At 41.5% G+C, this 144,179-nt stretch overlaps 1 protein-coding gene across 1 annotated transcript; it reads left to right on the top strand.

Annotated features, from left to right (window-relative positions):
• Positions 1–72,826: 72,826 nt before the first annotated feature.
• On the top strand, positions 72,827–125,254 carry LOC140198883 (exosomal polycystin-1-interacting protein-like). Its single transcript, XM_072260068.1, has 2 exons — positions 72,827–73,048; positions 115,234–125,254. Exon 2 carries the CDS (start codon positions 115,288–115,290, stop codon positions 115,951–115,953), a length of 666 nt encoding a protein of 221 aa, XP_072116169.1. The 5' UTR covers positions 72,827–73,048; positions 115,234–115,287; the 3' UTR covers positions 115,954–125,254.
• Positions 125,255–144,179: the final 18,925 nt, after the last annotated feature.

The raw sequence follows: 144,179 nt of genomic DNA, 5'->3' as shown, positions 1-144,179 counted from the left end.
ACGGGTATAGAAGCTCCATTCACCCAAGATTAAATGCCTGAAATGAACCACACCTTTGAACAATTGCATCCTGCAAGAGGAATAGCGTTCAATAGCTGGGGGGCCCCACTGATCAATGCTTAAGAAAGGTGCAGCCTACAAAGCGTTTCACACCCTCAAACCTTACACTACTGTTCAACTGCTCGGGCTCCTAGATCCAATATTCCCTTCAGTGAAACACGCACACACAGTAGCTGCAATCTGCTTGCGAAAAAAAAATTGAGATGACATTAACTGGCAGAAAGACTTCTACATTTGAGCAATATATCTTGCAGGAAGGCAGTTAGCACACTTTTTTTTAACCAAACTGACAATTTTAATGGGTCTCACAAATGAAGTTTATTTCAGTTGGTACTCAGTCAGACTTTAGATCCAAGTATTCCAGAAATGAATGTTCCATCCCTTAAATCTGAAGCAGCTTTTGCATAAAATTAACTGACTGCATGAAGGAAAGCACTGAGACATTACAGCATTCCTTGTTGCTCAAACTAACAGGAATAAACAGAATTAATTTTGTGAAGTCTGTTTTGAGGTAATGTCATTGCAGCTCTTTGAATAGTAAAGCAACTACAACATCATTTCTTACAGACTTCCCTCTTAGAACAGGAAAGATAATTAGTAAATATATAAAAAATAAATAAAACTAAGTGACAAGCAATTTGGTGTGGCATAAAAAACCCTGATCTTTTTTATTCTTGATAGGCTTGGGCATGGTAAAACAAATATGACAGCTGTTATAACCAATAAAATAGGAATCGAGTTCTCCCAACACTTAATTTCGAGTTTTGAATTGTGCACATAACAGGCTAAAGCAACAATGTGTTTAGAATGAGGAAGATAGATTTTATTTCTAAAAAGAATACCTTCATAAATAAGAAGTATTTAGCAAATGTCCTTTTTTGTTTGTTTAAAATTAATGAACTGGCATGGAAGCCCACCTTCATTTGCTTGGAGATATAACTTGCTTTTCTTCCTCCACAGTTTCAAGAGATTCACTGAGTATTTTCAATTGAAAATTGTTTCCCTTCCTTCAAACTGTCCCAGTCAAAAAATGACCAACTTATGTCCAAGCATATTAAATGTGTGCTAATGTGAAATAGCTCTTCGGAGGTAAGTGTGGATTAACTGAAACTTGGATTACAGCTTTAGTTGTTTCATGGTTGTTGGAAAGTACAGAAAAAATTTAGTTGCATACTACTTAGTGCACAAGAAACTTCTTCCTAAATTTGATAGATAAAATTCAATAACAAAATTGTTTAGTACCTTCATGAGAACTCATGTGTTATCAAACTATACCTATGTTTAACAGATATCTCATCTGACAAAATTAACTGTATTAGAATTACAACTTAAATATAGATGTTACTGTTAGGATCAAACTGGAAATTACAGCTCAAAATTAAAAAAAACTAAACATCCGGCCAATCCCAATTTCATCTACGATGAAGCAGATTAATCAGGCCCTTCAGAATTTGTTAAGAAAGGGAGGAAAATCTGTTGTCAGATTTGGGTGTTTATCAGCTACATTTTAGGCACTTGACCTGATGTTATGGACACCTAATCCGCTGATCTGCATGCCGGGGGGCCTTGTGAGGCTCAGACTCCGAATACACATGAAATTGGCTGCCGTACTTGTGCTAATACACAGAGGCCTCAGCACATTGTCTGTCCCAAATGCAATTCCACTCACAAAACTGATGCCGAATATGAAATGCGAGGCTGGCTTTTCTGAATCGTCCAACTAATGAAACAGTCTGTGGCCATTATACAGCTCTGCAGTGAGAGGCTTTACAGCCCTCACACCACAGAACTTGTAAAGGTTAAAGTTGTTGAAATAGAGGCCACAAAAGAATAAACAGTTTGATGTTGTCAGCTAAGACTGTACAGACCAATTGGCACACAGGCAGTTACAGCATGAGTCCTCTTGTGGCTCGAAATCCAGGTTACTTAAATCCACTGATTTGTAATTACAAATTATCCCGGACTATAGATGTTTGCAAGTGAATGCAAACCAAACAAAGAAAGGGAAGGGGGAGAGAGATGAGTTTGTTTGAATTCACTTAACCACGAGATACAACGGTAACAAGTTACCTATACTGATATGTTATCCGAAGAAATAATACAACAAATTTTTAACTTTGAATCACTCATTCCCAAGCCTCATTTTAGCATACCATGAACCTATTTATGAACAATTATGTGGAATACTTTATAATGGTTTTTCTGCCACAGTAAGAAGGACCAGGAAATATTTCAATCACAAACAAGAGAAAACGCAGATGTTGGAAATCCGAGCAACACACACAAAATGCTGGAGGAACTCAGCAGGCCAGGCAGCATCTAGGAAAAGAGTACTGTCGACGTTTAGGGCCGTACTCTTTTACTAGATGCTGCCTGGCCTGCTGAGTTCCTCCAGCATTTTGTGTGTGTTGCCAGGAAATATTTTGAACATTGAAATATATAGAAGTTCATGCCAAAAATTTCATTTATAATGTCATGGTATTCTCACAGACTTTAATTTATCTTCTATTTTTCCTGTGCAGTTTAATTCCAGATTTGTGCACTTCTGACATGGAGATGGTTTTAAGGATCCCAAATCACATTGGTTTTCCAACCAGAGCCCATGAAAATTTCAAAGTTTTGAAGTACATTTATTATCAAAGAATGTACAGCATTGAGATTTGTTTGCTTACAGGCAGCCACAAAGTAAGAAACCCGAAGGAACCTAATTGAAAAACGTGAAATGAAGACCAGCATCTGATGCACAAAGAAAGGGAAAAAACGCAAATCGTGCGAACAATAGAAACGAGCAACAACATTCTGAACCAAAATGAGTCCTCAGATCTGAACCCCAGAACAGCCTGAAGCAGGCCCAAAGCCTCGGTATCGGTACATCATATTTCCAGGTACGGTTCACAGCAGCTGGGGCGGTCTTCATAACCCCAGTGCCATGGAGAGAGGAGTGAACATTGTGGGCAAGTGAGTGAAATCAGCTCTCACCTCCGATCCTGACGCGCTGTCTTTCCAGTCTATCTGGGCTGACGTTTAAACTGTCCAAATAGCATATCCTACATCACACTAGAACTAGGTAAATTTCCAGATTATGCCAAATGAAGAGCAGCATTAATGTTCTATTTGGTAACGTTCCTTCACTCCTACTGCTGAGTAACTGGATCATCAAAGATTAAGAATCAAGTTGCACAAGAGCAATATTCAGCAAGTGCTTAAAAAAAATAAAATAAAATTGCTACGATGATTCGGGTAGTACTTGTTGACAGAGAAAATGAGTTTAAAATTCATGTTGAAGTATCGTCAAGCAGAAATATTACCGCCACATATGCTGCCCGAATGGCTGAGAAATTAGGTCAATATAATCTATGGATACTGCTAGTGTTATGTATTTGATATTTCAATAATATTTGAATAACCTTGTGTGTGTGTATGTATATAGGTTGATTAAGCATTCTTGTTTGTTTAAATAATTAATTACGGGTTATATGTAATAGGCATCTGTTAGTCTCGTGAGACCATGGATTTGCGCCTTGGAAGGTTTCCAGGGCGCAGACCTGGGCAAGGTTGTATGGAAGTCTGGCAGTTGCCCATGCTACAAGTCTCCCCTCTCCACACCACCGATGTTGTCCAAGGGAAGGGCATTAGGACCTATACAGCTTGGCACCGGTGTCGTGCAGAGCAATGTGTGGTTAAGTGCCTTGCTCAAAGACACAACACGCTGCCTCAGCCAAGGCTTGAACTAGTGACCTTCAGATCACTAGACGAATGCCTTCACCACTTAACCACATGCTAACACATGGGTTATATGTAAAAATATGTTAATTGCATATGTTATCACACTACCACGTGATATGTGCACACCTTGCTTAAAGTAAACCCAAAATTATACTCACATTTTGGACTCCTATGTCTTGCTTTGAATTAGTCTAATGTTTTGAAGTTACAAAACATAACTACCAAATCTAAAGAATACCATTGTCAGTGATGAACTCCAGTATTATCCCAGAGAACAACTGGGAAACCATTGAGAAAGGAAAAGATTTCTTGTAATGAACAATAGGCAGTATAGCATTGTTCAGTCTTATAGTCAGCGATAGATATTTGCCAGTGAATATGGTTTTATGATATTATACAATTCAATCATTCATAATATGTATGCAATTCCTATTCTAAATATGTTTATGAAAATAATAAACTGGTCTATGTCCACCACTTTTTGTAGGTTTTTCCATTCTTGGATATTAGTTTTGCTACACCAGGCCATGATACAGCCAGCCACGATACTCTCCACCGTGCACCTGTAGAAGTTTGTCTAAGTTTTAAATGACAGGCTAAATCTGTGCAAACTTCTAAGAAAGTAGGGGCGCTGTCACATCTTCTTTGTGATGGCACTTACATGCTGGTCCCAAGACAGATCCCCTACTTGAGGAATTTAAAGTTATTGACATTCATACTTTGTACACAATTCTTATTCTGAATATGTCTATGAGAATAACCAAAAATACTTGGGCGGTGCGCTAATTTCTCTGTTCATCGCTTTGCGTGAAATTTTAACAGTGATATATATTCTTGTGCACAAAATAATGAGAAGTAGCTTTATCCAAATGGCTCTAAGTTTACTTTAAAGCAGAATTCCAGTTTCCTGATCAGGCGTGACCGAGGGGTGGCATGCTGAATGCTCTCTGTGCGCCAGGAAGAACCAGTTGTTGAGTAAGCCATAGACAGTCATTTGGAGATAGATTTTATTACCTGCCCATAAAGATGTGCAATTGCCAAAGGAACCTAGTTTTTCTAGAAGCAGAGAGCCATGAGTAATTTACACATAATTTGAGCAAAAAATATGGCAAAATACAATATTATTGTTTGTCAGTTTAAGACAATGTAGAAATGGAGAATATAAGCCTTCATTCTATCTATTTTTTAATATTTGCTATTATTTATTTCAGTTTAATGTGTTTCTTATTTTTCTTCTACAACAGCTGTTTTTATCTGTTTAGCTTTTCAAAAAATATACATATTCAAGTTTAATGTTCCAAAAATTGCATTTCTAGAACAATTAAATAAATATACGTGGTTACTCACCTCCAAGAGGCTAATTCTTCCTGTTCGAACCCAGAAATCAATCACTCAGTTAGTCAACCTTTAAATTATCACGGAACTTAAGCTAATCCAATTTGTTACAGCATCCGGTAGACCATGTGGAATACTGGATGGCACTTTCACAAATACTTTATCCAGCTGATAAATGGGAGGGAGTTTTTAAAAAAGTACCAGTGACTGAACACCCAGGGATTACATTTTGTGTCCTTTTCTTAACCAGCTGATAAAAGTTCAACATGTTGCAAGCCATCGCTCAGAAACAGAGAAAGGGTTAGCTGCAAAAGGTCAAAGATTTATTACTTCCGACCTATAGTTCTTTCCATCACTGCACCTGAAGCTTTCAAGCATTGTTTTTGGACTTTAGGCATCAGTGGTAAATAGATTTAGGAGCAAATAACCCATGAAGGCAATTTCAAAAGATAACCACACATGTTAAGCAGCTACATTCATTTACATATAAATACATATAGATAGATAGAGACGTACTGTATATATATCAATATATATTTATGTATGAATAAATGTAGCTGCAGAGCATGTGTGGTTGTCTTGTATATATATAGGTATAAAGCATAAATATATTTATTCTTATGTAAACATTTTTGCGATAATATGTTTTACCTTGAGTTTATTTCAGAAACTCCAATTAACTGGCATTTTAATCAGATTAAAGTGGTGAAGACATAAAAGAGTTTTATGCAATATTCATGATATTTCCTTGACATCAATCTAATATTTATATTATTTCAGAATTACATAACTATGCATGATTATATGCTTGTATGTTTTTAATTCTAGGCGTATGTTTATCTATTGTGTATGTGTCTAAATGTTTATCTAGACAGTAAATTAATGCACATAAGTAAATGTGAATGTGTTTGCATAGATATGTAATAGAAACATAGAAACATAGAAAATAGGTGCAGGAGTAGGCCATTCGGCCCTTCGAGCCTGCACCACCATTTATTATGATCATGGCTGATCATCCAACTCAGAACCCCGCCCCAGCCTTCCCTCCATACCCCCTAACCCCCGTAGCCACAAGGGCCATATCTAACTCCCTCTTAAATATAGCCAATGAATTGGCCTCAACTGTTTCCTGTGGCAGAGAATTCCACAGATTCACCACTCTCTGTGTGAAGAAGTTTTTCCTAATCTCGGTCCTAAAAGGCTTCCCCTTTATACTCAAACTGTGACCCCTCGTTCTGGACTTCCCCAACATCGGGAACAATCTTCCTGCATCTAGCCTGTCCAATCCCTTTAGGATCTTATACGTTTCAATCAGATCCCCCCTCAATCTTCTAAATTCCAACGAGTACAAGCCCAGTTCATCCAGTCTTTCTTCATATGGAAGTCCTGCCATCCCAGGAATCAATCTGGTGAACCTTCTCTGTACTCCCCCTATGGCAAGGATGTCTTTCCTCAGATTAGGGGACCAAAACTGCACACAATACTCCAGGTGTGGTCTCACCAAGGCCTTGTACAACTGCAGTAGTACCTCCCTGCTCCTGTACTCAAATCCTTTCGCTATAAATGCCAGCATACCATTCGCCTTTTTCACCGCCTGCTGTACCTGCATGCCCACTTTCAATGACTGGTGTATAATGACACCCAGGTCTCGTTGCACCTCCCCTTTTCCTAATCGGCCACCATTCAGATAATAATCTGTTTTCCTATTTTTGCCACCAAAGTGGATAACTTCACATTTATCCACATTAAATTGCATCTGCCATGAATTTGCCCACTCACCCAACCTATCCAAGTCACCCTGCATCCTCTTAGCATCCTCCTCACAGCTAACACTGCCACCCAGCTTCGTGTCATCCACAAACTTGGAGATGCTGCATTTAATTCCCTCATCCAAGTCATTAATATATATTCAAAACAACTGGGGTCCCAGCACTGAGCCTTGCGGTACCCCACTATTCACGGCCTGCCATTCTGAAAAGGTCCCGTTTATTCCCACTCTTTGCTTCCTGTCTGCTAACCAACTCTCCACCCACACCAATACCTTACCCCCAATACCATGTGCTTTAAGTTTGCACACTAATCTCCTGTGTGGGACCTTGTCAAAAGCCTTCTGAAAATCCAAATATACCACATCCACTGGTTCTCCCCTATCCACTCTACTAGTTACATCCTCAAAAAATTCTATGAGATTCGTCAGACATGATTTTCCTTTCACAAATCCATGCTGACTTTGTCCAATGATTTCACCGCTTTCCAAATGTGCTGTTATCACATCCTTGATAACTGACTCCAGCAGTTTCCCCACCACCGACGTTAGGCTAACCGGTCTATAATTCCCCGGTTTCTCTCTCCCTCCTTTTTTAAAAAGTGGAGTTACATTAGCCACCCTCCAATCCTCAGGAACTAGTCCAGAATCTAACGAGTTTTGAAAAATTATCACTAATGCATCCACTATTTCTTGGGCTACTTCCTTAAGCACCCTGGGATGCAGACCATCTGGCCCTGGGGATTTATCTGCCTTCAATCCCTTCAATTTACCTAACACCACTTCCCTACTAACATGTATTTCGCTCAGTTCCCCCATCTCACTGGACCCTCTGTCCCCTACTATTTCTGGAAGATTATTTATGTCCTCCTTAGTGAAGACAGAACCAAAGTAATTATTCAATTGGTCTGCTATGTCCTTGCTCCCCATAATCAATTCACCTGTTTCTGTCTGCAGGGGACCTACATTTGCTTTTACCAGTCTTTTCCTATTTACATATCTATAAAAGCTTTTACAGTCCGTTTTTATGTTGCCTGCCAGTTTTCTCTCATAATCTTATTTCCCCTTCCTAATTAAGCCCTTTGTCCTCCTCTGCTGAACTCTGAATTTCTCCCAGTCCTCAGGTGAGCCACTTTCTCTGGCTAATTTGTATGCTTCTTCTTTGGAACTGATACTATCCCTAATTTCTCTTGTCAGCCACGGGTGCACTACCTTCCTTGATTTATTCTTTTGCCAAACTGGGATGAACATTTGTTGCAGTTCATCCATGCAACCTTTAAGTGCTTGCCATTGCATATCCACCGTCAATCCTTTAAGTGTCATTTGCCAGTCTATCTTAGCTAATTCACGTCTCATACCTTCAAAGTTACCCCTCTTTAAGTTCAGAACCTTTGTTTCTGAATTAACTATGTCAATCTCCATCTTAATGAAGAATTCCACCATATTATGGTCACTCTTACCCAAGGGGCCTCTCACGACAAGATTGCTAATTAACCCTTCCTCATTGCTCAAAACCCAGTCCAGAATAGCCTGCTTTCTAGTCGGTTCTTCGACATGTTGGTTCAAAAAACCATCCCGCATACATTCCAAGAAATCCTCTTCCTCAGCACCTTTACCAATTTGGTTCACCCAATCTACATGTAGATTGAAGTCACCCATTATAACTGCTGTTCCTTTATTGCATACATTTCTAATTTCCTGTTTAATACCATCTCCGACCTCACTACTACTGTTAGGTGGCCTGTACACAACTCTCACCAGCGTCTTCTCCCCCTTAGTGTTACGCAGCTCTACCCATATCGATTCCACATCTTCCCGGCTTATGTCCTTCCTTTCTATTGTGTTAATCTCTTCCTTGACTAGCAACGCCACCCCACCTCCCCTTCCTTCATGTCTATCCCTCCTGAATATTGAATATCCCTGAACGTTGAGCTCACATCCCTGGTCACCCTGGAGCCATGTCTCTGTGATCCCAACTATATCATAATCATTAATAGCAATCTGCACTTTCAATTCATCCACCTTATTACGAATGCTCCTTGCATTGACACACAAAGCTTTCAGGTGCTCTTTTACAACTCTATTAGCCCTTATACAATTATGCTGAAAAGTGGCCCTTTTTAATGCTTGCCCTGGATTTGTCGGCCTGCCACTTTTACTTTTCTCCATAATATAATATTATATATACATACAAATGTACAATACTGAGCAAAAGTCTTCGGCACATATATAGCTCGGGTGCCTATGAACTTTGCACTGTTCTATATTTATCAACATGGAGCGCAAAGTGCGTTTGCAAGTTTGATGAGAGCAAAGGATGTTGGGAATGACAAGCATGGAGCACTGTGAGAGAAGGTGGGACAGGTGGCAGAGAGGAGTGTTGGGACAGCGGACAGTGGGGAGGAGGAGGGACAGGTGGCAAAGAGGAGTGTCGGGACGGCGGACAGTGAGAGGAGGAGGGACAGGTGGCAGAGAGGAGTGTCGGGACGGCGGACAGTGGGGAGGAGGAGGGACAGGTGGCAGAGAGGAGTGTCGGGACGGCGGACAGTGAGAGAAGGTGGGACAGGTGGCAGAGAGGAGTGTCGGGAAGGCGGACAGTGGGGAGGAGGAGGGACAGGTGGCAGAGAGGAGTGTCGGGACGGCGGACAGTGGGGAGGAGGAGGGACAGGTGGCAGAGAGGAGTGTCGGGACGCCGGACAGTGGGGAGGAGGAGGGACAGGTGGCAGAGAGGAGTGTCGGGACGCCGGACAGTGGGGAGGAGGAGGGACAGGTGGCAGAGAGGAGTGTCGGGACGGCGGACAGTGAGAGAAGGTGGGACAGGTGGCAGAGAGGAGTGTCGGGACGGTGGACAGTGGGGAGAAGGAGGGACAGGTGGCAGAGAGGAGTGTTGGGACGGCGGACAGTGAGAGAAGGTGGGACAGGTGGCAGAGAGGAGTGTCGGGACGGCGGACAGTGAGAGAAGGTGGGACAGGTGGCAGAGAGGAGTGTCGGGACGGTGGACAGTGGGGAGGAGGAGGGACAGGTGGCAGAGAGGAGTGTCGGGACGGCGGACAGTGGGGAGGAGGAGGGGCAGGTGGCAGAGAGGAGTGTCGGGACGGCGGACAGTGAGAGAAGGTGGGACAGATGGCAGAGAGGAGTGTCGGGACGGCGGACAGTGGGGAGGAGGAAGGACAGGTGGCAGAGAGGAGTGTCAGGACGGCGGACAGTGGGGAGGAGGAGGGGCAGGTGGCAGAGAGGAGTGTCGGGACGGTGGACAGTGGGGAGGAGGAGGGACAGGTGGCAGAGAGGAGTGTCGGGAAGGCCGACAGTGGGGAGGAGGAGGGACAGGTGGCAGAGAGGAGTGTCGGGACGGCGGACAGTGAGAGAAGGTGGGACAGGTGGCAGAGAGGAGTGTCGGGACGGTGGACAGTGGGGAGGAGGAGGGACAGGTGGCAGAGAGGAGTGTCGGGACGGCGGACAATGGGGAGGAGGAGGGACAGGTGGCAGAGAGGAGTGTCGGGACGGCAGACAGTGGGGAGGAGGAGGGACAGGTGGCAGAGAGGAGTGTCGGGACGGCGGACAGTGGGGAGGAGGAGGGGCAGGTGGCAGAGAGGAGTGTCGGGACGGCAGACAGTGGGGAGGAGGAGGGACAGGTGGCAGAGAGGAGTGTCGGGAAGGCGGACAGTGGGGAGGAGGAGGGACAGGTGGCAGAGAGGAGTGTCGGGACGGTGGACAGTGGGGAGGAGGAGGGACAGGTGGCAGAGAAGAGTGTCGGGACGGCGGACAGTGGGGAGGAGGAGGGGCAGGTGGCAGAGAGGAGTGTCGGGATGGCGGACAGTGGGGAGGAGGAGGGGCAGGTGGCAGAGAGGAGTGCCGGGACGGCGGACAGTGGGGAGGAGGAGGGGCAGGTGGCAGAGAGGAGTGTCGGGACGGCAGACAGTGGGGAGGATGTGGCGTGAGTGCAAATGCAACCTGCCCTGTGACACCAGGTAAGGTTGTTTGATTCCAAACAGATAGTTTATTAATCATCACAGACTGTCTCTCTGGTGCTTTCTGCTCCGTCCCCTTTCCCTTCCCTTTTTCCTAACCATGATTCCCCTCTCCCTGCCCCCTTCATACTCTCACTCCACAATAAAGACCCATATCAGAATCAGGTTTATCATCACTTACATATGTCATGAAATTGTTTTTTTGCAGCAGCAGCAGCATTACAGTGCAACACCTACAGTTACTACAATACTGTGCAAAGGCCTTAGGCACTCCAGCTATACATACGTGTGCCAAAGACTTTTGCACAGCACTGTAAGTGTGTGTAACTATATTTATGTGTGTGTAATTGTCCATAAATCACAATGATATGCATTAAATAACCATCAATTAGTTTTCACTAATATTTAAATCCACAAAGTCACATGGTAGCACATTCTTAACCTCTTATTGATAAGATTAAGCCTGTTAATAAGTACCAATGGAGCGATATTCTGATATTTTAATCTGTGAATGTGCTGACTTTTACTCATGATATGAGCATACAAATGTAGGTAACCCTGATTATGACTGAAGAAAATCTTTGATATTACATGTTACTTATTCTGTAAATTCAGTGGGTGTAATATTTTCATTAACAATTAAATGTAACAGGCAATTTATTGAATCCTTTTTCACTTTTGGTCTTCAATTAGCTAAAATTCTAAGCCAGAGTAAAATCTGTAACATATTTTGTCAGTTCTGGTGCACAGATGTATCAGTACCATGGACAGCATTCACAAGGTGCTATGTTAATCAATAGAACTTAAAATATCAAATAAGCAAAAATATAACTGGTTTATAGACAAATACACACATAAATATATTTACACACACACTTAGATTTGTATGTATATATAATATTATTTATCTATGAAAGCACATTCACATCTGCTTATGAACACTTATAAACACATACACAATATTATTCAGATAAACACCTCAAATTAAAAAACATACAAGCATATAATCATGCATAACTGTATACTATGATTCTGAAAAATATACTGTGTATTAGATTGATGTCAAGGAAATATAATCTATTAACAAGTTTTTATCAGATTGAGTCAAAAAAAAGTAATAAAGAAAGCAATGAATTTTGATTTTTCCCTTAAATTACTGACTAATTTTTTAAAATGATCTACACCAGATCACTGAGGCAAAAGGTCCACTGCAGGAACCTACGTTTAACAACACTCACTTTTTCTTTCATATTGTTCCTCACATGCTGAAAGTTAAGACCAAGAGTTTTCAGAAAAAAGAGCTGATGTCGAGCAATAGTGAAAGTCAGAAAATGGAAGAAAAAGGAGAGTAAACGCTTAGTCAGGTGGGGAGGGGAAGGTTTAAGGTGACTTATAAAAATGGAGAAAGAGGTGTAATTGTAATTGAGATGGCTGCAGTGGGCGAAGTGTTGAATTTTATTGAAGGAGATGGTTGGATGCATTTAGTAGTAGACTAGCAATGGATGGAAGAACCTGGCAGAAAAGAGTCACTGAGGAAAGATTTAAAGACTAGAGCAAAGATGCAGATTTCTGAGACATGAGGAGGTACACACCTAGGGATCAACGGGGCAATGAGAGGTTTAGGCTTTGCCTGAATGACAACATGAGGCATGCCAATCTGAATAATACATGTTCAATGGAGGACCAAGACCAGTGTCACTTAGCAAAGCATCTGAAACACTAACGCTTAGGTTGGAGGAACAACACCTTATATTCCATCTGGGTAGCCTCCAACCTGATGGCATGAACATCGACTTCTCTAACTTCCGCTAATGCCCCACCTCCCCCTCGTACCCCATCCGTTATTTATTTTTATACACACATTCTTTCTCTCACTCTCCTTTTTCTCCCTCTGTCCCTCTGAATATACCCCTTGCCCATCCTCTGGGTCACCCCCCCCCCCTTGTCTTTCTTCCCGGACCTCCTGTCCCATGATCCTCTCGTATCCCTTTTGCCTATCACCTGTCCAGCTCTTGGCTCCATCCCTCCCCCTCCTGTCTTCTCCTATCATTTTGGATCTCCCCCTCCCCCTCCAACTTTCAAATCTCCTACTAACTCTTCCTTCAGTTAGTCCTGACGAAGGGTCTCGGCCTGAAACGTCGAGGGTACCTCTTCCTAGAGATGCTGCCTGGCCTGCTGCGTTCACCAGCAACTTTGATGTGTGTTACTTAAATAAAGACATTGTTTGAGAACTCAGCCACAGGTGGAAACATTTTGAAGGTACACATTGAGTAATGGGAAAGGATGTCAAAATACCTGGTTCAGTTCTGAGCATTAATCAAAACTTTAAAGAAAGTAGAATCAATGCATTTAGATTATCTGAAGAACAAAAGAGGAGACCTTGGATTTGACAATGTTACATGACAAAATGTGAACGCCTGGGTCTTAGTGGACTCTGGTTTGGAAAGTTTAGTGTCAGTGCTGGGATTTAATACCACAGGCAATGTGGTAAATTTCAAGATTATATGTGAAAGAGTAGAATTTCACTTGAACTTCAAGGTGATATAAAAGAAAGGTAAAATTAGACTTTGCCTGAGCTTCAGGGGTGATATAATAAAAGGCGTAGAACTTAAAGATGAAGAAGCGGGAATGAGTGATGAAAGCATGAGGAAAAAGGATAAAAAAGGGAGTGTTGTCATATATTTATTGAAAGAAGTATGTGGGACAGCAATGGAAACAATGCACTGAACGGAGCCACAAGAAATTTGGTAGGTTTAAAATCCATTAATGGTTATCCTGTCACCTTGTTTACTGATGTCTTCCTTTTTATGCATCACTTCATTGAATGCATTGATTTAAAGCAAACACCACTAGTTGTTTTTGGATAAAAATTATAAAGCACCAATGTTTTAAACTAGTTTTCCTGGCTATTGTTCTTTCTGTGGAGCAGACTCCATAAGCCAAAAGGCCTAATTCTGCTCCTATATCTTATAGTCTTTATGCAGTGGTTCCCGTTCATGGACCCCTTGCATAAAGGTATTGGTCCATGACATAAAAAGAGGTTGGGAACTCCCTGTTCTAATCTGATTAAATCAATAGTAGAGATCAAAGGAACAAAAATCATAGAATTTTATTTCAGAGTTGGGGAGGATGTAATTTGGTACATCATATTCACAAAAGTCAAAAAAGGAGTTACCTGGCCTAAACCCACCTTCAAGCATTTGACACATAATTCTGCAGATCAGAGCTTTTCATTAACACACTCAGGTACTTCCTAGACATAGGGCATTTGCTTGTAACTCCTTTTTTTACCTATGGTTGATTTTTCTTTCCCCTTTATCTCCCCACTAATCCATTTACTACCCAACCTTCCATTCATTTCTTCCTGCAGACAAAAGCTTTCCCCCTCACTGTTAATTTTATGTAATTTTTCTATTATGCTTCTATATTTAAGACAGTTGATTGATATATACAGTGTATTCTGGTTAATTGGCTGCTGTTTAATTGGGACAGGAGACTGTAAATGAACATTGGCAGTCCTATAATATAATAGCTGCTTGATATCTTTCCTGCATCTTCTTGTCACAGAAACAAAATGAAAGGATTGGCAAAATATGTTTCATTGATGCTGAGCATTGTCACTAACACTACCTTGTTTTTACAGAGAAGGTGCTGTCTAGTTATCCTTGTTTCAAGAGAAAGCAAAAACAGTTTATAACTGGCTTCAGTTGTGTGGCCGTTAGACACTACACGGTGTGAGAGCGAGCAGTTTTTAGATAGCATCAATTGTGTGTGTTTGTGTTCAAAGAGAAGAGATTTTTGTCACTGATAGTTGGTGAGAAATAAGCAGTAAGACAGTTCAGAACTGTTTTGCTTACCGCGGTTTCATGCATTCAGCTTGGAGATGCCAGATACAGCAGGAGTGAGAATGAAACTACAAAGGATTTGAAGATATCAACAGTCAACTTGAATCTTACAACAAAAATGAAGATATGGAGTATGCAATCATCAAAAGCATTTTCTGGATGTAGTCCTGTAACTGCACTAGGTGTCTGCACAAATTTTGTTTATTTACAGTCAATCAAAAGAACACGGCAGTGTAGGCTGGATGAATTCCTCTGTCAATAACTAATGCGCAGTTTTTTAGTACCATAGTAGAATTGGTAGTGGTTTAATTTGTTCTGTATACATAATTTGTTGCTCAGTTAAATGGTAGCTTTTTGTTTATATCTTTTCAACTATTTCCATGAAAGTTCAACTAATTGGGACAACAGCTTAACTGGGCCAAAACGTTCTGGTCCTGATGTGTCCCAATTAACTGGAATCCACTATATAACAAACCACGTGGGCTCATACCAAACACTTTAGAACCCCACTGATATCAAGCCTTCTTGCAACAGAAATGCTTCCTGCCCTTAAGCCATTTTGGATCCATTTTGCCACTCTACCTGGGATCTTTGAGTTTTACTTCTCTGCCATTTTAGATGAGTGACCTTGGATGTGTTAATAACGATGGAATTAAGTTTTGACAGGGCCAGAGCAAGTGGTCCGAGATTATTTGCCCAGCCAAACAAATCAACAGCTATTAAAAAAAGCTTATAAATTTTAATTCATTCATGATCGTTAACCCAGCTGCTCCATTCCGCGATTGAGCTCCATCGTTAGGCACCAGCAACAGGGGATTAAAAAGAAATTATGTTTAAAAATGCAACAAATACACGTTGAAAGGATGTTAATGCATTATGTATGTTGTATTTTATAGGATTGCATTTATATTAATTTTTTTTTGGTTTTTTATTGTATTCTTTATGTTTCCTGTGCTTTTTGAAGCAGTATTGGAACCGAAGTAACAATGATTTTGTTCTTTATGCTCGTGTACTGAAGAATGACAAGAAGCAATCTTGAATTTTGAATAACAAGATGTGAAAAATGGTTATTGCAGGTGTGAGAGTGAATTTTTTAATAGGGATATTGATAAAGCAGCAACTTTGTGTTTCTTTTGATCACAAGCAAATGATGCGAGTTCGGCTAAGATACCTTTGTAGCTCACTTCCATGTGACAGTCCTATAACACAACTGCTGCTTGGGATTTTTCCTGCTTCTCCTTGTCACCGAAAAACAAAATAAAAGGATTGGCAAAATTCATTTTATCAATGCAGAGCATAGTCCCTAACTCTACCTTGTTTTTACAGAGAAGGTGCTGTCTAGTTATTCCTGTCTCAAAAGAAAGCAAGCAAGTGTCAATCAGTCTTTGAAAATGAGAAGAGAGCCCTGCAGCAAGGAGGCAGCTCTTCCTACCATATGCCTTTCATTTGCTCTGGGACCGCGCTGGCATTCTGAAGTGCTGGTACTTGATTCCCTCCATTACCTGGTTTTAATTAACCTCCTGAAGTCTCTTTGTGCGGCTGATGATGTCAGTGGAGCGGCTGAATAGAATAAGGCCCCTGTCAGATTTTTGGGACAAGCTCCACATGAATGGGTCGCCTCAGCCTGGGGGTTGTTTCCTCTTTAATCCCATGTTTAGGAGCACGAGCTGTAGACAATAGGCAACTCCTCCAGCCTCTCTAATCTTGATTCCATTTGACACATCCAGCCCCTTTGTTGACCCTCATAAGAATAAGCTACCTCAATGTACTCAAGATAAGATTACCTTCAGAAGTGTCATTGAGATAAAACAGTCCAGAGAAGGTGCCTGGCAACTCCATGCCTGAGAAAACGGCATTACTAAGCAACCTTCTTTAAAATGTCATTGTGCATAAGCCCTCAGATAAAGTGCTGTTTTCCACAGGATACACGAGATGATGAAAGGCCTATTAAATCATTGGACATATTTTTCTAAAGCCAGTCAAGCTAAACTTTAAACCTTTTCTTGCCGTTTTATGGTTAACCAGTTTGTCATCAGCAATGCTGTTTGTGTTCCTGCTGAGTGATGTTTGAAATGAGAAGATTATTCAACAGAACTGTTAAGTTTCTTTCCACACTGTGAGGTATTGTGGAACAGAACTCACACTGGCTGTAAATTATAGACGTTCTACATGCATTGAAGCAAGATCACCAACAGGTTAACCAAACGTGTATGTGAGCACTTCTTGTTGTGAAAACACCTCACTGTCAGTCTTTTTATACTTTCACTTGTAAACAGCACCACGAAAAAGATTTCAGGGTACGAATGTGTCCTCATTTGAAAGCCCTAAATAATCAGACAAGTCAATAGACCAAATTTCAGAACAAAATTTCAAGACACCATATATAGTTTAACACATACAAACAAGGACAAACCTATCTATCATGTCATTATTACATAGCTGAAGATACAACTTTGCTGTGTACATTTTTTCCTATAGTCCAACACACACTACGCTTCAAAAGTACCTCCATGACTATAGGTCCCTCTGTAAATTCCTCAAGATATGAAACTTGCTATATTAATGCAGACCTTTCCATCTTCTTTTTTCAATGCATTTTACATAATTTATTGCAGGTAATATTCACAGAACTCACTGCAATTTGAAATAACTAACATTTAAAGAATTATTTTAAACTCATCATCATTACTATATGCCATGTTGTATGACATGGGCGATCATGGTCCAATGACCATGATTGTTCTTGGCAAATTTTTCTACGGAAGTGGTTTGCCATTGCCTTCTTCTGGGCAGTGTCTTTACAAGACAGGTAACCCCAACCATTATCAATACTCTTCAGAGATTGTCTGCCTGGCATCAGTGGTCGCATAACCAGAACTTGTGTTATGCACTAGTTGCACATACAACCTGCTCCCATGCCTTCATATGACGCTGATCGGGGTTGGGAGGGGTGGTTAAGTAGGTGCTACACCCTGCCCAAAGGTCACTTTCAGGCTAGCAGAGGGAAGGAACGTCTTACACTACCTTTGGTAGAGACATATCTCCACCCCACTGCAATTTTTTTTTAACTTGCAGTTTCATTTTCTTCTTCCATCCTCTGCTGGCCCAGTCATCTTGCCTCAAAATCACCAGCCGCTTGTACCTAGCTTGTCTAAATAAAAAGGGCTAATCTTGCTGGCCCAAAGCTGCCTGAACTCCACCAGCATGACCCAAGTGGCTACATAACCCCTAATGATACAGTAGGGAGGACCCCACTCCAAAATGTATATTGCAGCTTGGACAGACAGCAAAGTCCCATTGGAGACTCGCGACACTTAAATCCATTTAAATTGAAGTAAATAATTTTAAATATTAAATCTGGTTAAATAATATTAACTAAAACCATCAAAAGGCATGGTTAATAATTTAAATTAAAATATTAAATTGGTACAAACTAATTTAAAATAATTTATCATTCCTGTTTTATACAAAGTCCAACAACCTCCACTAAATCAATGGGATTTTGGATCCTGTATACAACCTTTGAGAATCATAGGCGAAAGGGCTCAATGATTACTTCTGTATTTGGCAACATATGTGCCAAAGTCTTGGATTTCCTGTTGTTGAAATGATTAAATGCCAGCAGTTCCATTTCCACAAGTAGTATTAATGAAGATCCATCTCAAAGTTCTAAAAAGAATAATTTTTCTCATTTCAGGATTTCCAGCAGAATTGTTTTGTTGATGTATCTTCACTGGTTGCCGTTAAAGGCTTTCTTTTATGTTTTATACAAACTATATTTATTTGTTAATTGGTAAATTCTGTCTTTTCCTTTGATGTCTAATCATAAACACTTTTCAACACCATGTCTCTCTGAGTCTTGTATGCAACTATAGTGCAGCCACAAGAAAGCTCTTATTGATCTCACTTACCCTATGGGTCACATTTTCCACTTTCAATACCACAGTTCTCGTGCAGTCACCAATGATGTTCTTCTTAGAACTTCTGGACTAAAATGTATTACTATAGCACCAGAGAAGGACTGTCCATCTTTACATTCAGAATACCACCTCAGTGGGAATTCTTGATTTGAAAATTAGTATTATTAGTAGTGGCTCATGAGATTATTAGATTAGATTAGGTTAGATTATGAAAACATGCAGTCCTCTTTTATTGTCGTTTAGTAATGCATGCATTAAGAAATGATACAATTTGTTCCTCCAGAATGATATCACAGAAACACAAGACAAACCAAGACTAAAAAAAACTGACAAAAACCACATAATTATAACATATAGTTACAACAGTGCAAGCAAAACCGTAATTTGATAGAGGAACAGACCATGGGCACGGTAAAAAAAAGTCTCAAAGTCTCTCGAAAGTCCCAACATCTCATGCAGGTGGTTGAATGAAGAAAAGTCTTCCTGCCATAAGCTTCCAGCACCGCAAACTTGCCGATGCAGCATCCAGGAAGCACCCGACCACAGTCTGACTCCGAGTCCGTCCGAAAACTCTGAGCCTCCGACCAGCCCTCCCACACCGAGCACCGAGCACCATCTCTGCCGAGCGCTTCGACCCCGGCCCCGGCAACAGGCAATAGGCAAAGCCGAGGATTTAGGGCCTTCCCCTCCCGAGATTCTCGATCGCACAGCAGCAGCGGCAGCAAAGCGGGCATTTCAGAAGTTTCTTCAGATGTTCCTTCATGCTTCTCACGTCCACCTCCATCAAATCAGGATTGTGTACGGCATCCTACTTCACAAATACGATATCAATTCGGAGCGGCCGCGCGCACTGCCATCTTCTCCTCCCCCTCATGGTGTGTTACCAAGTAAAAGATCTGCTTGGCAAAATGTTACAGGAGTTTCTTGATTCCAAGCGTTATTCCAAATGCTCTTTTTTTGAATTGTGCACAATTACACTTGCTTCTTATGAGTGTGTGAGAAGAATAAATATTGGCTTAATTCTGCTCATCATCCACCTCATGGCTTATTACTGCACTGATATCAAAGTTTACCAAGTTTTACAAAGTGTATAGAGAATAGCATTTATCAGCTATGGCTTAGTTGTGTGACATCACACTCTCCACACAAATGGGTAGTTTTGTCTGATGTAGGTTCAACTAATATTGATGTGACCTTCTAAAACCATTGTGTTTGGCCTATTTAGCTCCTTTTTGACATTTAGAGAATTAGTTTTGCCTTCCAATAGATCTCCTTAGAAACTTGAATGGTGCCCTCCCATGGCAATAAAGTTTTCCCCAAACATGTAATCTCATCTTTCCAACAATGCGTGAAAGAGCAAATTTGAAGTATTAGTGCTGAAAACATTCTTCCACTTTAGCTTATTTAGTCTCACCCAGTTCTTCCCTATTAATGTTGGCTTCTAATCATTATTTGCTGCAGTGGTAGGTAGCTGCATTCACTGCCCATTGATTTCCATATGCCTTACTGCGTGCAGAATTTCATCAGAGTAGACGTTCGGTGTAATGGAGTTTTCTGTGAACTAGTTAATCTTGCTGTTGCAGTGGTCGTGACTAAATGCTGAAAAGTATGCAGAAATATCAATTCATTTTTTCAGTGCATCAGTTGTTAATCAACATCATCACTGGAAAAACCTTTTTGTTGTTATTAATGCTTGTAGCACAAACATTGAGGTTCCTCATTCATCTGAATGATCTTCCAAATTAAAAAAAACACTTTTCAGTTTTATATCAAATCATCTCTGAAATAATTTCCCTTTCATTGGTTGTCTTAACCTTGCTTTCACCAGATTGTGGGAATGTGATGTTGCTTTTCACAACTAAAACAACTTGGGTGCTCTATATTGACAAGACTGAGGTAAGTGTCAGCCATCGCAATGTTAGCAACTTACTGAATTAGTCTCAGTTTCTAACTTTGGACTCCAACACGGAAACCAGCTTACTCTGTCATCTTCCCCCTTCCATTCCAGTCCTGAAGAAGAGTCTTGGCATGAAATGTCGACTGTTTATTCCTTTCCATTGATGCTGTCTGACCTGCTGAGTTCCTCCAGCATTTTGTCTGTGCTGTCCTGGATTTCCAGCATCCCTTGTGTTTTGGATTTTGCTATGCCTCTTTAACCACTGCTACATCCATGTATTGTAGGTGAAAGATTTCAGCATTGTGCGTGCCACCTCCATTGGCACTGCTAAGTTTGAGTGTCAAATTTGAATGCTCAATATTTTTGCTTGCATTTATTTCCTCATCAGTCCACCATAATCTGTTGAGCAAGAGGAACGATCTAAAAATGCGTTAAAATTGCAGATCATGTTTAAGTTCTTTCATGAAACATTGATCTTACTAAGAGCTTTGTCCCAAAATTATAACTTAACAGTTATTTCAAATTGTTTTGGAGCAAAGTAATTTTTGCTCTCTTTGCATTATTTATTTTTGTTTTATATATATATACACACACAGTACATACAGTATTTATGGCATATTTTATGTATTGCACTGTATTGCTGTGCAAAACAACAAATTTCATGATGTATATTAGTGATAATAAACCTGATTTTGCAGTTTCTGCACATCATTATACGAGATTCGTCAAGTCATGTATATCATCATACGAGACAACATTTCTTCGAACCAGGGTGTAAAGCACAGTAGTACACATAACACACAATAACTTATGAAAGTAAGGATAACATCTACAGATGAATCGTGCATAAAGCAAATATCGTAAGGTGCAGAGCAGATTAACCAGTGACACTTTGAATACGATGCAGCAAGCAAGCAATTCAGAAGCCTAATGGCTGTTCTTGTTTCTATGTATTGGAGTTTCTTGCTTGATTGTAGAAAGTCAAAGAGGATGCTGGATAGAGGGGTGGGATCCTTAATAATACTAAGGGCCCTGTGTACGCAGCGCTCCTGATGAACGTCCCCGATGGATGGCCCCAATGGATGGCAGGGAGACCCCTATGATCCTCTCAACCATTCTCACAGTCCTTTGTAGGGACTTCAAGTCCGATGCTCAGCTGCTCACATACCAGGTGAAAATGCAGCTTGTCAGGATGCTCTCAATAGTGCTCCTGTAAAATTCAGTTAAGCTAGGATGGTGGAGAAGAAGCCTTGCTTGCCTCCATTTCCCTCGGAATTGGAGGTGCTGCTGTGCCTTCTAGTTCAGCGAGGTGATGTTAATGGACCAGGTGAGGTCATCCGTGATGTGAACTCCCAGGAACCTGGGGCTCTTAACTCTCTCTGTGGAGGAGCCATGTGTTCACAGAGGGGGATAGTTCATCTGCACCTTCCTGAAGTCCACAATGACTTTGTTATTCTTCTCCATGTTCAGGCTTAGGTTGTTCTTCTCACACCAATCCACCTGCTGCTCCTCTTCCTCTCTATACTCCGTCTTGTCATCATTCTTGATAAGGCCAACCACTGACGTGTCATCTGCAAACTTGATGACACACTTAGAGCTCAATCCTGCGACACTGTCCTGTGTCAGCATCGGGAACAGCAGCAGGCTGAGCACACAGCGTTGGGGAGCGCCAGTGCTCAGCATAATGGGACTAGAGAGATTGCTGCTCACGTGAACTGATTGTGGGCTTTCTATGAAGAAGTCCAGTATCCAGTTGCAGAGGGAGGTGTTGAGACCCAGCGAGGACTGTTTCCCCACCAGTTTCTAGGGTATGATGGTGTTAAACACCGACAGCAACCTGGTCTATGAGACCCATTTTCCAGGTGGGACAGGACAAAGTGGAGAGCAGAGGCTATTACATCCATACGCTCCTAGCCCATTTTATCCAAAGATTTGCCTCTATACACTTACACATTACAACTCAACATAACGATCTTCTTCAACCTCTGGGATATTGTTCACTTTAATGTACCAGTTACCTCATTCAATGCTATAGCTGAATGATGCTCCATCTTGTTCATGTGTGCCAGCTCTCCCAACATAACCCATCAGCGCAGTCATGCTAACTCAAATCCAGGTCTCTGCTCCGCGCTTGAAAGACAGCAATGCCGACGGGTGACCAAGACATCTGTGGATGTTGGGCTGTCCCAGGAACAGGTGTTGTGTGAGCAGAAGGCATGAAGGCTGGTCTGTCAGTGAGCTCAGAGTATGAGCCTGGAGTTCAGGGTCCCATCAGTGGCTAATCTAAGGGTGGGTACCAAAGAGTGAAGTCCAAAGGTCAATCAGAAGTCAGGAAATCGAAGCCCGGGGGCTGAAGCCCGGAGATTGGAGATTGGAAGACAGTTCTGGAATTGGAGGACCATGTGTGTGTAAATCTGAATCTGATTCATTGGTCACACAGTTAAATATGACGCGTGAAATATGGTTATGTGGTAAGTCGCTGTCATCCCTTGCAAATGCAGCTTGTTGCAAAGTACCAGATTGCCTTGATGGTAAGACAAACAATTTGTAGGAAAACATTGCAAAAGAACTCAGTTTTGCGCCTTAAATTCACCTGAAATTTTTCATCAATCCCAGAGGAAGTCGACCATCGTCATTGGTAGTTTGTAATGTCTTTTCAAATGCATTGAAATGCAGCATATGCAATATTATTGCTCACTTGCAAAGCAGCAGACTAAACCAATACAAATTTTGAAATAGTAAGACGGTGTTATATTTTGGATTTTCTAGACTGCGATTGAAATTGCTGCACTGTGCATAGTAGGCAGCACGAATTGCATAAAATGTAGGTGCAGAGAGTACAGCATATTTCCTGCTTGATGACTGTATTGGTTCAATCTGCTGGTTTATTATTGCTTTAAGTACCAAGACGCTGTGGAAAACTTATTTTATTTTATTTAGAGATACAGCACAGAACAGGCCCTTTCAGCCCAACGAGCTGATTGCCTAGCAACCCACCTATGAACCCTAGCTAATCACAGGGAAATTTACAATGACCACTTAACCTACTAACTGGTATGTCTTTGGAATGTGGGATGAAACTGGAGCACCCAGAGGAAGCACATGCACACACGGGAGGTTGTACAAACTTTACAGTGTCGGAATTAATCTCTATATTCTAATGCCCTGAGCTGTATCACATCTTTAATTTTACTTTACCTTATTGTTGCCAAACAATTGATACTAGAGCGTACATTCATCACAGCGATATTTGATTCTGCGCTTCGCGCTCCCTGGAGTACAATTTGATAGTAAATAGTAAAAATTTAAATTATAAATCATAAATAGAAAATAGAAAAGGGAAAGTAAGGTAGTGCAAAACGACCGAGAGGCAGGTCCAGATATTTGGAGGGTACGGCCCAGATCTGGATCAGGATCCATTCAGCAGTCTTATCACGGTTAGAAAGAAGCTGTTCCCAAATCTGGCCGTACGAGTCTTCAAGCTCCTGAGCCTTCTCCCGGAGGGAAGAGGGACAAAAAGTGTGTTGGCTGGGTGGGTCAGGTCCTTGATTATCCTGGCAGCACTGATCCGACAGCGTGTGGTGTAAAGTGAGTCCAAGGACGGAAGATTGGTTTGTGTGATGTGCTGGGCTATGTTCATGATCTTCTGCAGCTTCTTCCGGTCTTGGACAGGACAACTTCCATACCAGGTTGTGATGCACCCTAGAAGAATGCTTTCTATACAGTTTCCCCCGCCATCCGAAGGTAGAGCGTTCCTATGAAACGGTTCGTAAGCCGAAATGTCGTAAAGTAAAGAAGCAATTACCATTAATTTATATGGGAAAATTTTGTGAGCATTCACAGACCCAAAAATAACCTACCAAATCATGCCAAACAACACATAAAACCTAAAATAACAGTAACACATAGTAAAAGCAGGAACGATATGATAAATGCACAGCCTATATAAAGTAGACAACAGGAATTCTGCAGATGCTGGAAATTCAAGCAACACACACAAAAGTTGCTGGTGAACGCAGCAGGCCAGGCAGCATCTCTAGGAAGAGGTGCAGTCGACGTTTCAGGCCGAGACCCTTTGTCAGGACTAACTGAAGGAAGAGTGAGTAAGGGATTTGAAAGTTGGAGGGGGAGGGGGAGATCCAAAATGATAGGAGAAGACGGGAGGGGGAGGGATGGAGCCAAGAGCTGGACAGGTGATTGGCAAAAGGGGATACGAGAGGATCATGGGACAGGAGGTCCGGGAAGAAAGACAAGGGGGGGGACCCAGAGGATGGGCAAGGGGTACAGTCAGAGGGACAGAGGGAGAAAAAGGAGAGTGAGAGAAAGAATGTGTGTATAAAAATAAGTAACAGATGGGGTACGAGGGGGAGGTGGGGCATTAGCGGAAGTTAGAGAAGTCGATGTTCATGCCATCAGGTTGGAGGCTACCCAGACAGAATATAAGGTGTTGTTCCTCCAACCTGAGTGTGGCTTCATCTTTACAGTAGAGGAGGCCGTGGATAGACATGTCAGAACGGGAATGGGATGTGGAATTAAAATGTGTGGCCACTGGGAGATCCTGCTTTCTCTGGCAGACAGAGCGTAGATGTTCAGCAAAGCAGTCCCCCAGTCTGCGTCGGGTCTCGCCAATATATAAAAGGCCACATCGGGAGCACCGGATGCAGTATATCACCCCAGTCGACTCACAGGTGAAGTGTTGCCTCCTGTCCGTGGCCTGGGGGTTGGGGTGGTGGGACACTGGGGTGTCATCTCGTCGCCTGTTTCCATTAGAGCAGGCAGCTCATCTTCTTCTATCTCTGCCCGCCTCGATGTCGAAGGTCGAGGTTCGTCGTCTGCTGTGGCTGATGTGGAAGGCTTGCTTGACTGCTGAGCCTCACACATTTTTCTATCACACAGTTCTTTAATAAGGACTCAAACTATCCTGCAAATATCCCCTAATCCAACGTACCCTTTCAAAATTAAAGTTGTACTTTATCATGACTCATTCGGTTTTGATTGTTGTCCTTTTTTCTTGCAATTGCATCAGCTCCTCATCTGTCAGTTCTTAGTGACGGGATGCAAAAACCTCTTCAACATCATGTTCGTCAGCTTCCACAAGCCAAACTCACGTTGTCCTTATTTCGTTCACCATGATCAGAACACTTAATTATGTCTAGTTTTACTGTAAGTGAACACCCTTACGAGCTCTTTCAGGCTTTTCCGATACCATAGAACTCATCTTGCAAACGGCTGCTCACAGGGGCACGTGTTAAAGCAAAGCACTTCCGAATCCGGGGGAGAGCGGCTGCTTGGGGCGCACTGCCTTTTATCGCGCGCTGAATTTTTTTTTCGTAACAGTGAAATCACCTTCTGAAAGCGAAAACAGGGTACTAATGTAGGTCTTTCGTAACAGTGAGGTCTCGTAAAGCGAACTTTCGAAAAGCGGGGGACACCTGTAGTGCATCTATAAAAATTAGTGAAGGTTTTAAGGGACAGGCCAAATTTCTTTAGCTTTCTCAGGAAGTAAAGGCGCTGGTGGGCCACTACATCTTGCTAACCACTACAGATCAAATCATTACATAGTGCATTGAGCTAGAATAAGTAAAACAATAACAATGCAGAATAAAGCGTAAAAGTTACTGAAAAAGTACAGTGCAGCTAAGCATTGAAGTGCATAATTATAACGAGGTAGATTGTGAGGCCAAGAGTCCATCTTATTGGCCAGGAGGTCTGTTCAAGTGAGGGATAGGAGCTGTATTTGAGCATGGCTGTATGTGCTTTCAAACTTTTGTATCTTCTGTTCAATGGGAGAGGCGAGAAGAGAGAACGTCCAGGTTGTGTGGGGTCTTTAATTATGCAGGCAGAATTACTGAGGCAGCAAGAAGTATAGACAGAGTCCATGGAGGCGAAGTTGGTTCCCATGATGTGCTGAGCTGTGTCCACAACTCTCTGCAATTTCCTGCAGTCTCAATGAAAGCAATTGCCATACCAAGCGATTGTGTATCCAGACAGAATGTCCTCTAAAATGCATTGATAAAAGTTGGTAAGAGCTGAGAGACATGTTGAATTTCTTCAGATACACTACATTTGGCATCAGGTTAAACTTGCAATGTAGCAAGTTAAGTTTGCAGTTCATCAATCTGAACTTTGATGCTGCTCGTTGCATGTTGGGTTATTTGTGTGTGTTCCACAGACACTTAAGATTGTCTGTTGGAAGCTGCTACATGGGCACATCTGCTCCTGTGTTAGTCAGATTCCTGTCGCTTCCAGGCTGGAAGGAATCTTTCCCAAATTCTGTGGAACACAGTACAAGATAAGTAGTTGTTTACTCCATGTCTTTTCATATTGAATGCAAGCTTCTGACAGACCTGATAACACGCCAAGCTTTTCATCATCAATAGGCAATCTGCTAGACGGAACTCAGCAAGTCGAGCAGCAGCCCGGGGAAGGAGAGGAAATTGTCAACGTTTCCAGTCAAAACCCTGTGTCGGACTTGGTCGATGTTTTAGCTGCAACCTTGTATCAGGACAAGAATTCCTCCAGCAATTGTTCTTGCTCCAGATTCCAGCATCCTCAGCGGCTTGTGTCTCCAAACTTTTCATTGTGCTTGGCAGAAAAGTAAGAGCAAGAGTACTGGCATTTCTGCATTCAAGTCTGCCTACTGTTCACTACAATCATACCAGTGCTCTATATCAATAGCATATTTCATATTCCTTGATGCCCTTTGTTTCTAGAAATCTAGTTACCTCCTGCATAATAGATTTAGTGACTTGGTCTTCACAGTTCTCTGTGGTTGCGAATTCCACCTTTCCGTACCTGCTTCAGTCTTTCTGCCCGTTGCAGGATATTCCGACGACATCAGGATTCCCCGCAGCATCTTACCCCACTCCCTGAACCTGACCGCTCAAATCTGGCTATCTTTTACTCTCTGTCATAATGAAAAGTCTCAGCCTAAAACATTTAAGCCTCTCCATAGATGCTGCCTGACCTGGTGAGTTCCTCCAGCACTTTGTCTGTGTTGTTGTGGATTTCCAGCATTGCTGAGTCTCTTATGTTTAGCTTTTCCTTTTGTGCTGTTTCCTCAGAAATTTTATGACAGACCATTTGAAGTTGAACACAAATATGATTTCAGACTACTTGTAGCCCATAGAAAATTAGAGAAACAAAGAATTAACTTTTATTGAATATAATACACAATAGTGCTGATGGTTTACAATAGTTCAACTAAGTTAAAAATGTTTCCTTGGAGATTTTCATTTGCACTCGGTGTCTGAGGCTTCTTACTTAAGTGTCCAACAATAATCAGCGTCCATTTCTCCATGACTGTAATGTTCTGCTGAAAACTTTCACCATATTTGTCACTGACAGGGCTAAGATTTACAGGGAAGGATTTAAATGGGAATGCAGAAAATTAATCTTTAGTGACAAGTTGCACTTCATGGTTTTGCTTGCTTGATGCACGTTGTCAACCAGATGCACGTAGTTTGGTGCACTGTAGTTGTCAAGAAAATTTTCAACAACCTCCTTGAATGCCTTCCATGTGATTTTCTCCAGTCCTACTAGAAGTTCTTCAATTTGCCAGTCATTGATGACCTGCTTGATTTGTGGGCCAACAAAAATGCTTCCCTTAATCTTGGCATCAGTTATTCTGACTTGAATTATGAGTTGAAATAACAAATTTAGGCAATTTCAAAAAAAATGGTGCGTGCTAGGGAATTTAAAGGTGCTTTTCATGATCAACAGCTGAAGGTCCATAAGATACACTCAAAAGTATTCAGGAAGCAAAATCTTTCTTATCCAATGTTATTTCTACCCTGTGACCCGGCCACATACAAATCCAGAAAACTCCAGAAATTGTTTATGGAGCAAAGGAATCTAGGGAGATTGTCAACCCCACAAGGTTCAGTTAGTAATAACTGTATTGCTATATGTTCAAGAAGGATTTGAACCACAAGATGCACACTTGTAAACCTAGCATCATAGAAAAAAACAACCCAACAGGAAACCATTTAATTCATTCAGTCCATGTCACGGACATGATTCAACAGAGTTGTAGAGTCTCCCAGGATTAACTTACTAAGCCTCACAGATGGATGAGTTCTTCAGTCAAGGTAAAATGTACAGTCTTACACCAGTATGCCTTAAGCAGAAAACTGGAGGAAAATATTTCAAACGATACCTAACAACAATTGTCATGCTTGGTGCCACTCAACACTGAGATGATTTGTTGATATTTTTAGCATTTAACAACAGCAGTATGATTTTAATATTGTCAAGCTACAAGCGATAGTGGATTTTTTAAAAATCTGCCATAGTAAGAGGAATCAGGCATTACTGGGTAGTCTAATAATATTATTTCTGAATAATGCTCAAGCATAGCTACTGAACAAAGAATTGCATCTAAAACAGGTGCTAATGTGGAAAATAATGAGGCCAAGCAAACGCTGACTAATCATGCATTCGTGGAAACTCATAGTTTAAGATAAACTATTTTTTATTTACATGTTTGCCTTAATATTCTAAGAGCCTGAACAATCCCACAACACAATGTGGAATTTATTAATAAACACCATCCATGGTACATCGCTTTCCAACTTTACATGTAGTAGATTCTTTTCTTGGATTTTGAGTTAGAAAGTCCCCAGCTTAATGATACTTTGATTTCTGTTTGAATAGTGACGATTGTGCATCAGGATGTTTTGTGTCGAACTCATTGATTTAATGAGGTGTGCAGCAAAATCTGACAGAGGCAGAAATAGAGCAGTGGAAGCCCTCTGGGAAGCATCAGCTGAATTCCTTTGGCTGCTGAAATGACTGCTGGAAATCTCAGTAAATTTGAAGAGAAGGGAGAAATCTATCTGAGGTTTTACTTTTAAACTGCAGGAAAAGCTAGGGTTACTCCCATTATTAGACACTCAAGAGAAAGGTCAATTTAAATATATTTAATTTGCAACTGATTTTATACTATAGAGATGCATTATCACATTGATAAGACCACAAGACACAGGAGCAGAATTAGGCCATTCAGCCCATCGAGTCTGCTCCATCATGACTGATCCTGGATTCCACTCAACTCCATACAGCTGTCTTCTCACCATATCCTTTGATGCCCTGACCGATCAGGAAACGATCAACTTCTGCCTTAAATATACGCATGGACTTGGGCTCCACTGCAGTCTGTGGCAGAGCATTCCACGGACTTACTACTCTCTGGCTAAAAAAATTCTTCCTTACCTCTGTTCTAAAGGGTCACCCCTCAATTTTGAGGCTGTGCCCTCTAGTTCTAGATGTCCCACTATAGGAAACATCCTCAGCACATCCATCCTATCTAGTCCTTTCAGCATTTGGTAGGTTTCAATGATGTCCTCCCGCACTCTTCTAAATTCCAGTGAGTACAGGCCCAAAGCTGCCAAACACTCCTCGTACGTTAACCTCCTCATTCCTGAAATCACCCTCATAAACGTCCCCTGGACCCTCTCCAACGACAACACATCCCTTCTGAGATATGGAGCCCAAAACTGTTGACAATACTCTAAGTGTGGCCTGATTAGTTTCTTATAAAGGTTCAGCATTATGTCCTTACTTTTATATTCTATTCCCCTTGGCTGCCACACCACACACCTTCGGTGGCGCACACTGGTTACAATGCCTTTCTCCTGGGCAGCTGAAAACAGGCGATATTGTGGCTTGAGGCCATGCAACTCCTCTGTCATCCGCCAATATATCAGTGAATGGGACTTGCAGCACTCCACATTGACAATGTCTAACGGGGTCTTCTGATCACAGGGTAAGTGACCAATCACTGTTAGACTGCACACTGCCTTCTCACACCAACTCCTACAGCTCCTCTCCGACACAGGCAACACCAAGTCCAACTCCTTCAATTTCTTCGCCAATAATCAATCCACTGATTTGGTAGACCCGCAGTACCTTAAATTCTTAATATACAGCAGGCTATCATAAATATATGTTTAAAAAGACAATAACACATTTGGTTGACCCCATAGGAGCTGCTGCAATTGTGCCCACCAACATCTTACCAGAAGTGCCAGATGCTGGGTATATGGAAATACCACAGATGCCAGGGTGCTAGGTAGATGGGTATATGAAGTGTCAGGTCCTGGATGGAAGTACCACAGATGCCAGGGTGCTAGGTAGATGGGTATATGAAGTGCCAGATGCTGGGTATATGGAAGTACCACAGATGCCAGGGTGCTAGGTAGATGGGTATATGAAGTGTCAGGTCCTGGATGGAAGTACCACTGATGCCAGGGCACTGGGTAGATGGGTATATGAAGTGTCAGGTGCTGGATGGAAGTACCACTGATGCCAGGGCACTGGGTAGATGGGTATATGAAGTGGCGGATGCTGGATGGAAGTACCACTGATGCCAGGGCAGTGGGTAGATGGGTATATGAAGTGGCAGGTGCTGGGTGGAAGTACCACTGATGCCAGGGCACTGGGTAGATGGGTATATGAAGTGGCGGGTGCTGGATGGAAGTACCACTGATGCCAGGGCACTGGGTAGATGGGTATATGAAGTGGCGGGTGCTGGGTGGAAGTACCACTGATGCCAGGGCACTGGGTAGATGGGTATATGAAGTGGCAGGTGCTGGGTGGAAGTACCACTGATGCCAGGGCACTGGGTAGATGGGTATTTGAAGTGGCGAGTGCTGGGTGTTTGAAACTACAGCGGATGCCACAGTCCACAGTGCTGGATATCTTATGCGCCAGGTGCTAGGTATGTGCAACTACCATAGATGCAATAGTACTGGGTATATGGATCTATGAAGTGTTGGATGCTGGGTATATGGAATTACTGTGGATACCGGAGGAAGTGGTGAAGATAGGTACAATTACATTTAAAATACATTTAGACAAGTACTTGGATAGGAAAGATTTAGAGGGATATGGCCAAATTTAGGCAAGTGACACCACCTCTGGAAGGCACTTTGGTTGACATGAACAAGTTGGGCTGAGGACTGGTTTAGAGCAGGAAGATAGTGTAATAGATTTAATTATTTTCTTTCTCTGTGGTTATTAGAATTGGTAAGTTACTGATCTGTCTCGACCACAGCAGTAGACCATACTCACAATGATTTCTGAACCTGAAAAATTCATCCCAAGTAATAGCATTTTTGTACATGTAAATCAAGAAAACAAAAATGATGCTTGGTCTCCCAAACTAATCTCTGAGGGCACTGATATTTCCAATACAGTTGGAAATATCAGTTCTCAGATTTCTTGAAATGGCTGTGAATAATATTGGCCCAGAATTTAACTGACTGCATATCTAAATGTGTTTTGTTTAAGATACATATTATTCCTTCATCTACCATCCTGAACAAGCAATGCTAGTCCCTGGAAGTGAAAAGATGGTACTAACTATTCTCTAATTTGCAAAACCAATCCCTCACATAAAGCATCTTGTGAAGTAAGCTGGTGAAATAAAGTGGTTTCTTTGCACAAGCATAAAACATCCAGAATACTGATAAGGAATCGGCTTTATAGCAACTAATTTCTTCACTAAATACCATCAGTCACTTCCTCTTCATTTGGCTGAGATGTGTTGCTAAGCTTCCCATCATCAGTTTGGTTTTGGATACATCTCCTTTCCAAATGTCTGACTTTCCATCCTTGCAGTTAGGTTGGCAGAGGATGTGACTTGGAAGAAAGTTTCAGAAAGAACAGAGGTATGCAAATTTGGACATGGAAGGCAGGGGATTTGAAGCAGAGGAAAAGTTTGAAAAGAGGACAATAAAAGAGTTTAGTACCAGCTGATCGAATAGATATCAGCAGTCTGTCTATGTAAGCTGAAGCCAATGATACACTTGTGGAAGTACGGCACTAGAGTTATTGCTGGAACATGGCTTTATGAAGTCCCAAGCTATGAGGTTTTCAAATAGATTCATAGAGATATACGACTCAGAAACAGGCCCTTCAGCCCAGCAGAGCCATTTTGACCAAGATTCCCATGTAAGCTCGTCCTATGTGGCCCATATTTTTCCAATTCTTTCCTCTCCATCTATCTATCCGAGTACCTTTTAAATGTTGTTAAAATACTGGCCTCAACCACTTCTTCTGGGAGTCTCATTACTAGCTTAAGTTACTATTGTGAGGAGTGATGATTATCTGGAAAGTCTAATTAATGAAGTCAGATGGGTTTAACACAGGAATATAAGGAAGATTATCTTATTGGTGTGAATATACAAAACCAGTCATATTTGGCACAATGAAGGAGCCAAAGGAAGATAGAAGAATAAATACGTGAGTAACTCTCTGGTTTAGACTCAAAACTACTTCTTTCACTTCTTTTTCTTTCAAATGTGATTCTGCTACTGTTGGAACCTGTGATCCAAATTCTGATGGTGTGTTTTCACGCCAATTGACCACTCTGGCACTCTTCTGTCTCCGTGGAGGTTTCAAGCGCAGTGTAAGGCCTGGAGACAGGGTGTGAGCCCAGGATCGATTCCATCTCTCGCTGATCTCACCGATTAAATCATTGAAGAAGACTGAAATCATCAGAATGAGAGCAGAAGACGGGCAGGTGTACAGCACCGTCTACCAGCCTCTTGCTCGTTGCTGCCGGAGGGAGGTGTGATAGTTTGTCTCTCCCTCTTTTCTGCCGCGGTCGGAGGAAGGTCCTTGCATTCGAATGGTCTCTTTCCCTCTCGCTCAATGCTGCTGAAGGATGATGCCAGAGTCCTGGGTCTTGGGCAAGGTTTGATTAATGTGGTTAATAGAGTTGGACTCTGCAGTTCACATTATGAAGTGTTTCTGGTTTCTGGTCATTAATTTGTTGACACTTTGTGCAATTTTGATTGGAGCAGCGCTAAGTATGCCTGGACTGGTTTGATGATTTGTGGTTTACTGTTTTATATTCTGTTTTTTTGCTCTTTTTTTGCCATTTGCATGATTTGTTCTTTTTTTTGCACGTTGATTGATATTTTTCTTTGAATAGGTACCATGGTTTTCTTTCTTTTGTCACTGTCTGTGGGAAGACAAATCTCAGGGCTGTATGCTACATACATACCTTGATAATAAATGTACTTTGAATAATAATGGAGGATTGGGCTATCGTTATTTCCAGGGACAGATCGATGTAGGGGTATAGAACTCTTCAGAGAGATTTAAGAAAAGGTTTTAAGTCAGTAAACTGCAACCCAACAAAGGACATGATAGTGCTGGTTTTCAAGGAGTGAATCTGGGCTGGTAGAGAGGATAACTTTGGGAAAGTGTTCCAGTAGAAGAGATTACAATTCAGTTTAAATCAGCATCATTATGGAAAAGGGCACAGATAGATCAGGAGTAAAGCTTTACATTTGAGTAAGACCAGTTTTTTGAGGGAAAGAGGTGTATAAAATCGTGAGGGACATAGATATGGTGAATGCACTTGGCGTTTTTCCGAGGAAAGTGAAGTCTAAACCCCCAAGGCAGAGGTTTAGACTGCGGGGGGTAAGATTTAAAAGGGACCTGAAGGGAAACTTCTTCACACAGTGCAAACATGGAATGAGATGTCAGAGGAAGTGGTTGAGGTAGATACAATAAATTTAAAAGACATTTTGACTAGTTAATAGATAGAAAAGGTTGGAGGAATATGGGAAAAACACCGGCAAATGGAACTAGCTTAGATAAGGCATCCTGATTGGCATGGATAAATTGGGCCAAAGGACCTACTTCTGTCTTGTCTTACTCTATGAGTCTGAGATAATATTTTGCAAAAATCGATGACAATAGCTACTGGAAAGCTAAGCAGCGTCACAATGCTGCAATGAATCAAGGAGAGAAATCATGTTCAGAACACATACAGTGTTCGTTATGAGCAACACACACAAAATGCTGGAGGAACTCTGCAAGTCAGGCAGCAACTATGGAGGGGAATAAACAGTCGGCGCTTCAGGCTGAGTCCCTTCATCAGGACTAGAAAGGAAGAGGGAAGAGGCCAGAATATGGTGGGGGTTGGTGGAGGAGGGAGAGGAAGGTGTATCAGCTGGCAGGTAATAAGTGAGATCAGGTGAGGGGAAGGTGGGTGGGTAAGGGAGAAATATGAAGTAAGCATCTGGGAGGGGGTAGGTGAGAAGATAAAGGGCTGAAGAAGAAGGAATCTAATAGGAAAGGACAGTGGACCATGGAATTAAGGGAAGGAGGCAAACACAGCTCCAACTATCTCATTTAGTGTAAAAGAAAACAATTAGTTCTGCAAGGAGATTGTACATTCTTCCTGTGTCCCTGTGGATTTCTTCTGGATGCTTCAGTTTCCTCCCATATGCCAAACACGTTTAGGTTAATTCCCAAGTAGGTTAATTGGTCACTGTAAATTTTCCCTTGATTAAGCAAGGACTAAATCAGTGTTTTCGGGGCAGCTCGGCTTAAAGGGCCAGAAGAGTCTATTCCATGCTGTATCTCAATAATAATAATAATTCAATAATAATAATAAATGCAATCATCTTCGGTTCCCCTGGCTAACTGAGGAGAAAGGCATTTGAAGGTTGAGTCCCCGATACAAAATTCATGGTCTACTGGGCAGCTATGATCCCTGTGTTACTTATTATGGTTGCTTCACAATGGATTAGAAGCCATGATCTTAGCCAGTGGGTCCACAGGCCCCAACTCTTCCCTTCCAACTTTCTTGTTGCTTTGCTGCACCTCATCTCCAACAGGCTTCCTGCTAGAGAAGGATGTCCAACAACTTTTTAAAACTTGAATGATGTTCAGAATAGCAACATACTTAGGACAATGTAGCCTTGCAGTTTCTCATGAGACTTGCCAGCAGAATTGAAATTATAAAGCTATTGGATAAGAGAATAAAAGTGCCTTTTCAGTTCTTTCCTTAGAAAGATATAGGAAGATGTTATTTCCAGAGTGACTGCGGTTTAAGTTAAGAATTAAAAGCAAAAATTATGACTTCATTATTATCTTGTCTATCATACTTTTACGCTTTATTATGTTTTACAGAAGATCTTCTAAAGTGCTTGATGAAAATAAACTCATGGTTATCAGTGCGGCAACTCATTTGTTCACAGTCAGCTCAAATAATCCTGGTTGTGCTGACTGTGCCGTGGGAGGAGGGATAGAAAAAGTCCCACTAGAGAAAGGCCTTGAAGTACCAGCCCTTAGTGCAGGAGTGTAAAGACAAGGGATGGCAGGCTCGGATTTTCCCTGTGGAGATTGACTGCAGAGGTTTCCCAGCCAAATCAGCATGGCGGTTGTTGTCAGCTCTGGGCCTGGATGAAAGGAGCAAAAAACAAGCAGCTCGTAGGAGGGGGGAAGAGGCAGAAAGAGCCTCTTGTTGGATTTGGAGTAGGTGAGAGAAGGGAAGCTGGAAGCCAGGAGCAGATGGGCAGTGATTTGGCCACCACTGCCGACCCACCAACTGGAGAGTGTCACGGTTAAGGGTCGAAACACTCGGTGAAGGTTGGAAACCACCTGATGACATCTGCTCCTGACTGAAGGCTATGGTAACCTAAAAAGGTATCTGGAGAATGCACCCCAACAGGTGTATGTAACAAATAACAAGTATTGGGTCATTTTATCAACACACATCAAAGTTGCTGGTGAACGCAGCAGGCCAGGCAGCATCTCTAGGAAGAGGTACAGTCGACGTTTCAGGCCGAGACCCTTCATCAGGACTAACTGAAGGAAGAGTGAGTAAGAGATTTGAAAATAGGAGGGGGAGGGGGAGATCCAAAATGATAGGAGAAGACAGGAGGGGGAGGGATGGAGCCAAGAGCTGGACAGGTGATTGGCAAAAGGGATACGAGAGGATCATGGGACAGGAGGTCCGGGAAGAAAAACAAGTGGGGGGGGGAACCCAGAGGATGGGCAAGGGGTATAGTCAGAGGGACAGAGGGAGAAAAAGGGGAGTGAGAGAAAGAATGTGTGTATAAAAATAAATAACTGCTGGGGTACGAGGGGGAAGTGGGGCATTAGCGGAAGTTAGAGAAGTCGATGTTCATGATATATTGTTCGTGCATTGATGTACAGCTGTGCCATTTTCTCAGTGTCTTACTGCCACCTATAGAGTAATCTCTTCCAGCTGCCCACAGGTTCAGCACTCCAGAGGTACAAATATCCTGTGGGGTGGTCAACAAACACAACTGAGGCTGAAGACCTGTCATTCTTCCATTCCAACACTAGAGGGAGGCAAATAGACATGAAGGTTAAGTCACCAGCTGACAGTACGCAGTTGCACTGCAGGCAAAGTACTTCTCAGCTTGGTTACCTCATTTCCTCCAAGAAGGCAATAAAATTGTGAAGAGCCAACATGTTGGATAACAACACTGTTGTCAAAGCATTGAGTTTTATGTTCTTTGTGTTTATTTCAAGCTTGAATGACATTACAAATCCTTGCACAGTCCATCACGGGTAAAATCCTACTTACCTCGTTCAGCACATTGTTGCAGGAAAGCAGCATCCATTATCAGAGTCCTCTACTACTCAGGCCATGCTCTCTTCTCACTGCTGCCATCAGGAAGAAGGTAAAGAAGCTTCAGGACTCACACCACCGGGTTGAAGAACAGTTATTACCCCTCAACCATCAGGCTCTTGAACCAAACAGGATAACTTCATTCAACTTTACTTGCCCCATCATTGAAATGTTCTCACAACCTATGGACTCACTTTCAAGGACTCTTCGTCTCATGTTCTCAATATTTATTTCTTATTATTTATCATTATTATTTCTTTCTTTTTGTATTTGCATAGTTTGTTGTCTTTTGTACGCTGGATGAAGGCCAAGTTGGTACAGTCTTTCATTGATTCTATATGGTTATTACTCTATTGTGGATTTATTGAGTATGTCCACAAGAGAATGATTCTCATGGTTGTACATAGTGACATATATGTTCTTTAATAATACATTTCCTTTGAGTGTTGAGATGACTGGGTTAGATTGTTCTTTCCAGATTCTACAATCAAAGTCAAATAATTTCCTGACTTGCGTAACTGTTTCTGGAAACTCCCTGGACTCTCTGCTTGCCATCTTCCTCTTTCAAACCACAAGCTTCCCTTCAGCAATATCATCCAAAAAAAACATGGCCAAATGATATAGTGTTCATCCATCGTCGACGTCGATGAGGACCTCAACACCATTATGATGGTTTCGAGACTAGTGCGTGATTTGGATTTAAGCGAGGGAGAGTTGCGCAGTGTCAGCCTCGCTCTCTCTTCCCAATTCCCATCTGGATCCAGTGGCAAGACAGAGTCAAGATGGCTGGAGATGGGACCAGGCGCAGTGGATGACCGGGACGTCTTCTGGGTCTTGTCCTGCTCTACACATTCCACGATGAGTACAGAGACAGCCTTCTTGACTGTTGGACCTTCCATTGGTCTTGTCCGCTCAATCTGCCGGAGTCTGTCTTCACGTGCTGGGATAGACAACTCCCTATCTCACCGAGGGTTTGAGACCCGTCAGCTACCCTCACCTGGTTCAGCTGGCTTGTCGAAGCCATTTCCTGGGGTGTGTCCACTGTTACATGCAAACAGCTAAGAGGAGCCACAGGTGAGAGCTGAGTTCCAGGTGGGGACCAAAGGTGGACTAGCCGCCTTGAAAAGGACGCGACATAGAAACATAGAAACATAGAAAATAGGTGCAGGAGTAGGCCATTTGGCCCTTCGAGCCTGCACCGCCATTCAGTATGGCTGATCATCCAACTCAGAACCCTGTACCTGCCTTCCCTCCATACCCCCTGATCCCTTTAGCCACAAGGGCCATATCTAGCTCCGTCTTAAATATAGCCAATGAACTGGCCTCAACAGTTTCCTGTGGCAGGGAATTCCACAGATTCACCACTCTCTGTGTGAAGAAGTTTTTCCTCATCTCGGTCCTAAAAGGCTTCCCCTTTATCCTCAGACTGTGACCCCTCATTCTGGACTTCCCCAACATCGGGAACAATCTTCCTACATCTAGCCTGTCCAATCCCTTTAGAATTTTATACATTTCAATAAGATCCCCCCTCAATCTTCTAAATTCCAGAGGGTATAAGCCTAGTCGATGCAGTCTTTCATCATATGAAAGTCCTGCCATCCCAGGAATCAATCTGGTGAACCTTCTTTGTACTCCCTCTATGGCAAGAATGTCTTTCCTCAGATTAGGGGACCAAAACTGCACACAATACTCCAGGTGTGGTCTCACCAAGGCCTTGTACAACTGCAGTAGTACCTCCCTGCTCCTGTACTCGAATCCTCTTGCTAAGAATGCCAGCATACCATTCGCCTTTTTCACCGCCTGCTGTACATGCATGCCCACTTTCAATGACTGGTGTACAATGACACCCAGGTCTCGTTGCACCTCCCCTTTTCCCAATTGGCCACCGTTCAGATAATAATCTGTTTTCTTGTTTTTGCCACCAAAGTGGATAACCTCACATTTATCCACGTTAAATTGCATCTGCCATGAATTTGCCCACTCACCTAACCTATCCAAGTCACCCTGCATCCTCTTAGCATCCTCCTCACAGCTAACACTGCCACCCAGCTTCGTGTCATCCGCAAACTTGGAGATGCTGCATTTAATTCCCTCGCCTAAGTCACTTATATATATTGTAAACAACTGGGGTCCCAGCACTGAGCCTTCCGGTACCCCACTAGTCACTGCCTGCCATTCTGAAAAGGTCCCATTTATTCCCACTCTTTGCTTCCTGTCTGCCAACCAATTCTCTATCCACATCAATACCATACTCCCAATACCGTGTGCTTTAAGCTTGCACACTAATCTCCTGTGTGGGACCTTGTCAAAAGCCTTTTGAAAATCCAAATATACCACATCCACTGGTTCTCCCCTATCCACTCTACTAGTTACATCCACAAAAAATTCTATGAGATTCGTCAGACATGACTTTCCTTTCACAAATCCATGCTGACTTTGTCCGATGATTTCACCGCTTTCCAAATGTGCTGTTAGTAGGGGACCGAGGGTCATGTTCCCCCACCAGAGGTGCTACCCCTCCCTGATGCCCCATACACCCCAAATGATATAGTGATATACCATGTAATGATATCTGCCATAGTCAGACATGCCCTTGAACACCATGGGTCTTGCAATTATTTTATGTCACTATATAACCTCTTCAAGGATTAAGGGGGAAATATAGAGAATGTGAACTTAATGTCAGCTCAGGAACAGGAGAGAAAAAAAGACAAGAAAAGAATAAAAAATCTCTGACAGTTAACACCTAAATAAATAAAAATAATAGTTTCAACAATTAATTTTTAGTGTCAGAGATGTTGGTTGTGAGTAATTAGCACTTTTTACTAATGAGAACGGAACTTTAGAATTGGAATTGGAATTGGTTTATTATTGTCACGTGTATTGAGAAACAGTGTAAAGCTTGGCTTGCACATTGTTCATACAGGTCAAACCATTACACACTGCGTTGAGGTAGAACAAGGTAAAACAATAACAGAACGCAGAATAAAGTGTAACAGCTACAGAGAAAGTGCAGGTGAATAATAAAGTGGAAGATTATAACAAGGTAGATTGGGAGGTTGAGTCCTTTGTTTTTGTACTGGGGAACTATTTAACAATCTTATAAACCAGGGTGGAAGCTGTCTTTGAGCCTGATTGCACATGCTTTCAGTCATAGTTATAGGACACTACAGCACAGAAACAAGCCCTTCATCCTCTGCTGAACTATAATTCTTCCTAGTCCCATCAACCTGCACCTGGACCATAGCCATCCATACCTTTCCCATTCATTTACCCATCCAAATTTCTCTTAAATGTTGAAATCGAACCCACATTCAAAACCTCCACTGGCAGTTCGTTCCACACACTCTCCACCCTCTGAGTAAAAACGCTCCCCCCCATGTTCCCTTTAAACCCTTAACCTTTCACCCTTAACTCATGACTTGTTCTTCTAATCTCACCCAATCACAGTGGAAAAAGCAGCATACTTGCGTTTACCCTATCCATACCCCTCATAATTTTATATACCTCTATCAAAGCTCTCCCCTTTCTCCTACACACTAAGGAATTGAGTCTTTTATTACTCCTTCCTTCTTCTCAGCTCTTGACCTTTCCCACCCACCTGGCTTCACCTGTCACCTTCCAGCTAGCCTCCTTCCGTTCTCTCCCCTTCTTTATTCTGGCATCTTCCCCCTTCATTTTCAGTCTTGGAAACGTGTCTCAGCCAGAAACGTCGGCTGTTGATTCATTTCTATTGGTGCTGCTTGACCTGCTGAGTTCCTCCGGCATTGTGTGTGGGTGTGTGTGTTTTTTGTACCTCCTGCCTGATGGGAGAGGGGAGAAGGGATATATCCAGGGTGGGTGGGGTTGTTGGTTATGCTGGCTACTTTACTGATGCAGGGAGAAGTATAGACAGAGTCCATGGAGGAGAAGCTGGTTTTCTGTGATGCCACAGCTCCCTGTAGTTTCTGTTGGTCACCCACAAAGCAGTTGCCAAACCAAGCCTTGACGCATCCAGATAGGATGTTTTCTGTAGTGAATTTGAGAAAAATTAGTAAGGGTTGATGGGGGCAAACCATATTTCTTTCGGCTCCTGAGGGAGGAGAGGCATCGGTGGGCTTCCTTGCCTGTGGCTTCTATCTGATTAGACCAGGACCAAGACGGGCCATTAGTGATGTTCGCTCCTAGAAACCTGAGGCTCTCAAACCTCTCCACCTCAACACCGTTGACATAGGCAGCAGCTTGTCCCCTTTCCTGAAGTCAATGGCCAGCTTGTTTGATTTGCTGACGTTGAGGGAAAGGTTGTTGTCATGACACCATGTTACTCAGCTCTCTACCTCCTTCCTGTCATCTAAACCATTGTTATTGGAGATGCGGCCCACTACAGTTACTATCTGCAAACCTGCAGGAGGAGTTAGAGCAGAATCTGGCCATGCACTTACGTGCATTCACGGGGTAGGGTAGGGGGCTGAGGCCACAAACTCATTGTGGCAGAGGCATTGCTGCCTATCCCTACTGATTGCAGTCTATTGGTCAGGAAATCAAAGATCCAGTTACATTGATTTCCAGAACCTTAGACTTAAAAAAAACAAAAGTTCACTTTTTATGTCAAATTTAGTTGCCACAACACAAATACAGCTGCTCAACACCACTTGATGCATTTCAGTCTTTAAGCATTAGCTAATGGGGAATGAGAGAGGGGGTTATGAAGGAAGATGCTGGGAATTCTCAACAGATCCCAAGGAATTTCATACCATCAGCTCAAATGCAGTTAAGGCTGTCACCACTTGAATATCACCACTGCCTTCCTCAAATGATGAATCAGAATTCCTCTCTGTTCAATAATTATGAGGGCAGCAAGGACACAGAACCTGGCCTGGATAGTGGATAGCGGATTTTAATGTTCAGGGTCTCTCGTATTACCACTCGTCAGGCTGTTTTATTGTCCATAAGTAGTGGGAAACTGTGAGAAAAAAAATATTTACTAAGTGTTATTCAATAAATTCCTCTTTGATTCGGATGAAATCATGAGAGGGTAATTAAGTTTTGGGATCCATCTCCCAGTCTGGTATCAACAGCTGGAGCTTCAGTCAGGCAGGATAGTGTTAACATTGCCCGGCTAGAATGGAAACAATACAGGGAGCCCCTAGATAATCCCTGTAATTTGGTACAGACAGAGCACTATGTCACCAGATGTAGATAGGATGGAATCAGAAAGCTTTATTGTACAGAAGAAGTAGACTTGGGCCGTGCTGGTGCTCAGTGAAAGCTCTCTAACTACTCCACCATCAGGTTCTTTACCTTGCATCTTGAAATTCTTCTCTCCTCCAAGCACTTACTCAACTTCTTCCTCAAAACCCCAGTCAATTCTGTTTCCACCATCCTTTCAGGCAGTGGATTTCAGATTATAAATACTCACTGCAAACAGTAAAAAATACTCCTTTGCCAGTCAGATCAAACTTGCTTCTCCTGGATTTTGACTTTTTCATCAACACTATTCACTGTCAAGACCCACCCTGATTTTGAACATTTCCATTAAACCTCCTTTCAACTTGGCTGAGAATGATGCTTGGGAAATGGGAAGATAAGACTTCTCATTGAAATTAAATGCAAAGTGTTAAGATCTGATGCCGCAGTCTGGTGAAATCACACTACGTTCAGTGTCCATTTGACTCCTATATGAATCTAGCCCATCCTGAAAGCCTTACCAAGTCTGAAGCAAGTTTGGGTCCTGACACTAAGCTTTACATGGTTTATCTGCAACGAGGTATGGCTTTGATAAAGTACTTAAAGAATATTCGCTTTCCAAGACCTGCAAGGCTTATTACCAACCTCAGCTTTCTAGTACGGCAGCATGACCTTTCCAAAGGGTCAAAGTTGTTTGTGACAAAGTTAAACTTCTAGCAAATATTCCTTGCTCGGCTTTTTGTTGTAAACAAGAACTGGTTTATAGTTCTTAATGTATATTGCAAGCAATAATTTGAAGTTTAAAGCACAGCTTTGCAGACAGAGTTACAGAACACAGGCTGCTGGCCCATAGCAGGGGGTGGGGTGCAGAGTTGGGGCTGGCTGGAGAAATGGTTCGCTAAGAGGTGTGGTTTGCAAAGTGAAGTGACCAGAAGACATCTTGTCTGCATTAGCCAAACACAGACTATGGGGTTATGTCACTTAGCACATCAAACATGGTCACAGGTATAATCCATCAATGGTTGGGATATTTATGCCGTCATCACATTATTTGTGGGTGTCTGGAATCTCTGTCCCCAGAAGCTTTTAGACTAGCTGCGTGGATTAGTTTGTCCCAGCAAAGATACCTGGAAAATATCACGTGCAAATAATGTCAACAAGAAGAATGACAAAAAGACAGGGTGATAAAAAAGAAGGAACTGGAACTAATTCCCCAGCTTTTGGTTTTTGCAACAGATGACTATGTTCTTTTTGTTCGTAAGCATTGTACCTGTGTTTGGAAATCTTTTATAGTTTGTAAATCTTTTTGTAATTCAGAATTTTTTTTATAAATCAGAAATCCTCTGAAAGTGTTAAGTGTGTGTTAAGAGCTAAAAGTAAACAGGTATTATGAAAAATAAAGCAAACTGTGTTTAAACTACTTCATTAGTTAGAAGTATCTCCTCCTTGGTAGGGAGGTGGGATTCAGCACTCAAGCAGTGGGTATTGGCAGAGACTAGACAGGGAAGTAAGCTACTCCTCGAAGATTAGTTGGATACAGTATAACTTCTTTATAGTGAGGTACCCTTAGATACCTGTATCAGATAAGACTTAAAATCTGCTTTTTAGTTTAGGGTTTTGTGGAGAGGGAGCCCTATCACAGGGCAAAAAGAGTTTCAGAGCACAGAAAAGGAGACTGGAAGTGGAATTGCTGGATTGCTGTCAGTTGGCTAAATGGCCTCATTTATCATCTCATGTCAGAACTGTTGCTAATTTATTGAGCCACAAACTCACGGTGACCACACTTTGAAAGTAATTCATTCATCCTGGAAGTGAAAGTTCCTTCATTCTTTGTCTTTTATAGACAATCTTAAATTTGGTTCTAGATTTCCAGTTTTATTTACTACATATTTGATACTCAGTGAAGCAAATAAGAGAAGTCTCCATGGAAACCTTACTCTTGGCTTTAACTTATGGTGCAAGCAGCTAATCTGTTTCAATGGAGTTCCAAACTGCACCATTTATTTGAAGTCTCCTTATATATTGCCAAACAGGGGTTGAAATTTTGAGAAACAACTATATAAAGAGTGTTGTTGCATGAATAACATACCTCTGATTCTTTGCTTCCTCTAGTATTTCATTCTCCCCATAGACTTTCAGTTGAATATACTCAACAAAGGGCTCAAAGGTTACTGACTCATACACATTGTCATGTGTAGGGTGGCTATGAAAACTTCTGCATTATTGTAAAAAAAAAGCAGACTGTTTTCGCTCAGTTTCCCCAGATTAAAACAAATGAAATGAAATTCAATACAATTGGTCAAAACGTGCACAATGATTCTTTGACTAAATAACTCTGGGCCCGTATTCACTAGAATTCAGAAGATTGAGGGGTGACCTCATTGGAGTCTATCGAATGGTGAAAGGTCTTGATGGAGTGGATGTGGAGAGGATGTTTCCTGTGGTGGGAGAGTCTAAAACCACATGGCACAGCCTCAGAATAGAGGGGCTTCCTTTTAGAATGGAGATGAGGAGGAATTTCTTCAGCCAGAGAGTGGTGAATCTGTGGAATTCTTCACCACAGGCAGTTGTGGAGGACAAGTCATTGGGTATATTTAAGGCAGAGGTTGATAGATTCTTGATTGGTCAGTGAATAAAGGGATACAGAGAGAAGGCAGGAGATTGGGGCTGAGAGTAAAAGTGGATCAACCATGATGAAATGGCGGAGCAGACTTGATGGGTCAAATGGCCTGATTCTGCTCCTATATCTTATGGCCTTATAACACACACAAAGTGGTGGAGGAAATCAGCAGGTCAGGCACGATCTATGAAGAGAAATAAACAGTTGACATTTAGGGCCGAGGCCCTTTATCAGGCCTTGCTGTCTAAACGTCTGGCAATTAGGCTACTTTGCAGATTAAACCCAAGCTTTGAAGTGATCTTTTCCCACCTTAGTTCACCATAAATTAATGGCTCAGCCACCGTATGACAAAAAAACTGCTTCTTTAATATGAATAGAAATAAGTTACCCAAAGTAATCTAGGCTAATACTTAAGTGCAGTACAAGGAGGGGTGTGGCATTGAACATGTCATTAACACAAGGTGAATTACCACAGCTTTGCAGATGACACACAACTGTATTTGTCTATTATGCCAGATGACCTTACGGCTGTAAACCCTCTGGTCTGGTGTCTCATTAGCATTCAAGAATGTATGGGCTTGAATTCCCTTCAAGTAAAAACAGAAATTTTGGTTATTGTTAGCAATAAATGAAGTGTGGATCTTAGAAATAAACTTGATCATCTGACCTTAGGCCAGAAGTAAAGAATTTCAGTGTTATTATTGACTCTGAGCTAAATTTCAAATCACATATTAACCAAATTATTAAGTCTGTGTTTTTTCCATTTAAGGAATATTGCAAGAGTTCAATTTCTTATAACATCTCAAGATGCAGAAAAAAATGATGCACGTTTTTGTTTCTAGCTGATTTAGGTGATCCCCTCACACTACGGTAGTGCACTCTTCTCAGGACTGCCTGAGAATGATATAAACCAGCTGCAGCTTGTTCAAGATGAAGCAGCAAGAATATCAACCAAAAAAAAGAAAATCTGAGCACATTTCTTGGGTTTTGGCACTATTACACTGGCTGCCTGTGGCCTTTTGCTCTTATGCACCAAAAATCTGGAATACTCTACCGACAGAGATACACTCGGCTAGTACTGTGGAACACTTCAAAACACTTCTAAAAACCTACTCTTTTAATTTGGCCGACTTATAGCATTACTTAATGCCTAATGATATTGATTATATTTATATGTTGGTATATTCATTATACTTTATTCCATATAATGTTTGTCTTTGCTTATGATTTTTTTTATTTTGTCTCATATTTTTATGACTTATCTTTACAATCTATGTAAAGCACTTTGAGCCTGCATCTTAATGTATGAAAGGTGCTATATAAATAGATATTATTATTATGGATAATATATGCTTCTCTGTGGATTGTCACCTTGTCGTAGTGGAGAAGCTTGTGTGGTCCTGTGATTCTGAGAGCAATGCCGTCTGGAGCTATGCTCCTGGTAGGGTCACCCATGGCGGTAAGGTCGAGGGTGAGGTACCTGACAAAGAACAATCCAACCAAGACCTCAACGGTGGAACAGGCGGATGAAGTTACTTCGAACTCAATGGCTGTGAAGGCGGATGAAGGCTGCAACAAATCCATCAGTTCCAATTGTCGTGGTTTCCATTCCATTGGAATCAGTTGGTCAATTTGTGAAGTATCGTGTGCTTCTTGGAGTGCAACATCAAGTACACATTAAACAAATACACGCAGAGGCGTCTTCACTCTGTGGGCCTCTTCTTCAGAAGGAGGACCATCATCCTCGAACTTGAGGGATAGCCACGACGACGATTATTATGAAATGTAAGTACATGTGAAAGCTGGTCTTAAGTATTCCATTACACTAGTGAGTGATGACAATGCACTTTAACCGTATATTTTATGAATAATGCTCAATTCTTTGAAAAATATTCCACTTCCCATTCCCATTCCAACATCTCAGTACATGGCCTCCTCTAATGTTGCGACGAAGCCACTCTCAGGTTGGAGGAGCAATAGCTCATATTCTGTTTGGGTAGCCCCCAACCCGATGGCATGAGCATTGATTTCTCAAGCTTCTGGTAATATCTTCCCCCACCTCTTTTCTCTTTTTATGTTCTCCATTCTGGCTCCCTTCATACCCTTTCTCTTCTCCTCAACTGCCCATCGCCTCACTCTGGTTGGCACCCCTCCTCTTTCCCGTTTGCCTATGGTCCTCTGCTCTCTTCTATCAGATTCCATCTTCTTCAGTCCTTTACTTCTTCCTCCTGTCACCGCCCAGCTTCTCACGCCATCCCCCTCCCGACCCACCCGCCTTCCCCCTCACCTGGCTTCACCTATCACTTGCCAGCTTGTACTCCTTCCCCTCACACACCACTTATTCTAGCTTTTTCCCCCTTCGTTTCCAGTCATGGCCCAAAATGGCAACTATTCACTCCACTCCATGGATGCTGCCTGACCTGCTGAGTTCCTCCAGCATTGTTGCTTATCATTCTGGATTTCCGGCATCTGCGGAATCTCTTGTTTCAAATGACACTAGTCAAATAAGAACAGAGTTTTCTGGCCACCCAGATATCATAAAAAAATAAGATTATCTGGTCATTATTTTTGAGGGCCTTACTGGGTGTGAGTTGACTGCACACTTACAGCATTTCAAATGCACATGATTGGGTGTAACAAACTTTTGACCATCCAGAGGTTAGGAAAGGCACTAAATAAATGTAAGTTCCTTGCCTCAGAATATTTATTTTGAAATAATCATGTTTCTTCTTTTTACATTTGTTTTGCATGAATCTGCTACTTCAAATACTTTAGCTCTAACATTATTTTCCAGTCTTCTTTCCACTTTTACCATTCTGTGAAAGAATAACTTTGAAACTATTTGCTCTTATGTTTTCTTGTGCCTCCCAGATATGCTTCAGTGGCCTGAATGAATTATTTTCATGCCTATGCAAATACGGTATGTACAGCAAAGCACAAGAGATCCATCTGCTCTCTCATGAACTGACAGGGATATTGGGGTCCAATTTCACCACAGCAACTTAATCAAACTCCAGAATGCTAACAGTTAAAGGTCTATTCAATCACATTCATCAATCTGTGATTATTAGTTGCGCCCACTCTATAATTGTATCATTTTGAAAAATCTGATTTATCTAAATTATAGAAGTGATCTTTTCCACAGCTGTCACAGCTGCACAGTTGAAAGAAATGTTTCCCTGCTGTATCCTCCCATTAGAGAAATCATCTGTACTAGGGAGTTTCCATGTAACTTCATTCAAATCAAAAAGAAACTGAACCAAGTTCTCTGTTTGAAAATAAACCTTCCAAAAGCTTTATTGTTCATATGGCTTGAGTGAAGTTATTTGCACTCAAAATAGCCTATATGTAAATTCAATTTGCTAATGAATGCTGAAATCTTTCTTGTATTAATTAATAATTATCCAAGGCTAAGGCAAATATTTTGAATGTATTTGCTCAATGTAAGTCTTTAGTTGCTACTCAGTGTGCTATAGTTGTAGTAGCAATGGTCTAGAAAGTCATCGTATAATGTTGTTTATTTCAGCACTGTGATTAAAAATTCACCTTGGGCAAGGTGAAATGCAACTCTGGGATTCAATGCATGCATGAATCATAACTGAGTGCCTAGTAGGCATTACAGTCCCTCAGCCGGAATCACCAGTTGTACATCCCTCAGTTTGTTGCTTTATCGTTGTTGCTCCCACCCTGAACAACTGTGCTTATACAAGGTCACAGCAAATTGGAGCCAATGCTTACCTTCCACCCATAAAGGAATCACCCTACCCAAACCAGCAAACAGTCCTCTGCTCTGATCCCCAAATCAACTCTGCGTCCACTCATCCAATGATCCCATCCTCCCCTGTTCTCCAATTTGTGATGTTCCAAGCATCAATCCCCAGCCACTTCTCCTCTTCCTCCACCACAGACCCTGACTCTCTCATGCCCAGGTTAATCAAAGACCCCATTCACCCCCAGCATTCTCTCTTCTCACCTCTTCCATCAAGCAGAAGTTATTAAAGACTGGGGGCATATGCCACCAGGCTCAAGGGCAACTTCTACTCCACTGCCCAAAGACTATTGAATGATTTCCTAGTATGATAAGATGCAGTCTTGATCTCACAGTCTACTTGGTTATGAATTTGTACTTAGCTGCTTACCTATACTGCACTTTCCCTGAAGCTGTAACAGTGTAACACTGTATTCTGTTGCAACACAAACAAAATGCTGGAGGGACTCAGCAGGTCAGGCAGCATCTATGGAAATGTGTGAGACCTTCTTCAGGGTCTCAGCCTGAAGCATCGACTGTTTGTTCATTTCCATGGATGATACCTAACCTGCTGAGTTCCTCCAGCATTTTGTGTGTGTTGCTTTGAATTTCCAGCATCTGCAGAACCACTTGTGTTTACTGTATTCTGTTATTATTTTACTTTGTTCTACCTCAATGCACTGTGTAATGATTTGATGTGTATGAATAGTGTGCAAGATAAGCTTTTCACTGTACTTCGATACGTTTGACAATAATACACCAATTCCAATGCCAATAGCATAAACTAACATTATGGCTCCAAATAGACCTCCAGTGGTAGATCTTTCACACCACTCCCTCCGCCCCTGAACCTAGCCTGAGTTCCAAATGCCGCCCAAATTTACAGTTGTGAGCCCTTGATAGCTAACCCAGTATGTCAATTATTATTTCTTCAATATACTTGTCACTTCATTGTGGATTGTCAGCGAATCCATGAGGCTAAGGCTGAAGACGACCTGTCCTGGCATTAGAGGATGGTGTATGCACGTAAGGGTGAATGGGACTTGTTCCCCTCCTGTTGCTTTGTTACATGCTATGTTGTGCTATGTTGTGTTCTGAGTTGCTCTGCCAAGTATTGTGGGCATGCTATGTTGGCAGGGGAACGTGTGGCGACACTTGTCGGCTGCTCCCAGAACATCCTTTCATGTGTTTGTCATTAACACAAATGACACATTTCACTCCATGTTTCGATGTACATAGAAAACCTACAGCACAATACAGGCCCTTCGGCCCACAAAGTTGTGCCGAACATGTCCCTACCTTAGAAATTACTAGACTTCCCCATAGCCCTCTATTTTTCTAAGCTCCATGTACCTATCCAAAAGTCTCTTAAAAGACCGTATCATATCCGCCTCCACCACCGTTGCCGACAGCCCATTCCACACACTCACACTCTCTGAGTGAAAAACTTATCCCTGCCATCTCCCCTGTACCTACTCCCCAGCACCTTAAACCTGTGATAAATAAATCAGAATCTTAATATGATTCTACATTTCAGCTTCATGTGACATTCTGCTCCTATGATCTTCACATTAGCTGATATTATCAGTTTAAATATGAAGGAAAAGTGTTACATTGTTGACAAATATGCAACTACATCTTATTGTTCAGATGTAATTATTTAGTTTTATGGCACCTATTCATGTCACCTTCTGAATCCTTCAGATCAATTACTCCTTACTTATTGCAGACAATTATCCCTTGCATCTCGTTCCCTGAGTGGGATGAAACTAGTCAGATCTCACAGAGGAGCATAACATGAAATTCCTTCATAAATTTATTATGACTGAACATGCGAGGCCAAAAAAATGAAGCACTGTAGGTAAAACCGACAAAGACTACATGGTACGCATTTCATTAATATGGCCTTTGTACCGTAATGACCATTCACAGCTTTAAACTTTAATTGTAATGGTGACTTTAATTACAATTGTAATTGTGAGCCCAATTCTGTCTCTGAACTCATTTCTTTTCATTAATGTCAAACATGCAGAATTCTATGTTCTATCAGTTCTAGTCTCACTAAAAAAATGTTGACTTCAACTGAAAATGTCTATAGTGAAAACAGTGATTTCACAGTACATTCAATTTCCCCTTAAAGTGCATATAAAATAGATAGAAACACGAGGAAATCTGCAGATGCTGGAATTTCAAGTAACACACATAAAAGTTGCTGGTGAATGCAGCAGGCCAGGCAGCATCTCTAGGAAGAGGTACAGTCGACATTTTGGGCCAAGACCCTTCATCTGATGAAGGGTCTCAGCCCGAAATGTGGACTGTACCTCTTCCTAGAGATGCTGCCTGGCCTGCTGTATAAAATAGATACAATTTGTCTTCCTTCTGGAGAAAGCATTTCAAGATGCTTCAATTTATTGAACAGACAGATTACTGTTTCTCTTCTTATTCGCATTCTACCTGGCATGTGGCAAGGCAACTAATTGCCTGCAGAGACATTATTAGCTACATAAGGAGTGTTATCTGAAGGTTATTTTATTAGGGGTATCCTATTTAGTACAAGTCCAACCCTTTCCATTCCAAATAGGATATATTCATGATGGTTTGGAGTTATAAGAAAAGATCTCAATACAAACCTAATGTTATATCATTGGAAGAGATCATCACATTCCCATATGTTATTTGTATTTTTTTGTGCTCGCTTGGCAACATGCACAAATTGATCAAGCAGCCAGGAATGCAAATTATTCCAGCCTGTTCTTGTTCTAGGAAATGTAATTTTAACTCCACCCATCCTCTGGAAAAATATTACATGTTAATGCTACAATTTTGAAAAAGAACAATTCATTGTGGCATGCAATGAATGGTGGAATAAATTTCGTGATGTAACTATAAGCAAAGTAGGTAAATTTTACTTGAAAGTTTCTCTGCGGACTTGAGCCACTTCCTCATGGACAGACATGGAAAGCTGAAAACAGCTCTAGGTTCCATCTTGTTGTCCAACTTAAAGGCAGTATTGGCAAAACCTAATGTGGTTAATTATGTGAAGTGATTGGATATGCTCTCTGCTATGTTGGAATATGTACGCATGTATTGTGTTGATTAGTAAATGAATTCCAGTTACCAAATTCGGCAGGACTTTCTACTTAGACAAGATCATTTATGTATCAGGTTTTCTTTCAACTGATTGTATTGTGGTCACTGAGCTTTCGTGAGTAGAATGATACTTTTTGATGCAAATATGCTTTCTTGTTTATGCCACTTATAGAGGAAAATTGAACTCATTTAGACCATTATAATGTAAAGAAGTAGAAACAACGTGGAAAGCACAAACATTCTTTAAAAGGCATAAATAAGTGGAGCTATTTCCAGTGATTGATGGTCTATTGGCTCCATCTGGTAGTTCAGTAAAGAAAAGCAACCTTAATCGTAACTATCTGTTATTGTTACAAATACACTTGGTAGCTGATGAAAGAATCTTGATGAAAGATCTCAGCCTGAAATGTTGAGAGTTTTCACTTTTCCATTGATGCTGCCTGGGCTGCTGAGTTCTTCCAGCATTTTGTGTGTGTTGCTTTGATTTCCAGCATCTCAAGATTTTCTCTTGAACCCAGTAAAGTGGCCACTGAGTGCACAGTTGTGGTTTTATGCTGCACTAGCCCATTCACTTCAAGGTTTGATGTGTTGTGCATTCAGAGATGCTCTCCTGCACACCACGGTTGTAACGCATGGTTATTTGAGTCATTGTCACCTTCCTGTCAGCTTGAACCAGTCTGGTACTCACTTCTCCTCTGATCTCTCTCATTAACAAGGTGTTTTCATCTCCTCCTCACTGATGATTAACACTGGCACACCTCAAGGAAGCATGTTTAGTCCACTGCTCTACTTTCTTTACATCCACAATTGTGTGGCTATGCACAGCTCAAGTGCCATTTTGGAATTTGTTGAAGACACAACTGTGGTTTGCAGAATTAATGATGATGATGAGCCATACAGGAGCGAGATAAATCAGCTGGTTGAGTGGTGTCGCAACAACAGTCTTGCACTCAATGTCAGTAAGACCAAGGAATTGATTGTGGACTTCAGGAAGGTGAAGTCAAGGGAACACACACCAGTCCTCATTGAGCGATCAGTAGTGGAAAAGGTGAACAGTTTCAAGTTCCTGGGTATCAACATCTCTGAAGGTTTATCCTGGACTCAACATATTACAAAGTACAAATAAGGCACAACAGTGGTTAGACTTTACATACTTAGTACTTCACTGAAGACTCAAATATTTCTACAGATGTACTGTGGCGAGCACTCTAATTGCTGCAACACCATCTGGTATGGAAGGAAAAAGCTGCAAAATGTTGTAAAGTCAGGCAGTTCCATCATAAGACCATAAGACCATAAGACAAAGGAGCAGAAGTCGGCCATTTGGCCCATCGAGTCTGCTCCGCCATTTTATCATGAGCTGATCCATTCTCCCATTTAGTCCCACTCCCCCACCTTCTCACCATAACCTTTGATGCCCTGGCTACTCAGATATCTATCAATCTCTGCCTTAAATATACCCAATGACTTGGCCTCCACTGCCACCCATGGCAACAAATTCCATAGATTCACCACCCTCTGGCTAAAAAAATTTCTTCACATCTCTGTTCTGAATGGGCGCTCTTCAATCCTTAAGTCATTCCCTCTCATACTAGACTCCCCCATCATGGGAAACAACTTTGCCACATCCACTCTGTCCATGCCTTTCAACATTCAAGATGTTCCTATGAGGTCTCCCCTCATTCTTCTAAACTCCAAGGAATACAGTCCAAGAGTGGACAAACGTTCCTCATATGTCAACCCTCTCATTCCTGGAATCATTCTAGTGAATCTTCTCTGTACCCTCTCCAATGTCAGTACATCCTTTCTTAAATAAGGAGACCAAAACTGCCCACAGTACTCCAAGTGGGGTCTCACCAGCACCTTATAGAGCCTCAACATCACATCCCTACTCCTATACTCTATTCCTCTAGAAATGAATGCCAACATTGCATTCGCCTTCTTCACCACTAACTCAACCTGGAGGTTAACCTTAAAGGTATCCTTCATGAGGACTCCCAAGTCCCGTTGCATCTCAGAACTTTGAATTCTCTCCCCATTTAAATAATAGTCTGCCCATTTATTTCTTCTACCAAAGTGCATAACCATACACTTTCCAACATTGTATTTCATTTGCCACTCCTTTGCCCATTCTTCCAATCTATCCAAGTCTCTCTGCTGACTCTCTGTTTCCTCAGCACTACCGGCCCCTCCACCTATCTTCGTATCATCAGCAAACTTAGCCACAAAGCCATCTATTCCATAATCCAAATCGTTGATGTACAATGTAAAAAGAAGCAGCCCCTACACGGACCCCTGTGGAACACCACTGGTAACCGGCAGCCAACCAGAATAGGATCCCTTTATTCCCACTCTCTGTTTCCTGCCAATCAGCCAATGCCCTATCCACGTATGTAACTTTCCCGTAATTCCATGGGCTCTTATCTTGTTAAGTAGCCTCATGTGTGGCACCTTGTCAAAGGCCTTCAGAAAATCCAAATATACAACATCCACTGCATCTCCCTTGACTAGCCTACTTGCAATTTCCTCAAAAAATTGTAATAGATTTGTCAGGCAGGATTTTCCTTTAAGGAAACCATGCTGAGTTCTGCCTATCTTGTCATATGCCTCCAGGTTCTCCTCCTGGGAGGGGGGAGGTGATGGTGGCGCAACTGCAGCGCGCACAACCACTTTGGTGATGATGTCTGTCATCTGTCAAGTAGGGGACCATGCACAATTCTGATTTGATGGAGACAGACATGAGAGCACGGAGGAACATCTGGAAAACTTCTGAAATGCCCGCTTCGCTGCCGCTGCTACTGTGTGGTAACCGGAATCTCTGGAGCTGAAGGCCCCGAAATCCTCGGCTTTGCGTGTTTCAGCGGCCGGGGAGAGGTCGAAGGCGCTCGGCAGAGGATGGTGCTCGGGAGGCCGTATCAGAGGGGCTGGTCAGAAGCTCAAAGTTTTCGGACGGATGGACTTAGTGCCGGCTGTGGTCGGCTGCTTCCAAGGTATCGGCAAGTTGACGGTGCCTGGAAGTTTATGGCAGGGAGCTTCTCCCTTTTGCTGCCTGCTATCGGGGACCCAGGAATCGATTGACTCAGGACTTTGAGACTTTTTTTTACTGTGCCCATGGTCTGTTCTTCATCAAATTATGGTATTGTTTTGCAGTGCTGTAATTATATGTTATAATTATGTGGTTCTGTCAGTGTTAGTCTTTGGTCTGTCCTGTTTTCTGTATGCATTTCTAAATGACAATAAAAGAGGACTGAGTGTACTCATAATCTAACCTCATCCTTGACAATCGACTCCAAGAACTTCCCGATGTCAAGCTAACAGATCTATAATTTCCTTTTTGCTTCCTTGCCCCCTTCTTAAATAGTGGAGTGACGTTTGCAATCTTCCAGTCCTCCGGAACCATGCCAGAATCTATTGACTTTTGAAAGATCATCGCTAATGCCTCTGCAATCTCCACAGCTACTTCCTTCAGAACACGAGGGTGCATTCCATCTGGTCCAGGAGATTTATCGACCTTTAGACTATTCAGCTTCCTGAGTACTTTCTCTGTCGTAATTGTGACTGCGCACACTTCTCTTCCCTGCCACCCTTGAGTGTCCGGTATACTGCTGATGTCTTCCTCAGTGAAGACTGATGCAAAGTACTCGTTCAGTTCCTCCACCATCTCCTTATCTCCCATTACAATTTCTCCAGCATCATTTTCTATCGGTCCTATATCTACTCTCACCTGTCTTTTACTCTTTATATGCTTGAAAAAGCTTTTAGTATCCTCTTTGATATTATTTACTAGCTTCCTTTCATAGTTCATCTTTTCCCTCTTAATGACCTTCTTATTTTCCTTTTTTAAGCTTTTGAAAACTTCCCAATCCTCTATCTTCCCACTAATTTTTGCTTCCTTGTATGCCCTCTCCTTTGCGTTAACTTTGGCTTTGACTTCTCTCGTCAGACACGGTTGCATCCTTTATCCATTCGAAAATTTCTTCTCTTTTGGAATATACCTGTCTTGCACTTTCCTCACTTCTCGCATAAACTCCAGCCACTGCTGCTCTGCCGTCCTTCCCGCCAGTGTCCCTTTCCAGTCAACTTTGGCCAGTTCCTCTCTCATGCCGCTGTAATTTCCTTTACTCCACTGAAATACCGACATATCGGATTTCGGCTTCTCTATTTTCAAATTTTACAGTGAACTCAATCTGGTTATGATCACTGCTCCCAAAGGGTTCCTTCACCTCAATCTCTCTAATCACCTCCGGAACATTGCACAATACCCATTCTAGTACAGCCGATCCCCTAGTGGGCTCATGGGCACAACCTTCTCAGGATCCAGGACACCTTCAAAACACAATGCCTCAAAAAGTGGCATCCATCATTAAGGACACCCATCTCCCAGGACGTGCCCTCTTCTCATGGCTACCATCAAGGAGGTACAGGAGCCTGAATATACACATTCAATGTTTCAATGTTTCACAAACAGCTTCTTCCCCTGCATTGTAATGTACTGCTCCCACAAAACAACAAATTTCATGACATATGCCGATGATATTAAACCTGATTCTGGGAAATGATGCTCAATGAATGCTTCTGTTGTTGTTTTGCACCATTGTCTGCAAACTTTAGGACTATTGTGCATGAAAATCCCAGGAGATCAGCAGTTTCTAAGATACTCAAACCACCCAGTCTGGCACCAAAGATTATTTCACAATTACAGTCGCTTATATCACATTTCTTACCCATTCTGAACTGAACAGCAACTGAACCTCCTGACCACGTCAGCATGCTTTTATGGATTTAGGTTGCTGCCACATGATTGGCTGATGCGGTATTTGCTGTAATAAGCAGGTGTATAAGTGTACCTAATAAAGTGGCCATTGACTATTGAGTCTTAATGAAATAACCCTAGTGGAGGCTGGACAAGATCTCTGCTTTGTTCACATTCTATTCTGTTAGTTTATGAATCAATATCTAAAGCTAACAGAGCACTTGATTTTCGATCAAAATCAGCTGACTCTAAATGGATTTTAAACAAGAGAAAGTCTGCCGGTGCTGGAAATTCGAGCAACACACACAATGTGCTGGAGGAACTCAGCAGGCCAGGCAGCATCTATGGACAGTGCTGCCGAAGGGTTTCGGCCCAAAACGTCGACTGCACTTTTTCCGTAGATGCTGCCTGACCTGTTGTGTCTGTCCAGCATTTTGTGTGTGTTGCTCTAAATGAATTTTACCCACTCTGAGTCAAATAATATGCAATTCTATAGGTTGTTGCAATGAATAAGGTCACTGGAAGAAGTATGACAAGGTAATAACTTGATATAGGATCCAGAAGCTAAACCACCACAGCTTCCTCACTTACGTTAATCAAATGCTCTCATGGGGGTTAATTAAATGAGTTATAATTTAACTATAAAGAAGAATATTTTACTGTGATCAACGTGAACATAAGAACATAAGAAATAGGAGCAGGAGTAGGCCATCTGGCCTGTCAAGCCTGCTCCACCATTCAATATGGCTGATCTGGCCATGGACTCATCTCCACCTACCTGCCTTTTCGCCATAACCCTTAATTCCCCTAAAATGCAAAAATCTATCTTAAATATATTTACTGAGGTAACCTGCACTGCTTCATTGAGCAGAGAATTCCACAGATTCACCACTCTCTGGGAAAAGCATATATATATATATGATATGCATTTTATCCCAACGGCAAAATAGACATTATTTCCTTTTCACCTTTCCTTTCTGAAGTTATGTCAATATGTTTGATTGGTTTGCATTCTGGCCTTGCCTATGACCTTAAAGATGATGGTTTAAGGAACTGGCAAGATAGTTACAATAGTCGCCATTTAGGTGGATGCTCGTCAGATGCATGAATATGCAGGGAAGGGACAGATATAGATAATGTACAGGCAGAAGAGATTTAATACATTTGCCATCATGTTCGACAGACATCAGAGGCTGAAGGGTCTGTAGCTGATTTGCACTGTCCTGTATTCTACATATGTGATAGGGGACTCTATAGTTAGGGAGTCAATCAGGTGATTCTGTGGATGCAGGAAAGAAGCACAGATGGTAGTTTGCCTCCCAGGGGCCAGGGTCCAGGATGTTTCTGATCGCGTCCACAATATCCTGAAGTGGGAAGGAGAACAGCCAGAGGTCGTGGTACATATTGGTACCAACAACGTAGGCAGGGAAAGGGAGGAGGTCCTGAAAGCAGACTACAGGGAGTTAGGAAGGAAGTTGAGAAGCAGGACCACAAAGATAGTCATCTTGGGATTACTGCCTGTGCCATGTGACAGTGAGTATAGGAATAGAATGAGGTGGAGGATAAATGTGTGGCTGAGGGATTGGAGCAGGGGGCAGGGATTCAGATTTCTGGATCATTGGGACCTCTTTTGGGGCAGGAATGCCTGTACAAGAAGGACAGGTTGCATTTGAATCCTAGGGGGACTAATATTCCTGGTGGGGAGGTTTGCTAAGGTTATTGGGGAGAGTTTAAACTAGGATTGCTGGGGGGTAGGAACCAAACGAAAGAGGCGGTTGGCTCACAAATAGAGTAAGTTTGGATACAGTGTGAGAGGGAGGATAGGCAGGTGATAGAGAAGGGACGCGTTCAGACCAATGCTTTGAGATGTGTCTATTCTAATGCAAGGAGTACTATGAACAAAGCGGATGAGCTTTGAGCATGGATCAGTGCTTGGAGCTATGATGTTGTGGCCATTACAGAGACTTGGATGGCTCAGGGACAGGAATGGTTACATCGAGTGCCAGGCTTTAGATGTTTTAGAAAGGACAGGGAGGGAGGCAAAAGAGGTGGGGGCACGGCACTGTTGATCAGGGTATTACTGGAAAGGTCTAATAATCACAGGGTTGTCGTGTGGGAGATTTTAATTTCCCAAATATTGATTGGCATGTCCCTAGAGTGAGGGGTTTAGATTGGGTGGAGTTTGTTAGGTGTGTTCAAGAAGGTTTCTTGACACAAAATATAGATAAGCCTACAAAAGGAGAGGCTGTACTTGATCTGGTATTGAAAAATTAAACTGGTCAGGTGTCAGATCTCTCATTGGGGGAGCATTTTGGAGATAGTGATCACAATTCTATCTCCTTTACCGTAGCATTGCAGAGGGATAGGAACAGACAAGTTAGGAAAGCATTTAATTGGACTAAGGGGAAATATGACGCTATCAGGCAGGAACTTGGAAGCATAAATTGGGAACAGATGTTCTCAGGGAAATGTATGGAAGAAAAGTGGCAAATGTTCAGGGGATATTTGCGTGGAGTACTGCATGGGTATGTTCCAGTGAGACAGGGAAAGGATGGAAGGGTACAGGAACTGTGGTGTTGTAAATCTAGTCAAGAAGAAAAGAAGAACTTACAAAAGATTCAAAAAACTAGGTAATGATAGAGATCTAGAAGATTACAAGACTAGCAGGAAGGAGCTTAAGAAAGAAATTAGGAGAGTCAGAAGGGGCCATGAGAAGGCCTTGGCAGACAGGATTAAGGAAAACCCCAAGGCATTCTACAAGTGTGTGAAGGGCAAGAGGATAAGACATGAGACAATTGGACCAATCAAGTGTGACAGTAGAAAAGTGTGTATGGAACTGGAGGAGATAGCAGAGGTACTTAATGAGTACTTTGCTTCAGTATTCACCATGGAAAAGGATCTTGGCAATTGTAGGGATGACTTAGAGCGGTCTGAAAAGCTTGAGCATGTAGATATTAAGAAAGAGGATGTGCTGGAGATTTTGGAAAGCATCAAGTTGGATAAGTCACCGGGACTGGACAAGATGTAACCCAGGCTACTGTGGGAGGCGAGGGAGGAGATTGCTGAGCCTCTGGCGATGATCTTTGCATCATCAATGGGGACAGGAGAGATTCCGGAGGATTGGAGGGTTGTGGATGTTGTTCTCTTATTCAAGAAAGGGAGTAGAGACGGCCCAGGAAATTATAAACCAATGAGTCTTATTTTAGTGGTTGGTAAGTTGATGGAGAAGATCCTGAGAGGCAGGATTTATGAGCATTTGGAGAAGCATAATATGATCAAGAATAGTCAGCATTGTTTTGTGAAAGGCAAGTCGTGCCTTACGAGCCTGATTGAATTTTTTGAGGATGTGTCTAAACACATTGATGAAGTTAGAGCAGTATATGTAGTGTATATGGATTTCAGCAAGGCATTTGAAAAGGTATCCCATGTAAGGCTTATTGAGAAAGTAAGGAGGCATGGGATCCAAGGGGACATTGCTTTGTGGATCCAGAACTGGCTTGCCCACGGAAGGCAAAGAGTGGTTGTAGACAGGTCATATTCTGCATGGAGGTTGGTGACCAGTGGTGTGCTTCAGGGATCTGTTCTGGGACCCTTAATTTTTGTGATTTTTTTAAATGATCTGGATGAGGAAGTGGAGTCATTAGTGAAACTTGGCTGCAGGAGGGGCAGGACTGGCAGCTTAATGTTCCAGGGTTCCAATGTTTCAGATGTGATAGAGGCAGAGGAGTGAAGGGTGGGGGGCTGGCATTGCTAGTCAGGGAAAATGTTACAGCAGTACTCAGGCAGGACAGATTAGAAGGCTTGTCTACCGAGGCCATATGGGTAGAGCTGAGAAACAGGAAAGGTATGACCACATTAATGGGGTTATATTATAGACCATCCAATAGTCAGTGAGAAGTGGAGGAGCAAATCTGCAGAGACATAGCAGACAACTGCAGGAAACATAAATTGTGATAGTTGGGGATTTTAATTTTCCACATATTGATTGGGATTCCTATACTATTAAAGGTCTAGACAGGTTAGAGTTCGTAAAATGTGTTCAGGAAAGTTTCTAAGTCAATATATAGAGGTACCAACTAGAAAGGATGCAATATTGGATGTCCTATTAGGAAACGAGTTAGGACAAGTGACGGAAGTGTGTGTAGGGGAGCACTTTGGTTCCAGTGATCATAACACCATTAGTTTCAACTTGATCATGGATAAAGATAGATCTGGTCCTCGGGTTGGGGTTTTAAACTGGAAAAAGGCCAAATTTGAAGAAATGAGAAAGGATCTAAAAAGCGTGGATTGGGACAGGTTGTTCTCTGGCAAGGATGTGATTGGTAAGTGGGAGGCCCTCAAAGGAGAAATTTTGACAGTGCAGAGTTTGTATGTTCCTGTCAGGATTAAAGGCAAAGTGAATAAGAATAAGGAACCTTGGTTCTCAAGGGATATTGGAACTCTGATAAAGAATAAGAGAGAGATATATGACGTGTATAGGAAACAGGGAGCAAATAAGGTGCTTGGGGAGTATAAGAAGTGCAAGAAAATACTTAAGAAAGAAATCAGGAGGGCTAAAAGAAGACATGAGGTTGCTTTGGCAGTCAAGGTGAAGGATAATCCAAAGAGCTTCTATCGGTATATCAAGAGCAAAAGGATAATAAGGGATAAAATTGGTGCTCTTGAAGATCAGAGTGGTGGGCTTTGTATGGAACCAAAAGAAATGGGGGAGATCTTAAATGAGTTTTTTGTGTCTGTATTTACTAAGGAAACTGGCATGGAGTCAATGGAAATAAGACAAACAAGTAGTGAGGTCATGGAACCTATACAGATTGAGGAGGAGGAGGTGCTTGCTATCTTGAGGCAAATCAGAGTAGATAAATCCCCAGGACCTGACAGGGTATTCCCTCGGACCTTGAAAGAGACTAGTGTTAAAATTGCAGGGGCCCTGGCAGATATATTTAAAATGTCGGTACCTATGGGTGAGGTGCCGGAGGACTGGAGGATAGCTCATGTTGTTCCGTTATTTTAAAAAGGCTCTAAAAGTAATCCAGGAAATTATAGGCCGGTAAGTTTGACGTCGGTAGTAGGTAAATTATTGGAAGGAGTACTGAGGGATAGGATCTACAAGTATTTAGATAGACAGGGACTTATTAGGGAGAGTCAACATGGCTTTGTGCGTGGTAGGTCATGTTTAACCAATCTATTAGAGTTTTTCGAGGAGATTACCAGGAAAGTGGATGAAAGGAAGGTGGTGGATGTAGTCTACATGGACTTCAGTAAGGCCTTTGACAAGGTCCCGCATGGGAGGTTAGTTAGGAAAATTCAGTCGCTAGGTATACATGGAGAGGTGGTAAATTGGATTAGACATTGGCTCGATGGAAGAAGCCAGAGAGTGGTGGTAGAGAATTGCTTCTCTGAGTGGAGGCCTGTGACTAGTGGTGTGCCACAGGGATCAGTGCTGGGTCCATTGTTATTTGTCATCTATATCAATGATCTGGATGATAATGTGGTAAATTGGATCAGCAAATTTGCTGATGATACAAAGATTGGAGGTGTAGTGGACAGTGAAGAAGGTTTTCAAAGCTTGCAGAGGGATTTAGACCAGCTGGAAAAATGGGCTGAAAAAATGGCAGATGGAGTTTAATTCAGACAAGTATGAGGTATTGCACTTTGGAAGGACAAACCAAGGTAGAACATACAAGGTAAATGGTAGGGCACTGAGGAGTGCAGTAGAACAGAGGGATCTGGGAATACAGATACAAAATTCCCTAAAAGTGGCGTCACAGGTAGATAGGGTTGTAAAGAGAGCTTTTGGTACATTGGCCTTTATAAATCAAAGCACTGAGTATAAGAGTTGGAATGTTATGGTGAGGTTGTATAAGGCATTGGTGAGGCTGAATTTGGAGTATTGTGTACAGTTTTGGTCACCAAATTACAGGAAGGATATAAATAAGGTTGAAAGAGTGCAGAGAAGGTTTACAAGGATGTTGCCGGGACTTGAGAAACTGAGCTACAGAGAAAGGTTGAATAGGTTAGGACTTTATTCCCTGGAGCATAGAAGAATGAGGGGAGATTTGATAGAGGTATATAAAATTATGATGGCTTTTTCCACTGAAGCTAGGGGAGAAAAAAACCAGAGGACATAGGTTAAGGGTGAAGGGGGAAAAGTTTAAAAGGAACATGGGGAGGGCTTCTTCACACAGAGAGTGGTGGGAGTGTGGAATGAGCTGCCAGATGAAGTGGTAAATGCGGGCTCACTTTTAACATTTAAGAAAAACTTGGACTGTACATGGATGAGAGGTGTATGGAGGGATATAGTCCAGGTGCAGGCCAGTGGGACTAGGCAGAAAAATGGTTTGGCACAGCCAAGAAGGGCCAAAAGGCCTGTTTCTGTGCTGTAACCCTCCAAATTTTGTGTACTTTTATCAAATCTCCACTCAATCTTCTACGTTCTAAGGAATGAAGTCCTAATCAATTCAGTCTTTCCTTATTACTCATGACCTCCAGTCCCAGCAACATCCTTACAATTTCTCTCTGCATTCTTTCAACCTTATTAATATCTTTCCTGTAGGATGGTGACCAAAATTGCACACAGTACTCCAAATTGGGCCTCACCAAATCCTATAGAACTTCAACATAACATCCTGTCTCTTGTACTCAATACATTGATTTATAAAGGCCAATCTGCCAAAAGCTTTCTTTATGACCCTATCCACCAGTGACACCACTTTCAATGAATTATGGACCTGTATTCCCAGGTCCCTTTGTCTACCACACTCTTCAGTGCCCTACTATCCACTATGTAAGACCTGCTGGTCCTACCAAAGTGTAACACCTTGCATTTGTCTGCATTAAGTTACATCTACCATTTTTAGTCCATTTTCAGTTTAACTCATGTTAAAGATTAGTGCAGCCAAAGGAATCATGCAGGTGGAAACGAATGTGAGACAGAGAAAGCCTTAAGCTCAATTCATCTGCATTGTGCTTTGTCTAAAAGTTATAATCTTTTTTGTACCAACTATTCTACTTTAATAAAGACAAAAGAAGTAGGGGTGTTATAATGAAAGTCTTATCAAAGTGGGAACACTGTCTAAAAAGAGAGGCTGTGAATGCTGCAGAGAACAGTGGTTAGCACAATGCTTTACAGTACAAGTGATGCAGGTACAGTTCCTGCCACTGCCTGTAAGGCGTTTGTACATTCTCTCTGTGACCACGTCGGGTTTCTCTGGGTGCTCCAGTTTCCTCCCATAGTCCAAAGATGTACCAGTTGGCAGGTATATCGATCATTGTAAATCGTCCTGTAATTAGGCTAGGATTAAATCAGGGAACTGCTGGGTCGTGCGGCTTGAAGGGACAAAAGGGCCTATTTCATGCTCTATCTCATTAAAATAAAATAAAATAAGCAGGGCACAAATGGGTGGAGAGCGATGTGGAGTGATGATGAATAAATACGGATCAGAAACTGGAGGTGCAGAGGTACTTGGAAGTCCTAGTACCAGATTCCCTAATGGTTATCTTGCAAGCTGAGTCAGTTTTAAGGAAGGCAAATGCAGTATTAGCATTCGTTTCAAGAGAACTCAATTATAAAAGCAGGGATGTTATTCTGAGGCTTTATAAGGCATGGGTCAGGCTGCATTTGGAGTATTGTGAGTAGTCTTGTAATCTATTTTCAGGAAATAATGTGCTTGCATTGGAGAGGGTTTAGAGGAGGTTTACAAGGAAGATCCTCAGAAAGATAGGGTTAACATATGAGGAGCATTTGATGGTTTTGGGCATGTACTCACTGGAGTTTAGAAGAATGAGGAGGTGAGACTTGCCAAATATTGAAAGGCTGAGATAAAGTGGACCTGGAGAAGATGCTTCCAATATTAGGAGTGTCTAGGACTAGAGGGCAAACCCTCAGAATAGAAGAATGTCCCTTTAGAATAGAGATGAAGAGGAATTGATTTAACCAGAGGGCAATGAACCTGTGAAATTCATTGCCACAGACAGCTTGCATAGACTTAAAGCAGAGGTTGATTTGTAGGGGCACCAAAGGTGATGAGGAAAGGTAGGAGAATGAGCCATGATTGTATGACAGTGCAGACTCAATGGGCTAAACGGCCTAACTCTGCTTCTATGTCTAATTGCCTTGTGAGGAAGAGACTTGGTAACTTCTCCTCAGCAAACGCTGAGATGGTGGTGCGACGGCAGCGCACGCGGCCTCTCCGGTGAATGATATTTGTAATCTGTCAAGCAGGGAACCACGCACAATTCTGATTTGATGGAGGTGGACGTGAGAGTACAGAGGAACATCTGGAAAACTTCTGAAATGCCCGCTTCGCTGCCGCTGCTACTGTGCGGTAACCAGAATCTCTGGAGCAGAAGGCCCCAAATCCTCGGCTTTGCTTGCTTCAGTGGCCGGGGCTAGGTCGAAGGAACTCGGCAGAGGATGGCGCTCGGGAGGCTGTATCAGAGGGTCTGGTCGGAGGCTCGGAAGTTTGCGGACAGACGGACTCAGTGTCGGCTGTGGTCGGCTGCTTCCAAGGTATCGGCAAGTTGACGGTGCCTGGAGGTTTATGGCAGGGAGTTTCTCCCTTTTGCCGCCGCTATCGGGGACTCGGGAGTCAATCGACTCGGGGGACTTTGAGACTATTTTTACTGTGCCCATGGTCTGTTCTTCATCAAATTATGGTATTGCTTTGCACTGCTGTAACTATATGTTATAATTATGTGGTTCTGTCAGTGTTAGTCTTTGGTTTGTCCTGTTTTCTGTGATACCACTCCGGAGAAACATTGTATCATTTCTTAATGCATGTATGCATTTCTAAATGACAATAAAAGAGGACTGAGTATTCTCATAATCTAATCTAATCTTTGCACCTGTCAGTACTGGCCATTTCTTCTGCAAATCATTCTTCTACTACAAGAGCTCAGTTTTCCTCTGTTATTAGTACAGTGTGACACTGAGCATGTCTCACAGCCCTGCTATGAACACATAATACAGACAATTATAATCCTCTTCTCACTTCCTCCAATAACCTATTTAACCTGACCTTACCCTATCAGAGGTATTCCATTTGTCCATTTTATCCTTTTCTGCAGTTTAAAACTGCCTTTTTCATCTTTCCCTGTTCTGACAGCACTGCAGATGTTGGAAAATTGAAACAGAAAGCAGGAAAACTCAGCAAGTCAGGTACTATTTGTGGTAAGAGAAATAGTCAACGTTTTACAGCTCTTCTGAGGACTGCTTATGGTGGAAGATCTGAAACGTTAACTGTTTCTATTTCTACAACTGCCGCTTATCTTGTTTTTCCTGTTTTTCCATCTGTAAGTTCCACCAGGTTCAGAAACAGGCATTACCCATCAACCATCAGGCTTTTGAACCCCAGGGAATAACTTCACTCAGTTTCACTTGCCCCATCACTGAAATGCTACCACAACCTAAGGGACTTACTTTCAAGGAATCTTCATCTCATGATCTCGATATTTATTATTTATTTACTATTATTTCTTTATTTTTGTATTTGCACAGTTTTTTGTCAATTGCGCACAGGTAGAACACCTAGTTGATGTGGTCTTTCATTGATTCTATTGTAGTTATTATTCTATTATGGATTTATTGCGTATACCCACTAGAAAATGAATCTCAGTGTTGTATATGATGACATGTATGTACATTGATAATAAATTGACTTTGAACTTTGAACTTTAATGCTTTTCTAATACTGTAGTTATGCTGTATTTGGAATCCCCTTATAAAATATGATTCTATGGGTTGGAACTTTGAACGTTATGAAGAAAATGAAGATCACCAACAACGTAGCAAGGATGGGCTTATAGGGTAAAGGCCTACCTTTAAACTTGCTTTGTGGTTCATTAGAATACCATAGGGAAGCTATGATGAGGTAGTCGGAATGAGAAATGGATGGCAAAGGAGGAGGTATTAAAATGGTGATTTCCTGAACCTCAGATTCACAACAACGGGCAGAGTAGAATTCTTCACTGATGAAATAATCTGGCATGCACTCTACTTCCCCAGAGTACAGAAGAGTATATGGGAAAATGGAAAAAATTGTTCTCAAGTTGAGACGAGAGTGTGAGTCAAGCTGTGGTAGCATAGGGATGGATTATAATAAACAGGAGTGCAAAGGTTGAAACCAGATGTGCAAGATTAAAGCTGGTGAATGTAACCACTTTGGGGGAAGCTACCACAGAGAGACAGGCTGCCACTTTATCCTATTTTCAGTGGAGCAAGGTAATTTCAGATTAACTTTCAACCCAATGGTTTTCTGAAAAGCCTGCCTGTGTGAAAACAAGAGCTCAGTGACCGTAGGGGAGGCAACAGCAGGAATTGCACCAAATCATTCTCATTGTTCACAGCTGCTTTCTTGTGGGAGACGGATTGCTCTGAAGCTTGTCTAGAGACATTACGTGACACAGTTTGAAGACTGGGATATCTGATCTGCACTTTGGAGGCCTGCAAGATCTGATTTTTTAAGAATGTTTTTGGTGCCACGGATGATTACAGGAGCAGCAGCAACACTGGTTGTACCAGCATGCTGATCACAGATGAGGAGAGAAGGCATCTGAAGACCCTGACATATGATTCCTTTTTCTACTTCTGCTGGGTTTCCCATACCTTGCCATCCTTGTCCTTCCCAGTTACTGGAACAAACCCATCCTGAACAACCTGCACATATCAGATATGGATTTGCCTGAAAACAACTCTTCCCAATTCAGAGACAGTGACCACAACTCCCTGACCTTTACCATAGCCTTGGACTGGTACAGGAGCAGACAATATAAGACATAAGACAAAAGAGCATAATTAGGCTATTCAGCCCATTGAGTCTGCACTGCCATTCCATCATGGCTGATTTATTATCCTATCTTTTCCCTGTAATCTTTGACACCTGACTAATCAAGAGCCTATCAACCTCTGCTTAAAATATACTCAATAACGTGGCCTCTGCAGCGATGGGTGACAATGAATTCCACGGATTCCGCACCCTCTGGCTAAAGAAATTCTTCCTCATCTCCGTTCTAAATGGACATCCCTCTATTCTGAGGCTTTGGTCTAGATTCATCCTCTCCACATCCACTCTGTCCAGGTCTTTTAATATTCGATAGGCATGGGAAAGTAATTAACTGGGGGAGGTTGCACTATGTTGCTGTGAGGCAGAACTTGGGAGTGTAAATTAGGAACAGATGTACTCAGGGAAAGGCAAAACAGAAATGCAGAGGTTGTATAGGGAGCATCTTCATGGGCTTCTGGATAGGTTTGTCCCACTGGGGCAGAGAAAGGATGGAAGGGGACAAAACCATGGTTGACAAGAGATCTGGAACATCTAGTCAAGAACTCTTCCTCTTTAGGTTTAGAAAGCAAGGCTCAGACAGGGCTCTAAAGAGCTACAAGGTTGTCAGGAAAGAGCTTAAGAATTGACTTAGGAGAGCTAGAAGGGGTCATGAGAAGGCCTTGGCGAGTAGGATTAAGGAAAACCCCAAGGCTTTCTATCCATATGGAAAGAACAGGAAGATGACAGTAGTGGTGCTCTTGACAAGATATTACAGAAAGTTGTGAATGCAGCTTGGTACATCACACAAACTAGACTCTCTTCCATTGATTTGGCCAACATTTCTGGCTGCTTTTGGAAAGCGGCCAGCAAAATCAAGAACCCCTCCCGCTCTATCCTTCTCTCTTCTCCCCTCTCCTGATACGAAAGCTTGAAAGCACATATCACCAGACTCAAGGAGAGCATCTATCCAGTTGTTATCAGGTTCTTAAATGAACCTCTCATATGCTAAAGATGAATTCTTGATGTCCCAGTCTACCTCGTCATCCCTTTGAACTTCAGTTATTTGCCTGCATTTCACTTCCTTTGTAGCTGCTACACTGTATCATGTATCCTGCAGTCAGTTTTCTTTTCATTACCTTGATGTAGTCATGTATCGTATGATCTGCCTAGATGGTATTGAAATAATTTTTTCGCTGTATGTTGGTGCATGTGATAATAATAAACCAATTACCAATGTTGTAGTGTGGGGCAACGAAGGGCTACATGATCTTGTAGAACTGTTCAATGATGCCCTAGTCTGGTTTGGTGCTCTCGCTTCTTTCAGTGCTTCAACGTGGCGATGTGTTGAGCCCTCCATTGAGGAAGACAATAGTTGACAATAAGCAGGTTGTTTCTTTGTATCTGTTTAACCTGATGCCAATATTAAAGGCTTCAAAAGTCATTGAGTTTTAAATCTCAGTCCTGGCAAGTTTGACCTGGTTATGCGGATCATAATAGTAGACCATGGGACCCTGATGGAAAGTAAGTTTACTGTGTATGATTATGCTATCGCTATTCCATGAACTGGACTTCTCACTTTTAGCTAAGTTCGCAGATCATGTACAGCACTTGCAGGGTTGACTGGCCAAGAGAAGTTTTTCAGATTTGAACACTTCGCCTAGGTCAATGACGAGTGATTCATTCTGCTTAATTGCTATATCTTTACTTGTGATTGGTATAATTAATGCCTAGTTAAGCCACTTCAAAAGGCACTTGAGAATCAAGTGCAATAAGTCTGCTATGAAGCCAAATGTAGACCAGATCAAGTAATGAAGGCACATTTTCTTCCTTGAAAGAAATTCAGAACAGACGGTCTTCTCTGATGACATGGTCACTGTTATTTCATCTTTTGGTATCTACTTCCTCAGCCTTATCACAGAATGTGCATACTGCAAGTCAGAAGGCTGGCATATCTACCGCTACTAAAAAGATTATTATTTATAGTAAGGGTGATTGGAAAGCAGATCTGACACCTATTTTTCTTCAGTTTTTTGAGACATTGATAGGTAAAGTTTCCCTAATCTTAATTCGTAACTGCTAGGTTGAATATGGGACTACACACACAGCACACACAAGATGCTGGAGGAACTCAGCAAGTCAGGCAGCATCTATGGAGAGGAATAAATAATGAGAGACCCTCTTTCACTGTTCCCCCTCTGTGGTCGCTGCTACTCTAAAACTCCATGACCATGTGCGCAGCTTGAATTCCTCCCCCTCCCCCCACATTCCTATTCTGGCTTCTTGTTCCCACCCCTCACTTCCTTTCCAGTCCTGATGAAGGTTTCTACCCTAAATGTCAACTGTTTAATTCTCTCCATGCTGCCTGACCTGATGAGGATCTCCAGCATTTTGTGTGGTTGCTCTGGATTTCCAGCATCTGAACGTAGCAGAACTAAACCTGCCTGAGGCCATCAACCTTTGCATCTCCTTCCTTGGAGGGTCGGACATGCTGGGCCAATGGGCTGGTCCTGGACCTATTTCTGTCTGGCATGGTTTACAGTTTTGTATTGCTATGTTTGTACTCTGTCCTTGGTTGGTGCAACTGTAACGAAACCCAATTTCCCTCGGGATCAATAAAGTATGTCCATCTATCTATCTACCTATCTATTTTCCATGGTCACTCTCCAGTTTAAGGTCCTGCCAAGAATCTATGGTTTCCTTTATCTGTGTGTTTTCTATCTTCCTGAAAGTATAATGTGTTTAGTGCTGGCAGCTTAGCTAGTTGAAGATTGTGGATATCTAGAAAATTACCTAAAGCAACTCTTATTACGCTGGTCTGGAGCTGCAGCACCTGGCAAAGACTCAGTGGGTGAAATAGCACCCTCCTGTACAATAAATCTACATAATGTGGTAATTGCACTTCAACAGATAGACCACTTTCTGTAGTTCTAGGTATAATTCCAACCTTAAGAAAGGACTCATCTGTGGATCTGAATGAGTACGCCACGGTTGTTATGACTTTATTAAGACAGTTGCAGATAAGTGTGTCTCCACAAAATCATTCAGGGTCTTCCGCAATCAGAAGCCCTGGATGAACCATGAGATCCACAATCTGCTGAGCGCCAGATCAGATGCATTCAGGTCTGTTGAGCAGAAACAGTTACAATCTTTGGAAAGCCATCTCACAGGCAAAGCAGTAATTCCAGGCTAAATTTGAATTAATGAAGGATCCTCGACAGTTGTGGTAGGACTTGAATACTATCACCTCTGACAAATTTAAATCAAGCAACCTGGATGACAACAGGGCTTCACTTCCAGATGACCTCAATGACTTCTAGACTCGCTTTGACCGTCAATACCTGGAGGAACCTCTATGAGCTCCCAGAGTGTTCAAAGATCTTGTGCTTTCATTCTTTAAGGCCGACATGCGATCAGCCTTCAGGAGTGTGAACCCACAAAATGAATCCAACTCAGATGGGGTACCTGGCCAAATTCTAAAGACCTGTGCTGATCAGCTGCCTGGAGTGTTCACTGAGGTATTTAACTTCTCACTTCGGCAATCTCAGTTACCCACCAGCTTCAAGCAGGCTTGAGTAATACTGGTGTCGAAGAAGAACATGATAACCTGCTTCAAGGACTATCGTCCAGTAGCATTTACACTCATAGTGATGAAGTATCTTGAGAGGTTGGTAATGAAACATGTCAGCTCCTGGCTGAGAAGTGACTTAGATCCTCTCCAATTTGCTTAATGGAGCAACGAGTCCACAGCAGATGCCATCTCTTCGGCTCTTCACTCAACCCCGGAACATCTGGATAGCAAAGGTGCATACATCAGGATGCTCTTTATCAACTACAGCCCAATATTCAATCCCATCATCTCCTCAAAGCTAATCAATAAGCTCCACAACTTTGGCTTCAATCCCTGCTTGTGCAATTGGGTTCTTGATTTCCTCACTTGCAGACTCCAGTCAGTACAGATCAGCAATAACACCTCCTCCACTATTTCCAAGGCTGTGTGCTTAGCCCCTCCCTCTATTCACTTTACATTTATGACCATGTGGCCAAGCACAGCTCCAATATCATATTCATGTTTTCTGACAACACCACTGTCGTAGACCGAGTCACAGGTAGTGATGAATGAGCATATAGGAAGTAGATTGAAAATCTGGCTGAGTGGTGCCACAACAACAACCTCTTATTCATTATCGGCAAGACCAAGGAGCTGATTATTGATCTCAGGAGAAGAAAACTAGAGGGTCCATAGACCAGTCCTCATTGGAAGATCAGAGGTGGAGAGGGTTAGTAACATTAAATTCCTGGGTGTTGTTATTTTAGAGGACTTGTCCTGGCCCAGCACGAAAGTACAATTATGAAGGACGCTCAGCAGTTCCTTTACTTCATTAGGAGTTTGTGAAGATACAGCATGACATCTAAAATATTGACAAACTTCTATAGATGTGTAGTGGAGAGTGGATTGACCGGCTGCATCAGAGCCTGGCATGGAAACACCAGTGCACTTGTACAAAAAACCCTACCAACAGTGGTCGATATGGTCCAGTCCATCGCAGGTAAAGTCCTCCCAACGATTGAGCACAACTACACGGAACACTGTCACAGGAAAGCAACATACATCATCAGGGATCCAACCACGAAGGACACGCTCTCTTTTGTTTCTGCAATCAGGAAGAAGGTACAGGGGCCTCAGGACTCACACCACCAGGTGGAGGAACAGTTATTACACCTCAACCATCAGGCTCGTGAAACAAAGGAGATAACTGCATTCAACTTCACGTGCCAATCATCAAAATGTTTCCACAACCTATGAACTCACTTTCAAAGACTCTTCATCTCATGCTGTCGATACTTATTGCTTATTTATTATTATTATTTCTTTCTTTTCATATTTGCACAGTTTGTTGTCTTTTGCACACTGGCTGAATGCCCAGTTGGTGTGATTTTTTCATTGATTCTATTATGGATTTCCTGAGTATGCCCATAAGAAATTAAATCTCAGGGCTATGTATGGTGACATATATGTACTTTGATAATAAATTTACTTTGAACTTTGAGATTACTCTCATACTCCGCCATTTCTCCCCACACATTTCTATCCCTATTTTATGAAGGTTCACTGGTTTCACATTTGTTCAATTACTTCAGAGATGTTAAAGTCAGTTAATCCAGAGTTCAGCTCCATGTTTGCACTGTGGCTGTGTTAGGGTCAGGAACCAAACGGTCTTTTCAGACCCCAAATGGAGGAACACTAAGTGGGAAACTTGTGGGTATATATAAAAAAAAACTCTTGATAAATTCTTGCATCATTCTACTGGTGATTAAATGAATTGATTGGATAGTTTATGCTCAGGCTGGGGTTGTCCTGTTTTTGTGGACATAACATAGGACTTAGAGTGCTTCTCTAACCATGATGTGTTATAGATACCTTGAATATAGTGGGAAGATTTCCTCTCAAATATATTCCCGGTGAAATCATAAAACTATCTAAAAGAGCAGTTCCCATTTTTTCCTGGAAACATTACTTGAACAAAATCTTCCTACTGACAATGTTAATTAATTTCAGACATGCTGACATAATTTGTTATTTTAGTTCTCTTTCATTCTTTTGGTCATGATTTTTTAACTTAGATTGGTTAGTAAAATTGTCATGAGGCTGTAAACTCTGAATAAATTTCACAACATTCAAAGTCTGAGACAGTGTACATTTGGAAGTTTGGAGCAGTTCGAATAAATTAAGGATACTTGTCATCCTGCAGTGTTAATAATTAAGACATGGGTCTTGGGCCGCCCTTTATCTTAAATCTGTTGCTGTGGTAACAGCTGTGGGTTATGGCCTCCACTGAGCATTGAGTAAAGCAAGTCCAAGATCACAAAGTACATTCCATTCACTTCCAGATTTATAACACTGTCAAAGAGAATGGTTGGTGTGAGGCATGAGGTCATACTGCACAAGAAACTGATTTAGACTGACTGAAGAGGACTACAAATAACAGGAGGTAAGCAAAGCACCAAATTTATCCAAATTTAATCTCTAAAGTCTTATGGTTTATTAGCTTTATCATCTGTTTATTCATTGCCGTAACTTTAAGATCAGCATTTCAATGTTAAAATCAAAATTGTCTTTTGTGGGAGGAGAAGGTAGAGGAATTTACAACCAAAGTAGGAACAACATTGATAGATTAAAAATCTTGAGTGTATTATTAATAGCTCCTCTAACATATAAAAGAAAGTGTTGCTGTCATCACAAATTCTTAGGGGGAAATCCTTCTGGAATAATATAAAAATTAGCCTAAACTAAGGACAAGCAGGTTCCTTCTTGGCTCACTCGTGTTCCAGATTTTGGAAGCATTTTTCTTCCTGTTTTTTTCAACATCACAGTGTAGCATCGATGGTATGGCTCATCGTGAAAATACAATGAGTTACCCTTCATTCCTATGAATGGAACTATTTTATACTGTGGTTAGTGTACTATGTAAAGCTAACAGTTCTTTCCATGCCTTCTGCCAAAATATATTGAGCTGCATGGACTTGAGTAGCCTTAGCAACATAAAAATGTTGGTTTCAAACGAGCAATATGATGTCGTCATTCAATCATTTTATTTATTAACTTCCATTACAGTGGTGTTCCTTGTATCTAATTGTGGTTAACATTTGGATCTGGATGGATTCAACTACTTACATCTGGAGTTCACAGCCTCAGATGACAACCTGATCCCATTTCTAGTACTTCAAGTACACAATCTGTAAAATTGCTTTCAGACTAATGAATAACCGCAAGCGATTAAGCTAAAGCAATATGCTCCACAATATAGTTAATTGTTTTAGCCTTCCTGTACCTCTAAACATTTGCTGAGGTTTATTTGCACTTGTGTTCTACTGCCAACATTACATAATTATGAAAGCAAAATGTGAAAAATAAAAGCGTTCACCATCTTTTGAGAGAGCGTTGACATTCAATGTAAAGTAAGGAAAAGAAATTATAATAATAGATTTGTTGATATCTTTTACTGACAGCTGCTCATTTTTTTGTGGTAATTTAAAGTGCATGCTACAACACTGAGCCATGAACCTTCAGGGCAATCATCCTAGTCTCTCAGAAAATATACTTAAAAACTGATGTTCATTTTAAAGAAGCTAGTCCTTTTCCCTTTCCTCTATCCTCAGAGAAGAAAAACATTTCCCACTCCAAGTGTGAAAAGGCCAATGTATTTCAATTCAATAGCTTTAGCTGGAAATTTAAGTTCATATTCTCTCAGTGGTCACTTTATCAGAGGAGAAAATCTGCAGATGCTGGAAATCCAAGCATCGCACACAAAATGCCGGAGGAACTCAGCAGGCCAGGCAGCACCTATGGAAAAGAGTAAACAGTCGACGTTTCAGGCCAAGACCCGTCAACGGGACTGGTAAAAAAAGACGAGAAGTTAGTGCAAGAAAGTGGGGGGGGGGGAGGAAGAAGTGCACGGTGGTAGGCGATGGGTAAAACCAGAAGTGGGGAGGTGGTGAGGTAAAGAGCTGGAAAGCTGATAGGTGAAAGAGATAAAGGGCTGGAGAAGGGGGAATCTGACAGGAGAGGGTAGAAGACGATGGAAGAAAGGAAAAGGGGATGAGCAGGAGAGGGAGATGATGGGCAGGTAAGAAGATACAGTGAGAGAGAGAAACAGGACTGGGAATGATGAAGAGGGGAGCAATTACCAGAAGTTTGATGTTCATTCCTTGTAACTTGCTGCCTTCATTTTACCCTTTACAAACACCCCACTACTAACATCAATCATGGCAATTACTTTATTTCAACACCTTTAATCGTTATCACCACTCAAGGAGATCTGAAGGAATACATGACAAACATTTCATTAGTTATGAATACAAAATGGATTTGATATATTTCTGCCATTTTAAAAGATGGACTCAAGCCCAATGCTCAATAGTTTTGGATCATAAACATTTTTCCTTACATACTCTGCTCAAACATTTAATACATTACTAAATAATCAGTCGAATCCCAACAGGAACTCCTCTCAAATATCCTGTGGTAGAGAATTATTAACCAATCTCACATCTCAGAAAACTATGTTATTCATTTCCGTCACTACAGCAATGATGGCATTTCGTGCCCATAACATACTTTTCAACAGAGTTTTTGTCTAAATTAAGAGGCATAAAAATAACCTAATTTATATTCTGCACTTATCTGAGGCCCACCCTTCCTGTTTTTAAGATTCTTACAAGAAAGACATTTGTTTAAAGAAATGAAGGTTTTTTAAATTTGAGAAGTTTTGATGTTCAGCATATAAGTCCTTTAAAGATTTTGGTATTTTTACGGGTGAGTAGATTTTTTATTTCACTAATGGAACGCTGGTATCACCGTCAAGGCCAGAATTTTTTGCTCTTATCTAACTGCCCTTGAGAAGGTGGAGATGAGTTTCCTTAGAACAATGGCAGTCCTTCCAGTGAAGATACTCCTACAACACTGTTGGAGACAGTGTCCCAGGATTTGCTTTTCATGTTGAATAAATCAGTAACAGGTGTAGTGCCCCAGGGATCAGTTCTTTACCCACATATTATATATTACAGTATTTATATTAATAATCTGGAGGCTAGGGCAAAGTTTAAAGTATCCAGGTTTGTCAGTGCCACAAAATTAGGTGGAATTAAATTAGGTGGTTGTGATTAAATTAATGTGACTCTGCAATAGATAAATGAAAACTTAGCAAATGAAGTTTAATTTGGGAAAGTGTGAGAAATCAAAAGGCACAATATTATCTTAATGGAGAGAGGATAGTCTTATCAATAAGGGCTAGAGATGCTGGCTATAGATTCCTTGGCATTTACAAGAACAAGGGCATAGTAGAACATATGTTGAACATTTTCACAAGTGGGATATTTGCAAAGTGGGGGACATAACTACAAGGTAATGTGTGGTCATTTAAAATAGAACTGTATAGATATTTCTACTCTTAGAAGGTGACTAATAACTGGAATTCAAAGGTATTTGGAGGCCAGATCATTAGAAGTATTTAAAGTGGAAGTACATGTATTTTTAAAAGACGGGATCAATGGAGACTCTAGGAACTGGAACAGAAGAACAGTTGAAACTTAGGACAGATCGGCCATAATCATATGAAATAGTGGAGCAAGCTTGAGGGACAGATGACCTAACCCTGCTGCTTTCTCCCTTCATTTTCTTGTGTTTAGACCTAGCAATGATGAAGCATGTGAATTTTCAATTTAGGGCAATGTGCATCCTAGGGGAAACATACAAACTCCTATAGCCCTTGTCTTTGGTATTACAGTTTGTGGATTTGGGGGTTGATATTGGAATGCTTTCTTCTTCCAGCTGGGCAGACCCTCATGGAGCTGGGTGACTTGCTTCAGTGGTGGTGTCCTTCTTCCAACTTCGTATACTGGACGTCTGTGTCCTTCTGATACGTAGACTTTAGGTTCTCACTACCATCATGAACACTGCTCCATTTTGAGTTGTCTTGTAACAGGGTGTCCCAGGATTCACTAGAGATATTACTCCTTTTTAAGGAGGCTTTGAAACATCCTGATTATTCATCTGATAATCTATAAGACCATAAGATATTGGAATAGAATTAAGGCATTCGGCCCATTGAATCTGCTCCACCATTCAATCTGGGCTTATTTATTTATTTATTTTTCCCTTTCAACCCCATTCTCCTGCCTTCCACCAGTAATCTTTGACACCCTTACAAATCAAGAACCTATCAGCCTTTGTTTTAATATACCTAATGATTTGGCCTTCACAGGTGTCTGTGCAGTGAATTCCACAGATTCACCACCCCCGGCTGGAGAAATTTTTCCTCATCCCTATTCTAAAGGGATGTCCTTCTGTTCTGAGGCCGTGTGCTTTGGTTCTAGATTCACACATTAACTTGAAACATCCTAACCAAGTCCACCCTATCCAGATCCATCTCTTGGTATGGCAAAGCTTGGAATAGCGTTTTAGGAGTCCTGTGCCAAGAACGACAATGATACAGCCTACCTAATATAGATGGGTGAGTGCAGTTAAGGCTTCACTGCTGAGAATGTTGGCATCTTTTCCCAGGCCAATATTGGTTTGTTTATCATGCAGTCGCTTGGGAGGATTTTGTAAAGACATTAGATGGAGATGTTGCCTCTCCATCTTCTCAAGGTGCATGCCATGGTTCACTTCATGGCAGACACCGACAGAATCAACAACTCATTCGTAAGGCCAGTGATGTTGAACTGGACTCTCTCACGGTGGTGTCTGAAAAGAGGATGCTGTCCAAGTTGCATGCCATCTTGGTCAATGTCTCCCACCCACTACATAATGTACTGGGTGGGCACAGGAGTACATTCAGCCAGAGACTCATTCCACTGAGATGCAGCACTGAGCGTCATAGGAAGTCATTCCTGCCTGTGGCCATCAAACTTTACAACTCCTCCCTTGGAGGGTCAGACATCCTGAGCCAATAGGCTGGTCCTGGACTTATTTCATAATTTACTGGCATAATTTACATATTACTATTTAACTATTTATGGTTCTATTACTATTTATTATTTATGGAGCAACTGTAACAAAAACCAGTTTCCCCCGGGATTAGTGAAGTATGACTATGACTGTGACTATTACAGATGGGCAGGGATCACTGCTACCGAGTGAACTATGAGTTTTGTGTCCAGTTTGAGCTTTTGATCCTCCAAATCTGTTTTCTTCAGGTGACCAAAGACTGTAACCCATACAGTTGAAAGCAATGGTAAATTTCATCATTGATATTGGAACAACTTAGCAGGCAATAAGGGCATTTTGTAGATGGTGTACACTGCAACCACTGTGCACCAAAGGTATGTCTGTTTAGTCGGTGCATGGGGTGTCAATCAAATAAACTGCTTTGTCCTGGATGGTGTTTCATGTTATTGGAGTTGCAGTCATCAGGCAAGTTGAGACAACTCCATTGCATTCCTTGATTTGTTACTTGTAAATGTCTTTGGGAACCAGTATCAATACTCAGTCTCTGACTTACTGTATTTAGCTGCTCTATTTCTGCAAGTAGTTTAGTTGCAATTCTGGTCAATTGTAACTCCAATATAGCTGGTGGAAAGAGATGCAGGGACAGCAATACTCTTGAATATAGTTGGTTATAGCCACTCCAATTGGATATAACTCGAGCTTTGCAAACATACAATACTGTACAAAGGCTTAGGCAGATATTTATTGTTGGGGTTCCTAAGACTTTTGCACAGTACTGTAGTAGTTTATGTATTGCACTGTACTGTTGCTGCAAAAGAAACAAATTTCATGACATATAAGAATAATGATAAACCTGATTCTGATATGGGTCTCTGTTGTGGACTGAGAGTGGGAAGAGACAGGGAGAGGGGAATCATGTTTGGGAAAAGTGGAAGGGAGAGGGGAGGAAGCAAGAAGCACCAGAGAGATATTCTGTAATGATCAATAAATCAATTGTTTGAATTCAAATTGACCTTGCCTGGTGTCTCAGGGCTGGGTGTGGCAGCACCTGCGCCACCCCCCACCCCTGGTACTCCTTCTCTGCCACCTGTCCTACCCCCTTCCCACAGTGCTCCACCCTCACCACTCCCAAGATCCTTTGCTCCTGCCAGATTTACAAACTTGCTCTCCACTCCACATTGACAAATACAGTACTGTGCAAAGGTGTTGGGCACCTTAACAACATAAATGTGCCTGAGACTATTGCACTGCACTGTACATCACAAATATACTTGCTATTCAGGAGACAATACCTGATTGTTAACCAGCGGACTGTTTCTTTTTGGTTCTCATTGAGACTGATGCTCCTTTACTTGAATTCCTTCATGCCATGTTTAATCATATGTTGTCCTAATGTCAAGGGCCGTATCTTTCAGTTCACCTGTTAAATTCAAATTAAGACTGGAGAATAATGGGACCTAGCATATTCCCAGCAAAACATACGCAGGATGTTAATGAGCTAGTGCTTGCTAAATAGCAGCCACTAGGTGACTGGGAGGTGACTGCATAGGTGATAATTAGTAAGTTTGTTCTACTTTTTGTAGTCTGGATATACCTGGACGTTTTTCACATTGGTGTTGATGTAACTGTATTTTAGCAGCTAGTTTTGGAGAACGGACCTTCAGCTCTATAGGCTATATATTGTTCTGCCCACTGTTCTTTGCCATTTTCATTGCTGTTATAATCACAGGGACTTGAATTAAATTGGCTAGTTTTTGTAATGTGGGGGGACTTTGAAGGAAATTGCGATGGATTGTCTAATAATCTCTTTCAAACCGAAATGCCTCAACCTTGATTTTGACATTCATGTAAGTATTGTATATTTACTTATATGCTTTATGCACTAGAGTCAGCATAGAAACAGGCCCTTCAGCTCATCTAGTCCCATGTCCCTTTCATTTGTGTACTTATCTAAATTTCTCTTACATGTTGTAAACTCGCATCCGTCACTTCCATTGGCATTTCATTCCACACTCACACCACCCGCTGAATGAAGAAGTTTCCCTTCAGGTTTACTTGAAACATTTTACCTTTTACCATTAACCTGTGACCTTAGTTCTAGTCTTACTCTACTTCAGTGGAAATTGCTTGTTTGCATTTACCCTGTCTATACTCCACATAATTTTGTGTACCTCTATCAAATCTCCCCTCATTCTCCTATTTCTCCTCATTCTTCAACCTTTCCCTATAACTCAGGTCCTAAAATCCTGGCAACGTCCTTGTAAATTTTCTCTGTATTCTTTAAATCTATTGACATTTCTCCTGGAGGTAGGCGACCAGAACTGTACACAATACTCCAAATTCAACTCCACCCAACATCTTAGACAACTACAGCGTAGCAATCCAACTCCTATAATGAAGACTAATGTGCCAAAAAGCTGTCTTTCCATCCATGACGCCACTTTCAAGGAATTATGGATCTGTATTCCAAGATCCCTCTGTTCCACCTCAGTGCTGATCCTGGACGACCCTGGTTTGTTCTGACAAAGTGCAACACCTCATACTTGTCTGTATTATTCCATCCGCCATTTTTCCAGCTAGTCCAGATCGTGCTGCAAGTACATCACATCAGAATTTAAATTTAAATTTGCAATCAATCTAGGGAAGCTGGAGTAGAGTAAAGGGTTAGAAAGTTACAAACTTCACTACATGTACAGAGTTAGCAATTTTAAGGCTTGTGGTGAACAGACCTTGTCGGGAAACTCTGGTAGTTCTAGCCAAAACTCCAGTATTTCCACTCACACCCTGCTGTTTGGAACCATCATAGCAACACCGCCCAAGCATTCTATCCTGTCTGCAGTTATACTGAAGAATCTCTCCACTTAACTTGCTTTGCTGGAGAAGAGAAGGTGTAAGGTACCTTATATTTTTAACTGTTTTTACTTTATATTGTTTTAAGTATTCAATAAGATTTTGAATTGCTTAATTAGTTTTAGTATTTTTTGAGTGCTTCCGAACTGAGACATTCAGAAATATTCAAAGCTTTTGACAGGTTTGACAGCTGGCAAAACTGGGGTGTGTCTTACAAAGTATTTTAACCATGCAGGGCATTGCATTTTACTCGCAAGTGCAGTGGGGTGAAGGGAATCAGCAACAGGTAACCGGAAACGAGAAAATCCGCAGATGCTGGAAATTACAAGTAGTACACAAAAAATGCTGGAGGAACTCAAAAGCATCTATGCAAAAGAATAAACTGTCGACATTTTGGGCCAAGGTCCTTCATCAGCACTGGTAAAAAGATTTAAGAAGTCCCGTCCTGATTGAAGGGTCTCTGCCTTCGAATTCAACTGTTTACTTTTTTCCATAGATGCTCCCTTCTCATCTCTTTTTTCCAGTCCTGATAAAGGGTCTCAGCTCAAAACATCAACTGTTTACTCTTTTCCATAGATAATGCCTGGCCTGCCGAGTTCCTCCAGTACTGTGTGTGTATTACAGATAACCACAGCTGGTTCATGACTAACAATAACCTCTGGCCCATTGTTGAAGTGAGCTAACAATACCAGTAAGACTAGGAAACAAATTGTTGCATCAACCTTTTACCCTGGAGCTACATACACTTAATCCTGCCTCTCTGACAGGAAACAGATGGCATTCTACATAGCAGAAATATGGAAATTAGAATTGTAAATTCACACAGAACAGAAAAATGACCCTACAGCCCATAATACTCATGCCTTCCTCTTCGTCCAACTATGCTAATCCCATTTATCTTAATTAGAACCATATCTTTCCATGCACAGCCTATTTATGTGCCTTTCTAAATATATCTTAAATGTAGTGATTATATATGATTCCATTGTCTCCTCTGTCAGCAAGTTCCAAATATCATCTAGCCTCAATGTTTTAAAAAGCAGGTCCATCAGACCCCTTTTCTGACTTCTATGTTCCATGCCCAGTCCTGTGAAGGGAAGCATGTTATATGCCTCTTCACCATCCTATCTACCCACATTTCCACTTTGAAGGAGCTGTGAATTAGAACACTAAATTCTCTCTGTTAATCAACATTGTTTACTGAACTACCATATATCCTATCACTTCATGACTTCCCAAAATGCAACACATTATACTTATTATGATTAAATTAAATCTGCCAATGCTCTACTCAATCTTTCATCTAATATGTATTCTTCTCTACCCTTTGACAACCTTCTTCACTATCCACAATACTACCAATTTTTAAGTCATCAACAAACTTACTGAATGCATCTCCTACATTCCCATCCAAGCTGCTGGTTTCCAAGAAACTGATTATTGACTTCAAGAGGAAGAAAATAGAGGTCCGTGAGCTAGTCCTCATCGAAAGATCAGAGGTGGAAAGGATCAGCAATTTTAAATTCTCGGTGATATCATTTCAGAGGGCATGTCCTGGGCCCAGCATTTATGAAGAAAGGACAACAGTGGCTGTACTTCAGGAGCTTGCAAATATTCAGCTTAATACATAAAACTTTTCAAACTTCTATAGTTGTGTGGAGAGTCGCAGCCTGGTATAGAAACACCAATGTCCTTGAACAGAAAATCCTACAAGCAGTAGTTGATAAATCTCAGTCCATCACGATTAAAGCCCTCCTCATCATTCAGCACATCTACAGGAAAACAGCATCCATTATCAGGGACCCCAACCACCCAAGATCATGCTCTCTTCACGCTGCTGCCATCAAGAAGAAGGTACAGGAGCCTCAAGACTCACATTACCAGGTTCAGGAACAGTTATTACCCCTCAACCACCAGGCTTTTGAACCAGAAGAGATAACTTCAGTCAACTGAACGCCCCATCACAGATATGGTCTCCCAACGTATAGATTCACTTTCAGGGACCCTTCATCTTATTGCTTATTGCTTATTTATTATTATTATTATTTTATTTTAGTAATTGCACAGTTTGTTGTTTTTTTGCACAATGGCTGAATGCCCAAGTTGGTGCGGTCTTTCATTGATTCTATGGTGAATTTATTGAGGATGTCCACAGGAAAATAAATCTCATGGTTGTATATGGTGACATATATGTGCTTTGATAATAAATTTACTTTGGACTTTGAAGCTGTTAACATTTATCACATCCAAGAGTCCTAGCATTAATTCCTGCATTGCACCACTAGCCACGGACTCCCAATCAGAAAATAAACATCATTCTACCACTACTTGCTCCAATCGTTAACCTAGCTTTGGACCCATTTGGCTAGTTCTATCAGGAAATGTAGAGGAGGTTTGACCCAAAAGCAGAGCAGTGGAGAGAATTCAGTGATGAACAATAACTTTAATAATGGACTGCAAAAATAACAAGCCATGTGGGGCCACAAAACAAGAGAGAACAGATACTAAACACCACAGGCAACAAGGTAACTAAAGGCTAGGAGCAATTGGTTGAGGCTGGTTGGTTTGATTGGTGAACGAGCACTGTGGATGAGAGCTGGGGTTTAAATAGGCTGCAGGTGGGGAGTTGGAAATGAGTGGCAGGTGACTCCTGTCACCTGGCTGGAGAATGGGAGATGTCTGCCTGTGAAGGCCTGACAGGTTCATCCTGAGTCACATATGCCTTAACTGCCTGGGTCAACCTGCCACATAGGATCTTGTCAAATGCATTATTGAAGTCCAAAGAGACAAAATCTAACACAATGACTTCATCAGTCTCCTTTGTTACCTCCTTGATAAACTAAATCACACTAGTGAGGCAGGATTTCCCCTACAGAAAGCTTAAATGACTATCCCTTTGATCAGCATCTGCCTCTCCAAATATACATAAACCCCATCCCATAGAATTTTCTCCAATAATTTCCTTACCATTAAAGTAAGTTTCGCTGATCTGTTGTTACCCTTAATTAAAGGAACAAAATTAGTTATCCCTCCCTCCCCATCTTCTTTGCACATAGATCACCCTTATGGAAGGGGTGGCAAACCTTTTTGACAGTTTGTACCTAAATTTGCAATAATCTTCCAGAAAATTCTATCAGATGAATGGAGATTATTATTAACTAATGAATAAGTAATAATGATTATGGGTGTTTTGAAGGAAAAAGAATGTCCTGTTGCTTATTTACATACTGTATATTCATTATTCTACTATTCATAAAAGTATAACAGAGACATATTTGCATAAATAAAGAAGTTTAGAAAAGCTGTTCAAAATTATTAGTATTAATCTTTGAAAAAAATAATTGGAATATAACATAATTTCCAAATTACACAACCAACACACATCAAAGTTGCTGGTGAACGCAGCAGGCCAGGCAGCATCTCTAGGAAGAGGTACAGTTGACGTTTCAGGCCGAGAAGGGTCTCAGCCTGAGACGTCGACTGTACCTCTTCCTAGAGATGCTGCCTGGCCTGCTGTGTTCACCAGCAACTTTGATGTGTGTTGCTTGAATTTCCAGCATCTGCAGAATTCCTGTTGTTTGCGGTTCCAAATTACACCTTTTTATTGTGGGATAACAAATCGAGGGGCAGCAATGCGCCACTATATTTTTGTGCGTGCCACCTTGGGCACGTGCCACAGATTCACCACCACTCCCCTATGGTCTCTCACTTCCCTCTTTATCCTAATATATTGGGAGAATGACATCGGATTCTCTTTATTTTCACTTGGCTTCCTTTTTCCCCACTTAGCTTCTTTCTTATTTATTCTCCTGAATCCTCTACATTCCTCAAGGGACTGCAGTTGTATAAACCTGTCACATGTTTCCTTTTATCTCCTGATCTAACCAGCAATACCCTTTGTCTTCCAAGGTTTCTTAATCTTCCCTTCTTTGCCTTTCACCATTACTGGAACATACTGGTCCTGAACTCTTTAAAACAGCTTCTATTTGTCAGACGTTGATTTACCTACTCCCAATCTACTTTTGACAGATGCTATCTTGCATTATTAGACCATTGAAATCAGAGTTCACCCAACTTAGCGCTGAAATGTGTGGACAGGCATTGTCCTTTTACATAATTACTCCAAAACTTACAAAATTGTGGTCATTGTCTCTAAATCGTTCCCCAAACGGCACTTCCACCACAGAACTCATTTCATTTCTCTTCACAGTCCCTTCGCTTGTATTGCAAAATTGGTTTTGCCAACAATTAACAAATAGTAAATCCTGAGTTCAAGTTTCCACTCTTGTACTCAACCTGGCTATCATATCGTTTTCCAAATCCCAATCCATCTCAAAAAATGAGAACTTTAATTCAATGCAAATCAGTTCTGAAAGGAAAACTGCTCTCTGAAGTTTGTACTTTTACTTATGAATGCTAGTTGTGTGCTTAATCCTTCAAAGAAAACATTAAAACCATAACAGTAATGTCCAATTGAGAAACAGTCGGATCCAGCTACACAGATTATATATTGTATACTGTATTCTATTCCTTTCTGTTCTAAACAATAGTGGGCCCCTCACTAAGTACAATAAGAAGAGATGAGAAAAGCAAAGAACAAGGCCATTTTCAGTCAGGGCTTTTGCTGTCCTACAAGCAGTCACAGGCAGACATGAAAATCAGAGTCAAAACTCATGCAAGTACTTGATTCATTTTTTATTTCAAAACTTTTACATTTATGGTCATTACATACTGTGGTGTTAACTTATTTCTTTTTAAAAGGCCATGGCACCATTGCCACTCATGTAGCCCCCCACCCCGCCCCCAGGGTGCTAAACCTTTTGATTCTTTGAGGGGATTCCCACTCGACTTGGCCACTCCATGTGCAGCAGTGGAAGGAGCCACTGCATTGTCTGCACCAAGATTTAGTTCATCCCTCAGTACATACTCCTGTGTCCTGGCAGGTGCCCAGGTGCCAGTCGGCAGCATATTATCTTGCACTGTGATAGAAGACCGACAGGTTTTGGGCAGACGAAAGAGCACCTTTCACTGAGTTCATGACCTCTCATCAGCCATTGATGTCTGTCTCAGTGTGTGCCCTGTGATCAGGGGACTCTAGATCAGAGAGCCCTCTGTAACGTAGCTGCTGTGGGTGAACAGAGACAAGGATCCTTGCATCCTCCTCAAAGTTCAAAGTAAATTTATTGTCAAAGTACATATATGTCACCAGTTACACCCCTGAAATTAGTTTTCTTGCTGGCATACTCAATAAATCCAATAACCATAATAGAATCAATGAAAGACCGCACCAGCAGGATAGACAACCAGTACACAAAAGACTGTGCAAAGAAAAAAAGAAACAATAATTACAATGAGCAGCTAAGAGAAGAAAGACATGCATGAAATGGTTATTAGGAGTAAACACATTCATAATGCATGCATATATCGAGTAACGGAACTTGAGACTGACATGACAGCATACAGGGACAAACTTTATCAACAATTTATAGCACAATATCCCTTCCTTCCTTCATCCAAGTAAATGTACAAAAATAGCATATCAATGTAAAGTGATAATAAAGAAATACTTAATCCCTATAGACGTGTTAAACCAAATAAAGTATGAGGTTACACAAAAGATGGAAAGAAGCCACATAAAGACCATAAGAAAATAATGAAGATGCCACCTCTGAAGTGCTGTTGAGAATAAAATTATTTCAACAACTGCTCCATAATCTGACAGTAACAGCAACTACATAGACGTAGAGCCTCTGCAGACTGCTGATGATGAAGCTGAGTTTACAGACAAAATTATCTTAACATTTAACACCAAACTAACAGAATACATGGGCACTGATCCAACAAAAAGACCTTACATACCAAACAAAACACACCATCAAAATTTGCAAACATTGTTACTAATCTCATGAGTATTTAGGAAAACTTGAAATGTTTGAAGAACTACACACAGATAACATACTGCATAGCATTAACAGTAGTGCAGTACAATGGCTCCAAAATGGAGATGTTCATCAACAGAAGCTCAAAACTGAGTAATGAAATGAGAACAGAGAAATGGCAGAAGTGATTAAGAAGCAAAATTAAAACCTTAAGAGCAGAAATAGTCCACCTCATGGAGTATGGATAGCCTGAGCAAGAAAGGTAAGAGAAAAGCTAAGGAAATACAAGGTCCATACAACTTAACTAAAGCGTTGTAAATTCTATAGATACACCAAAACAAAAGCTTGGTGAATACAAAGCCAGACTAAACAGGTACATGAAATGCACCACATGAAGAAAACAGAATTATCAGTTCAGAAACAATGAAAAAGGTTTATACAATTCATTGAAACTAAACTAAACGCACCAAAGTGTCACCAACCCTAGCACAGAATTACCAACAAACCCAGAGATAATGTCTTTTTGGTCTATTATCTAGTCAAAATAGGTGACACTCAATCAAGAATCAAGTTTAATATGGAAGTTAAAGAATGCACACACGCAATTGAAGATATGCAAAAACCTGAAGTTACAATGGATGTGTTGAAAGTGATTATAACAAATACCCACAACTGATAAGTGATTAATTCTTATTGCTATCAAAATTACTTGCCTTCATCCGTACCAAATAATACATATCAAAAATTTTCTTAAAAATCCTGAAAACATGCCTGAATTTTTGTCATAAGTAAAACATATCTCTGACTTAAAGGAGAAATCACAAATGACCCATCAAAACATCGTCCTATTACTTGCTTACAAATGATATATAAAATTGTAACATCATGCATCCCACAGCTAATCACCACTCACTTAGATAACCATAATATACTTACAGAAGAGCAGAAAGTTTGCTGTACAGGTATGAAAGGATATAAAGAACAACTGATAATAGATTCTGTAATTCTAAATCAAGCCCAGAATCTACACCCAATATTTGTGAAATTCCTATAAGATCTGATGAAGCATTGGTGTTCTATATTCACCTTATCTATTAACAACCAAAAAAGAACAATTATTGTCAACAAGATAAACTGAGGCATTTTCCAGGGCAAGTCTTTAACCCCGCTATAGCTTAGTCGAGCATTAAACCCTCTCTCTAACTTACTGAATTGGATGCAAGTTGGGTATCAAATCAGAAACAAGCAAACGAATTAGACCTTGATACACCTTCTATGCCTGGGCAATTTGAAATTGTATGCTTCTTCATCAGTAAAGCTAAAGCAATTAATTCAAACTGTAGAACCATTTTCAAAAGGTATAAACATGAACCTTGAGCTAGATAAATGCAGGACATTAAACATAGAGAAAGGTGCAATAGAGCTAATAGAATATAAAACAGAGGAACAGCGTACAATACAACTGATGGATGAATATCAAACATATAAATATCTGAGATATTAACAAGCAAAGAAAATAGATCATAGTGCGATAAAGGGAAAGCTTTCATCAGAACTTACTCCAGGGTTTAAGAAAATCTGCCAAACAGAGCTCAATAGTAAGAATATAACAATGGTGATAAACACTTTCACTATACCCATATTAACGTATTCTTTTGGCATAATATCTTGGTCTGAAACTGATCTGGAAAACTTACAAAGAAAAATAAGAACTGAAATAGCAAATTTTAGAAAATACTATGTACTCTCGAATGCACTTAGATTAACACTACCTAGGACAGAAGGGGGGAAGCAAAATAACAGATGTAAAAATTTACACAACAATCAGATAAGACGTCAAAGGATATAATTTCATCATCAAAGACAGGATTCAGCACTCCATGGGAGCATATACAATTCTGAAAAGTACATACCACTAAATTTAAATGAAAGCACAACCCAGAAAAATGAAGACATTTTCACTATAGGATAACATGTCAGCCAATGGAAATGCATAACCATTCATGGAAGACATCCCCACAATCTGAGCAGACTAGTTGTCACAAAGAAGCATCAAACGCCTGGCCCAGAATTGGAGACCTCTTCCAAGAAACAAAGGCTTTCCTTTTGGCAATACTGAATCAGGTGATTAACACAAAAATGATCAAAGATACATAATAAAAGGCCAACAAATTCAGGAAGATAATGCAGAAAATGCCAAAAGAAACTAGAGACAATCCAACACATTACAAGATCCTGCAGCAGTTTAGCTCAATCTGATTACTTACGCAGGCAAAATCAGGTGGCAAACATCATTCACCAAAATCTTGCAGGGTGGGTGGGATCCTTCATTGTGTTGTTGGCCTTTTCCAACACTTTTCTGTCTATATATCCTTAATGGCTGGTAAGCTGGTGTTGGTGATGTGCAGGCAGTTTTGACTACCTGCTGTAGAGCTTTCCTGCCTGCCGCAGTGCACTTTCCATACCATGCAATGATGTGGCATATTAGGATGTTCTCTACTGCACAACAGTAGAAGGACTTAAATATTGTGCATAGTCCAGCTCTCCTGAGCTTCCTCAGAAAGTCGAGGTGTTGATAAGCTCTCTTGAATGTGTAAGATGGTGTTCTGGAACTATGAAAGTGTGTACAAGATGTGCACTCTCAGGAGTTTGAGACTGCACTACTATGTCGCCGATGCAAAGAAGGGTGTAAGTGGTGTGAGCTCTCCTGAAGTCAATAACCATCTCTTTTGTCTTGTTGACATTGAGGAAGAGGTTATTTGCCCCGCATCAGGCCTCGAGCTCTTCCACCTGTAGGTCGTCTCTTCTTTGTTGGTGATGAGCCCCACCACTGTCTTGTCATTGGCAGACTTGACAATGTGATTACTCATGTGCTTGGCCATGCAGTCATTTGTGAGTGGAGTATACAGTAGTGGGCCCAGCGCACAGCCCTGGGAGATATCATCATATTTTAATGTTATATGTCATTAATAGTTGTGTCTTTTCATATTTCTGTTGTCTATAGGTGTTACTATGTACAATTAAAGCTATTTAGCAGGGTGGCAGAGGACCAGCCTAGAAGCACAGAACAGGAATCTCACTATGACAAATAATGAAACTGAACTGATAATTCTTGTAATATGTGGGTTGCGTATTTAGTGTCTTCTTAATGTGTCAGTAAAGTATTTGATTTAAAAAGATCATGGAAAATACAATGCAGTCAATAAGGAGTGGGTTATAAATTTGGCTTTGTCAGTGGTATCCACATACAAGAAATTCAAAGTCTGTGCTTAAAATTAATTTCCTGCCAACAAAGGAGATCCCAAAGTACCTTGTAGTGAGTGTCTGTAAATAAACTGACGTTAACCCACATAAGGTTTCAGATGTCCAAAATCTTAGAGTTGAAGGTAGACTTTAAAGAGTGTCATTAATAGTTTGGAACTTTATTTCCAGGAGCAAGGAAGAATGAGGGAAGATTTGATAGAGGTATACAAAATTATGAGGGGTATTCATGGGGTAAATGCAAGCAAGTGTTTTCCACTGACATTGGGTGAAACTAGGACTAGAGATCATAGGATGAGGGTGAAAGTTGAAGCAGTTAAGGGGAACCTGAGGGGGAACTTCTTCAGTCAGAGGTTGCAATGAGCTGCCAAAAGAAGTGTGGATGAGAGTTCAATTTCAACACTCGAGCAAACTTTGGATAAGTACATGCGAGAGAGGTGTATGGAGGTTTATGGTCCTGCAGCTGGTTGATGGAACCAGGCAGAATAGTAGTTCAGTGTGGATTGATTAGTCCAGGGGCTCTGTTTCTGTGTTGTAGTGCTCTATGACTCTATGATAGAAGCAAAAATATCTGTGGAGAGGCATTCTGGAGCTTGGGCTTTAGCAGCCAAATGTATGGTTATTATGGGTGGACTGATTATCAGAGTTGGAGGAGAGCAAGTATCAGAGAATCAGAGCAAAGGAAAGGATATCAGAAACAGAAAAGAGCAAGCTTACAGGGAAATTTCTAAACAAAACTCAAGGTTTGCCTAAGCAGGAGCAAGCATAGATCAACAAATACAGGAGTGTTTCATGAATGGAATTTAAGATGCTCTGGTAGAAATTTTCAATAATTTTGTTAGAAAATACCAGCATGTGTGAGGCCAGATAACTGAAGTATCAAGTTTACATAGAAAACCTACAGCACGATACAAGCCTTCAGCCCTGTATTGCTCATGCTTTTTAGAGGAAACAAAAGCATGAGCAATAGTTGAAATAACGGAGGCGCTGAGGTGGCGCGAGATTCCAGTAATCTCACGGAACTAAGTCATAATAGTGATGCCACCTAGTGTAAAGCTGAGTTCAAGGTCAGGTATGACTCATCAGGCAGAGATGTGGAGTAAAGGCTTGGGAACAGAGATGGTTGTGGAGCAAAGAACAAGGTCTTCCCTACATTTAATTTGAGGAAATTTGAGCTCATCTTGTCTTGAATATTGGACAAATAGTTGGGGCATTTGGAGAGAGTCAACAAGGAACACGATGGTGAGGTGAAGTGAGATGTCATGAGGGTACAATGTGAACCTGAGGCTACATGTCTTCATATGAAGTTGAGAGACAACATGTAGAAAAGAGATAAGGTCAGTGAGGGATATCCCTGGAGGACATCAGAGGTAATTGCATGGTAGGTAGATATATGTATAGGGTTCAGAACAGAAGGAGGTGAGTGCAGACCCTCTAAGCTGGATGGCAGGTGAGCAATACTGGATAATGATGTGGTTAATTCTGCCAAAGTGGAAGACTGGTTGAGAGGGTCAGCGTGGTTCAGTTTACCTTTGTCACAACTGCACAAGATACAATGAATGACCTTGATCAAGGCTGCTTTGATACTGTGGCAGAAATGAGAACTTAATTGCAAAGACCCACGTTCAATATTTTTAGGAACAGATTCTTCTCCTCCAACATCAGATTTCTGAATGGGTCCATGAACCTATGAACACTGCCTCACGATTTAATCTTCTGCAATATTTATTTGTTGATTTTTTTATTGTAACTTATAGTAATTTTTATCTAGTGCACTCTAGTGCTGCCACAAAGCAACAGATTTCATGACATACAGTATGCCAGTGATAATAAACCTGATTGTGATTCTGACTCTGAAGGAGTTCTGTTTGATGGAAGGGAATCAAGGAGTCTTCAGCCCAGTTAAGGAATATGGAGGTTGAAAATGGTGCAGTAGTTTACAGGGAGCGGTTTTAATGACATAGTTGAAGGGAGACAGTGCCTACAGAGACAGAAGTGCTGACAGTCTGGGAAAGACAAGGAATGTTTGATGGTCTCTAGTTCAGTGGGAATAGGGCCGAAACATCAGGAGTTTAATGGTCAAGATGAGATTAGAGAGTAACATTGGAAGAGAAACTGGAACATCACAAATGTTGTCCAGAACTGGGGTGCTAATGACATAAAGAGCAACTGCAATTAATATCTAGGCAGTGTAAAAGTTGGTCCCACAAAGTGTTGTCCGCCCGCATGGAAAGAAATATTTCCTGTTTGGAATATTCATCAGAATGAGGCTTCTTCTCAGTACATTTTGAAAAGCCACTACTTATCATGCCGGTGGCATAGCATAGCATGGCTTATCGGGGTAAGCCTCTCCTTGTTGGCAGGTGGCATGAAAAAGCCCATTAACATGCATTGTGAAAAATGTGCAGATGTAACAAAAGGAAATGGAAAAGGCCAAGAGAAATACCAGTCAACTCACAACATGGGCAGCTTTGAAGAAAATAGGAAGTACTTTCTGCTGTTTTGCACTGTAGTTACTTTTGTGTTCCTTTTTTTCAAAGTGAGCAGGCACATGATGCTGCTCAAAGCCAAAATGAGCAATAAAACTATGACTGAGAAACACAGCCACTATTCTTTCTATTTCAGCCTGACAATCGTGCTTTGTCCACGAAGAATTAGGAGCTCCCTATATCCATATACTGGTTGGACAAAAATTACCATACAGCTCATCATCTGAATCATTCTTATATTCCAAAACTTCTGCCCTCAACTTTCCTTTTTCATGTTGTGCTATAGCAGTTTTCTTTCCCTGCTTTTAGCACACCACTGCCAAGAGTGTGGTGGGAAAACATTCTAAAGGTTATAATGGGGGAAACAATTAGCCTTGGGACAATTGTGGAACTGCACTAAGTATGCACGTCTGTGGAGCCACATTTCAATGTCTGATCTCTCAGGATCAAGCTGACTTTCGAGATTTTGTTGTTTTTTTCTTGATTCTTTTATCTCGGAAACTTATATCCGTCAAAGCAGTCAGATGATCAGCTTTCAGGCCAATTTGAAATTAATAACTATGAGCGACATCATTCAAATAGATGGTGGGGAATCATTGACTTGAAGGCACACAGTATTTACAAAGATTAATATTAACTCTTTCTAATCATTATTCAATTAGTTTATGACTTCTGTAAATCATTTTCCAAATTGAATAGCAATACAAAGGGCCTCATTCACTTTTTTAAAAACTCCATTTAAAAAATGCTAGTAATGTTGGAAAAGTCTGCATTTATTTTCACCACTAATAAAAATCAATATATTTGACAAAGGCCTCATGATATTTTGAGTTAATTCTGTTTTTCATTGATTCCAAAGGTTGGTTTACACAAAGCCATAGTCTTTCAATAGTTAAACTGTAGAGGAATGCTCTGGCAGTAGACTACATGGAACATACAGAGGGAAATGAAAGAGACAATGGTTAATAACAGAATTATTAAATATAACACAGCAGAAGCAGGCCGGTAGTTCTGCCCAGCTGCAGCTGAGCTGCGACGGACGTAAAACTGATGACCACAAATTTAAAAATTATAACTTTGAATGACGTTCACACAACAGTCAGCTCACAACAGGTAATCTTGACGGTCTATAAATCCATTCTTCATCCGTTTGCCAATGAAGAAAATTTGGTGTATATATACGTATATTGAATCAAGACTTGGCATGATTGATATCATCTCAAAGTACAATCAATTGTCCAGCTTTTCAGACTAATCCTGACTGAAAACTATATAAAAACACAAGCCATTAAGTTTCCTGTGACCGCTCTGCCATTCAGTAAGAATATGGCTGATTTTTATGAAATTGCCACTTTCCGTAATCTGTCCAGTGTCCATTGTTCTCTTATTACCTAAACTTTCATTGAACTCTTGCTTAAATATGTTCAGATACTGAACTTCCACTCTCCTCTTAGTCAGAGAATTCCGAAGATTCACTGCCTTGTGGGAGAAATTTCTTTGACCTCAGTGATAGACGTAACTTCCTGACTCCTGAACTCAATGTCTTAAACTAACAAAGGCATGCCTAACAAATGCATTCCTTACCACCATATTAACCTGTGTGGTTATTTTCAGAGAGCTTTGGACTTGGACCCCAAAATCCCCAGCATATATCAAAGCTGTTAACAACCCCTGCCATTAACTGTGTACTTCCCCTTCACATTTGATTTCCTAATTGCAACAGCTCACAACCGCCCAGATTAGACGCAATCACTGGTTCCTCTGCCTACATCTGCAATATCTCAATGTACCCTTTCGCAATCTTCTATGCCATCCATAGCATCACCAATTTCTGTGTTATCTGCAAACTTACTAACTCACTCTTTCACATTTTATCCAATTCATTTATGGCACAACAGTAGAGGTCCCAGTATGGATCCCTGCGGAAAATCACTTTCACAGACCTCCAGCAAGTAAGACTAATTGACCACTACTCTCTGTCGTTTACAGGCAACTCAATTCTGAATCTAAACGGCCAATTTGCCATGCATATCATGGAACTTAACTTGTGAACGTAGGCACAAAAATGTGCAGGCAATAGTTGGATATTGATCATGTGTAGGCAGAATAGATTTAGTTTAATTTGGCTTTGTGTTTAGCACAAACATGTAGACTGAGGGGCGTGTTCCTATACTGACTGTTCACTGTTCTATGTTCCCAAATTCAAGTATTTTGCATCACTTCTACATTAACTATCGACTTATGTTTATTTTTATTTATTTATGGAGATACAGCACTGAATAGGCCCTTCCTGGCCTTCAAGCCACACCACCCAGCAACCCCCGATTTAATCCCAGCCTAGTCTCAGGACAACTTAGAATGACTTACTGACCAGTACGGTCTTTGGACAGTAGCGGGAAACCAGAGCACCCTGAGGAACCCATGCAGTCACAGGGAGTGCATACAAAGGCAGTGGCAGAGATTGAACCCAGGTCACCTGTACTGTAAAGTGATGTGCTAACCGTGCCAACCTGTGTTATTAATTACCCTCCTTTGTTATGAATATTACCTCAGGTAAACAGGGTTCAGTTTTGTCTATTTCCATTTTTTGCTGTTCAAGTTTGAAAGCACTGTCTCTTCTGATCCAAGAGTGCAAGAAGAGCAGCTGTGAAATCCTAAAGTGAAGTCATCCACAAGAATTAACAAGTCAGTGAATAAAGTGTTGATAGATAAAATCACTGATGCTTCAACTTTTGTGTAATTTTAATTAAACTCCGTAGGATGCACACAGCTGCACAGTGGGCATTGTAAGAATTTATTTTCAAAGTTCCCCTCCACATTCCAAGGGAGAAATGCTTAAAGTGATATTTATGTATGACAGACGTAGCCTGTACAAGGTTTCTATACTCTCCTCTGTAAGCAGGAGAGAATGCAAATAACATTGACCAACTCTTGAAATTGAGGTCTTCAATGATGTGGTTTTGATGAACACAATGCAAAAGCTTCTCACATTGTTGTGGTTTTGCATGAACAAGTGGGATTTATATTTACAAGTGAAGATCCTTTTCCAGTCTGTTATCTGACAGCTCAGTACCCGCTGCTCTGCTAATCAACCTCACTCTTTTCTATCACGGTATCATGAAATATTCCATGGGCTTTTACAAAGGATGGCGAAGTACTTTGTGAATTATCAATCAAAAAAATTATGGAAGTCTGGGGCCACAAACACAAAACAAATCTGCAGATGCTGGAAATCCAAAGCAACACCCACAACATGCTGGAGGAACTCAGCAGGCCAGGCAGTGTCTATGGAAAAGAATAAACAGTCGCCGTTTCAGGCCGAGACCCTTCATTCATGGAGGCTCGGGGAGTAACTGCAGACAGAGTTGAAAATTGTGATTTTAAATCTTTCGAAAGTGGGAGATGTGGTGAGGGAAGTATGTTTCTGAGTGGAGGTTAAAATGGCTTCTACCTCTACCTCTAATGAATGGATCATGGAAACTCCCATCCAAGTGAAAATGTCCTTAATAATGTTTTGATCTTTGCAATTGATGCACTCAAAATAGAATACATCATGTCATGAGACATAAAGAAGTACGTCAATTTCTATTTTTTTATACCAGAACATTGCTGAAATCAGAGGAACCAACAATTTTTCAACTTTTGCTTTCAATTAATATAAATGAGTTACGAATTCCTACAAATGTAATTATGCCTGTTTCAAAATAAGACAATATCTTTATGTTTCAATTTAAAAAAGTCAAGCATTGCTTATGACTTAGCCAGGGCTGAAACTTTACCATGATATCTATCAACGACAATCTTAAATTTCAAAGTAAATTTAGCATCAAAGCAAATAAACTGTATGTTACCATGAAATTTATTTTCTTGCAGGAATTTACAGGAAAAAAGAATTACAAACAGAATTTCACAACAAAAAATTCCTGTAAATGCCTGCAAGCAAATGAATTGAATTACAAAATGGTATTATTTAAAATCTAGCCCATAATATTATGTAGTCTCTTCACAGCCAAAGGTGGAATAAGATTTAAAGGCATTTACAGGGAAAAAAGAAATACAACAGAATTTTACAAAAAAATTTTCTCCTTGTAAATCTCATTCTGCCATTGGTTGTAAAGAGAACTTTTCAATAATATTATGGGCTGGGTTTTTAAAAGATGTAATTTTTGTACTTCAATCACTCTTGCCTACTCATCAATCTCAGATGGTGCAATCTCACCAACTCAACTACTCTGAGTGCTGCTTCAAATTAGCCTTTAAAATGTTGGTCAGATATCCACTACAATGTTATTCCAAAATTGTCAATATTACTTTCAATCAAAATCTGTTAAGTTGTCCAACAAATGTCAGTGATTTCTTTAAATTTCTGAAATGCTCATGAGCAATATTTTGATCTCTGCTGGGATTTAGTTTTTAGGCAGAGTTTAAAAAGGTTGGTGGAAATTATAATTATAGGAACTTTGATAGCCCCAGATGCACAGTGAGAAAAAGTATGTAAGATTTCAGTTGAAGAAGCAGACCACCTTTAGACTTACTGCCTCACTGTTTGTAGATTTAGCTTTCATTCTGTGCTTGTTGATTAAAATTGCAGGGTGTCATTTTATACTGAGCACCTCCTTTCAAGTTTGCCTCAGAAAGTGCTGGAGTTCATATCTTAACCTGTTCTTATGCCATTACAAAATTCTGCTTATTCCTACAAATAGTCCCCTGAGGTTTTATTTTCAATAGCTTTCCTTTGCATGGGTCAAGATTTAAAAGGGAATCTCTGAATGTTGCGAGACTACTTCTTCCTGCCCAGAATCTATAAAAAAAATTAAGTTACTCATTCCGGGAACTATAAAGTATTGGCTTGAATAGGTAGGTTTACACTTCTTTCAAGTGCAGTTTTCCTGTCAACATGCCTTTGTTCCTTTCGTCCTTTCATCTCTCTTTTATCCTTTCGACCACTGCGTACCAGTTCTTATTTCTAGATGAGCTCCAGCCCTGACCTCCACATTAGATGCCTCCCACCCAAATACATTCAATTCTTAAGGCACTCAGCTGCCAGCACTTCTCCATCTGAATATCCCTGACTGTTTCCATTTTGTTCCCCAGTGTCTTCTCCACTTGCCTGTCCCTCCCCGCCCCCCCACTAGTTTACGTTCCTTCTTCCAACAGTGTTGTTAATATCCCTGTCATGGATGGGATGGGCTAAACATCACAAGGGTGTTCCATTTCAGCCCCAAGCAACCTCATGAGAGATCAGCTGTGATCATGCAATTGTTTTAATGTATGGGAACCAAAACACATTGCTTTAAAAATTTCCATTCAAGAAGGGAAATTAAGTAGATCCAGAGGCAAAAAAAATCACCATGGTAATAACAGTATTCCACAAACAACAAATTTTATTGACAGAGAGAAAACAGACCAGAAAGGCCGTATGAACTGAACCAGCAAAAGCTGAGTTTGGTTTTTGAACAGATGACTGAGTGGAGACACAGGAGTTTACAGATGCAGGAATCTGAAGTATCTGAAGTAACAAACAGTCTGCTCAAGGAAACTCAATGGGTCAAAGCATCTTGAGGGGGGGAGTAGTTAATTATTGACGTTCAGGTTAAAACCGTGAATCAGGTCTCAGGGCCTGAACAAGAGTAGTTTGTACTCAGTTATTCTAAATGGTAAATCCATTTGCTCTGGATTCAATCGTCTCTAATTAAGTCCACGCCCTTGATTTATCTTTCTTCTTCCGTTTTCAGGATATGAGGATTGCTGGCAAAGCCAGCATATAGTGCCCATTCCTAGTTGCCTTTGAGAAGGTGTTGGCACTGCCTTGAATTGTAGTTCGAAGTTCAAAGTAAATGTATATCAACATACATATACTATATGTCACCATATATCACCTTGAGATTCATTTTCTTGCAAGCATTTACAGGAAAATAAAGAGAGAAATACAATAGGATTTATGGAAAAGCGTAAATGATAAAGACTGACAAACAACCAATGTGGTCCTTCTGTTGAAGGTATTCCCACTATACTTTTGGATAAGAAGTTTTAGACCTGCGGAATGAAGAGTAAGTGACATACAATTTTTCCAAGTCAGGAATGAGTGCAACCTGGGAGAAGCATTGTTGTGTTCCCAAGCACCTGGTACAGGTGTGAACAGATGCACACTGTCCGCTGGCTCAATAGCATCCTAAATATTCCTCTTTCATTTCTGGGAGTCAGTGAGAATACTGCCTTTTCTCAAGGAGGCTTTGAGCACATTCTTGAATATTTTCATCTACCTGCCTGGTAATCTCACCCCATGAACAGGAAGATACAGAAAAGGGCAGGATTTCAAGGATGAGGTGTAACAGTGATGTGATTGCAAAGTTATGAGACAGCGTAAGGATGAGAATTAGGATTTTGAAGATGGCAGAGTAGTGTAGTGGTTAGTATAATGCTGTTGCGCCGCCAGTGACTCCCGGTTCAATTCTGCCACTGTAAGGAGTCTGTACATTCTCCCGCGACTATGTGGGATTCCTCCAGGTGTACCGGTTTTAGGTTAATAGGTTCTTTAGTCATATGGCTGTAATTGTGTGATGCGGGCTCATTGGGCTGGAAAGGCCTATTAATAACATTGTGTCTAAATTCTGTTGAGTCAATTACTGTATAGCAATGTGATAACTTGTGGCACATTATCTTTGGTTTTGAAATAATGACATTACCCCTTAATTTTCTGTACCCAGTTTAATAGAAGAATAATTTATGAATCTGTGCCCAACAGAACAAAATATAGTCAATTTGAAAAATACTCATGGTAGGAAATATACAATAAAAGTCCCTAAATATTATGGTGACATAACCTCATTTTTAACATTATTGTTTGTGGGATAAGTGTTGTCAAAATCCTACCAGAGAACTTCTCTCTCAAAAAAGGATCATTTATTTTCATGTAAGTAACAAAGAAGACCCTAATTTAATTGTTCAACCATAGATTTCTTTTGACTAATCCATATTCCCATTTCTCTGGTGAAGGACCCGGACCATAACCTTGAGACTCTCAACTGAAGTACTAACTACTAAGCCACAGTTAACACAGTAAAGACTGGCTGTAAGACTATTTGACATAGGGCCGGGATAGTTATTGTTAGGTATAGGAGAAGCTAGAACAAGTATAATTCTAAAACTTAAATTTAAAGTCGTTCAAATTGAAATTACAAGTAATTTTCTTTTTGTATTAGATAATGGGAATCTGCACTAGCTCTCCCAAAAGGCAGTGGATGTTGAATCAATTGAAATTTTCTATACTGGTATGGATAGATTTGGTTAGACAAGGGCAGTAAGTGGAAATGTGCAGATACACTAAAGACTTGAGGAATAAAATTTTCTTCAGTTCACACCTACAATTGTTTTTATATATTCATTTTGGGTCTGTCTTTATAATTTTGACTGTATGCCATTCAGATAACATCACTGCATTGGGTGTTCACAATAATATAAATAAATTTTGCTCCAGAACACTTAGAAGTTGTACTACATTGCTTAATAGAGACACACGATACACAAGAGACTGCAGATGCTGGAATCTGAAATGGGAAAAAAAACAAACAGCTGGACAAACTCTGCAGGTCGCACAACATCTGTGGTCAGAAAAGAATTTTCTGTGATGTTTTGGGTCGAGATCCTGCATCAGGGCTGTTGCTTCACCGCTGAGTTCCTCCAGCAGCTTTTTTTTAATATTGTTTAATAGTTCATTTGGACACATGTTCGAATGCTTACTAGTTTTAATAGAGATTTGATCAGTGTTTTTATAACCTATTTTATCTTGGCCTTGATGCTTTGTCCCTCCCCACTAATCTCCCTCCCAGCAAGTGACCTAAATGCTACACCTGCCCATACACCTCCTCCCTCACCTCCACTCAGGGCCCCAGGCAGTCCTTCCAGGTGAAATGCCACTACACCTGTGAATCCGCTGGGGTCACCCATTGTGTCCCGTGCTCCTGATGTGGCTTCCTCTACATCGGTGAGACCCGTCGGAAATTGGGGGACTGCTTCGTCAAGCACCTCCTCTCCATCCACCACAAGCGGGGGTTCCAGGTGGCCAAACATTTTCATTCCATTTCCTGTTCCCGTTCCGACATGTCAGCCCAAGGCCTCCTCTTGTGCCAAGATGAGGCCACACTCAGGGTGAATGAGCAACACCTTGTATTTCGTCTGGGTGGCCTCCAACTTGATGGCATGAATATCAAGTTCTCCTTTTAGTAAACAAATCTTCCCCTCTTCCCTTTCTCTAATTCCCACTCTGACCTTTTACCTCTTCTCACCTGACTCTTACTTCCTCCTGTGTCTCCTCTTCCTTCCCTTTATCCTCTAGTCCATTCTCCTCTCCTATAAGATTCTTTCTTCTCCAGCTGTTGACTTTTCCCACCCACTTGGCTTTACCGATCACCTTCTAGCTAGCCTCCTCCACTCCCCCCCGCCCCACCACCACCTTTTTATTCTGGCATCTTCCCCCATTCCTTCTTAGCCCTGAAGAAGAGTTTCGTCCTGAAACATTGACTACCTATTCATCTCCATAGATGCTGCCTGACCTGCTGAGTTCCTCCAGCATGTTGTGTGTTTTGCCTGGCACTAGAGAGCCCTGGTAGGAATGAAGCCAATGGACATCAATGGAGAAAGCACTCCAATGGCTGGAGTAACATCTCGCGTCAAGTAAGATGGTTGTAGTTGCTGGAACCCAGGTCGTCATTGCAGGAGCTTCTCAGGGCAGTACTCTACCCCCATTCCTCTTCAGCTACTTCACCTATAAACCTTCCTTCTAAAGTAATGAAGGAAATGCAGATGTACGCTGACATTAGCACATTGTTCAATTCCATTCACGATTTTCAGAGAATGAAACAGTAAATAACAGTATGTAGGTAGATATAAAAAAAACTATAGATGCTGGAAATTTAAAATGCTGGAGATAGTCAGCAGGTCAAGCAGCATCTATGGGAAAAGGTTTAGGGTTGGAGACTCTTCATCAGAAGAGAAAAGAAGAAGGGAATCTTGTACAGCTGCAAAGAGGGTAAGAGACGGTATTGCCTCTGAAATGGTTAAACTGGGAGATCCACAGGATAGACTGTAAATAAGTTTATCAAGTTAATAAGTGAATGGAAGCAGTTAGAGTGTGGGAACATAGACAAACAAACGCAGGGCAGAAGGACAAGCCGGCCATGTTCATTTGGTTAGGTCCTCCTCTCCCAGAGAGCCATAAAAAAGGGTAGGGGAAAAGAAAACAAGCTGAGTTCATATTACAGGTGAATGGATGATACAGGCTGAGAAATCAATTTACCTAAATTGTAGAATGTACATAGCAAAATATAGACACATTCTGGCTCAGGCTGTAAACTAGCATTAAAATTCAACTCATGCAAGTGGCAGGCAATGACCTTCTCAATATGGGAGTGTCAAACCATCTATTCAAACACCATTCTGAGGGGTGACCAGAATAAACTCAACTGGTCCTAGCCATATCCAAGACAGTATTCTGCATTAAGCACAGTAAGGTCAGTGAATCTGGAGGTCAAAGACTGAGGTTGGCAAGTCTGGGATTCGAAGCCCAAAGATCAAAGCCCCTTGGTCTGTGAGTCCGGAGGTCAAAAGCCTGAAGTCTGCAGGCCTTGGGCAACGACCTGAAGGCCGAAGCCCAGAGGCAGCCTGTCCTGAGGTTACAGGCCCATCTGTGTGTGTGGGTGGGGGGAAAGGGGTTTATTTTGCTGCTGCTGCTTGTAAGTTGGCTGCCTGTTGTTCCGCTGAATATTGTGAGCATGATATGTTGGCATCAGACTGTGTGGCGACACTTGTCAGCTGCCCCCCACCCCCCCGCCCCAGCACATCCTCAGATAGTGTTGGTTGTTAATGCCAACAACACATTTCACTTATGCTTCAATCTACATGTGATTAATAAATAACTCAAAAGTAAAAAGTGTCAATAGGCTCTAAAGTCTTAAAAAAAAGTGACTTTATTTCTGCTGTCTCTAAGATTTTCCACCATCCGCAAGGTACAAAATCAGGAAAATGACAGAATATAAACATGAGAGACTCTACAGATGCTGGAAATCCAGAGTAATGCACACAAAATGCTGGAGGAACTCAGCAGCTCATGCAGCATCTACAGAGAGGAATGAAGAGCCGAGATTTTGGCCCAAGACCCTTTCTCAGGACTTGCTGATGTTGTGGGCTGGGAATTCTCTACTTTCTCAGATGACAGCAGCTCAATGCCGTTCATCCTAAATATTCATTATTTTCACCACAGGAGCACTGTGGCCACAGTGTGTGCTAACTACAAAACACATTGTAATTGTAAAGGCTACTCTGAGAGTATGTCCCACTTATGCAGCCTCTGCTACCATGAAGGACAAGTTCAATATGGGAATACCATCACTTGCAGACTCCTCTCCAAATTGAACATTTTGGAAGGGCACTGAGTTGGGCACTATTTATGTCCCTTTATCCTCTGTCAGATCTGGAACTGTATACAACACCATGACTCTATGATTGCAAGGCAAGGATCTCTTCAGTGAAAGAACTGTAGCAATTCAAGAAGGTCAACACAAAACAATCTGCAGATGCTGGGATCAAAGCAACACTCACAACACGCTGGAGAAACTCAGCAGGTCGGGCAGCATCAGTGGAAACGATGAGTCGATGTTTTGGGCCGGAACCCTTCATCAGGACTGAAGAAAGAAGGTGGGGGAGGGTTGGAAGGAGAAGGCTGGTAGCTTCAGTTGAAAAACCAGTAATTTGAAAGACAAAGGGGTGGGGGGGGGGGTGAAGCAGGGAAGTGATAGGCAGGAAAACAATGGGCAGTAGAAGGAGGTGGAACCATGAGGGAGGTGATAGGCAGCTGGGGGAGGGGGCAGAGTGAAATAGGGATAGAGGAAGGGAGGGGGAGGGAATTACTGGAAGTTGGAGAATTTTATGTTCATACCAAGGAGCTGGAGACTACCGAGACGGTATATGAGGTGTTGCTCCTCCAACCTGAGTTTAGCCTCATCTTGGCAGTAGAGGAGGCCATATACGGACATATCTGAATGGGAATGGGAAGCAGAGTTGAAGTGGGTGGCTACCGGGAGATCAAGAAGGTCGTTTGCCTTCTGAGAATTGCAGACCTGCTCTCCACATTTTCCATTCTTCTGCACTTCCTAATCACGCACACCCTTACCTTGCTCTCGTTCCCCAAAAGCAAATCCTCATACTTCCAATGAATTCCATTTGCTACTTTTGTGACCACCCTCATCAGACCTTCCTGTGCTCCTTTCTCACCGTCAACCACAATGACAAGTCTGGTGCAACTTCTTAATCATGGCCCAACCTGTGATAGGCTCTCTCGATGGCTGTCACCAATAGTAACACTCTATTTCTCTGTACGAATGTCAGTGAAAGTTTTTTTACACAGAGTGGGGAATGCGTGGAAAGCACTGCCAGGGGTGGTGATGGAGGCCGATACCTTAGGGGTATTTAACAGACTCGTAGACAGGTACATGGGTGATAGAAAAACGGACAGCTATGCGGGAGGAAGGGTTAGGTTGAGCATGGAGTAGGTTAAAGAGTTGACACAACATTCTGGGTTGAAGAGCCTGAGATATGTTCTATGTTTGATGTTCTAAATGTACCATGCCTCTGGAAAGGCAGCATTGACTGACATGAATTCACACCGTACAAAGGTAGCAGGAACATTTTTTTTTATTGCATTGGAAAGAAAAACCTGGCAGTGTCTAAAGGAGCCTGATTTAAGAAAATTTGCAAAAAGAACCACGGAGAATATTGAGAGGATTCTCTTCTTTCCTGAACCGAGTTATTAAGAAATGCAATAACTGGTCAAAAAGTGTGGCAAAAGTGGCATCAATAGTAACTTTCAAAATGACATTGCCTTATAGTTAATAAAGAGGAAAATAGTTTAGCCAGAGGGAAAAATCCAAGAGTGTGGAATAATTGGATAATTCTTTCAAAGAGTTGGTGCAGGCATGCTGGGCTAAATGCCCATTCTTTTCTTTACAACCATGTGAATTTATAGGGTTTTCCAAACTCCAAAGCCTGAAGTTACCCCATTATAAAAACCTAGCAGGAACTATAGAAAACTTGACTGAAACTTGAGTGTTTTTCCTAACTTGATCCATTTCAAGTTATCCACTTTTTATTCTGCAGTGTGGATCTGTTCCAGTTTGTGCGCATATGCTGCTGACTTCTGCTCTTCCCCTGTGTCATAGCCCAGTGATTGCCAAAACTCGAGCAGCAAGAGAATGGTGATCAACAGCAGGAGTACACAAACTGTGCCTGCAGAATCTTTAGCTCCTCTGCCAAAATCTCACTGTTGCAACCTATTGCCAGAAAACTTTACAAAGGAGAAACAAATAGCTTTCTCTGGCTCAAAATATGTAGCCTCTTAAAAAAAAATTGCAATCGCTATTAGAGACGATAGGTTCAGTACAGTAGTCTGGTTTCTGGATTAACGGCAGTAACAGTATAATTGGAACCATCCCTATGTTTTCACAGTAGACACTAAAACCAACTGCCAGCAGGTTGCTATGAAAGCAGTGATATGCTTGCAGTAAGAAGCAGATGAAATTGGAGAAAATTATTCTTCCATCTCATGGCTTGGTGAAGTTGGTTTACCTGAGCATTATTGAACTATGGTGATGATAATTGATTCCGAATTTAACAGTGTTCCATCTGCGTAATGTAAGTCACACGATTTTTCTCTTTTACATGTGTGTTGTCTGTGGATCTCACTGCCTGATGCGTGCGTTGGTTCAGACTTCAGTAACAGCACACCCTTCCTTCTTCCAGCTAATTAACTTTGATTGATGTTAATCTGTTTGACAAATTGACATTCAGCTTCACATTCATTTCCACATGCCCGATTCTCCATCAAAATAAAGCTTGTCTTTCTGTAGATTATCAAGTAGAACACCTTTATCTGAAGTGACTTATACATTTGGTAATAGCATCTAAATTGCACTTGATCTGCCCCAGTAGCTCAATGGGTGAATAACCCAGAAGGTGGGGCATTAGGCCATACCACTGAACACAGACTCAGTCAGGAATTGAAAAATGACTGCTTTTGTCCATATATTCATAAACACAAATGTAGATTTGTGCTTCCTTGATGGTTATAGCAGGAGGCCTTTGTCCATATTGACCCCTCGATCGCATATGCCACTAGTGATCAGGAAATGCCAGGTTCTGTGCTGAATTGGCGATTTCAGCCTAAAAAATTAGCTGGAGTTTCACAGTTGGACTCATTAAGAGAAGATCTTCAAGGCTGTCAGGGCACAATCAATGTGTGTAATTATGCATATTAATTCTGGGTGAGGATAAGGTTGGGCTCAGTTTTTATGACACATCATTCACATATCATAGACACATCAGCAGTGGCCACTTGGCCCAGATACCATAGGGCAGCTGGTGCCTGCAGAGCCAGAAGCTGACAGAAGCTGTTGCTTTCAACAAGAGCAGGGGAAAGAAATGTTACAAATTAGGAATTCATCACTGATGCTGAGAAAACTAAAATTATGACCCCTTCTGGATTATTCCACTGCCAACCTCACCATGTGAAGCCAAACAAGCAGCCCCTTATGATCATAACATCAGTAGGTTTATGTCAAAATTGTTCATGTATTTAGTCCTGCATCTTGGAACAACTGCGCTTCAATGCTTTTCTCCAAGCTCTTCAAGATGGCATGTGGTGCACAACTGAAGTTTGGTCAAGAATGCTATTATAGTGCAAGAAATCATTTGAAAAACAAACCCGAACTGTCATCTTCCCTCAGGGTATGTCTGGTACTAGAAGAGTTTAAAAAAGGAGATCATACTTTGAGATTTCTTCACAAAATATCTTGCAATATAAGTTACAATATATTTATAATAAATGGGCTACATAATTCATTTAGGTTCTTCCAAAGAAATATTGCAATGATTTTTTCCACTGACCTTAATAGATAAAAATGCAGCTTATGTAACCTGATCACACAACTTTTTTAACTCTGCCCCATGATCGTTGAAGCCATCATACCATTTTTGATGAATGTGGATCGTTCATAAATAAACAGCCTGGAATCACTTCTTGGCTTAGAATTCAGACTTACTGTATACCACGAAGCTGTTTGGAAACCAAACTTGAAGAGGAAATGCAGTGGATTGATTTTATTGGAGCTGAGATTGAATAAAGATATGTCAGCTCTTGGTCTAGATGCAACTGAGCTCATGAATAATTCAAGACAGAGGTAAATTTTCAGTCAGTCAAGTTGTAGCAAACTGCACTTTCACGGTTGATAATTCTCAGCTTTTAACTTGTTGCCATGGTATGCATGCCCCGGTTCCAATCAAGGGAAACAAAGGGAAGAGAAAATTTAGTTTGAGCAAAGCAACAAACATGTAAGTACATTCAAATATTTCCTCTTTAAAAAAAAAGTAACACTCACACACTGGGTCTGTGGTTTCATCTCAGTAAGTAAACAAAAGTCTACATAAAATTTTAAATGTGAGAGCTTCATTATGATTTACTACTATAAATGTTACTGTGACAAAGTTGTGAGAGATAAGAAAATTGAAATAGATTACAGATACTGAAATGCACTAGGAAGCAATATCACTTCTAAACTGCAAGTTTTGTCTTGCCGGAGATCTCCATATCCTTCAGATAAATCAAAGCTTCGGAGGTGAGGTTTCATCAGTGAAAATAGTGAGCAATTCCATCTGCCTGTCAAAAAAGTGACAGTTTCTGATCACATCAATGGAATGGATATCGGGTTAAGGGGTTCTTCTGATTATACCAGCTTTCTGCCAGACAGGGAATGTCAAAGTTACACCCTCATACTATCCAGATTAACAAGACAATCTGTTAACTATAAATTATGATCACATTCAACAGTGTTCTTTCCTGTTTAAAAAAATCGAAGATATGTGGAAAAGTATAGATTTACTGCAATAGATATCAACTTCGCATAAAGGTGTGGTATGTGTGATGGTGAAACAGACTTGTATTTTCACATTTTTCTTGTATTTGCTTATGACATAGAAGGAGGTCATTTGACACCTGCAGTCAGAATTCCTATCAGTCGTCTTCCCTTACTTATTTCCCAGTGTAGACTATTTTCAAATCCCCACTGAATTCCCTGCATCTTAGTTGCATAAGGGACAATTTATAATAGCCAGTTATTAATATCCAGTTGACTTATCTGCACATCATTGGGATGTGGGGGGAAACTCGGGTGGTCACAGAGTGAGTGTGCAAACTCCACACGGCACTCAAGGCCAGGACTGAAACCAGCCTGGTTGCTGGAACAGTGTGGCAGTCATATCAAATGCCATGCTGCACTATACTACCCTAAGCTCTCCGGGTCTAATTAAGTAGCAAAGCTATTGCACTAGGTTAAAATGATAAAATCTTGGTTTATCAATTAATATGTTTGTAACTCAGAACTGGTATCATAATTCTATTCTTTGTACTTACTAACACTTTCTACGTTGTTCTGGATTTCCCTAACACTGGTTCTACTTGTGCATAGATTAAGGAATACTGAAAGCCCTGTAAAATTTTAAATAGTAGCTCATGGAATATTGCCATGTGAAGGTTGTTACTGTTTAGGTCTATATGTAATGTATTTAGCAATGTAGCAATCAATGAAGCTACTTTGCATAAGAATCACTGAGATATATATACCAGGCTGAAACAAAAATATTCAATCGTATCCATTGAGAGTTAACAAATTTCACGACATATGCAGGTGAAAATAAACCTGATTCTGATTCTGATATATGTTATAAAATTTGTTGTTTTGCAGCAGCAGTACAATTCAAAGACAGGACATAGAATATACCACAGCACAGAAAAGCTCCTCAACCTCTCCAAGTTCAACCTAACCCTCCCTTACCACATAATTCTTCACCTTTTCTCTAAAAATCTATGTTACAAATTAAATAAATAGTGCAAACAAAGGAATAATGTAGTATCCAAGGATCAAGGATTAAGATATCTTGATGGTGAACAGGCAGAAGTTGCTCCTAAATTATTGAGTGTGGGCCTTGAGGCTCCTGAACCTCCACCCTGGTGGTAGTAACTAGAAGAGGGCATGTCCCAGATGGTGATGGATGCTGCCTCCTCGAGGCCTCAGCACATGATGCTGTCCTCAATGTTGGGGAAGGTTGTGCCCATGATGGAGCTATCTAAGTCATCAACAAGAGGTTGCATCACAGACTGCAGGTGTACTGGAGGCCCCATACGAGGCTGTAATGCAACCAATCAGAATGTAGCAACCATGGTAGAAATTTGCAGAAGTCTTTGGTGATGTTACGATGTGCACTCGAGTGCACCAGCTTTCAGGGTTTATATACTCCGACTTGCCAGAACATGGACGGCTAGCACAGCCCTTTTAAAGAATCCGGCCCACCCCGCCAATTGGCGGCCATGTTTTGGTGCCAGGATTTTAATATTTAAAGAGCACCTGAACTGAGTTTCAGTGCTCAATCGGCAGCTCTACTTTGGATTTTCATCTAGCGTCTAGTTTGGAGCCTCGTTCTCATCACAAGCTCATTTCCTGTCTTGATTCTCGTCTTGAGTATTCCAGTACTTGGGTCCTAACCATCCTCACCTAGGTCTCTTGTCACAGGTGATACAGCAAATCTACTCAAACTCCTAATAAAGTAGAGCCACTGGCATGACTTTATGATTGTATCAACATATTGGACCCAGGACAGATCCTCGGAGATGGTGGTATCCAGCAACTTGGAGCTGCTCGGCCTTTCCAGCACTGACCTCTCAAAGAGGACAGGTGTATGTTCTCCGACTTCCTCTTCCTGAAGTCCACCATCAATTCCTTGGTCTTACTGATATTGAGTGCAAGGTTATTCTTATGACATCACTTAACCTTCTGAATTATCTCACTCCTGCATTCCTTCTCATAGCCCACAGCAAGTTTCCACAAGTGACATGACAATGTCCTGTTAACCAGTCATGTTAGTGTAATACAAACAAAATGCTGGAAATAGTCAGCAGGGTGAGGCAGCATCTGTGAAGAGAGAAACAAATTTCGTACTCCAGGTCAATGATCTGCATCAGAACTCGTGAGAAGGTCTATGATAGAGAGAAGACAAGACAGATTGAATGATACAAAAGTAGATAATGCTAGCTGAGCTAGGGTAAAGGTTTGTGTTAAGAGAGTGTAAATAGGACAGGAATGAGCCATAGGTGAAGAACACATATTAGTGGAAATGAATAAGACCATAAGAGCATAAGAACAGGAACAGATTTAAGCCACTTGGCCCATTGTATCTGCTTTGTTATTCTATCATGGCTAATTTATTTTTGCTCTCAACTCTATTCGGGAGTTCAATGTTATGTGTTTCACTGGAATGGGACTGCACGAGGACATACCCGATCAAAACTTTTCCATAGACAGCTTCCAGACCGTTCGGGCTGACCGGAAGTGCACTGAGAGCGGTAAGCGTAAAGGAGTTGGGTGCTTTCTGTTCTGGTTAACAACAGATGGTGCAATCTGGGTCATATTATGATCGAGGAACGTGTTCGTAGACCAGATATTGAACTTTTTACTGTTGGACTTCGGCCATATTCCACCGAGATACAACACTGGGCGGCACGGGAGGTTGTTCCTGCCTGTGGCCATCGAACTTTGCAGCTCCTCCCGTGGAGGGTCAGACACCCTGAGCCAATAGGCTGGTCCTGGACTTATTTTCCATCTGGCATAGTTTGCATTTTGTTGTTTGATTGTTTGTGGTTTTTGTATTGCTATATTTATGCTCTATTCTTGGTTGGCGCGGTTGTAACGAAGCCCAATTTCCCTCGGGATCAATAAAGTATATCTATCTATCTATCTATCTATTCTCCTGCCTTCTGCCGGTAGCCTTTGATGCCCTTACTATTCAAGAACTTATCAACCGCTGCTTTAAATATACTCAATGACTTGGCTTCCATAGCCACCTGTGGAAATAAATTACACAGATTCACCACTCTCTGGCTAAAGAAATTACTCCTCATCTCTGTTCTAAAGGGATATCCTTCTGGTCTGAGGCTGTGCCTTTTGGTCTTAGACTCCCACCCACTATTGGAAAGTTCTTCTCCACATCCACTTTATCTAGGTCTTTCGATATTCGATAGGTTAAAATGAGATTCCCAATCTTATAAACTCAAGCGATTACTGTCCCAGAGCCATCAAATGCTCTTCATACATTAACCCTTTCATTTCTGAAATCATTCTTGTAAACTCTTCTGGACCCTCTTCAGCACCAGTGCATCCTTTCGTAGATATAGCACCAAAAACTTCTCACAATGAGACCGGGGTGTCTTAGAACGAATGGAATGTGAAAGGGTGAGCAAGATGGAAGAGGTGTTTGGTGGTGATATCATGGAAATAATGATGGATGATTCGTTTAATGTAGAGACTGGTGTGGTAGAAGGTGAGGTCATGGACCATTTCATCCATCTTCTGGGTGGTGCTGCAGGTAGTGCAGCTTTCTCATAGCTCCGGCAACCTGGGTTCAAGTCTGACCTCGGCTGCTGTCTCTGTATATCTGCCATATTAGCATATGGCTTCTGCCAGGTGCTCTGGTTTCCAGTTGGTTGTCAGGTTAATAGGTAACAGCAAATTACCCATGGCATTGGTAACTGATGGAAGAATTGGGGAATGCTAATGGGCACCTGAGAGTGAGCTTGTCACAGGAAGCTACGCAGAGATATGGGCTTGAGGGGATTGCCCCATGTTATCATGAAATTAAAAATATGAGAGCAGAAATGATAGAGGTGAGGTTATCAAAAAGTACAAGGGGATCTCAAAATGTACAAGGCTAAAGAAATGACAAATAGTGTTAGATCTAGATAAGTGCAAAGAGTTGCATTTTGGGAGGTCAAATCAGGGTAGGAATTTCACTGAACAATAGGTTCCGGGGGTGGTGGGGAGGGGGTTGGTTATGGTCTGGGAGTTCAAGTAGATAGTTCCCTGAAAGTAGTGTCGCAGATAGAAGGTACTTAGTACTCTGGCCTACCACAGTCAGGGCATTGAATATAGGAAATGGGACATTACATTGCAGTTTACAGTTTTGCTTACCTTGTTTTCAGAAAGACATCATTTAGCTGGACGGAGTGCAAAGAAAAATTATGAGAATGTTCCCCGAGCTTGGGGATCTTAGAGGCTGGGCTGGCTAGAACTTTCTTTCTTGGTGAGCAGGAGACTGAGGGTGATCTTACAGAGGTGTGTAACATCACGGGAGTTACGATAAGGTGTCTTTCTCCTGGGGGAAAGTAGTTCCAAAACCAAAGAGCATAGGTTTAAGGTATGAGGAGAAAGATTTAAAATGGACCTGAGGGGTAACCCCCTTCATGCAGAGGGTGGTGCACATGGGGAATGAGCTGCTGGGGGAAGTGGTTGAGACAGGTTCAATAACAATATTTAGACACTTTCATGGGCATCTGACAGGGTAGGCTTAGAGGTATAGGAGTCACAAATGGGCAAATTGATTTGGCTTAGATAGGCATCCTGGACAAGATGGGCAGAAGGGCCAGCTTCCATGCTGGATTGCTCTAAGGCTCCAACTACATGAGATTATGAGAGGCATATATAGAGTAGATAGTCAAAATCGTTTTCCCATTGTGGGGGGGGGGGAGTCAAAAACATAAAGGCATAAGGTGAGATACAGGCTTTTTAAAAGAGATCTGAGAAGTAAGTTTTTTTACAGACAACAGTTCTTGTCAGAGAAGCATTGCTAAAGGAGGTGGTGGGATCAGATATAATTACAGCATTTAAAAGGAATTGGGACAGATACAAGGATGTGACCTAAAGCAGGCAAATGAGATCAGGAACCATGGTCAGCATGGACAGAGTGTTTCAGTGCTGTACAATTTTATGATTCCATTATTCCAATGGAAGCAGAGGTTTGGGAGATGTCCGAACTAAAACAGATGTGACAGAGATGGGAGAATTGGGAGAATAGATTCTTTACATGGCTTCAATGTCAGACACATTTAAGATGGCACTGGCTGGTGGCTAACGAAACAAGAAAAACAACTAAATACTTTTTAAATCTTACTTTTACTGGCAAACGACCATCACAAGTAATAGTTCATAACTTCCCTTTGGACTTGGAGGCAATTCAACGTGGCAGAACTGAGGCGAGACAAGCCAACTGTCCCATCGCTAAGAGCAAGGAAGACCTGAGGTTTGATCATTTTAAGCGCTGTGCTGAAGGCCGAATAGAGATGGCAAGGTCTGGGCACCAAAGCATATCAATTAGACTGAAGTCAATATTTGGATAGAGACTTAGAATCTGGTTTACTATCACCGGCATGTGTCGTGATAACATAGCAGCAGCAGTTCACTGCAATACATAATATAGACAAGAAAAAAATAATATTAATAAATAAAATAAAAATAATAATAATAAATAAGTAAATCAATTACAGTATATGTTTATTGAATAGATTAAAAAAACATGCAAAAAACAGAAATACTGAATATTAAAAAAAGTGAGGTAGTGTCCAAGGGTTTAATGTCCATTTAGGAAGCGGATGGCAGAGGGGAAGAAGTTGTCTCTGCATCGCTGAGTGTGTGCCTTCAGGCTTCTGTACCTCCTACCTGATGGTAATAGTGAGAAAAGGGCTTGCCTTAGGTGTCGCAGTCCGGTCCATAAAGTCCGTGTTCCAGTTCACGGTCCAGTCTATGGTTCCTTGTTCTGGGGTTTCTGGATTTCCCCAGTTTCTGTTGTGGGCACATGTTTCTCGTTTTGGGGCTGAGAAATAAATACCTCTGCAAACCAGGGATTCCCTGCTGGACTGTCCTGTTCCCCTCCCTGTCTTTTTCCCCCTTGCCTGACTCTCTGCCTGGATACCTCGCCTGACTCTCTGCCTGCTCACCTAGCCTGGATACCCCCGCCTGTATACCCTGCCTGTATCACTGAAGTTTTACCGCTGGAGCAAGACTGCAGCCTTGTTAGGTCAAGATAAGGAACTGTCTTTTGTTGTGTGTCTCTCTGTGTCCATGCCTTTGCTAGGTAGGTCCAGCTGTTTGCCGCTACCTAGTGTTGGGATCTGTCTCTGTGTTCACGCCTTCACTAGGTGGGTCCAGCCATTTGCCGCCACCTTGTGTTGGGATCTGTCTCTTCATGTTCAGTGTTCTGTGTATGAGTCCCGGCCCTATGTCTTGTTCCCAAGGAGGGGTCTTGGCTCTATTTTATGTGTGTGAGTCCCGGACCTACGTCCTGTTCCCAAGGAGGGTTCCTGGCTCTGTGTTCCGTGCTCCTGTCACTTCTAGTCCAAGACTCCGTGCTCCTGAAGGCCCTTGTCCAGTCCGTGCCTAGTCCAGTCCTGTCCATGTGCCTTTACCTGTCCTTGCGTCTCGCCCTACCCAGGAGTTCCACACCCAAACCATGTCCAGTCCTGTAGCCTCGTCTTGTCCTTGCCTAGTTCTGGAGTCTGAGCCCGAGTCAGGTCCCAGGTTTTGGGTCCTTGCCCAGTCTCTGGCTCGGAGTCCATACCCAAGCCTCGAAGTACCCTAGCCTCAAGACCAAGACCCCAGCCTGCAGGCCTCAAGACCAAGACCCCAGCCTGTCTCCAAGCTCAAGCCTCAAGACCAAGACCCCAGCCTGCAGGCCTCAAGACCAAGACCCCAACCTGCCTCCAAGCTCAAGCCTCAAGACCAAGACCCCAGCCTGTCCCCAGCCTCAAGCCTCAAGCCCTAGACCCCAGCCTCAAGCCCTAGACCCCAGCCTCAAGCCTCAAGCCCTAGATCCCAGCCTCAAGCCTCAAGCCTCAAGCCCTAGACCCCAGCTTCAAGCCTCAAGACCTAGACCCCAGCCTCAAGCCTCAAGACCCCAAGCCTCTCTCCAAGCCTCAAGCCTCAAGACCCCAGCTTCCACTCCTGCAGTCATGTCATGTCTATGCCTGGTTCTGGGGCCCGAGCCCGAGGCAAGACCCAGATTCTGGATCCTTGTCCAGTCTCTGGCTCGGGGTCCAAGCCCTAGTCTGATTCTTGTCCCTGCTCCTGTATCTTGTCACATCCCTACTCTAGTCAAGTCCTGTTCCTTGTACTTCAGTGTCTGTGTCTTGTAATTGGGTCCGTTCCCAGCACCCCATTGTGACACTGGGTGCTGGAGGTTCTTAATAATGGACGCTGCCATTCTGAGACATCGCTCCTGGGTACTTTGTAGGCTAGTACCCAAGATGGAGCCAACTAGATTTACAACCCTCTGCAACTTCTTTCAGTACTGTGCAGTAGCCACCCTCCCCCCACCCCCCATACCGGACAGTGATGCAGCCTGTCAGAATGCTCTCCACGGTACATTTATAAAGGGCTGAATCGAAAAGCTGATTTCAGGTCAAATGAGAAATCGGGGCCCAGGCACCAGAGCAGATTGGAGCGACTAACTTTGACGCTTGGATGGAAACTTAAACACTGGGCCGAATCGGAAGGGCCAAGTACAGGCCGAATCGAGGTAGCATGGTCTTGGCCCCAGAGCGTAGTGAGGCAATTGAACCCGATGTTTGAACGTCGATTTAGATTGAAAAGCTTAGGGTGGCGGGGCCAAAGGTGAGGGACGGGCCAGTTCAGATCACTGCTCCACGTCTCGGCTCTACATTGAACTATGGGACTCTCCTTGTGGACTTTAGTGGTTATTTGCTTGTGGTTCTTGTTTGCATGATGTGTTTTTTTTCTGTCTGCACATTGGGTGGTTGACGGTCTTTTTTTAATGGGTTCTTTTATTTTTTTATGACTTCTTTTTTAAGGATATTATTGTTTTTTTTTCCCTCTACATAGGGTGTTCAACTGTATTTTTTATGGGTTCCTTTGGATTTCTGTTTTATGACTGCCTGTTAGGAGATGAATCTCAAGGTTGTATAATGTATACATACTTTGATAATAAATATACTTCGAACTTTGAATTTTGTGAAAGTGAAATCCAAAGGGCTCCACATAGATAATGGTGGCTAACCTATCCGATGAAATGGAGATACAGAAATCAAGAAAGAGTAGGGAAAAGTCACAGTTGGATCAAGTGAAAGTGAAAACAAGGTAGAAATTGGCAGAAGTGCTGATGAGACTTTCTAGTTCTTTATATGAGCAGGAAGCTGAATTTCCGGTTCCATAATTAATGTAAAGATGTACTTTAGTGGTTTAGCAATTTAACCACCCTTTATGTAAAACATCTGAACAACTTCAACAAAAGATTTTACCATGTTTTTAAATTACCTTCCAAATATGATAAATGTTACAAGCTGTTTCCTTCTTTATTTGTTTCAGACCCTGTGAAAAATGAAGAACTTTTGTTAGGCTGCCTACCATTTTGCTGAGAAGATGGTGACGACCACTGCAGCATCAAACCAGCTGGTGCTCTTGGCTCTGTGCTGCTGTGCCTGCTTCTCTGTGTTAAGGAGCAGCAACCACACACTAATCTTCCAAAAGGAGAGCAACTTTCGGAACTGCAGCTGTATCTCCAGCATCCCAGACTGTGTGGTCGCCCGTGCCAACCTTGGGTGCAACTGTCGGACCGTCTTGTCTAAGGATATTGATAAAGCCAGCCCAACCTTTAGTCACAGCAGCAAGTTAGTTGTGTGGGTGTCAGACACCACTACAGTGGGGCTGCTGCTAAACTACTCGTCGGTCCCAAGCCTCACACTTTCGTTGTGCAACCCTGATGCCGTACTGACTGAATACCTTGTCATCTTTGGCCTGAAAGAACTCAGTGTGACAAATCCTACAGCAAATGTGTATCCACTGCAAAACTTAACGATATACAGCACAAGGGGAGCAGTGGTTGAGTCACCTTTGCAGAATGGTACTGGGTTTTCGTTCTACATTTCTTTCTTGAACATGGCGCTATTAAATGGAGATTCCAAATTAAAAGCCTACTCAGTGCCAAATGTCACCAACATTGCAGAATATTTTCCAGATCTTCAATATGACACAACTTCTCTGCCTTCGGACACTGGCAGTTCCCTTGTTACATTCATCTACGTTTAGAAATTGCGCAATTAGTTTGCGTCTGACCAACCATAAAGAGCCATGCAGCCATGCTGCACTCACAAAAAAACCATGAGTGCACAAATTTTGAGGAACTTCTGCACACAAATGTTCCATTTATCATTTCAGTCTAGTTTTAACACATTTCTGTAGAAATTTCCCTTATGAACAAAGGGGGAAACACATGATAAATATATACATTTTGATTTGGGCTAACATAATGCAAGCAAAGCCATTTTACTGTTAGAAAGAACTTTCTTTATTGTAACAGAGAAAATGTTGATCATGGTAAAAACTTTCAAGGCTTCTTCCATGGAAATATATATATATATATATATAATCACGAAAGACAGACTTTTATTCTCCATTTTGCATCAACATTATGTGGCACTAACAGCACTGACAATACCATACTTCTTTCCATTTCTTCTGGGCTTGTATGGCCCAACATTTCTGGACAGTAAATTCTTAAACCTTCTTGGGTCAAGAAAAAAAAACTTCAGGACAAATGGAAAGGGACTATTAGTAGTAGGGTGATCACTTGAGTTTGGTATGATGTGCTCCCAAGGAGTTATTCCCTTAATGTAGAATGCCAAAGCATGACTTTGTTTAATGTGGGGAGGCTGATGCATGGGCAGCCAACACACAGTACTTGACAGATCAGGGTCAGAGCCTACTGGCATGGCATCCAAGATGACTGGGGATTCTTCACTGCTACAGGCTTCCTCCACCTTCACTGCTGAGCCTTCCTCCACTGCTGTTGTAATATGCCATCATCTTCTGCTGTTGATGTCTTGATGGAATCGCTCATTGTCTGGAACCTCTCCCTTGACCTTACAGCTAAGGAGGACCTTACCAGGAGCTAAGATCCAGAAGGCACCACTCTCATGATCTCAGGAACACACAATCCTCTCCACCATGACAAGACGACAATCCTCAGAGAAGGAAAGGACTACTAACAGTAGTATTAGAAATTCATCTGCATCTTTTTCTAGTATTAAGACAGCAATGTGGGTCATCGCATCCCATTTGCCGAAGTTGCTTGAAGGATGTGAACATCAGAAGTGAGTCTCACAGAACAATATTGTTGTATTTACCTGTAAGAGGCAGCACTGAGAAGGAAATGTCTGGTTTGGGTACAGATGAATGTGTTGAAAGTTCTTGTAGTCAGCAGCATGTAATGCAGCAGGTGAAAGGGTCTAATGCAGCCAACTCTTGAAAGGACATATCACTGTACAAACAAAACTGTCCAAGCTACTCGGCTGTTGATCCTGTGAGTGAATGGATGCTGCATTGACGGCAAGGCGAGGCAATGGGGGAGTGCTCCCAATTGTTTAGAGGGAGGTGAGGGGATTGCACCAAGAACAGTGCCAGGAGGACAAACCCAAAATGCTGGAGGAACTCTGCAGGTCAGGCCGCATCTGTGGAGAGGAATAAAAGGTCTACATTTCAGGCAAGACCTTTCATCAGGACCAGATGGGGCAGGAACATAGCAGAGACCCTCCAGCTTTTCCTGGGAGAAGGTCACCAGGGGCATGTTTGAGAGGACTCATTGTATATTCCTATGAATTCCTGCACTTTGGAGAAGCAAAATGTCTCTGCCCACTTTACCTGCTCATGTAGGTCAAAGGAATAGTCGAAAAACATTTCTCTCATTTGCCATAGAGTGTGGATGACAACTTTAATGCACAGAGATCAACAACAGCTAGGAATGGCGCTGAGGTTAAAAGTCTGAGAGCATCCTAGACCCTGATTACTTCAGGCAAAGTAGCAAAGTGCACATGTAATACTGTATTTGAAGTTGTAGAAATCACAGATTTAGATTTGTTTTTTAGTATATTTGAAAATCACATTGCAGACGCATGTTCCATGATGCTCCTCTGTTAAAAATAAGGGAAAGTTTATGCCAGAAAATTAAGTTTCAGGAATAATGAAAATTATGCTGAAAAAGGAGGAATCTGATTTCTAATTGATGTTAAAAAAACATAGAAATGTACACAAAATTAGTCTTCTCTTGACAAAACTTATTTCCAGCTTCACAATATTGTTTTTAGCAGTGTGAAGGGGTTTTTGGCCCTTAGACCATAAATAAATTTATGCATAAGATGACTTCCATCTGCTGCAGTTTAAACCTTGAGGTAATCCATGCATGGAAAGTGTTCTTTGCAAAGGAAATTTGCTGGTATTAGAGAAAAGCTGTTCCCTTGGCATTTAAAGGAAACCGGATACAGGAACAAATGAAATGGATCCATTTGAGCATACATTTATCCACAACTCACACATTTTACCCTGGGCTGATGGCATTTCTGTGCCCGATGTACCTTGGCACCACTGATGTTTATCCAGCGTCAGTCACGGGTCACACACTACACACTTCCACCACTGCCAGTATAAATTGTAGCATTTGGGTGCAACCTGGGACTTTTGCTCCTCACACACAAAAAGGGACTAGGAGCTTGGAGCTCACCATGTGAGAATTGATCATAAGACATAGATTAAAGGTCTACGCAGTGGCAGAAAAATATTTTGTACACAGCTTCCACCAATCTCAGTCTTCAAAGGTATCAGTAAGAGATCCTTTCACTGTCTGCATCTTTTTTGTACAAAGCAAGTCTGTGTTACATGCAACAATCACTTTGTAATTCCTTAAGCAAATTCTTTAACTACCCAGTACCTCACATCGGTGTGGGCTCCACTCATGGTATGTTATTCAATCAAGGCAGACAGTCATGTGGAGATTGCCAAGACCTAATGGAGATTATTGTGTTCCCAGTCCCATATTTTCCCTTTCATACTTGATACTAATTTATGCAGTTGTTCTGTAGATACCTCCAGAAGGGTAACAACGTAACACCATAAGACGTAGATGCAGAACTACGTAATTTGGCCCATCAATTCTGCTCTGAAATCCATCCTGGCTGACGTATTATCCCTCTCAACCTCATTCTCATGCCTTCTCGCTGTACCCTTTGATGCCCTTACTAATCATGAATCTATTTAAAATGTACTCAATGACTTGGCCCCACAGCCAACTGTGGCAATGAATTCCACAAATTCACCACCCACTGGCTAAAGAAATTCCTCCTCATCACTCTTCTAAAGGGATGTCTTTCTTTTCTGAAGCCGCGCCCCGCCTTGCATTTTTGAGCATTGGACTCTGTCTGTACTTTTTGCTGCCTCAGTGAAGTAGTCAGCATAATCAAAGACTTCACCCACCCTGGGCATTCTGTCCTCTCCCTTCTCCCATCAGGCAGTAGATACAAAAACCTGAAAGCACATACCACCAGGTTCAAGGATGGCTTGTTTTTTTTTAACAGTTTGGAGGAATAAAGGGAATTTGGGGTTCACGTACATAGATCCCTCAAACTTGCCACACAAGTGGTTAAGAAGGCATATGGTTTATTGACCTTCATTATTTGGGGTATTGAGTTCAAGAGCCACTTTGCAGGTCTATAAAACTCTGCTTAGACCACACTTGGAGTATTATGTTCAGTTCTGGTCGCCACGTTATAGGAAGGATGTGTAAGCCTTAGAGAAGATGCAGAGGAGATTTACCAGGATGTTGCCTGGATCACAGAGTATGCCTTATGAGAAGAAGTTGAGAAAGTTAGGACTTTTATCTTTTGAGCTAAGGAGGATGAGAAGTACCTTGATGGAGGTGTATAAGATAATATGAAAGATAGACAGAGCCAGAGACTTTTTCCCAATAATGAAGGTAGGTGTCCTCAAAGTGTCAGATTAGCACTTGAAATGACTTAGCATAGAGGGCTCTGGGCCAAGTCCTGCAAATTGGGATTATGATAGGTAGATATTTGATACTTCACAAGGACTGATCAGGCAGATGGAGCTCATCAGTCTTAGACAGCAGCCCGCCTAGGAGAAGGAAAACTCTGATTTTAAACTTCCACTACCTTGCAACCATACCCACGGGAAAGGCTTCGGGAGTAAACCCTGAGGAAGAGATCCAGAGCTGTTTGATGTGGTTTACAATTTCACTCTGGCAGCCTCTGCGACGACACTGCGGCTCTTGCCCTTCCCTTGGACTACATCAGTGACGTGGCCTGATTTTAACCCAAGAACAGTTAGCGCGACATTATTACAGCCTGGGGCATTCATAGTTCAGAGTTCAATTCCAGTGTCATCTGTGAGGAGTTTTCACGTTCTCTCCGTGACCCCGTGGGTTTCCTCCAAGTGCGCCGGCTTCCTATCACGGCCCAAAGACTTACAGGTTAGTCATTACAAGTTGTCCTGAGATTAGGGTAGGGTTAAATTGGTGGCTTGCCTGGCTGGAAGGGCCTGTTCCACACTGTATCTCTAAATTTAAAAAATAATAAATAGATAAGAAGGCAATGGTACCCGGAATCTGTACAATTGATTTTCTGAAAACCCTATGCTATAAAGATTGTAGGGTCAATGTAGAGTGACATGGTTAAACACCAGCAAGACCCCTACAAACTAGGGAGTGGTTCTGCAGTGATAGCACCAAAGCTACGTTCAGTGTCTCTCCATGGAAAGCAATCATGAAGAGCAAAATGTTAAGACACCTATTCCTTTGCTTACAATTTTGACAAATTTGTTGTTAAATTCAGCTTTATTGAAGGGAGAAGATAAAAATTCATATATCTGTGCAACGTATACATGATAGACAGTTAATGATTCTGCCTTGTGGTATTGTGGGTACAGGTCAACCGCACAATAACAAAAACTTTGCAGACTAGCTTGTGGTTAAACAGATTTTCAGACAGATATTTTTAAAATTTTCCCCTCTTCTTAATGTTCCAAATCCTATAAGATGACCATACATAACAAAAGGAGCATTTGGCCCATCGAGTCTGCTCCACCATTCCATTAGGGCTGATTTATTATCTCTCCTTCCTGCCTTTTCCCCGTAACCTTTGATGCCCTTACTAATCAAGAATCTATCAACCTCAGATTTAAATACAGTGTATTCCGATTAATTGGGACACATTGGTACCTGTACATTTTGGCCCAATTAAGCAACTGCCCCAGTTAGCCGGAGTTTCATAGAAATAGTTTAAAAAGTACAAAAGGACCAACTGTCATTTAACTGAGTAATAAATTATGTATTTAAAAGAAATGCAGAACAAATTAGAACATTACCAATGCCTCTACAGTACTATAAAACTGTGTTTTAGTTCTTATTAGTTATCTACGGAAGAATTCATCCATGTTCTTACGATTGACTGTAAATAAATAAAATCAGCACAGACACCTACTGCAGATAATGGATTGTCTTTGTACAATGCTATCAACAATTACATCCTCCTTATCTTCATTTTCATTGTAACATTCAAGGTGATTGGAATATCTTCAAATTCTTTGTAATCCCTTACTTATTGAAATAGTGAAATCATCTCATTTTCACTCCCAGCCATTTTTGGCATCTCCAAGCCTGAATGTTTGAAACCGTAGTGAGCAAATCAGTTCTGAATTGTCTTGCTGCTTATTTCTCACCAACTATCAGTGACAAAAATCACTGATTTGAACACACGCAACACACACACACACACACACACACACACACACGCACGCAGTGCTATTTAAGAAGAATTTGCTCTAAGTATACTGTATTGTCCAACAGACACACAAGTGCACAAGACTGACACCAGTTAGAAATTGGCTGGCAACAGTCTCCTGTCCCAATTAAGCTGCATAGCATCCCAAATTAACAAAAGGAATCCTGGCTATTTTCTCAATTAGTTTTAGTTCTTTAGGAGTTGCCCTAAATAAGCGGCTGCCCCAATTAATGGAATCTACTGTATGCCCAATAACTTTTAGCCTCCATAACTGACTACGGTAATGAATTCCACAGATTCACCAACCTCTGGCAAAAGAAACTTCTCACTTTTGTGCTAAAGGGACATCCTTTTATTCGGAGGCTGTTACTTCTGGTTCTATACCCTCTCACTACTGGAAACAACCTCTCCATGTACATTCAGTGTATGCCTTTTGATATTCAGTAGTTTTCAATGTGATTCCCCCCCCCCCCCCCCGCCACCCCATCATCATCCTAAATCCCAGCAAGTACAGGGCAGAGCCATCAAACACTCCTCATATGTTAAGCCTTTGATTCATAGGGTCATTCTTGTAAAGCTTCTCTGCAGCCTTTCCAACACCAGTACATTTCCCCATACATATGGGGCTCAGAACTGTGCACGGTACTCCAAATGTGGTCTGACAAAGGCCTTATAAAGGCTCAGCATGATACCCTATGCTAGTCATCTTAAAATAAATGCTAAAATTGCATTTGCCTTCCTTACTAGCAACTCAACATACAAGTTAACTTTTCGGGAATACTGCTCTCGGACACTCAAGTCCCTATACACCTCTCTTCCAATTTAAAAAAATAGCTTATGCCTTGATTCCTTCTACCGAAGAGCATGGTCATATCAATTCCAGGTGCTATATTCCATCTGCCACTTCTTTGCCCATTCTCCCAATCTATCCAAGTGCTTCTGCAGACTCCCTGCTTCCTCAACACTACCTTCCCCATGCCTATCTTGGTACCATCCACAAAGTTGGTCCCAAAAACATCAATTCCATGATCTATATAATTAATATCTAACCTGAACAGGACTCGATCCAACACCGACCCCTGTGGATCACCACTTGTCACTGGTAGCCATCTAGAAAAGACTCCCTTTATTCCCACTGTTAGTCTTCAGCTAGTCAGCCATCTTCTGTTCAGTACCTTGCCTGCAACACCACAGACTCTGTATTGTTTAAAAGCCTCACGTGCAGCACCTTCTCAAAAGTCGCTCTAAAATTCAATTAAAAAAACATACCCTGCCACTCCTTTGTTGATCCTGCTTGTTGTTTCCTCAAATAATTCCAACAGATTTGTCAGGCAAAATCTCCCTTCAAGGACACAATCCTGACTTTGGTGCTTTTTTATCATGTGCTTCCAAGTACCCAGAAAGCTCATCCTTAATAATGGACTCTAAAATCCTACCAACCACTAAAGTCAGGCTGCCTTTCTTCCTTCTTAATGAGTGGATCAACTTTCAACTCCTCTGGGATCAGTCCTGATTCCAGTGATTCTCGAAAGATCACCACTAATGCCTCCACAAGCTCTTCAGCTGCCTCTTTCAAAACATCGTGATGTATTCTGTCTGGTCCAAGTGATTAATCCATCTTCAGACCTTTCAGCTTCCCAAGCATGTTCTTCTTATTTGTGATAACAACTACATTTACTTCCAACCCACCCCACCTCCGACTCTCTCTGGCATGTTGCATGAAGATTGATACAAAACTCTTAGTCAATTCTTCAGCCATTTCTTTATTCCTTATTACTACTTTACCATTTTCCAGTGGTCTAATGTCCAGTTTTGCCTCTCTATTACTCGTTATATCTCTGAAAAAAATCTTTTGATATCTTCTTATATTATTGACTAGCACACCTTCACATTTCATATTTTCTGACTGCTTCTCCCTTTCTATTTTTTAAAAGTTTCCCGATCTTCTACCTTCCCACTAATTTTCGCAATATTGCATATCCTCTTCTGCTTTTAAGCTTTCTTTGGCTTCCCTTGTCAGCCACAGTTACTTCATTCTCTCTTCCTCTTGTTTGGGAAGAAATGATACAGTACCTTCTGGATTAATCCCAGAAACTCCTGCCATTGTTGTTCTGCTAGGATCCCTTCCAATGAACTAAGACCAGCCCTCTTGCCTCTGTAATTACATTTGCTCAACTGTATTGCCGATACAGCTAATTTTAACTTCACTCTCTCAAACTGCAGAGTAGCTCCATCAGGGACCCCTACTCTTTTTGATTTTTATAAATGACCTAGATGAGGAAGTGGAGGGATGGGTTAGTAAATTTGCTGATGACCCAAAGGTTGGGGGTGTTGTGGATAATGTGGAGGGCTGTCAGAGGTTACAGCAGGGCATCAATAGGATGCAAAACTGGACTGAGAAGTGTGAGGTGGTTCATTTTGCTAGGTCAACTATGATGGCAGAATATAGTATTAATGGTAAGATTCTTGGCAGTGTGGAGGATCAGAGGGATCTTGGGGTCTGAGTCCATAGGACACTCAAAGCTGCTGCACAGGTTGACTCTGTGGTTAAGAAGGCGTATGGTGCATTGGCCTTCATCAACCATGGGATTGAGTTTACGAGCCAAGACGTAACGTTACAGCTATATAGGACCCTGGTCAGACTTCACTTGGAGTACTGTGCTCAGTTCTGGTTACCTACAGGAAAGATGTGGAAACTATAGAAAGGACACAGAGGAGATTTAAAAGGATGTTGCCTGGATTGGGGAGCATGCCATATGAGAATAGGTTGAACTCGGCCTTTTCTCCTTGTAATGGCAGAGGATGAGAGGTGACCTGACAGAGCTGTATAAGACGATGAGAGTCATTGATCGTGTGGATAGTCATAGGCTTTCTCTCAGGGCTGAAATGGCTAACACAAGAGGGCACAGTTTTAAGGTGCTTGGAAGTAGGTAGAGAGGAAATGTCAGAGGTAAGTTTTTTACGCAGAGAGTGGTGAGTGTGTGGAATGGGCTGCCGGCGACGGTGATGGAGGTGGATATGATAGGGTCTTTTAAGAGACTCCTGGATAGGTACACGGAGCTCAGAAAAATAGACAGCTATGGGTAACCCAAGGTAATTTCTAAAGTAAGTACATGTTCGGCACAGCATTGTGAGCCACAGGGCCTGTATTGTGCTGTAGGTTTTCTATGTTTCTATGTTTCTGTTATGTCCACTGTCACCTAAGAGTTTCTTTACCTTGAGTTCACTGATTAAATCTGGCTCATTACACAACACTAAATCCAGAACTGTCCTTTCCTTAAGTGGTTTTGACTACAAGCTGCTCTAAAAAAGTTATTTCATTGGCATTCTACATATTCCTTCTCTTGAGATCCAGCACCAAGCTGTTTTCCCAATCTACCTGCATATTTAAATCCCTCATGAAACAATGTTTTTCTTACATACCTTTTCCATTTCCTTTTACAATTTGAAACTCACATCCTGGCTGCTACTTGGAGGCCAGTAGGAACTCCCATCAGGGTCTCTTTACCTTTGCATTTTCTACCCACACGATCTTCTGATCCTCTGTCACTTCTTGTTAAATGTTTCCACGGCATTTGCTATTTTCAAAGCGGCCATGAGAAATACACATGCTACAAAAAAGTTATTTTCCATTTCTTCTAAACCATCCAGCCTGCAGAGAAACATTTCAGCTCTTACAGACTAAGAAGACAATGACAAAGATCTTATTAGCCACAAACACAAGGAAATCTGCAGATGCTGGAATTTCATGCAACACACATAAAAATTGCTAGTGAACGCAGCAGGCCAGGCAGCATCTCTAGGAAGAGTTACAGTCGATGTTTCGGGCTGAGACCCTTCGTCAGGACTAACTGAAAGAAGAGCTAGTAAGAGATTTGAAAGTGGGAGGGGGAGGGGGAGATCCGAAATGATAGGAGAAGACAAGAGGGGGAGGGATGGAGCTAAGAGCTGGAAAGTTGATTGGCAAAAGGGATATGAGAGGATCATGGGACAGGAGGCCCAGGGAGAAGGAAAGGGGGAGGGGGGAAGGCCCAGAGGATGGGCAAGGGGTATAGTGAGAGGGACAGAGGGAGAAAAAGGAGAGAGAGAGAAAAAAATTAAAAATAATAATAAATAAATAAATAATGGATGGGGTACGAAGGGGAAGTGGGGCATTAATGGAAGTTAGAGAAGTCAATGTTCATGCCCTCAGGTTGGAAGCTACCCAGACAGAATATAAGGTGTTGTTCCTTCAACCTGAGTGTGGCTTCATCTTGACAGTAGAGGAGGCCGTGGACAGACATGTCAGAATGGGAATGGTGTCTATCCATGACCTCCTCTACTGTCAAGGTGAAGCCACACTCTGGTTGGAGGAACAACACCTTATATTCTGTCTGGGTAGCCCCCAACCTGATGGCGTGAACATTGACTTCTCAAACTTCCGTTAGTGCCCCACTTCCCCTTCGTACCCCATCCATTATTTATTTATTTATTTATTTATTTATTTATTTATTTATTTATTTATTTATTTATTTATTATTATTATTTTTAATTTTTTCTCTCTCTCTCCTTTTTATCCCTCCGTCCCTCTCACTCGACTCCTTATCCTTCTTCTGGGCTTCCCCCCTCCCCCTTTCTTTCTCCCTAGGCCTCCTGTCCCATGGTCCTCTCATATCCCTTTTGCCAATCACCTGTCCAGCTCTTGGCTCCATCCCTCCCCCTCCTGTCTTCTCCTATCATTTTGGATCTCCCCTCCCCCTCCCACTTTCAAATCTCTCACTAGCTCTTCTTTCAGTTAGTCCTGACGAAGGGTCTCAGCCTGAAACGTCGACTGTACCTCTTCCTAGAGATGCTGCCTGGCCTGCTGCGTTCACCAGCAATTTTTATGTGTGTTGCAAAATCTTATTAGATATTAGTTGAGACATGGATCAATGAGTAGCAAAGTTTATTGACGAGCAGAGGAGTTAGCCCCATGGCCCAAGATGATAATTATTCCTAACATATCACCAAAGTATTTCCATCTGGTGACCATATTTTGTTTGTGGTGTCTTGCCTTGCAATAGTGTGGGCATATTTTTTGCATTACTGTACTTCAAAAGAAGTTTATTGCTGATATTGATTTGGGTTACTGTGAGGCAATGAAAGCTACTGCATAAATGGAAGTCATTCTTCTTGAATGACTGAATTTCCTGTTCATTCCTCATAACAATTAATTATTCTCCTTGAATAAGACCATCCAATCCTTATATTAAAAAGACTTACAGTCAATCAACTTTCACTTCCCTCCACAGATGCTGCCTGACCAAAAGGGTTCCTCCAACTTTCTCGGTTGCTCCATTTTCCATCTAATATGCTTGTAAGGAATTCTTCCTCACACTATCTAGTACTTTCAGATTCAGAATTATTTATCACATGTACATCAAAATATACTATATAGGGGAATACATCATTTGCATTTACAACCAACACACCCCAGGATGTGTTGGGGGCAGCTCGCACATGTCCCCAAACATTCCAGCGTCAGCATAGCATCTCCACAATGTTCAACACTAGACCAACACAAGCAGAACATAACAAGACAACAACCGCTAAGCAAACCTCCTTCCCATCCTCCCAGTTACCTGTCCCCTCTCTGACGTACACACACACACACACACACATACACACACACACACACACACACACACACACACACACACACACACACACACACACACACACACACACACACACATACACACACAACTCCAGGAAAGGCCTTCAGTCTTTTAACCATATAACAACAATTACAGCACAGAAATAGGCCATCTCGGCCCTTCTAGTCCGTATGATCATAATTTCATAAGCCAACCAGCCTTTGTTTTCTCGAGTGCAACTCTTCAAGATCTTGAACAGTTCACTTAGCCTGTTAAAGTAAGCCAAATCACTAAACTTTTATTCATAGTTAAAATATCCTTTCCTATTGTTTTGACTTCTTGCTAATAATGCATAACCTGAAACTGTACCTTAATGTACCTTCTTGAATTCTATTCCAATTTCAATATTACATTCTGACATTATATTCTCTGCTTTTATTTGCATCGTTCAAATTTATACTTCCAATTAAGTGACATACTTATCTGCACAACAACATTCTTTAGCTCTTCCATTGCTTTTAATATCTTACAATTTTCAATATTTGAAACTAAAGAGATGGTTCTTCAATCTAGTACTTTTACTGGAGAGTGGCATCCACAGAGCATAAGCAATGAAACCAATATGAAAGAACCTAACAAGTAATTTGCCATACAAAATGTAGTGTTTTAATATTTCTCAAGAGAAATAAAAACAAACAATTATACAGTACTGAGTAGAGCCTGTTTTTGGAATCCTTGTTAAGGAAGTATGCAATACGTTAGGTTTATTCTAATGCTAAACAGTGTCATTTTATCAACTGTTCCACATATTATTATCATATATTTCCATACAATGCCGAACTCATTTGACGTATCAGTTGTGCAGCAGCTGTCAGAACACTTCCATCGATCCTATTTCCCCATTTATCACCATGCAACTCATTCTATCACACTCCCTGACTTTCCCACCACTAGGGACCATTGACAGTAGCCAGTTTACTTAACAGCAAGTTCTTGGAAAATGGGGCAGCCCTAATGAAGGATCACGGCTAGAAACATTGACTCTTTCTACACCTCCATAGATGGTGCCTGACTTGTTAAATTCCTCCAGCAATTTGTGGTATTTTGAGAGGAAAACATTGCGCCCAAGCGAGGGACACATATGCAGACCCAGCAGTGACAGAACCTGATGTCAGTGTCAAGCTGAGATCACTGAAATTATGTGGCAACTTCAGTAACTGCTGCAGCACTGTCTAAAAAAGTCTAACTTGTGCAAAATGTTTCACACCAGCTTTACCCTTTACAGAAACTTCTTCACTCAGAGGGTCATGAGAGTGAAGAACAAGCTGCCAGCACAAGTGATGCATGCGAGTTCGATTTCAACATTTAAGAGAAATTTGGATAGGCATATAGATGGTAGGGTATGGAGGGCAGGTACAAGTCGATGGGAGTAGCAGTTTAAATTGTTCAGCATGGACTAGATGGGCCAAAAGGTCTTTTGTGTGCTGTACTTTCCTATGACTCTATGACATTTTTAGATTATTCATTATCCTCCTCAAAGAAACTACTTAGCTATGTTGCAGACATTTTGAACTAAAACAAATGTGCATCTGCATATATCTTGTTAAGAATGAAATTGTGGATTAAAACTGAGCAAATCTGCTGTTGGAACAGTTTGCATCTCTTTCGAACTGATGCAACCAGAGATTGTTGGACTATCTCATCTGTTAACAACAAGGAAATCCTAGTGTGTTTTGAGAAAGGAAGGGATGTGTTTTTTAACCCTACACCTAAATGAAGGCAATTTGCAACTGGTTTTGTTAATATATCAATCATCAAGAAATATGCGTGGATACACGGGACTAAAAATGAAGATATCCAGCAAAATTGTGGAGACAAAAGCCGCTTGTCTCAGGAACAGAAAACAGAAGCAAGAATAAAGAGTAAGCCAGAAAGGTCATAAAAGTACAAAGTTCTGCTGAGGTAATAGCCATCATTTATTTGAATCACAGTGATATTTTATTTTACCTGTTACTCTGTAGATCCACGCCATTCAGCAAATAACAAAAGTTTGATAAATCATTTCAAATTTCAAAGTTCAAAGTAAGTTTATTATCGAAGTATGTATATGTCATCCTATACTTCCCTGAGATTCATGTTCTTGCAGGCATTCACAGTAGAACAAAGAAATACAAGGTAATCCATGAAAAACTGCATGCAAAAACTGACAACCAACCAATGTACGAAAGAAGACAAACTGTGCAAATAAAAAAAAGTAAATAAGTAATGCTAAGAACATGAGTTGTAGAGCCCTTGTCAATGGGACTGTAAGTTATAGAATCAGTTCAGTGTTGAGGAGAGTGAAGTTATTCCCTCTGGTTCAGGAGCCTGATGATTGAAGTGTAATAACTATTCCGGAACTTGGTGGTGTGGGACCTAAGGCCTAAGGTACCTTCTTCCTGATGACAGCAATGAGAACAGAGCATGGCCTGGATGGTGGGAAATCATTCCTTGAGTTCTGCATCTGAATGCTTCAACTTACTTTCAGAAAGTGTGGGAATACCCATGAGGAGGGTTGAGGCAAAGGCCTCATTGGCTTAGATATTGTTCTCAAAGGAAGACGCTTTCTGTGCACATTGGTGACAGTTGCCCAACAATGCTCCCATCTTATTCACCAATCTAGAGTCAAGTTTCAGTTCTGCCACCAAGCCCAAACTACGAAATATAAAGCATGAAAAATAGATAAAAATTCTGTCAGAAAGTGGAACCATGTGGGGTAAGGGAATTAAAGAGAGATTTCTTTGTTGAAATTAATTTGTTTAATATTCTTGTAAGAAATGTTTTCTTCTGCAGGATTATGCAATTCTTTTAAATCCACCTAAGAGAGTGAATAGAATTTAACATTCAGTCCTAAAGTAGAACCTCAACCCAAAATGTTGAATTACAATTTTTGTCTCCACGGATGCTGCTTAAACTGCCTTAGACTTCCAGTATTCTTTTTCTTTATTGCAAGTTCCAGCATCTAAAGACACCTTTGTCTTCTTTTTAACATTGGATCCAAAAGACTGTACCTCCATTTAAGAAACTATCCCCAAATATTACACTGAAGAGACAGCCTGGATTTTTGAGTTCAAGTCTGGATTTTAACCACTGATTAAGAGATGAGAGTGTTACCAAACACCATCTATAAGCTTGCTGATGACACCACTATTGTGGGCAGAACTTTAGATGGTGATGAGGAGGCATACAGGGGCAGAATAGATCAGCTGGTTGAGTGATGTTGCACCAACAACTTGCACTCAATGTCAATAAGAACAAGGATTTGATTGTGGAGTCAGGAAGGTGAAGTCAAGGGTCCTCAACAAGGGATCCAAAGTGAGCAATTCAAGTTCCTAGGTGTCAACATCTCTGAAGGTCTATCCAGCACCCAACATATTGATGCAATTACAAAGAAGGCACAACAGCAACTAATTTCGTTAGGAGTTTGAGGTGAAGTGGTATGTCATTAAAGATTTTCAAATTTTTACAGATGTACTCAGGAGAGCTTTCTAACTGGCTGCATCGCCATCTAGTATGGAGGGCCCACTGCACAGGTTTGGAAAAAGTTGAAGAAAGTTGTAAATTCAGCAAGCTCCATCATGGACACTAACCACCCCAGCATCCAGGGCACCTTCAAAAGGCAATACCTCAAAAGGTGCCTTCGATCATTAAGGACCCCCATCACTATCTCATTGCTACCACTGAGGAGGAGGTACAGGAACCTGAAGGCATGTGCTCAACATTTCAGGAAAAGCTTCTCTCTTTTTGCTTCAATGTTTGTGTGTGTGTGTGTGTGTGTGTGTGTGTGTGTGTGTGTAATATATATACTTTTATTGTAATTATTATGTATTGCAAAGCGCTGCTGCTTTAAAACAACAAATTTCACATCCCTGATGGATGGTAGGAATATCCCTATATTCCTCTCGGCTGTTCTCACAGTCCTTGGTAGAGACTTCTGGTCTGAAGCTCGACTGCTCCCATAGCAGATGGAGATGCAACTTGTCAGGATGCTCTCAATGGTACATAACTACTCAATTTCTCAGAAAAGTATCCTTTTACTAATTTCGGGGAAAAGGCTGTAGATACTCTTAGATACAGTGTGTTGAAAGCTGAAAATGATGGCTTCTTGCGACATAAGAATCAGTTGCAAGTTGTATATTGACAAGTTACAGGATGACCTCATTGGACGGTTATGAGATGGTGTTTGGCTTCTTCCTGATTCTATTAGACAACATGATATAGGAGCAGAATTGGGCCATTCGACCCATCCGGTCAGCTGCATCCTTCAATCATGGCTGATTCTTTTTAAACCCATTCTTCCACCTTCTCCCCGTAATCCTTAATCCCCTTACCAATCAAGAACATATCAATTTCTGCCTTAAATACACCAAATTACTTAACTTTCACTGCCTTCTCTGAATGATTCACCACTTCCTTGCTGAAGAAATTCTTCCTCACCTCAGTTTTAAAGCGACATCCCTTTATTGTGAGACTGTGCCCTCAGATACAAACTCTTCTACAAATCAAATCAACAGGTTTCAAACCGCTCATCCACACTGAGTGTGAGGCACGCCACTGACAATCTTCCCTGATTTCAAACCAGCTTTTTCATTTGAAGTTAATATTTTGCAGCAGCTTCATAACTCATTCTTGTCATTTTAAGTTTTCATTTGGCTCTTAAGCTCTAATGCAGTCAGCTACAGAAAGAGAAGAGCTATAAATGAGACATGAGGGTTCTTAACAGACATCTGTGGGGGCCTTCTATAAAAAGTTGCCACAACCCAGACAGAAATTAGTACATGTTATAAACAATGTTCACTCACAGTGTCATGTGAACCACAGGTATTTTAAAAACTGAACTGTTCATTTCTCAGACTTCATGATGGCTTTGTGGTCTACTGGTTTGAAAGCTGACTGCAACTTCAAGTTACACTTTTGTCACACAATGAAGCATTTATCTTAACTGATCAAAAGATTGTTATCATTTTCAGAAACTGGACTTTTCCATTCTGAGGTGTAATGATCAAGATATCATCTATTTTGACCTTTGTAACTGAAAATTTACTTCAAATCTGGTTTTCACCACAATATTTTAAAAAAATACTTGTTTTCCTCACAGTACTTGTTTTAGTGAGTGTTTTTAGATGATAATTGGCTAATTTAATTAATTATAACTATTAACTACCAAATAAATAGTTAGGTCATGCAAAAACATAAAGGTGGGGCGAAAAAACAATGCATAGAAATCTGGAATCACATTTTTTCAGTTTTCTGCATCTGAGCTGATTTATTTTCATCATAGAATACAGTTGCAACCATATCCTATACAAACAGCACCACTCCAGAAATTCACTCCAGCAAGTGAAATCAGCAATCGCCTCTGATCTGGGCCAACATTTACGTGCCAGGCGGCACCTAATTAATTAGCTTGTTTATTTCAGCTTTTTTCTTAAAGATGTGCTGGGTGCGTCCCGGCTACCACTGCATCCCTGCATTCTTCGCGGCCCGGAGGTTGGGGACCACTGATCTAGGTTATTAACAACCATGTATCTTAATGCAGATACTCACTTCTCTGTGAGATGAGTGTACAACTAAATCAGTACATGCTGGTAAATGCTCTCCAATCTTTGTTATTAATGAGTGTGCAAACATTCCATATTAATAGATCGGTACAAAGGCCCACTTCCCCATCTCTGGCCTTCCCCTGCTTCTGCGGTTATGTGAGTTAGTTTCAAGCCCTCCAATTTAGTTTCTTTTCCCATTTTCTTTTCAATATTACATTAAAACTATCTGCCCATGCAACTGATCAGAACTTTCCATCATAACTTGCAGTTCTATCTTCAAGCAATAGCACTTACTTAGTAACACCAATTGATATTAGACCAACACATTTTAAATACTACACATCACTCATATCACTCATCGCATGTTGATTCTGATTGATGACTACAAATTTATGCACTCTAGCATATTGCAGTTTTAATAATCATTTTCAATAAGGTGAATCACAGATCTACATATTCTTTAAAGTATTTTAATAGGTTTGCAGCAGAATATTAAAATTACCCAAACACCCAGCACCGAGTCAGATTTATTGCAGTTAGTCTTCAAGTATTTCAGAATCAGGTTTAGTATCACTGACATACGTCATGTCTTGGGTACAAGCCTACAGAGTACCCAGGACATCTTCAGGGAGCGGTGTCTCAGAAAGGCAGCGTCCATTATCGAGGACCTCCAGCACCCAGTGCATGCCCTTTTCTCACTGTTAGCATCAGGTAGGAGGTACAAAAGCCTGAAGGCACACTCTCAGCAATTCAGGAACAGCTTCTTTCCCTCTGCCATCCGATTCCTAAATGGACATTGAACTTATGAACACTACTTCACTTTTTTAATATATATTATTTTTGTTTTTGCATGGTTTTTAATCGATTCAATATACATATACTGTAATTGATTTGCTTATTTATTTATTATTATGTTTTTTCTTCTTCTTCTAGATTATGTATTGCATTGAACTGCTGCTGCTAAGTTAACAAATTTCACGGCACATGCCGGTGGTAGTACACCTGATTCTGAATCTGATTTTGATGTCGCAAACACGAAGAAATCTGCAGATGCTGGAAGTTCAAGCAACACACACAAAATGCTGGTGGAACGCAGCAGGCCAGGCAGCATCTATAGGAAGAAGCAAAGTGGACGTTTCAGGCCGAGACCCTTCATCAGGACTTTGAGTCGACTGAAACGTCGACTGTGCTTCTTCCTATGGATGCTGCCTGGCCTGCTGCATTCCACCAGCATTTTGTGTCAGATTTTGATGTGATAACTTCGTGGCAGCAGTACAATGTAATACATTATAATGGTCAGGATGGTACCTGCATACAACACTCGTTCTGTTGACATCTTCTGGACACTTTTTTTTATGTCTTTTACATTTGTTTTTCTTGCTGAACGTGATTCTGGAACTGTGATGAGGGAGTTCGAAACATCAAGGCAAATGCAGACGATGAGTGCCAACTGCCTGAATTTTGATCACTGGTGGGATCACTCTGCTACAGAGGGAGGAGACTGCCTTTTGATCGCTGGGGGAATCACTCTTTATCAAAGAGGAGAGAGGACTGCCGCTGTCCCTGGAGAAGGTTACCCAGGTTTTCTGCGTTTTGGACTATGGACTTTTTTCAGTCCTATAGCTTTTTATATTTTGTGTTCTTCACCCGATCTTTCTCGTTTTTTGTGTGTGGGGAAGGGGGATTTGGGGGTCAATGTGCCTGTTCCACTGTTGGGTTCTTTTATGCAGGGAGGGGGGTTTTCGGAGCTGATAATGCTGCCATTCTTTTCTTTCTTGGTTTCATGGCTAACTGGAGAAGAAAAATTTCAGAGTTGTGTACTTTGATAATAAATTAACCTTTGAACCTTTGATAATAGAGAAAAAACTGTGAATTACAGTAAGTATATATATATTAAATAGGTAATGAAATAAGTAGTGCTAAAAATAGAAATAAAAAAGGAGTGAGGTAGTGTTCATGGGTTCAATGTCCATTCAGAAATCCAATGGCTGAGGGGAAGAAGCAGTTCCTGAATCACTGAGTGAGTGCCTTCAGGCTTCTGTACCTCTGTCCCAATGGTAGCAATGAGAAGAAGGCATGATCTGGGTAATAGAGGTCCTTAATGACTTTTTGAGGCACCGCTCCTTGAAGATGTCCTGGATACTACTGAGACGAGTAGTATCAGTAGTATTGAGACTGGGCAATCTGGAAGACCATGTAAGGAATCTAGAGCAGCAGCTGGATAACCTTCAACTCATAAGGGAGAATGAGGCATTCATAGATGAGAGCTACAGGGAGGTAGTCACACCTAGGCTGTCGGAAGCAGTTCGTTGGGTGACAGTCAGAGGGGGGAAAAGCGAAGTTGAGCAGACAGGTAGTGCAGAGCACCCCCGTAGCCATTCTCCTGAATAATAAGTTTACCATCCTGGATACCGTTGGCGTGGACGACCGACCAGGTGTGAACCACAGTGGCAGGGCCTCCGGCACTGAGTCTGACCCGGTGGTGCAGAAGGGTGGGACAGAGAAGAGGAGAGCTCCAGAGTCGCTATTGGAGACTCTATAGTCAGGGGAGCAGACAGGAGATTTTGTGGACATGAGAAGGACACCCGCATGGTTTGTTGCCTCCCGGGTGCCAGGGTCTGGGATGTCTCTGACCAGGTGCACGACATCCTGGTACAAGAGGGAAAGCAGCCAGAAGTCGTGATACATATTGGTACCAACAACATAGGCAGGAAGAGGGATGAGGTCCTGAAGTGTGAGTTTCGGGAACTAGGCAGAAGACTGAAGAACAGGACCTCAAGGGTGGCGTTCTCAGGATTGCTGCCAGTGCTACGTGACAGTGGTGGTAAGAATTGGAGGAGTTGGCAGTTGAATGTGTGGCTGAGGAGTTGGTGCAGGGAGCAGGGTTTTAGATTTTTGGATCATTGGGATCTCTTCTGGGGAAGATGGGACCTGTACAGATTGGATGGGTTGCACCTGAACCCGAGGGGGAGCAATATCCTTGCAGGTAGGTTCGCTAGCATGGTTCGGGAGGATTTAAACTAATTTGCAAGGGGGTTGGGACCTGGAGCGATAGAACAGTGAAAGAAGTGCATGGAGTAAAGCCAGATCTAACATATAGAGAGGCTTTGAGGAAAGAGAAGCAGAATAAAGGGTGTAAAGATAGTAAGGCAGAAGAGCTGAAGTGTGTTTTCCTCAATGCAAGAAGCATCAGGAACAAAGGTGATGAACTGAGAGCTTGGATACATACATGGAATTATGATTTAGTGGCCATTACAGAGACTTGGCTGGCACCAGGGCGGGAATGGATTCTCAATATTTCTGGATTTCAGTGCTCTGAAAGGGATGGGGGGGGGAAGGGGGAGGAGGGGTGACATTACTGGTCAGGGATACTATTACAGCTACAGAAAGGGTGGGTAATGTAGCAGGATCCTCTTTTGAGTCAGTATGGGTGGAAGTCAGGAACAGGAAGGGAGCAGTTACTCTACTGGGGGTATTCTACAGGCCCCCTGGTAGCAGCAGAGATACAGAGGAGCAGATTGGGAGGCAGATTTTGGAAAGGTGCAAAAATAGCAGGGTTGATATCATGGGTGACTTTAACTTCCCTAATATTGATTGGCACCTGATTAGTTCCAAGGGTTTAGATGGGGCAGAGTTTGTTAGGTGTGTCCAGGACGGATTCCTGTCACAGTGTGTGGACAGGCCGACTAGGGGGAATGCCATACTAGATCTAGTACTAGGTAATGAACCAGGTCAGGTCACAGATCTCTCAGTGGTGAGCATCTGGGGGACAGTGACCACCGCTCCCTGGCCTTTAGCATTATCATGGAGAAGGATAGAATCAGAGAGGACAGGCAAACTTTTAATTGGGGAAGGACAAATTATGAGGCTATAAGACTAGAACTTGTGGGTGTGAATTGGGATGATGCTTTTGCAGGGAAATGTACTATGGACATGTGGTCGATGTTTAGAGATCTCTTGCAGGATGTAAGGGATAAATTTGTCCCGGTGAGGAAGATAAAGAATGGTAGGGTGAAGGAACCATGGGTGACAAGTGAGGTGGAAAACCTAGTCAGGTGGAAGAAGGCAGCATACATGAGGTTTAGGAAGCAAGGATCAGATGGGTCTATTGAGGAATATAGGGAAGCAAGAAAGGAGCTTAAGTGGGGGCAGAGAAGAGCAAGAAGGGGGCATGAGAAGGCCTTGGCGAGTAGGGTAACGGAAAACGCCAAGGCATTCTTCAATTATGTGAACAAAAAAAAGGATGACAGGAGTGAAGGTAGGACCGATTAGAGATAAAGGTGGGAAGATGTGCATGGAGGCTGTGGAAGTGAGCAAGGTCCTCAATGAATACTTCTCTTCGGTATTCACCAATGAGAGGGAACTTGATGATGGTGAGGACAATATGAGTGAGGTTGATGTTCTGGAGCATGTTGATATTAAGGGAGAGGTGGTGTTGGAGTTGTTAAAATACATTAGGACAGATAAGTCCCCGGGGCCTGACGGGAGTATTCCCCAGGCTGCTCCATGAGGCAAGGGAAGAGATTGCTGAGCCCCTGGCTTGGATTGTTATGTCCTAGTTGTCCACGGGAATGGTACCGGAGGATTGGAGAGAGGCGAATGTTGTCCCTTCGTTCAAAAAAGGTAGTAGGGATAGTCCGGGTAATTATAGACCAGTGAGCCTTATGTCTGTAGTGGGAAAGCTGTTGGAAAAGATTCTTAGAGATAGGATCTATGGGCATTTAGAGAATCAGGGTCTGATCAGGGACAGTCAGCATGGCTTTGTGAAGGGAAGATCGTGTCTAACAAGCCTGATAGGGCTCTTTGAGGAGGTGACCAGGCATATAGATGAGGATAGTGCAGTGGATGTGATCTATATGGATTTTAGTAAGGCATTTGACAAGGTTCCACATGGTAGGCTTATTCAGAAAGTTAGAAGGCATGGGATCCAGGGAAGTTTGGCCAGGTGGATTCAGAATTGGCTTGCCTGCAGAAAGCAGAGGGTCGTGGTGGAGGGAGAACCTTCAGATTGGAGGATTGTGACTAGTGGTGTCCCACAAGGATCTGTTTTAGGATCCCTACTTTTCGTGATTTTTATTAACGACCTGGATGTGGGGGTATAGGGGTGGGTTGGCAAGTTTGCAGATGACACATAGGTTGGCGGTGTTGTAGATAGTGTAGAGGATTGTCAAAGATTGCAGGGAGACATTGATAGGATGCAGAAGTGGGCTGAGAAGTGGCAGATGGAGTTCAAACCGGAGAAGTGTGAGGTGGTACACTTTGGAAGGACAAACTCCAAGGCAGAGTACAAAGTAAGTGGCAAGATACTTGGTAGTGTGGAAGAGCAGAGGGATCTGGGGGTACATGTCCACAGATCCCTGAAAGTTGCCTCACAGGTGGATAGGGTAGTTAAGAAAGCTTATGGGGTGCTAGCTTTCATAAGTCGAGGGATAGAGTTTAAGAGTCGCGATGTAATGATGCAGCTCTATAAAACTCTGGTTAGGCCACAATTGGAGTACTGTGTCCAGTTCTGATCACCTCACTATAGGAAGGATGTGGAAGCATTGGAAAGGGTACAGAGGAGATTTACCAGGAAGCTGCCTGGTTTAGAAAGTATGCATTATGATCAGAGATTAAGGGAGCTAGGGCTTTACTCTTTGGAGAGAAGGAAGATGAGAGGAGACATGATAGAGGTGTACAAGATAATAAGAGGAATGGATAGAGTGGATAGCCAGCGCCTCTTCCCCAGGGCACCACTGCTGAATACAAGAGGACATGGCTTTAAGGTAAGGGGTGGGAAGTTCAAGGGGGATATTAGAGGAAGGTTTCTTAGTCAGAGAGTGGTTGGTGCATGGAATGCACTGCCTGAGTTAGTGGTGGAGGCAGATACACTAGTGAAGTTTAAGAGACTACTAGACAGGTATATGGAGGAATTTAAGGTGGGGGGTTATATGGGAGGCAGGGTTTGATGGTTGGCACAACATTGTGGGCCAAAGGGACTGTAATGTGCTGTACTATTCTATGTTTTATGTTCTAGTGCCTATGATAGAGCAGTCTAAAAACTATCCCAGTGACTGTAATTGTCATTAGAGAAGCTAATAAGATCCCACAAACAATACTTTGAGATGAGCACGTCACCTTCCAAAAATACACGATAATCCATGCTAATTCATGCTATCCCACAATTCAGAGTTGAGTCTCTACTTGTTAAGAATATCTGAAGTCATAAGATCTGACAACATAGTATTTCAGCATCGAGCAAAGATCACCAGGTAGGAAATTCACAAAAGAAATGAGACTGAAATAACTCAGTAGAATTATCATTGCTCAGTCTGTGGCATGTTAACCAATTCATTCAATCCTAGAGGAACTCAGCAGGTCAGGCATCAATGGAAATGAATGAACACTTAATGTTTTGGATTAAGACCCTTCTTCAGGACTGAAAAGGAAGGGGGAAGACACCAGAATAGAATGGTGGGGGGAGGGGAAAGAGGATAGCCAGAGGGTGATAGGTGAAGCCAGGTGAGTAGGAAAGGTAAAGGGCTGGAGAGGAATGAGTCTGATAGGACAGAAGAGTGGACCATAGGAGAAGGGGGGCCAAGGGAGGTGATAGACTGGTGAGAAGAGGTAGGAGGCCAGAGTGGAGGGGGAAAAATGTTTTTACCAGAAAGAAAATTTGATAGTCATGCCACCAGGTTAGAGACTACCCAGATAGAGTATTGGCCTGAGATTGGCCTCATCATAGCACAAGAGGAGGTTATGGACTGACATGTTGGAACAGGAATGGAAATCAGAATTAAAATGTTTGCCCATTGGGAAGTTCCACTTTTGGCGGATGCAGCAGAGATGCTCAATGAAGTGGTCCTCTAATTTACAATAGGTCTCACCAGCGTAGAGGAAGCCGTATCAGGAGCACAGGACACAATAGGTGACCCTAACAGATTTGCAGGTGAAGTGTTGCCTTACCTGGAAGGACTGCTTGGGGCCCTGAAAGGAGATGAAGGAAGAGGTGAAAGGGCAGGTGTAGCAGGGTGAAGTGCTGGGAGGGATGAATGGACAAGAGAATCATGGAGGGAGTGATCCCTAAAGAAAGCAGAGAAAGGGGGAAGGCAAACTTATGTTTGGTGGTGGGATACCTTTGGAGATGGCAAAAAATGTGTAGAATGATGTGTTGGATGTGGAGGCTCACGGGATGGTAGGTAAGGACAAGGGGAACTCTATCACTGTGACGGCGGCGGAAAAATGGGATGGTTCTGGGGATATTCAGGAAATGGTGGAGATGCAAGTGAGGGAAGTTTCAATGGAGGAGGAAGAGAAACCTTGTTCTTTGAAGAAAAAGGGTGCATCTGATGTCCAGGAATGAAAAGCCACATCATAGGAACAGATGCAGCAAAGATGAAGGAACTGAGAAAAGGGAATTGTGTTTTTACAGGAGACAGGGTGGGAAGAGATACAGTCAAGATCCTACAATGAATAAAACAAAGAAGACAAACAACCTGACAGTCCTGAATCAGTGAGAGGCCTGTTCATAAACCAAAGCATAAGAACCAATTCACACTCCACAAATGGAACACTCCTGACAACTACATGGTTTTGTTGCTTAGCAATTATTCAGTAAAATGAAAACGGAGGCTCTTTTCCTTCCAAAACCAACATCAAGTGTTGCCAGGAGAAACTGCTTGGTCTCTGAGCAGATCTGCCAAGATCCAATTCTTTTTGCATGAGCCTTGTGTTTTCTTTCCAATATATAATTGATGTGCTTTCATATAGTTCACATTTTAAACAGCATACTGACACAACATTAACAGACATCATGAAAGGGGGAGAGGGATAAGATATTACTGCATTGGGGTTGAAGGTTTTAAAGGAGGCTAATAAATTGAAAATATTTGAAATCTACAACCAATTGATGCGATGAAATTTCCACTCTCTGCACAGTCTGTAAGTTACCTAGCTGAAATTAGCTTTTGCGGTGTTAACTCTCTTCCTGCTGTGTACATACCATTTCCTTTTCCCCATTAAAATTCCCTCCAAACCGAGCAGCTTCTGCTGCCAAGAGAACAAGCCAACCATGTTGCACTGGCACCCTTGCCTAGCCACCACAAAAAGTAAAATGAAGCTATATATTGCTCTATCATAATTAAAAGCATGGAAAAGGTGTTACACATTCAGTGAGCTTCTTTGTAGTAACGGCTATGATGTGAGTTTTGCACACGGCAGAACGTAACAAGCAGCAATGAGAGGATGGACTACCTGATTTACTTCTTGTGCAAGAGGAGAACATTGGACAGTATGTGCTATTGAAATGGTGATGTACTTTCCAACTCAAAATCATCATTGATTGAAATTGGGTGGTTTGATAGAGAAACGGGGTTGTATAGAACAGAAATAGGCCCTGCAGCCCAACTGATCCATGCAGACTAAGATACCTATCCAAGCTACAGGTATAGAAGCCTGAAGGCACACACTCAGTGAGTCAGGAAGAACCTCTTCCCTTCTGCCATCCAATTTCTACATAGACATTGAACCCATGAATGCTACCTCACTTTTTATGTCTGTTATTTTGCACCTACTTATTTTAACTTAACTATTTAGTAGACTGTACGAATTTAATGTAACTCAGGTTTTATTTAATAGTCATATGTATACTTAATGTAACTCAGTTTTTGTCTATATTTATTTATCATGTGTTTCATTATACTGCTGCCATAAAGTTAAGAAATTTCACAGCATATGCCTGTGATATTAAATCTGATTCTGATTTGCTGGCAGTTGGCCCATACGCTTCTAAACTACTCCTATCAATGTACCTGTCCAACAGCCTTATAAAGGTTGTTATTGTACCTGCCTCAACTACTTATTCCATTATGACATCTCTGGCAGGGTTTGCAGGACATTACTTCCTACAAAGCGAAACCCAACAGCACGAGTGGCAGTGATGCTTCACGACCAGATGAACTCAAAGCTTTCTATGCCCGCTTTGAAAGGGAGAATATAACTGCAGCTGTGAAGATCCCGCTGCACCCGGTGACCTGGCGATCTCTGTCTTGGAGGCCAATGTTAGGCTGTCTTTAAAGGTGGTGAACCCTTGCAAGGTGGAAGGCCCCAACTGAGTACCTGGTAAGGCTCTAAAAACTTGGGCCAACCAACCGGCGGGAGTATTCAGGCACATTTTCAATCTCTCACTGCTATGGGCAGAAGTTGCTTCAATAAAGCAAAAATTATATCAGTGTCTAAAAAGAATCATGTGGGCTGCCTTAATGTAGCACTCACATCTACAGTGATGAAATGCCTTGAGAGGTTGGTCATGACTAGACCGAACTCCTGCTTCAGCAAGGATTTCGACTCACTGCAATGTGCCTATAGCCACAATAGGTCAATGGCAGATGCAATCTCAGTGGCTCTTCACATGACCTTAGACCACCTGGACGACACAAACACCTATGTCAGGATGCTGTTCATCGACTATAGCTCAGCATTTAACACCATCATTCTCACAATCCTGATTGAGAAGTTACAGAACCTAGGCCTCAGTAACTCCCTCTGCAATTGGATCCTCGACTTCTTAACCGGAAAACCAGAATCTGTGCGGATTGGTGATAATATCTCCTCCTCGTTGACGATCAACACTGGGGCACCTCAGGGGTGTGTGCTTAGCCCACTGCTCTACTCTCTATATACCCATGACTGAGTGGCTAGGCACCTGTAAATTTACTGATGATACAACCATTGTTGGTAGAATCTCAGATGTGGAGAAAGTAAATTTTCAACTTTTTTGTAAAATCCTAGGGAATAACCATCAAGTCCAGGAGAATCTTTTGAGAAGGGTAATTTACCTCCTTTTTTATGAAGCTTTTGTTTCCTTAATTCTTAAGAAAGATAAAGATCCTACTGAATGTTCATCATATAGACCTATTTCGTTATTAAATGCGGACACAAAAATTCTTTCTAAGATAATGGCTAATCATTTGGAAAACATTTTAACTAAAATCATCTCTACGGATCAAACAGGCTTTATTAAAGGCTGTTACTCTTTCTCCAATGTTCGGAGATCGATGAACATTATATACTCAACACTATCCAAGATACTCCAATGTGTTATTTCTCTTGACGCAGAAAAGGCATTTGATAGAGTTGAATAGACAGATCTGTTTAATGTATTAGAAAAATTTGGCTTTGGTAATAATTTTAGTTAGGTGGATTCAAATGATCTATAAAAATCCTATCGCTACTAATAATTTCAGGTCTCCTTTTTTTTCACTCTCATGAGGTACTAGACAGGGATGTCCATTAAGTCCTTTATTATTTAATCTTGTACTGCAGCCTTTGGCTATAACACTCCGTGAAGCTCAAATATTCATGGTATCTCTAAACTGGACCACACATAAGATTTCTCTTTACGCAGATGATCTTTCGGTTTATATTTCGAACCCTGAAGAATCTATTCCTAATCTTTTGGAAATATTAAATGATTCTGGAAAATTTTCAGGATATAAACTTAACTTAAATAAAAGTGAATTGTTCCCATTAAATGCTCCTGTTTTTATATATAACGATATACCATTAAGAATTGTGAATTCTTTTAAATATTTAGGTATTATCATTACTAAAAAATATAAAGATCTTTATAAAGCTATTGTGGTTCCTTTAATGGACTCCATGAAACAATTATTTTCTGGATGGAACCCACTTACACTTTCTTTAATAGGTCGTATTCATGCCGTGAAAATGATGATTTTACCTAGATTTTTATATAGTTTTCAAAATATACCTATCTTTTTAACTAAAAATTTTTTTGATCAAATGTATTCTATTATTTCGTCCTTTATTTGGAATAATAAAAAACCAAGAATTACTAAGTATCATTTACAAAAATCTAAAAAAGACGGTGGATTTGCACTAGCTAATTTAAGATTGTATTATTGGGCTGTTAATATTCGACAATTATGTTTTTGGCTATATTGGCTCGATAAGAGCCAAAAACCAGCTTGGATTGATTTGGAATTAAAAGCTATCAAACAATTTCATTTAACCTCATTATTAGGAACTCCATTACCTTTGCAACTTGCTAAAATTCCAAATTTAAATTTCTACCTTGTTATTAAACAGTCCTCATGGATTTGGTTTCAGTTTCACAACTCTTTTAATTTTGAACAATTTAAATTGTCTAGCTCTTTATATTGAAATTTTCTATTTAAACCTTCAATAACCGATCCCATTTTTCTCTTATGGAGAAATAACGGGATCTGTTCTTTTGCAGATTTATCTTGTGATTGTCGATTGATGACTTTTGAAGAGTTAATTAGCAAATATTCTCTCTCTCAGACACACTTACTGCAATATTTTCAGGTTAGACACTTTTTACAAAAATACTTGTCTAAGTTTCCATATATGCAAGAATCTGATTTGTTGGATACTATTTTGAATATAAATCCTTTAGTGAGAGGTTCCATTGGTAGAATTTATAATTTATTTTTACTACAAAAAGATAACCTCTCACTAAGGGTTAAACA

Source organism: Mobula birostris, chromosome 6 (genome assembly GCF_030028105.1).
Source record: "Mobula birostris isolate sMobBir1 chromosome 6, sMobBir1.hap1, whole genome shotgun sequence".
NCBI classification, from domain to species: domain Eukaryota; kingdom Metazoa; phylum Chordata; class Chondrichthyes; order Myliobatiformes; family Myliobatidae; genus Mobula; species Mobula birostris.
Note: the sequence above shows the minus strand (reverse complement) of the source record. Positions and strands in the feature narration are given on the sequence as shown.

What these genes read in the sequence shown, in the direction of transcription:
- LOC140198883 (XM_072260068.1), top strand. Translation starts at nt 115,288, where the DNA reads ATGGTGACGACCACTGCAGCATCAAACCAGCTGGTGCTCTTGGCTCTG.